This window comes from Equus asinus, chromosome 1, assembly GCF_041296235.1.
Source record: "Equus asinus isolate D_3611 breed Donkey chromosome 1, EquAss-T2T_v2, whole genome shotgun sequence".
Lineage (NCBI taxonomy): Eukaryota > Metazoa > Chordata > Mammalia > Perissodactyla > Equidae > Equus > Equus asinus.
The window spans coordinates 189,844,258-189,988,436 of NC_091790.1; the positions used below are offsets into that span (position 1 = coordinate 189,844,258).

Sequence of the window (144,179 nt, forward strand, 5' to 3'; positions counted from 1 at the left end):
GAAGGAGGAGCCTCTCTCCCTTTGTGACAGGAGAGAAAGGAGAAGGCAATTCTTAGATTAGCAGGGGCAGGCAAGGAGTTGATGGAGCTTCTGTCTGATGATTTCTGTCTTCTCCATGAAATAAGAGGTCAGAGGTTTACTGAAGCGCAGCAAAGAGGAAAACTCTTGATTGAATTGGTCTGAATCATTTGTAGGGTGGAATTCCAAGGGGATTTCCAGTCCAGCTTGAAGTTGTGAAACCCACTACAATGGCATAGGGCCATTGCCGAAAGGGCTGCTGAGTTCCTCCTGAATGTGGGGAAGTTTAGGTTAGCACTTCCCTCGCTGTGGCTGTTGCTGTCAGGAGCGGAAAGATAAGACAGTATGTACAGTAAAGAAAGCAGGGTGTTATGTGACAAAGGAAGACCACAAAAGCCCAAAGACAGCCAGACTCCCCAGTTTAGAGAGGAGACTCTTTATCCTTGCAAGTAGACTCAAAGTTCAGGTTGGAATGTCCTGAGTCACAAAAGCCCCAGCTATCCACTGAGCAGCCCCCCGCTGAATGCTACCGCCCAGAAGAAGAAGACAGTGTGAGGGGGAAGTCCTAACGTGCTCTGCAATTACTGGCAGCTTTCGGGACCTGGTGGGAGGGAAGGATGAAATCCTTTGGGCTTATTCAGTCTCAGAGCCCCTGATTGATTCAGATCTGGTAAAACTCTCTCGATTTTGTTTCAGAGGAGTATGTTTCTACCCACGATGGGCAGTGAAACTTTTTGAGGTCTCAAATACTTTCATCTCTGTTGAATGGTAAGGGCGATTGGACCTTTATTACTAAGTTGCTATCATGTATGATACCAAAGGCTGGAACAGCCCCTTTAACTATAGGAGATAAAATTATCAGAACTGAAACTAATATTTTGGTGGTTACCCAAGGCCAGGAGAAGAGGTAAGAGAAATATAAAGTGAAGCCTAAGAAATTCTCTCAAAGCTAAATGGCCACTCGAAATCAAGGGGAATTAATAGAAATGAATGAGTCGTGACTTTACGCAGGGGCCCCTTCTCGGCATTCCCGAAAATAAACCACATGGGCGAACTCTACTAAGCCTGAGGGACAGGATACTCTGATTAATACTGGGTCTTAAGAAGGATGCTTCCACTGAGGATAGTCACTTGAAATTGTCCCCAGATCTTTCAGTGATTTTCATGGGGTTCTGTTGGTCTCGTTATTGGGCCACTGAGAAGCCGTTTTGAATGTGTGCAAAAACAAAAATAATTTCTAAAGTGGAACTTTGCTGTTTCCTAGAACTCCTTAGACTTGTCACATTGGAGAGACAGGTGGGACGGGTCCCTGGCATCGTGGTGCTGAAAGTACGTATGTGATTTGCACATAATTTTCTTTAATGGGATCAAAATCTTCAGTCTGAGAAAAGTGAAATGTGTTCTAGCGATTTTTAGAAGTGTTACCACCGTAAGGGGCAACATCTTATAGGTAGTGGAAATAAAGGATGCAGATTTCCTCAATTAGGCTCAAAGCTTTTGATTGCAATCCAGTTACAATCTCCAGCGCTAATTATTGCCTGGACTTATTCAGCTGAGAAGCTTCTCAAGTCTGCTGGCTCAAGTGTGAGATACTCCATTTTCGTGTTGCAAAACCTCCTAAATAACCACAAAGGCAACTGTTGATCTCAATCCTCACTTAAAACACCTGCTTACTGATACTTGGTGATGTGCTTCGAGGCTTCTGATTGAACATCTAACACCTGGCTGATGAGGCTGGCGTTCGATCGTGTTTTGAAATGCCGTCTTACTCTTTAGCATGTGCTTCCATGCGGCAGTACCTCAGGTGGATTGGATGCCTCAAAGCCCTTATTGTTGTTTTTAAAAATAACCATTATGGAATAAAAGCTTGTTTTTATTAAAGAGGAAGTTAAAGAGGACATGAACTTTAAAATTCTTACACTATGACGCAGCATTGTTCTTTAAGACAGTGTGGTACAAGGAGAACCTTACTTCAATTCCTACCCTAGACCTACCGAACTAGAATCTCTGATGGTGGGGCCCATGGATGGACATCTGAAACTAATGGGCTATGTTGAGAAATGCTGCTTTAAAAGAAGGCAACTTTTAATTGGATCCTGATTAGAACGGGTAGCTTTCTGGGTAAAAACTTCTGGTTCAGATGTGCGAAATCAGTCTGAACTGAGAGTTGAGAGGTTTTGGTTATTCCCTGGGAGAGCACGGAGCAAGCGTGTGAGCTCTCACATTGCTCCTTGCTGGGTAGTGAGCCCCTGTGCACGAGTCTGAGAGGTGAGTGAGATGTGCACCTAAGATCATCAGATGTGCCCACTTTTCCCTTCATTTTACAAATGAGGAAATTGAGGCCCAGAAAGGTGAAAGGATGGATGGAAGGTCACACAATGCAGAGTTGAGGCTAGAACCCACGTCTCAGAGTCCCTGCTCATTGTTCTTGATCCCAGGTCACCGAAGTAAGAACTCGGTAGTCCAGGTCTCTCCGGGACTCCTCTCCACCCTTTCCCCTGCTCAGTGCCCAAGAGGCAGACCCGTCATGAGCATCCTGCCATCTGGCTTGGGCTGGACTTGGCCAGCAGGAAGCACCAGCAGGAGATGGGGAAGGAGCCCATGAGGGTAGACACTGTGGCGCGCTCAGCTGAAGGCACCACATCGGCTTGGCGAGGGGAGTGGTGTGACCAACCAGCCTAGTCTGACTGAACTGAAGGGTCTGGGGACTTTCAGTGCTAAAACCAGGACAGTTCCAGGCAAACTGGAGTGGAAGAGCTCCTTTGAAATTTGACTAGAGAAAAAACTTGAGGGTCTTAGGGCCTTGGTGGATAACCATGGAAGAGTAGTTGCTATTGCCCTTTTAAAAATATCCACACACTTTGTTATTTATTTTATTTTAAAAAAAGAGATAACACATGATACAAAATCAGAAGGTTTTAAAGAGATACGTTGATAAATAAGTCTTTCTCCACTCTTGGCCTCTATCAGTTCTCTTCTCAGAGGCAAACTCTGGCCAGTTTCTTTGTATATCCTTCCAATGATATTTTTTGCACATTTAGGTATATAAATATAGTATTTAAAACATCCAAATGGCAGCATAGCGTGTACTTCAACTGCTTTTTTCGGTTAAGAGTATTTGAGATTGCTCAACAACAGGTGAAAAAAGAGCTGCCCTATTCTTTTTAGTGGTTGTATAGTATTCCTTTCCCTGGATTTATTGTCATTTATAAGTTTAGCAAGCCAACTATTAATAGACTTGGAGTTTGCTTTTAATTCAGCACCATTATTAATGCAAACAATACTGCAATGAATATCCTTGAGCATCTGGGCCAAAGGGAATATGCATTTAAAACTGTGAGAGTCAATGTCAAGTTGGCTGCTGTCGAGGCTGTGCCACGTTACACTCCTACCAGCAGTACAGAAAAGTGCCTGGTTCCACACGGCCCCGCCAGAAGTACGCCCTCCAGTTCAGCTACGGTGAAGGCTTGGTTAAGCAAATCCTAATTTTTGCCCGTAAGTCAGATCCTTTCCCATTTTACTTTCTAACTGGTGTCTTCCAGGCTACCTACGGAGGCAAACTATCCTCTAGCCAGAGCCGTTTCCTGCCTTTTTTGCTGCTTTTGCTGAGTCAGCTCATTAGCTTTAATTGTCTTCAAAACGATCCCCAGCTGTGTCGTTCTTTCCAGACCTGCAGAGTTGTGGGAAATGCTGTCAAAGCCAGGGGTGTGTCTGCAGGCATAGAGCGAGGTCTGTGGAACCAGTAGCCAACGTTGGCAACTGGAGAATAAATCAGCGTGTTTTTTTTAGTCTGAAAATAGGTCAAATCCACAAAGGCAGTGAGGAGTTGGGGAGCTGCATGGCTGGACAGCCACACCAGAATTCAGGCTTCATCCTTTTAATACCCAGAGTTACTTACCAATGCCCAGGCCATCTTTGTGGGGCAGTTGGATTTCCTGATCCCAATATCCCCCATCCCTACCTCCCATCTCCAGAGATTTCGTACATGTGGAGAACCAGATGCGACTCTCCAGGTCTCCTCCAGCCAGCAGTGGGCTTGAGGTGGCTTGTATCAGCATTTGAGAGCTGATTTAGTTTTTAGGAATTTTGTGCTGGTTATTAAATATAGCTATTATTAAAAATTATGTAAATTTACAGATAAGTATATTTATTAAAAACAAAGATAAGTACATCACTGGCTAATTACTATACCACATTTTACTTATATATTTTTTTTTTATTAAGATTATGATAGTTTACAACCTTGCGAAATTTCAGTTGTACATTATTGTTAGTCATGTTGTGGGTACACCACTTCACCCTTTGTGCCCTCCCCCACCCCCTCTTTTCCCCTGGTAACCACCGATTACATCTCCTTGTCTATATGTTAACTTCCACCTATGAGTGGAGTCATACAGAGCTTATCTTTCTTTGTCTGGCTTATTTCACTTAACATAATACCTTCAAGGTCCATCCATGTTGTTGTGAATGGGACTATTTTGTCCTTTTTTATGGCTGAGTAGTATTCCATTGTGTATATATATATATATACCATATCTTCTTTATCCAATCATCAGTTTTGAGTTTTTATATCACTTGTATCTATACAGGGGAAATATTATTTAACAGTGCGATACTGTGGGTCTCTTCTCAACTCAGCGGTTGGTGATGCCACTTTGGTAGCTTGAAATTGGCAATGATGGGTGTATTTACACCAAAGAAATTGGCAAATGCTTCAAATCAGTGCTTGACTCATCGTTTGGTTGACTGTCTAAACTTAAGAAAATAATAATGCAGATTAAACTTAAAAGTCTGTCTTGACTAGAGCCGAAAGTGAAAGAGGAATGAGTTCAAAGAACATAGTTTACGTAAGAGTGAGTTTATCGGTAGGCCTTATCATATTTAAGACAATAAATTTATTGGGAGAAGAGTTAGCAGACAGAGATGCAATTCCATTTGTCAAATCATGAGGAACCCCAACTATAGTTTGACTATGGATAGGAGGCTTCAGCAAAAATCAACGAAAGCATCCTGGGAGAAAAATCAACTGTCTGGGATCCGCAATAAAGATTACTGTGTATTGTATTACTCTCTGTAAATTGTGTATTGTAAATGTACATTTTTATATCAGTAAAATTTACAATATCCTGTTGTATGTATATACATGCATTCACTTTTTTTTGAAAGCTGGTTGCTAAGTATTTGCCTGCACGTCACCAGCTCCAGCTTCAGAATTCTGTGACTATACATTGATTTTGTGCTATTATCTCAAAAGAAATCATTTTCATTAGTCCACATTCTGTGCAGTGGGGATAAGAGATGGTGAAAATGCCATTTGCCTCCTTTCTTAAGGAGTAAAGCTGGGGTCTGGAGAGAGTGCTCCCCTGGACCTCAGGGTGTCTCTGATGACGAGGATGGGGATTAGGCCTAGAGCTGAGGAGCTGGCAGGCTTGGACCCAGGCCCTTTTTTGCTGAACCTTCTTTCTGTTCAATGGCCAGAAGTTTTAGGCATTTTTGTAACTCAGGGGTTGGCAACACTTCTGAATTCACAAGCCAAGTCTTCATTTATTCACTCTAAAGTAACGTGTGCCAGGAATACATTCTAACTTTTAAAAGTTTTCTCTGTTAATCTAGGTTCTGGCCAAAGTCACTATATGGAAGAATTCTTTTATTAAGATAAAGCCCATGGAAACAGAAAACCAAAAATATGCAATTTCTTTAGACTTCTGAAGTGAACTGAATATTTGTCATTCTGTTCCTCATCTGAGGGAGATTTTCATCTTGCCCTCTGTGACCTGAGCAGTAGGGCACGTTCCTTGCATCAATGCCCCAAGTCAACTCTCTAAGGTCCCTGAGAAGCGATGTGGGCAACCCAAGGGCCAGGGTGAAAGGGGAGGTGCCACGGGTGCTCCCGGGCATGTGTCAGGGATTAGGGTGTGTGGGCTTGTGATATTTCTCTTACTTGGTGTATCATCCAGAATTCAAGGCAAACAAGAGATACAACCTCTGCTTACATAAATAGTAAAGAGATTTATTGAAAGGAGATTAGACAGGTGAAGGAAACCATAGGGAGGCTATAGAACCAGGTTTGGAAAGCAGGCATGAATAAGAGACTAGGCGTCAGCTAGGACTACAATGCCAATCACACTACAAACGACAACCTGGTGAAGCCCCTCCACCTGTTTCTGCCATCACTGAGCACTGGGCACCTCTGCTTATACCACCTCTGCTGCTGGCCCAGGACACTGGACATTCCTGCCACCAGGAACTCAAAGCTGCTGCATGGCCACTGCCACACTGTCAGAAAGACGCTATGCCTCTTTTTGTTGTGTTGTACTAAGGCCTGACTCAAAGTCCAGCACACATGAGTCTAGGCCCCTTGCCTTTGCTGAGCTGCAAAGGAGCCTGGGAAAAAGATTATTTGGCTTCTTTCAGGATCTCTAGTGGGAAGAAGGCTCTGCTTTCTACTGAGAAGCACAAGGAGGGTGTGCTGCAAGCAGAGGGAGGGGATTCAATGCTGGGGAGCCAAAATGGAAACATCCAATGTCTGTACCTCTTGGCCACATGCTCTGCAGATTTATATGTTCTCACATGTCACCTGGGGTATGCCCAGGGCCATGAGAACTTTCTGGTCATCTTTGGCTACTTGGGACCACTACTCACTGGGCCTCCTCTTCTCTAAGCAGGATCCTCTCAGACCTCCTTCTCTTCTTCTGCAGGCTCAGGGATGAGTCTGGAAGACATGCTGGGCCAGTCTTGTTCCTGTTGCATGCTCTCCTGTCTATCCTCAGGACAGCTCCCCAGGCTCCTCCATGGGGTTCTGCGTCACGATGCTTCTCCTGCTCTGTCGCTCAGATGCTCCCCCTGCTCAACCCATAGTGGCTATGTAGTCCCATGAAGCAAGAGGGTCTAAGACACCAGGGACTGGGTCCTTATACCCTTGTGCTTCCTGGGGGGTCTCCACTGCCACAGCACAAGTCCTCTCAAAACTGGGGCCCATGTTGCCTTATGTATCACAAGGGGCAATCCCTTTCTTGGTGTTTCATTTTCAAAAGTGCCTCGTCATTACTTTTGGTTAGATGATTGTCAAAATAACATGTTACACTTGTTTCGTGCTGTAGACTTTTGGAACATCTCCACAATGGTGAACTAATTTTTTTGTCTTAGCTGTCCTCTGAAACAGCCAGGACCATTATTGTCCCCATCATGGAGTCAAGCCACTGAGGCCCAAAGGGCCCAAGGTCACACAGCTGCTGAGGGGCTGGGTTGGACTTGGCCCCAATTTTCCTTACACTTCACTCGGTGCTCCATGGACTGTATCATAGGGTTGTGAGGCTTATAATGACAATGACATGCTGCTATGAAGAAGCCAGTCACCTAAGATCCAGTGTCTTTGCTGGACAGTCGTGTCTTCTATGGGGGTTTGCCGACCCCTGCCTGAACGTTCTCCTGGCTCTGGGGCCAGGTCATGTGAGCCAGGCTCCCCGAGAAGGTGGTGAGGAATTCTTAGCAAGAACAGAGTCCTGGGCTGATTTCCAGCCCTGCTCTCGCTGTGTCTCTCACTCACTCCCTGCTCAGGATATTTTCCTTCCCTACGGATCATGGAATCTCTCAGAGGCAAGGCAAATGCAGCTGATGAAGTGGTCAAAATCCTCGAGGAGGAGGGCAATGAATGGAATTCGCAACAACCCCAGCCCTGAGGTTTGGAAGACAAACGACTTCTGTTTCAGACAAATGGGAGTGTCAAGTTATTCCAGCCTGATGAGATTACAGCTCAGAGGGTCACGAGGAATCAATTCCTCCAGAAGAGGAAAAAAACAGCTGGCACAGGAGCTCTGCAAGGCATTCTGCTAAAGGTAATGTGGGGTCACACACTGGAAGGTTCCAGGTGATGACGGGATTAGGGGGAGAGGGAACTGGCATGCGAAACAAGCCCAAAATATAGTAAGCGATGAACCCAGAGAACGTCAGAAAGGTTTGCAAATGGAAACATGACTTCAATGACTTAGAGGCGCCAGCTTCTGGGTCCCTTCTTTCTGTCTAGACACAGTAAGGGAGCGGTTAGAGTCTAAAGAGAAATGCAGAGGAGTTAGGACTGTCAAAGGGAAGCGACAGAGATAGGAGGGACTCGAGAGAGGCAAGTGAGGAGAGGGAGTCGCTTTCCTTGGTCACAAAATTTAGTGGGGAGCCCCAAATCTCAGAAATAAAGATAAATAATATTTCAAGGCAATATTTACGAAAATCAAAATTGATGCAAAAATAATCTGTGATGAACAAAATACCAACATTTTAAAGGAAGCCTGGATCAGTAACAGTGCTGTATGAAGCCATATTGGAGCCTCAGGCAAAGGGAAAAGTGCATAACATTGATCCTGTCTATATTTAAAATCTTGGCATTTTGTACATCACGATTTTTTTTTTTGCGTTGCTTTGGTTTTTTTTTGTTGCGATGAAGTATGTATAACACCAAACGTGCCATTTTAACCATTTATCAAGTGCACAGTTCAGTGGCATTAAGTACATTCACGCTCTTATGCAACCATCACTACCATCCATCTCCAGAACTCTTCATCTTCCCAAACTGAAACTCTGTACCCATTAAACACTAATTCCCCATTCTCCCTTCCTCCCAGCTCCTGGCAACCACCATTCTATTTTCTGTCTCTATGAATTTGACTATTCTAGTTTCCTCCAAAAGTGGAATTATATAGTATTTGTCTTTCATGACTAGCTTATTTCACTTGGCATAATGTCCTCAAGGTTCATCCATGTCGTAGCACGTGTCAGAATTTCCTTCCTTTGAAATAATGTTCTGTTTTATGTATACACCACATTTTGTTTATTCATTCATCCGTCGATGGACATTTGTACTACCTCTCGGCTATTGTGAATAATGCTGCTATGAATATGGGTGTACAAATATTTTCTTGAGACTCTGCTTTCAGCTCTTTTGGGTGTATATCCAGAATTGCTGGAATTGCTGGATCATATGGTAATTCTATGTTTAATTTTTTGAGGAACTGCCAAACTGTTTTCCACAGCAGCTATTGCATTAATTTTGATTTTTAAAAATATTGCATTAGAATACTATTTATCTTGATTACTGAATTTTTCAGGACTTCCCTCAACCTAGTTCCAGACCTGGCACAAAATCCTTGATGCCCAGCAGTTCAGCCATGACATTGTGCCGAATGGAGCCAAAGAGCTCTTTTTTCAGAACCATGGCAGGACCCCTTGGCTGGCCCTTATTTGGGAAGATGGTGCTTTGGGTTGTTTTTCTAGTTGTGAGACCAGGTTACTCAGACCCACCTGCTACCTTGTGACACTGGCAGAGATCCGTGAAGGAGTCACCAGGGTTGGGGTCTGTGACAAAGAGACACTATTCTGATTGACGGGATGTTAATTGCTCTCCGCAAGAATTGCACCTACTGGCATTCTTGATCCTAAATTTCATTAGCAGCACTTAATTCCACATGGTCCCTTTGATTTTCTTATCTTTGCTGGTGAGTTTCTCCTCCATAAAACAATCAGATTTTGATCACTTTCTCCAATCTATACTTTTTTGTTTTGTCTTCATTATCAGTAAAAAGAAGAGCAGCCCCAGTCCTGGAATAAAACATGACCTGCATTCTGACACAACACACTTGGACAGCCTGAGCACATTCTGGAATTACAGAAACGAGCTCATTTGAGAAACAAAACAGGTCTTTTCTATTGTTCTTTCCACGAGAAAAATGAAAGTGCTCATTGATGCCCGTGGTGGTCACCAAGTACCCTCTGGGAGCGGAAGGGGCCTTTTAAGACTGACACGTTTGGGAGGCCCTGGATAAGTGCTCACCATTTACTTCTTGGGATTTCTCCCCAACGGGGCAATTCCCCCTTTGACTTTTTAGGTTAAATATGGGATTCCCAGATTGTAATTTCCATCCCCATTTCAGAAGGTCTTATCCGCAGGATGAAGCTCTGGCTGGCGAATGATCTCCTTTGTTCTTATGCTCATCCTAGGGCACAGGAGCTACCTGTTTACTCCTCATCTGACACCCAGGGATTTTCTATTCTTTTCTCACTTGGTTGCAAACTGGGTCGGGAATGGATATGAGAGCACTGAGTGACTTTTTACCACTGACTTGAGGGTGGATGATCCACTTAACAGCTTTGTGCCTCAATTTCTCCAATGGCTCAACATTAACATCCGACTTCTCACTGCCTTTTGTCTCTATTGGGAAGAGTACCTTTGATATGAGAAGAGGAGATGCTGATTAAACATAAGAGGATTTGGCTGGCTGTCTGAATGTATTAATTCTACAAATAATTACGGGAGTTCCACTATATACCCAGCATTATTTTAGACACAAAAGGTACAGGATTGCTAAAATATGATTAGGGTATAGTTGCGGACACAGACAGGAAAAAAGGATTTGATGAGAGTATATGTTTAGTACAGTGCCTGGTGCAGCTCAACAAAGGGTGGTCCTTATTTCTATCTTCCTCCTCCCCTCCCCTCTTCCCTATCATGACCAACATGCTCGGTGCTAGGTCTTGGGAATACAAGGATAGGATATAATTCCTTCACTTAATTTGCTAATAATCTATAGGGTGAGATGGACATATTCACTAGAAGTTATGTGTGTCTGAGTTAAAAGCTATCATGCCCATCTCCTCCTCAGTTACCCCTCACAACAACCCTTTTACAAAGATTAAAATAGTCATATGATTTCTTTCACACATGCAAATAGTAAAAGAAAAGCCAACATTCAAACTCAGGGCATTCTGATGCAAAGCCTGAGCTGTTCTGTCTTGTGGAGATGTTGGTCAACGTTTGTCAAATGAATCTTTATTCGTGGGATGCACGTGAAGATGCCCAGAACAGGCAGAGCAGGGGACATAAAAGGTCCGTAAAAGATTGAAAAAGAATATCTGCAATTTTTTCTTCCTGCAATGTGTCCTTATAAAGGAAAGAGAGTGAGAGGAAACAGCAACCAAAAACCATCTTCTATGAATGGGCAGCAGAGAAAGACATAGCGAAGGACTTCCGATTTTGTAAATCCTTAGAGGACCAGACGATGGTTTCGAACTGACAGCTGAAAACTCTGCTGGGAGGATGGGGTTCTATCATCCTCACGCTTCCCCTGTACTCTACAGGATAATCACCTCTTCCTCCTTGTTCTTGTGGCGGGGAACAAATGTGGGTGAGTGACAGGGAAGCTGAGGCGGGCAGACAGCTAAGAGGAGAGGTGGACCTCTTGGTTACACTCCTTTCTTCAGAGAATCTGATGAAAACTTTGCACCCTCTGGCTGTCAGGTCTGTCCAGGGCCTCAGAAACTACATTAGTGTATTCTGAAGTGATTGTTTTTCTCCAAAAGGAAAATTGCCTTTTTTAAAAAAAATTATAAAGCAATACTTGTTCATTGAAGAAAAAAGCACACAGAAAAGTATCATAGAAAGTGAGCATCCTTCATGATCCCATTACCCTGAGAAGCACACATACACATATCCATACATACCATGTTACAAAAATGGGATCATACAGGTAAGAGACATCTCCTGGTATCTACGTGCACAGTAAGTTTTCGTACTCTGGGAACATTCCAATAATCGGAGTTGAATGGGTCTTCAGAACCATGTTTATGTTATTTGACCAACCAAATTTGACTGGTTTTGGTGTAGACATCTGATCCAATCTAGACCAATTCAAAAAGACTTTGAAATTTTTTTTTTCTGCTCAGGCCCCTGGAACTATGTTGGTTTCCACCCTTTCCTTATTTTCAGTTGTTTTGTTCTTTCTTCAATTACGTGAAATAGCCTAGCGTCTTTCCAGGAAATCCTTCCCCCATCCCCTCTCTCTTCCTCCTCTTCCTTCTTCTGTCTCTCCGCTTATGCTAGCCAGAATCAATTCTTCTTGCTTATTACCTGAAGAAGCTTAATGAATACAGTATAACGTTTACTGCTTTCTAAACTTTTTCCACTTAATAATGTGTTATGGGCATTTTCTCATGTCAATAAATACAGAATCACAGGTTCATGTGTAATGGCTGCATAGTATTCTACTGTATGGAGGTACCGTAACTTATACAACTAGGAGAAAGCAGTTTTCAGCTGTCAATTCTAAATCCATTGTCTGGTAATTATAAGCTACTTTTTTTGGCTTTTATAGACAATACTGCAGCAAACTTTATTGTATATGCATCTGTTTGTACTAGTTTTATTATTTCCTTATGACAAATTTCCAGAAGTGAAATAAATAGGTCAAAGGGTTTGTACATTTCAAAATTTTATGTATATTACCAGTTTGCTTTCCAGAAAAGTCTCACCAATTTACACTACCAATAATAGAGTATGAGCCCCCTAGGTATTATAAATTTTTCCGTTTGTTGACAATCCGATGGGATGTTACTCAGAAAATGACAATATTTTTTTATTTTGTGTATAATATACTGCTGAAGGAGTTTCAAGGAGTATGTACTTCTATAAAGAAGGCAAAAATCATAACAAATCCACTACCCATGTGGGTCAACTTCCTTTCAGACGTATCTTTATGCACAGATAAATTGAACATGTATGTATATGCAATTTTAGGTAAATAGGAGTTATTTTTTAAGAAATAAAATATATTAGACACATCAGAAACACTCAGTGTAGATAACCCTCCCAACCTCTCTCTCTCATTAGAGGTAGCCACTATAGTCAAGGTGGTTTGTACTTTTAACGCATGTTTCTATACCATAATTATAGGTGTATATCCATAAATTATATATATGGTATTTTGCCTATTTTTAAACTTTATATAAATTACATACTATATTATATGGCAACTTGTATTTTTCACTCAATATCGTTTTTTTGAGATTTTTCCATGTTGGTAGATGGAGCTCTAGTTGATTAATTTTAACTCCTGTAGATTATTCTGTTGCTTTAACTTACCCCAAGTTTTAATTGTTGGTTATTTGTATTGCAAATATCTTCTTTCAGTGTACAACTTATCTATTCACTATATTTTGTCTTTAAACAAATTCTTTTTATTTACTTTTTTAAAGATTTTATTTTTCCTTTTTCTCCTCAAAGCCCCCTGGTACACAATTGTTTTTTCTTTTTTTAGTTGTGGGTCCTTCTAGTGGTGGCATGTAGGATACCACCTCAGCATGACCTGATGAGCAGCGCCATGTCCACGCCCAGGATCCCAACCTGGGAAACCCTGGGCCGTCGAAGTGGAGCGCGCGAACTTAACCACTTGGTCGCCTGGCCGGTCCCTCTTTTTATTTTAATGTAAAATTTATTAATATCTTCCTTTATGGCTTATTTTGTGTGTTTTGTTCACTCTCAGTTCTGAAGACATGGTGCTATATTTTCTTCTGAAAATTCTAAAGTTTTGTTTTTCACATTTAGGTCTTTAATCCATTTGAAGTTGATTTTTGTGAATGGTATGGGGTACCATTTGGACAACTAATTGTCCCAACTCCTGTTAATTGCTCTGTCTTCTCCCTATTGATTGATAAAGTCATGCCTATCATATATCACGTCTATTTCCATGCCTAATCTATTTTGTTCTATCTAGTTTTCTTTCTCTCTGCTCATATCACTCTGTCTTAATTACTATAATTTTATACATCTTATATTTAATAGAGTTTGTCAACAACGCATCATAATTTTTCTCCCAGTAGGTTTTATATATAGTTTGTTATATTTCTGCCCCCTGAGAATCTTACATCCTTTTTTGTATGGCATCCTTTTTTGGATGACCATTTTCTAATTTGTCATTTGTGCATCTATCAGAAGGCTATAGATTTTTCTATGTTAATCTTGCATCCAACATCTTATTGAATTCTTTTGTTAGATATCATAGGATATATATAGATTCTATTTTATTTTTTATGTAAATTATCTTAATACCTGCAGACAAAGATAGTTTTCTCTTTCTTTTCAGTTCTTTTTGTTTGTTTGTTTCTTTTATGAATACCTTTAATGATACCTTATTACATTAGCTAGTACCAGCAGACCATGTTGAATAACAGAAGTGTAATGGGGTTATGGTACTATTCCTTACTTTAGAGTTTCTAATATTTTACCATTACATAGGATGTTTGCTATAGGTTTTTGGTTGTTGGTTGTGTTTCCCCAAAAGGTATGTGGGAGTCCTAACGCCTGGTACCTGTGAAAGCAACCTTATTTAGAAATAGGGTTTTTGCAGATGTAATCAAGTTAAGGTTAGACTGTACTAGGTTAGAGTGGGCCCAAATCCAATGACAGGCATCCTCGTAAGAGAGAAATTGGGACACAGGTAGAATGTCACGTGACTATGAAAGCAGAGATGGGAGTGATGGATCTACAAGCCAAGGAATGCTAAGGATTTCCAGCAACCACCAGAAGCTGGAATTGGAGGGGAAGGATTCTCTCTCGAGCCTTCAGAGAGAGCCTGGTCCTGCTGAAATCTTGATTTGGACTTCCAACCTCCAGAGCTGTGAGACTATAAACTTCTGCTGTGGTAAGTCATCAAGCTTGTGGTAATTTGTTATGGCAGCTCTAGGCAACTAGTACATTCTTGCTATATACTCAGTATTAGATTAAGGATATTTTCTTCTATTCCTAATTTGTAAAGGGTTTTATTTTTTCATGAACGAATGTTAAAAGATATGCATGTTGATCATACTGTTTTTCACTTTTCAGTATTTATTAAGCATATTTTATTAATTTGTTTTCTGATGTTGAACTATCCTTGCATTACTGGGATAAACTAATGAATTAAATTTTATCATGATATTTTTGTTTAATATTGATATTTATGAATTTCATTTTCCTTGTCTTTTAAGATTTTTTTTTTTTTAAGATTTTATTTTTTCCTTTTTCTCCCCAAAGCCCCCCGGTACATAGTTGTGTATTCTTCGTTGTGGGTTCCTCTAGTTGTGGCATGTGGGACGCTGCCTCAGCGTGGTCTGACGAGCAGTGCCATGTCCGCACCCAGGATTCGAACCGACGAAACACTGAGCCGCCTGCAGCGGAGCGCGTGAACTTAACCACTCGGCCACGGGGCCAGCCCCGTCTTTTAAGATTTTTGCACCCATATTCCAAGTGAGAATGATCTTTCATTCTAATTGCTTACAATATTTTGGATCAAGATAATATAGGTAGATTTTGTCTTTTTCTATTTTCGGATGCAGTTTGTATAAAATAGGATTATCTGTTTCTTAAAGGTGGGTAAATTTGACTATAAAACCATAGGGGCTTGGTGTCGTTTTTTTCTTTCAAAAATTGAGGGCTATGAGGAGACTTATGTTACTAATTTGATTTATTTAATAATTATTGCTTTTGTGAATCTTCTGTCTATTCTTGAGTGAATTTTACTATTCTTTTTTCTTTAGAAAATTACCTATTTTATCGTAACTTTCAAATTTTTTTGTGTCACATTTCCATAAGTATTTTCTTAGGATTTAAAAAAGTCTCTACTGTAGCTTTTATGTGTTCTTTTTTTCTAACATTTTTTATTTGTGCCACTTTATTTTTCTTAATTATTTTTGAGATTTTTCTATTTTTAAACTGCTTACTACTTCATAGTTACTAATTAGTCCAAGCATTCACTATGAGCCAGTATTTTCCAGATCATCCTGGGGGAAGGCTGTCAACCATTCCTTGCCCTTTTTTCATGCTCTCTGTCTATGGACCATGGCATCTGTCCAACCACAGCTCACTCTAGCTCTTCGTGTTTCTCTTCTCACATTACCACCAACTCCAGGCTTCATCCTCCCAAGTAAACATGGCAAAGTTGCATCTTTTTTTACGTACCTAAATGAGATGCAAGTTGGGAAACTAAGCTACAGGGATGTATTTGTTTGTGAATATGAGTGTTTGTGTGTGCCTGTGTGTCTACTCAACGCCACTGCTTTGGAAGTGTTAGATGATGTTATTGATTGTGCCCACGTCAGGAAGATGCACCTGGCCATGGTTTGTAACTGTTGGTCCCCTCCCTCTGCTTACCCATTGGTGCTTCTTAGCTTGCAGATACAAACTGTTACTTACAGGCTTCATAGCCATTTGTGAGTCTGCCCCACACACGTAAAGCAGAACTGGAGACTTTTCTTAAAATTAACCTCTTTCTTTCTCAGTTCAGTGCTCCAGGATCCCATAGTTGTGTCTCTGGTTTTCAGCGTGTAGTGTTAAAGTTTGACAATCAGGAGTCAAATAGAACAAATGGCTTCAGATGCAGTTCTCGTTTGTTCCAGGGGGCTGTGTAGTAAGGTGGAAATATGATGGACTTTTGCATTGCTCAGATCTTCATCCATCCTTTAGCTGTGTGACCTTGGGCAAGGTCTGTGAGCTTAGCCTCTGTGAGTTCACTTGTAAAATAGGCACTATAATGCATACTCTACAAGGTTGGTGTGAGCGTTAAATATATGTAAAGCACCTGTCTGTGCCCAGAGGGGCTCCAGATATAATACTTTTCTTCCCTCCCTCCCCTGATCCTTCCATAGCCAACTGCCAGACCTTAGCAAAGTCACCCTACTCCACTGCTCCTCGTCTTTCTAGACATTAGGGCAAGATGGGAAACCACTGGTTTGAGCACTCTGATGTCCTTCTATTTCCATAATGCTGTGATTCTGTGATGCAACAACTGTTATTTAGGCTGCTTGGGTGGTTTGTCTGGTTTGTCCCTCCACCTCCACCATGCTTCATTCTTTGGTTAAGGAGCCATGCAGTTGTTTATGACTACATCGATTAGGGGAAAAGTAGAGATCATTTTTAAAAAGGTCTATAGGAAAAATGGGGGTGGACTAGAAGCTGCCAGAAGAGGGAATAAGACTTGAAACTGCTGAATACAGCAATGGGAAAGTTCCCTTCCTCGTGTGAGAAGGCTGACTGCATGACTGAATTTCTGTTCCTGGGAATTCTCTGGAAGGAAAGGGTGAAGGAGCAGGCTTGCTGATTTTGGCAATTCTAAACCCTGGGAAACTGTAGGAAAGCTGGATTCTGTTCCTGACACAATCCCACCTCCTCTTTTTGTGTCCTGCCCCTTTCCCTTCTTTCTGTACTCTGTGGTACCCCAATAGGCCTGGCTTCCTCGGTTCCACAAATTTACTCCTTCTTCCCTCAGATTGAATATTTTCTTGGTGCCCAATTGTCAGACTTCTCACAGAGGAGAGAGAGCTGAGAAATCAATTCACACCAAGGCTCCTCTCTATGGTGTTATATGTAAACTCCACCAGAGGCATTTGCATTTTCAAAGAATTGCTTCTTAGTGGAATGATGTTTTTAATCGGTCTATTCTACACTAATTGTACAAAGAATTAATGGTACTATGTGACTGCCTTAGGACGCTAATATGATTTCAGGCTGTGTTAGTATGAACACAATATCAAACACGAAAGAGGTGCACATCCCAATCCGACTTGATGGAGATCAGACTTCCCTTGAGTTTTTACATATAATTTTTTTTTAAAAGACTGACACCTGAGCTAACATCTGTTGCCAATCTTCTTCTTCTTCTTGAACTCCCCAAAACCCCCCAGTACATAGTTGTATATTCTGGTTGTGAGTGGCCTCTGGCTGTGCTATGTGGCATGCCGCCTCAGCATGGCCTGACGAGTGGTGCCATGTCTGCACCCAGGATCTGAATCAGTGAAACCCTGGGCTGCAGAAGTGGAGCACGCAAACTTAATCACTTGGCCACGGGGCCGGCCCCTTTACATATAATTTTGGACTCCACTTTTAAGAAATTCCTAGACATAACGGGATACATTTGTATCAGTAAAGGGTAAAGAGCAGATTCAGCAAGGCCTGGAGAGCTGCCTTCCACTCTCCTGAGTGACGTGTTTTAGGAAAGGGTTCACTATCATGGTGCCAAGTGGTAGAACAAGGATCAGTGGGTGAAAAGTACAGAGAGATCCTTTTCCTCCAGTATGAAGGTGGCTGCTCTTTGAATCAGAGCTGACCAGAGATGCAGTGGGCTATCAGAAGGGCAGCTCTCAGGGGATTCCAGCCCAGGTGAGCGACCTGACCCGTTCTCCTCCCCAGCTCTTCCAGCCTGTCATCAAGGCTCTCCATGAGTGAAATCCCAGAGATCAGCCTGTGGGTGGAGTACATATTTGGAGTGGGGAAAGATTCCTTCCCAGGGCTTTGTATCAGATCCCCCAGGGAAGTGTGAGGGTGAACCTTGAACAGGACTGGTGTTATCTAGATGAGAGGAAAGAAGTGGCTGCTGGTGGCAATGCTTTTATTTCTAGCATTCACATAACGACCCAGCTGTGGAAAATGGACATTTCATTTATTTGCGGTAGTGGTGACTCTCTGAAGGCTCCTGAATGTTTATGAGTATGAATCATTTTTATTTTATCTCTGTGGACTGAGTCCCTAGCAAGACAAGGAGGCATCTTGCCAAATCTAGATGTGCTGTTTAGGTGATGGAATAAACTTACATTTTTTGAGGAAGAAATTTTTACTTTTGACCCCAGACAACCTCTCTCTTCCAGAGAAGAATATACTAGTATGAAAGAGTATACTACTTGGAAAGAGTTATATAAGGTATTCAAAGTTCTTTGGATCTTATGCAAGGCTGACTCAATCTTACCCAGATGAGATTTTAGGTATAGTGGAGCTCTGAGAATTAGATTTTCTATGAACTAGCAAGAAATGAGAGAAAGCAGTACTTGAAAGGCACTTGGGAGTCTCTCGCAGTCCAGACACTTAAAGGCCAGTACGGTTTTGTAGGAAATATCTCATAAAGTCTGTATATCCAATTGTGTCATTTTCCTATTTCTATCTTATCAGAATTCTTTCTTTCAAGGATCTACATTGGTGTTTAATAACTTATCACTTACCAGAATTCTACACAAAGCACTTATGACTCAAATAAACCAGACAATACAGCAATCACATAAAATCAAATATATGGACGTTAGGTCACAACTTTAAAATTCCCACTTGACTTTTCTGCTGTCCCTAAGTCCTGTAAATAATACTGACAATACTTAAAAGTGTCTTTTTTTAGTTGACCTCTAATTGGCATGCAATAGTGTATTAGTTTCAGGTGTACAACATAGTGATTTGACATTTATATACATTACGAAATAAAGATCCTGAAAAAACTAGTAATCATTTGTCACCATACAAAGTTATTACAATATTGTTGATTATTAAGTATTTTGTTTTGAGTAACTGAAATCCTTCCTAATAAAATTTTTGTGGTGTTTTACTGATAGAAATTGTATTATTAGTATTGGGAATAGGAGACTACGTAAGGATAAAAAGAGAGATGCATGAAACCAAAATCCATTAGAACAAAAACTCTTTGCAAACCAGGAATAGAGGAGAACTTCCTCAACCTAATAAAAAACTTATACATCTACAGAAAACCTACAGCTAACATAATTCTTCATGGTGAAAGACTGAATGTTTTCTCCTTAAGATAGAGAACCAGGCAAGGATGTCTGTTCTCACCATTTCTATTCAACAACGTACTGGAGGTTCTAGTTGGTACAACAAGGAAAGTAAAAGAAATAAAAGGCATACTGATTAGATGAAGAAGTAAAACTATCTTTACTCGTAGGCAACACGATCTTTTGTGTAGGAAATCCCAAGAATCTATAAAAAAAATCTACTAGAACTAATATCTTGTATTTACAAGATACAAAATTGATGTCAAAAGTAATTATAGTTCTCTATACTAGCAATTGGATGTTAGAATTAAAAAAACTATTTGCAATAGCATAAAAAATATAAAATATTTGGGAAAAAATTTGATAAAAGATGTGAAAGACCTGTACGCTGAAAACTATAAAACATTGCTGCAAAAATTTAAAAAACCCTAAGTTAATGGAGAGAGATGTCATGTTCATGAATCAGGAGAACCGATATTCTTAAGATGTCAGTTCTCTTGAAATTGATCCATAGATCCAAAGAACCTAATTAAAATCCCAGCAGGCTTTTTTTTTGTAGAAATTGACAAGGCAATTCTAAAACTTATATGGAAATTCAAAGAACATAAAATAGTCAAAACAAGTTTTATAAAGAAGGATAAATTTGGAGGACTTCTACTACCTGTTTTCAAGACTTATTATCAAGTATACTAATCAAGACAGTGTGGCATTGGCATAAAGATAGACATACAGATCAATGCGACAGAATCAAGACTTTAGAAATAGACTCACATGTGTATGGCCAACTGATACTCAGGAAAGGTGCTGAGGCAATTCAATTGGGAAAAAGAATCTTTTCAAGAAATAGTGCTGGAAAAATTGGATTGTCATATGCAAAGACCAAAAGCAAAGCAAAACAAAAATCAAAAAACACCTTAACCCCTACCTTGCGCTGTCTACAAAAAAATAACTTGATGTGTCATAGACCCAAATATAAGGACTGAAATGGTAAAATTTCCAGAAGAAAACATTTGAGAAGGTCTTAGTGACCCTGAGTTTGGCAAAGATTTCTTAAATAGGACACACATTAAAAAAAATCAATTAATTGGACACACTCAAGAAATATTTGTTTTTCAAAAGACAGTGTTATGAAAATGAAAAGGCTCATCATATGTGGGAGATATTTGCAAGACTTATACAAAGAACTTGTAGTTAGAATACATATATACTAAAAAAACCTCTTATGACTCAATAATAAAGAGACAAATGACCCAAATTAAAAATAGACAAAGAATTTAAACAGACACTTCACAAAAGAACATATACAGATGGCAAATAAGCACATGAAAAGATGTTCAATATCATTAGTTACTATGGAAATGCAAATTAAAACCACAAGACATCCCCTTATACACCCACTAGGATGGTTAAAATTCAAAAGGTTGAACATACCTAGTGTTGGTAAGGCTGTGGAGCAATGGAGCGCTCATGCACTGCTGGAGGCAATGGAAAATAGTACAGCCACTTTGAAGAACAGTTTGGCAGTTTCTTAAAAAGTAAAACACATCTACCAAGAGACATAGCCAGATATTTCTTTCTTTCTTTTTTTTTAAAGATTTTATTTTTCCTTCTTTTCCCCAAAGCCCCCGGGTACATAGTTGTATACACATTTTTAGTTGTGGCTCCTTCTAGCTGTGGCATGTGGGATGCCGCGTCAGCATGGCCTGACAAGAGATGCTAGGTCCGCACCCAGGATCTGAACCTGTGAACCCCTGGCCACTGAAGCAGAGCACAGGAACCCAACCACTCGGCCACGGGGCCACCCCCAGATATTTCTTTTTACTCCTAGATACTTACTCAAGAGAAATGAAAATGGTTTCATTTTCTGTCCGCCCAAAGACTTGTACACAAATGTTCACAGTAGCTTTATTTGTAATAGCCCAAAACTGGAAACAACCCAAACGTCTATCAACAGGTGAGTAGGTGAATAAATTATAGTATATCCATACAATGGAATACTGCTCAGCATTTCAAACAATGAACTGTTGATACCATGCAATAATGTGAATGAACCTCAAAATAACTGTTGAGTGAAAGAAGTCGGGCAAAAAAATCTACAGTGATAGAAAGGAGATCAGTGATTGTCCTTGGATGAGGGGAGAGATGGGATGTGAAGGATGGATTACAAAGGGGCAAGAGAGAACTTTTAAGAGTGGTATTCTTTGTCGATGGTGAGGATAATTTCACAGATGTATCCATATGTCAAATCTCACCAAATTGCATACTTTATGCGTGGTTTATCGTACATCATTTATATTTCAATAAAGCTACTTAAATCTAATAAGGATATACAGAGAGAAAAAGAGGAAAAAAGATAAGCCACACAGACAAAATGAAAATACATAAGGATAAAACAAAACTTGGTATCTTAGCTCAGGCTGACATAACTAATACCATTAACTGGGTGGTTTAGATAACAGAGATTTAATTTCTCATGGTTCTGGAGACTGAAAGTCCAAGATCAGGGTGAGAGCAGCCAGGTTCTGGTGAGGTCTGTTTTCATGGCTTGCAGATGGCTGCCTCCTCACGGTGAGCTCACATGACCTCTTCTTTGTGCGTGTATGGGGAGAGAGAGAGCAGGCTGTCTGGTGTCTCTTCTTATAAGGGCACTAATCCCATCAGACCAGGGCCCCACCCTCATGACCTCATCTAACGCTAATTACCTCATAAAGGCCCCGTCTCCAAATACCATCACATTGGGAGTTAGGGCTTCAACATGATTTTTGGGAAGGCACGAACATTCAGTCTTTAGCACTTGGTATGCAGCAGTGCTTGTATTTTTTTATTTTTATTTATTTATTTATTTTGAGGAAGATTAGCCCTGAGCTAACTACTGTCAGTCCTCCTCTTTTTGCTGAGGAAGCCTGGCCCTGAGCTAACATCTGTGCCCATCTTCCTCTCCTTTATATGTGGGATGCCTACCACAGCATGGCTTGCCAAGCGGTGCCATTTCTACACCCGGCATCCAAACCGGTGAACCCCGGGCCGCCGAGAGGAACGTGTGAACTTAACCATTGTGCCACCGGGCCAGCCCCTCAGCAGTGCTTTTAAATGGAATATAGATTTAGTAATCAAAACAGAGTAAACATACTTTTAAAAAGGTCTACATGTAAGACATCTTATTCCATCTAAAGATATTGTTTGGTGCACAAATGGAGTTTGAATAACTCCTTGGACTTAGGTCAAGACCAGACGTTGGGAGCCACTACTCTATTTGTCTATCCCTCTCCATCAATGGAACAGCACCCAGTTATCGGGTACCTACTCAGTCTGGGTGCTTTGAGTATTATGCACCAGGGATACAAAGGTGAATAGGCCATGGCTGCTGCCCTTATGGAGGAGTTCACATCCTGGACCCCTGGGAGGCAGGGATGGAGTCTGGTTTATCTCTGTGCCTTGACAGAGCCTCAGCAGAGCGCCTCACACAGAGCTGCTGCTCTGTAGACATTTATTGAATGAATAAATCTACAATGTGGCAGTTTGTCTTGTTTGAGCAAGACCTCTTTCCCAAGCAAAGGAAGAGGTCCCTCCCAGTCTCCTGTGACTTCTTCTTTTGCTTAAGGTACATTTTGTGAGTCAAATAATCCAGAAAATTTTTGGAAGAAGGCTCAAGATCCAGGCTGAGGCAAATAAGGACATGGGGAAATGTTGTCTCTAACTTCCATCCTCCTTTTCTTTGTCCTATTCTGCCGAACTTTATTCATCCAAGGCAAGTGTTACCAAGTGTTTTTTTTTTTTAAAGATTTTATTTTTCTCCTTTTTCTCCCCAAAGCCCCCCAGTACAGAGTTGTATATTCTTCGTTGTGGTCCTTCTAGTTGTGGCATGTGGGACGCCGCCTCAGCGTGGTTTGATGAGCAGTGCCTTGTCGGCGCCCAGGATTCGAACCAACGAAACACCAGGCCGCCTGCAGCGGAGCGCGCGAACCCAACCACTCGGCCACGGGGCCAGCCCCACCAAGTGTTTCTTAAAAAGGGCCAGGTAATAAGTAGACTTTCAAGGCAATTGGGTCTCTTTTCAAACTGTTCAACCTTGCTGTTGTAGCACCAAAGCAGCCTTTGACACTATGTGAACAAATGGCCTATTTGTTCCAATAAAACTGCCTTCCAATAAAACTTTATTTATAAGGACAAGCATTGGGTGGAATTTGGCCTGTGGGCCATGGCTTGCTGACTCCTAAATTCATTAGTCAGCATTCAGTGAAGTGATGGGAACTACGCTTCAGCTTCAGTGAAGGCCATCTGCCTTTCTGAAGAAACTGCTTGAGGCATATTTTGAATCATAGGTGAGTATACATGGTCCAGAAGGTTGGAAAGCTACGCTAGGACTTACCACACTGACACTTATGACAAATCTATGGTACCCCAATTCTTACAACTCATGTAGTATTGTTTGACAGAGATGTCCATGGTAAGCACTGTTTCAGTGGGGTGGTATGGTTGAAGCTGGATTGTTGTTGGTAGTAAATGGGAGGTGACACCAAAGTGGGAGGTAGGTACAGACCATGCATCAGGGGTCTCCAAGGCTCCCATGTTCAGAGATACGTTGGAAAAACTCATGAGGCTCAGCACAACATTGTGCTCATTGATAAGATTTATTACAGTAATGTAATAAGGGTACACATCTACTCATGAGGGAAAAAGATAGGCAGAGTCTGGAGGAATCCATATGCAGGCTTCCTTATGCTGTCTCCCTCCCATGAGGGGTCACAAAATGCTTACTTTCTCCATCAGTGAAATGCAGCAACATGTGTGACGTTTCTGCCTAGGGAATTCCTTTAGAGACTCAGTGCCCAAGGTTTTGATTGGGGGCTGGTCCCATCGGCACCCACTGTGTAACACGTAGATGTTAACTCTTTTCTACATACCCCTACTCTGAGACATTTGAATAAATAAGGGAAGAAGAATGATAGGGCAGGACGTAGAGGCAAGGGTTATCTTGTGTCTCATATGAAATTTGAGTCCTGCTGATATCACAGTGCACACGCCCCAGTGGGAGGATGATGTGGCCCCGCCCTCTGCCTCCCACACGACATTGTGAGTCTTCTTGTTCTTATTTACTGCTACTCATGCTGGTTTAAAATGACCCCCTCTCAGGCCTCTCTGCCTCCAGCCCCCTTGCTACAGGACATTACACACAGGCTGCCAGGACATGACTTCTTGGCTCCTGTTTTTCTTATGATGCTGCTTGTGTTAAAAAAGTCTAAATTGCCTGTCTACTGCCTGTTATATTGAGAAAGTTGAGGCCATTATATTTACTTAATCTCATTTACTTATCTAGCTGCACCTTTCCCTTCTTCTCTCTTGGCTCAGAGAATGAAGCATTCCTCTTTCTACTGAAGCCACTGCCACCATCTGTGTCCTGGATCCCACTCTCTAACCCTCCGCTCCCACCTCTAGGATCTTGCTCCACCACTTATCTCTCTCTTCCATGTTCAACATCCCTCTCTTTACTGGCTTTTTATTCTTAGCACACAACATACTATATTTAAGTCCTTTTCCATCATTAAAAAAATGCTCAAACAAAACCTTCCTTGACCTCTTTTGCTGCTATTCTTTCTCATTCCATTCTCATTCCAACTTTTTAAAAAACTTATTTTTTAATCATCTCCTCACCTCCACTTCAGTCTTCATTATACTGTAATTTGACTTCCACCTACATGGTTTTGTTGAATGTTAGGAGCCTGTGAGCACCTAATTACCAAATCCAGTGGGCACTTTCTATTCATTATCTTCCTTGACCTCCGCTAAATCTAACACCATTAATCACTCCTGCTTCCTGAAAACTTTTTTGTTCCCTTGCTTTCCATGACACACAGAAAAATGTCCTGGTTCTCCTCATCTCTATTTGACTATTCCATCGTGAGCTCCACTTTCCTCACCCACCATCTAACTGTTGGTGTATTCCAAGATTCTCTCTGCTGTACATTCATCTTCTTCTGATGTATGTTCTCTCTGATAACTCCCCAATTTATAGCTTCAGCACAGATATCTCTCCCAAGCTCCAGACCTATGTATTCATCTCCATCTGGATGTTCCGGAAGAACCTCAAATTCATCATATCCGTAACCGAATTCATCATTTTCTACTTCTGGCACTCTCTATCTCATTTAGTGGCACTGCTGCTCACTATATGTGCAAGATAGAAGTCATCAAGTTATCTTTAGTTCTTCCTTCATGCACATATTCCAGCTCTCTTCAATCACCAAGTCCTATTGATTCTACTTCCTAAATATTTCTCAACCTATTATCTCTCAATCTGTTACCAATACCTTAGTTTAAGCTTCTTCTCTTCTTGCCTGGATGACTCCAAAAGCTTTCTAATAGGTCTCCATGGCACCCATCTTACCTCCAACAAATCCATTCATTCAACACGTATTTATAGAGCATCTACCATATGCACTGTTCTAAGGGCTGGGGATATAGTGGTAAATAGAATCAACGTGGCCTCTGCTGTTACTGAGTGTATACACTAGTGCTGTGTGAGTGTGTGTGTGTGTGTGATGTACAAGTGACTCAATAATTAAATCTTCATTAATTAAATCTAGATTAAATAAGATTATTCCAGATACCAACAAGCACTCCAAAGACAAGATAATGGGATAGAAGCTGACTGATGGGGTGAATTAAATTTGGATATTCAGAGTAGGCTTTTCTGGGTAGACATCTGAATGATGAAAAAGAGCCAGTCTCTGGCAGATCTGCAGGAAGAACATTCTGGGCAGCAAGAACATTAAGCAGAGGGGTTCTGAGGCAGGTCTACCTTTGGTGTGGCTGGAGGATATCAGATGATGGGAAGAATATTCTTGGATGATGTAGGATCGTCTTGGGCCTTATAAGTCATGGAATGGGTTTGGGAATTTAAAGTGTAAGGGGAGCCATTGGAAGATTTTCATCAGGAGAGTGACATGATCTGATTTACCTTCAAAGCAGATTACTCTAGTGCTGCATGGAAGATAGGTTGTAGGAGAACAATTAGAAGTAGTTAGGAGGTGATTGTATTATTCCAGGTAAGAAATGATAATGGCTGGCCTAAGGAGGCAGCAGCAGAGATGGAAAGAAGTAGATGGATGGAATTGGAATATAATTTGGATGTAGAATCAATAGGACTTGAAAAGAATCAAGGATTTCTCCTCCAACCTCCATCAATGGCTCCAGAGTGATTTTCTGAACACAACTCAAGGCATATTGCTTCCGTGATTCAACAATAACCCTCAGTGTTTCCTCACTGCTTATCGAACAAATTATAAACACTGTAGGGGAGACACAAGGCCATCCCTGGTTTGTACCTGCTTTTCTCTCCAGAAGACTTCATTGGCACCCCTCCCTCCCTGGCTTTTAGATGTCTCTTCATTGTGTCCCAGCATATGGGCCTTGGGTGTCTCCATCACAGCGCTAACATTATGTTGGAATTGCCTGTGTAGGTGTCTACAAGCTCCTAACTTCTTATTGATCATTTTATTTTCATTGTCTAACTCCTTTCTACTTGAAATTTGGTCCTAGGACCAGCAGCATTGGCTTCGCCTGAGAGTTTGTTTGAATTTGCATTTTAGCAGCAAGATCCCCAGGAGACTCATCTGCACCTTACAGTTTGAGAAGCTGGCTCCTCTCCTGGATGCAGTAGGCACTCACTGAATGTGGATCTGAATAGATCCAGCAGGAGAACCAATCCAGGCTCCTCAGCGCGCAACTGTGATCTCCTTTTGCTGAAATAGATCCGAGTTGCAAAGTTTCTTTGAGGTGGATTAAACCCTACCAGGTGTTATGGATGTGCTGAAAGTGTCTGTCATCACAAGGCTGGTGACATCTGTTTAAGGAACATAGGCCCAGTGGTTACATTTACTTGAAGCATAGGATCTAGAGTATCAGCAATTTCAGACTGGATTGACTCACGTTCTTTGCTTATAGCATACTCTGTAATTTTTTGTCAAGTCACCCATATAATCTAACACCTAACTTTTCCCTTTGAATAGGTAATACTCTATTTAATTGAGTGTTGAGAACAAACTTGTAAGCACCAAAGACAGGTACTCTGTTCCTAAGTGTTGAGAACAGATGAACTATTAGCAAGCAATGCACAAGTGCTAATTAGCTCATTTGCACTTCACTGTTCTTCTCTGAGATGTTCTCAATTATTTTTCAGCCTCAATAAATCCATAAGGTCAAAAGTGTTCAGTTTTGCCTTGTCTTTCTTACAAACTCCGACAAGTTGCTGTGCTTCTGCCATAAAGCACAAAATGAGGCTAACAGTCCACTCCCCGCCCAGCTCGCACAGCCCTCAGGGGATGAAGACTTAGGGCTCTCTCACGCAGGAAATCTGATGTGCCTCCCAGGCCCCCAACTGTCTGGTCACTCAGGGTCCCTCAGGCTTGGGTGGTCAACACTAGAGCTTGTGGAGAGCCATGCCAGGTCAGTTTGTAGTGGAAGAAGGGCAGGGACATTAGCTCCTCAGCATCTGCAAGTGCTCAGAGGATGCAGTGCTGCTGAACTCGGGGGTATCGCCTTGATATTAACTCCTAAGACTCCAGCAACCTTACCTAGGCCCACAATGAACTGTGTTTGTGTCCCCACGAAATTCATACGCTGAAATCCTAACCCCAATATGACGGTATTTGGAGGTAGGGCCTTTGGGAGGTGATTAGGTCATGAGGATGGAGCCCTCATAAATGGGATTCGTGCCCTTATAAAAGGACCCCAGAGAGCTCTCTGGCCCCCTTTGTACTGTGTGAGGATACAGTGAGAAGTCAGTGGTCTGCTAACCGGAAGAGGGCCCTCCCCAGCACCCAATCATGCTGGCCCTCTGACCTCAGACCCGCAGCCTCCCAAACTGTGAGAAATAAATTTCCGTAGTTTGTAAGCCGCCCAGCCTGTGGTACTTTGTCATAGAAGCCTGAACGACAAAGACAGGCTGGTGTCTGAAGGCAGATGCTTAACATGCTCCGGGGCCTCCTGCTCAGAACAGCTCTCACTGCCTGCCTGGAAATCTCCAGGGAAGCAGGAAGTGGCTCTCTTCCATAAAACGTTTGGGAAATTCTCCAGCCACCTGCTTCTCAGATTAAGGAAAATTATGGCAAACGTCAAGTGTTTCATTTTTCAGATGGGAAAATGTACTTCCAGAACAATGGAGTGAAAGCAATTATTGTCTTCTGCTATTGCTGTTTTTGTAGTGTCTGCAAGGAACATTGCAAAGACCAGTGACCTGGAGACGAAGGATCTAGGTCTCATCTCTTTGTCTATAACTGGCAGTGTGGCATTCTTGTCATCTCCCTTGGCCACAGTATTTCCACCAGGTGACCTCAAGCATCTCTTCAAATCCCATTATTTTAGGACTCTCTGTTTCTATCTTTCCTGTTCTTTTCTGGGGAGAATTAAGGTGCGAAATAGCTCAAGTTCTGACCCTCTCTGCGTGTCTATGAAGTCCCAGGGATTCAGGAGCGAGCTGCGGTGTGCCGGTAAATGTTTAACAGCTAGCACTGATTTGTAGCATTTGCCAATTTCTGTGGTGTTAATAATCTCATTCTGACTGATTTCCAGCTCTCAAGGTGACGTCAAGCTGCTCACAAATTCCTGAAAACTTAACAATCAGCTCTCTTGAGCTGTTCTGAGCTGGCTCCAGCACACCATTGTGAACAGCCTCCTTGTCCATTATTCTGAGAGTAGCAGGACTTTACACGGTAAAGGGCAGAGATGTTCACTCATTATCTTGGCTCTATGCCTGGCTATTGGGAAAAGTCAGTGTGGACATCAGAAAATTGTAGAAGATTGGTATTGAAATGTGCGGTCAAACACTGAGAATGGGGATGACTCGCATTTATCAGGATGTCTGACAACACTCCCAGGGCCTTCTGCCAGAAAGTCATCATTCCTTTATGCTCGTAGAAGGGCACACAATGGCACTCAGAAATTGGATTGCCAATAAGAATTGCTCCAAGTAGAGAGATGGAGTCTCTTCTCACGTGCCAGATGGGAGAAAGTTGGGAGCGGAGTGGGGCTCAATATTGTGTTCTGTGGAGTTTCTCTTATTTAGTCTTATGCCCATTAACTGAAATCAACTTTTTGTTCTGTGCTGGCATCTCTTTTCCTGCAGGTATGCGTTCATCTCTTGTTGCTATTTCTGAGGGCTGTTACTCTGATTTTCCTGCCTATGTTAAAAAAGTGTTAGTTCCAAGGATGCTCTCAGAGAGGGACTCACATTTCACTCTTATTTAACCATAACAGAAAGCATATGGAAGGTCACAGCTTCAGTTCTGCAGCAGCCGGTGAGTTATACTGAGAACAATCTTGTCTCCTGGCCACGACCAGTGTGCTGTTTAACTATAAGAACTTGAAGTAGAAAGGGTGTCTGTACATATTCTAAGGGGGACACCAGTGTCAGGTGGGGCCCAGTGCTCAGCGAAGTTGAAGTATTGGTAGACCCAGAGCTTAGCAGATCTGTAATGTCAAGATTTAGCTCAATTTGCAGATGCTAAGCACTGCCATGAATGTTTTGGAGCAGACTGGGCAGGAAGTCTGGTATAATGCAGAGCCCTGAAGTTCTTTGTCCCCATCCCAGGACAGCATGGAGCAACCATTAGGGTTCATGGTCATGGCATACTGGAAACTAGGCAGGTGAATTATGGGTCCACATCTAGGTTGATTAGGAGGCAAGGGACAGGGACCCTTACCCAAAAGTAAGAAAATCTTGACCTAAACTCAACCGTCCATCTTATAAATGAGTGTTGTTGGGCTCAAGGGCTATATGGCAGGAATAAGTACACTGGCTCAATGAGTCCCGTCTTCTTACTGGACAGACACATGCACACCCCTCAAACAAAAGCACTCATTCTATCTTTTCCAGAGTGTGGATGAGGACTCCAGGAATAATCTGTGCAGGAAGGATAGCACATTAATGATGATTTGCCTGAAAGATGGAAATGAAAATTAGCTTATGTGTCAAGAAGTATTTTAATGAGAAGTCTACAAAATGGTGCCTACATTAAGATTATAGTTATTGTAAATATTTATACATGTGGATAAAATTTGGAAGAGGATAAAGAGAAATAAAAATTAAGGTAGGCTGGTAGGATTACAAGTGAGTATTTTACAAGCTTTTCTTTCCTGATTTTGTAATGTTGTTTGAATACATTAAAATCTTTTGTGAAAGGGGTTTTCCATTTTCAAGGAGAACAAAATGAGCTGGATTTCCCTGGAGAAACTGAAATAAGATCTAAGGAAGAATTTCTTTGTGGGATGATTAGACCCTGGGAAGAGCTTATAGAAGAGCTGATAGACCACCTTCCAGAATGGTATCTCCCCTTCACCACGTGGAGGTCGTTGGGGCCCCTGGAGTGGGTGACACACCAGATTGCTGCTGGAGGAACCTAGTGCATCCCGTCTGGAGAGCCTTCTACTATTCCCATTTCACAGATGGGGTCCTGATACATAGCATTAACTGAGATGCAAATGTGATCTGGAAAATTGATGGCAGAGCTGTAAATAGCAAATTTATGAAGTAGGGAAAGACTAACTTTGATGACTGCTTCGGATCTCCTCAAGATGTGTTCCCCAATTCCTGTAACTGATCTATGTCCTTCTGGCAGCCACAGCAAGTAGGAACCAGATTAATCCATCCTTGCCCCGTGTCAGTCTGACAAGAGAAATTTGCAGACTCCTGCTGTCATAAACATCCTAAACAACCTAAAGAAATCCCCTTAGGGTGCAGAGAAAGACCTCAGGAGCAGCCTTCTAGAGTGGGAAAGAAACCACAGGAGGGCACCACCTCTGCATCTCCCACCCAGGCCATTGGTCTGCCCCAAGTTCACTCTCTCCAATATAAATACACTCCTTTTTTCCAGATAGGAAAGTTGTTTTGCTGTTGTTGTTTTGGTAACTTGGACAGTACTGTGGATGTGTCTGTTTAGAAATATGTTACTTTCCTGAGATACGAAGTTGTCTTAGAGTTAAAGGGCTTTTGTCTTCCCATAAGGCACATTTGCATAGCAGAAAGTTCATGTCTGAGGTTAAGATATAGACAGCCTCGATTAGAAGCTGGGCCTCACCACTTGCAAGCTCTCAGAGCCTCTGTTTTCTCATTTGCAGAGTGAGGATACCTATGCCTCCCTCACAAGGTTGTGGAGATGAAGTCCACCCATAAAGTGCCTGGCATATAATAGACCCTCATTAATCATTCACACCCTTTAAAGTTTTAAGAGTCAACAAGTTAAGACACATGTGTGGTGCTCCTGCACTGCTTCCTGTACCCTGACATGACTCATTCTCACTGTTGGCCAACACACAGAAGGTGTCAAACAACAGATCTCACCAGCTCCACAAAGCCACACATATTTTGGTGACTGGCACCCCTCGCCATGACACTTGGGTTTAACCACAGTTATTACCAAAGATTGTTTCAAAATTACTGTATGGGCCTCCTCTGCCAGAGCCACTGTGTAATCCTGTGAATACATCTGTTTCTGTTCCTCAGTTGGTCTCCCCTGGGGCCTGGTGTTGGCTCTGAGCACTTGGCACACCCCTGAGACAAGACGGTTGTTCTAGACTTCAGGGCCAGAGCTCACCAGCCTTCACCTGCTGGTGGCTGAGGACCGGCAGCACCAAGGCTGCTTACCTCTGCTCAGGAGCCCAGAGTATGGAGGCTGGTGAGGAGGAGAGAATGGGAATTGCATTCCTGGAGCTGAAGCTCAACTGGATCTTCTCCTTGTTGGGTTGGGAAGGACAAAAGAGTCTATCAGAGCAGAATACCCAAGGACAGCCCAAGGAGTTGACTAGCCCAGATTGATGTAAGACCCATAAACAGTCACATCTTTCTAGAATAGTGGTTAAAAGCACAGGCTTTGACACCAAATGGACTCCAGTTTAATAGCTGACTTGGCCGTTTCCTAGGTATGTGAACTTAAACAGGCTACTTAACCATTTAAACCCTGAGACTGGACGAGACCATGAGACTAGATGATGTGACAAGGGGGAGCGGGTAAATGCAAAAGATGAGAGATTGTCTAAGGATGCAGGCCACACAGTTTTTGACTCTGAGACCTGGCTTAGCCTTGCTAGAGAGTGTGCTGAGCACACAGAGCACACATAATTATGAAGCTGCCCATCTCTGTCAGGGACCAGCAAATCCTTCGGTCTCTGGAGACCAAACTCAGTGGTTGTGTTAATGCAGAGGAAAACCACAAGTGTTGCTAGAGGCCTGGAGAGGACCATGAAGCTACTATTTACAGGTAGCCCAGCCCTGCAGGGAGAGGGCCCATAGAGGCCACTCTGTGAAGTTGCAAATTGAGGTGACTGAAGTAAACCTGGAGATGCAGGTGGGGGATGGTTGAAGCTAGCCCTGGTTTTGGTCCACAAGATGAAACCTGCCTGATTGCAGGAAGGGTCCTCTTTGGTTTCAGAGCTTTGAAGACTGGAGACAGACAGGTTTTTAAAATCAAAACAAGGTTTAGTGTTCTTGTCTGCTCTTAGCTGTTGAGCCTGGTGGGGTCTAAAGGCCCTTACTGTTTTTCTGTGCATAGATACAGGCCATCTTGTCATCCCTGAGTCCTGCTGGCAAGTGGGAAGTGGCCTCTGTGTGTCCTTTCAGTGCAGCATTTCCAAGACAAGGAACTGGTAGTATGGTCGGGGGTGTGGGGGTGTAGGTGGTACACTGAGGCAGCATTATATAAAGTTGACTCATAGGACAATTAGTCCTTTCAAATCTCTTTCAATCCTTTTGGTTACATCAAAAGACATATCAGGGTCCTGGTCTTCAACACCTCTCTTATCCTCGCTCATCTTCTTTTCTCATGCAGAGAAAGACTCCAGGCTCAGAGCCTTGGGAAGCCAACAGGAGCCAGTCAGAACTTGAAATCATCGCTTTTATTTTTTAAATTTATTTTATTTTCATATTTACTTTATTTATCACAAGTGATAGCTGACTTTCCATAATGGATTCCATAAATAATTTGTTTAAGTAACAAACATAACTCAATTTAAGTAAAAGCTCATGAGAAATAGTACAAGCTGCTTGTAGTTATGGCAAAAATTGTAAGGGTTGTACATGAATGAATGAATTTTTGGGGAAATACTGCCACAGTGACGTCTTACATCTGGGTTCTTAGAGTACAAGTGCCTTTAATAACAGTTGAGATTTCTAGGTCATAAATCATTGTCCCTAAGAATTTTGAAGACGTTACTCCATTGTCTTCTAGCTTCCAGAGGTGCTGGGGAGAAGTCAGAAGTCCCCATGACTGCAGACCCTTTGTAAGGGGTTTTGTTTCCCTCTCTCTGGCAGCTTGCAGGCTCTTCTGCTGGCCCTCAGTGCTCTGAAGTTCCATGTGACGTGCCTTGGTGTGGGCCTCTTTCCATCCTTTGTGTTAGGCCTTCTTACCTGTGTCAGCTCTTGGAAATTTACTTTACTTTCTTAAGTTTTTAATTGAGATATATTTGACATACAACATTGCATAAGTTTAAGATGTGCAATATATTGATTTGATACATATATATTGCAATCGATTGCCATTGTAACGTTAGCTAACTCTAACTCCTCTATCATGGCACATAATTATAATTTCTTCCAGTGTTGGGAACAGTTAAGATCTAGTCTCTTAGCAAGTTTAATGATTATAATACAGTTTTGTAGTCTATAATAATCACTATACTTGGTTTTGGGTCTCCAGGACTTATTTATCTACTAGTTGCAAGTACATACCCTTAACCTACACGTCTCCCATTCCCCCAGTCCCCGGTAATCACCATTTTACTCTCTGCTTTTACAATTTCAGTTTTTTTCAGATTCCACGTATAAGAGATGTCAGACAGTATTTGTCTGTCTCTGTCTGATCTGTCTCACTTAGTATAACGTCCTCAAGGTCCATCCATGTAGTTGCAAATGGCAGGATTTCCTCCTTCTCATGGTTGAATAACCTTCCATTAGTATATATATATACCACACCTTCTTTATCCATTTACCACTGTCTGACACTTAGGTTGTTTCTGTATCTTGGCTATTGTGAATAAGGCTGCAATAAACATGGGAGTGCAGATATGTCTCCTCAGTAACCTGTTTTCATTTCCTTTGGATATATACCCAGAAGTAGAGTTGTTGGATTGCACGGTACTTCTATTTTTAATTTTTTTGAGGAACTTCCATACTGTTCTCCATGGTGGCTGTACCAGTTTATCATCTCACCAATAGTGTGCAAGGATTCTGGGAAATTTTCTTGAGTATAATAATTTATTTTCTGATATGTTATTATTTATTTTATTATATCATTATTTTTGTTATTATTTTATTTTCTCTCTTGTCTATAGAGCATTTGTTTATTCAGATGCTAGCTCTCCTCTTCAGGATTTCTACTTTTCTTCTCCTTTCCCTCCTATTTTTCATCTCTTTGTCTTCCAATTTTCTCTGATTTCCTCAACTTTTAACATGTTTATTTACTGAGGTTTTTATTTCTCCTCTCATACATTTGTTTTCTAAGAACTATTTTTTTGTTCTCTGAAATTTCCATTTTTAGAGCATACTATGCTCATTTTATAGATGTAATATCTTCTTTTTATCCTTCTTAGGATATTCTTTTTTTCTTCCATCTGGATACTCTTTTGTTTCCTCCAAGTTGATTTTTTTTCTGTTTGTGTTTTATCTTTCACTGTAGATGCTTGACTCAAATGTCTGGTGATTCTTGGTTGCTGTTCATAATTATGAAGAGTTAAAAAGTGATTAGAATATCCCCCAAAATTGAGAAGAGGAGCTCAGACACTTGTACACCAATGTCCATTGACGCATTATTCACAACAGCCAAAATGTGGAAACAACTTAAGTGTCTGTCAACAGATGAATGGATAACCAAAATGCGGTCTATACAAACAATGGAATATTATTCAGCCATAAAAGGAATAAAATTCTGATACATGCTACAACATGGATGGATCTTGAAAAATTATGCTAAGTGAAATAAAACACACAAAAGGACAAATATTGTATGATTCTACTCATATGAAATATTTAGAATAGGCAGATTCAAAGAGACAGAAAGTAGATTAGAGGTTACCTGGGGCTGGGGGTCGGGGAGAGGTGGGTAGGAGATATTGCTTAATGCTTATAAAGTTGCTGTTTAGGGTAATGAAAACTTGTGGAAACAGATAGTGGTGATGATTGCACAACGTTGTGAATGTACTTAATGCCACTGAACTATAAACTTAAAAATCGTTAAAATGGCATATTTTATGTAATATATATTTTACCACGATGGGGAAAAAAGAAAGGTTATTGGAAGCCCTGAGCACATTGGTAGGGCTTATTGACTGTGAGGGTCTCTGTAAGGAGTTCTGGCTGGACCACGTCATGGGGGATCCTCAGAATCCTTAGACTGAAATTCCCCAGTGAAGCCTCTTTCAAGGTCTTGCCTGAAGCACACAAACCCGGCTGCCGGTGTTCTGAGAGGGAGCCCGGGAGGAAGGCTGGGAGGAGATGGTGTCAATATCCAGTGTGAGTTTCCACAGTGTCTGCTGTTTCTGGTATGGTTAAAACCCTCAACTGTGCCTGGTGTTCCCTGGACCAGAGACCCCCTGCTGGACTCTCCCAGGCTGCCTGGAGGGGAGCAAAGGGGAGGCAGTCACCCAGCTGAGCAGAGGGGAGGGCACCCTGAGGTCTAAGTGCTTCCTAAACCCATTTCCCACCAATCATCCTATTTCCAGACCTTTCTCCATCCTCGCTTCCAGAGCTTCCTGGTTCCTATAATGTCCACATCTTTTGGGAGTCCTGAAATAAACAGGCTCCTTCTCAGTTTTCCCCCACTGCAGTTTAGGAATTAGATTTTGTGACTTTATATGTTAAAAAACATCAGTTTGTTGTTTTAATGAGGCTTACTTTCTTTAACCCATGACTTATTTATGAGCACATTAGTGTAAAACCAATTTCATCTGTCTTTCTTACAGCTGATTTTTTATTTCATTGCATTATGGCCAAAGATGTGGTCTCTGTAGAGAGTCCCTGACATTTTAGGGAACTTCTTTTGTGATCTACTATATATTCAACTTTTAAAAATTTTCTCTTGCGTAATTGACCTTCTGAGGTATGCAAGATGGGATTATAGCTCCATATTATAGGCAGGTAATCAGGGGCTCAGAGAATTTTAAAGACTTTCCCAAAGTCCCACAGTTAAGCTGGACCAGAACTGAGGAATATGAAAGGAGGTGGAGACTAATGCTGAAGAGCATGGACTCCAGCCCAGTTGCTGGTGTTGCATCTGGACTATACCATTTGCGAGCCATCTGCAAACTGGGGATTCTAAGAGTTCTTACTTTACACGGTTGTTGGGAGGTTTATATACAAGGCACATAGTAAACACTCAATGAAAATTGGCTATTATTATTTCTATTTTTACTTTTCATCCAGAGTTCATGGTGCATCTTGTATAGAGGAGTCATTCCATTAAAGACTATGTCTTCAGAAACTTTTGTAGCTGCTCCTCAGCCCAGCAATTTCTATTATATTCTGGCCACTGTGCATAAGAGAGATTATGGCCAGAAATACCACAATCTAAGTTCGCTTTCTGGATATAATCCACAGAGGGCATGCAAGTCAATTCAGCAAGCTCTTTAGTGACAGCCTGCTGTGTTAGTGCTCCCTTCATATCCAAGAGTTATTTCCTATCTTCTGGGGCTTACTTATGCCTTAAACAACATGGGTACTCAAAAACATCTTTGTAAAATAAACAACAACAAAAATGCTTAGAACTGCAAAATTGAAAGATGGCTTGGAGAGTGGGGGGCGGGGTGGGGGTGGGGTTGGATGAGGGGATTGCCATCTACTTGATTGTGGATTGTCCTAAATAAGAGGAATTATCTGGGCTGCCCAGACTGTCAGGTGCTAATCCCTGCAATAATCAGCCTTGAAGCTCTGAGAGCCATAGAATCAACTAGCTGGGAGGGAGAACAGTCAGTGGTAGACGTCCACTGGGCTGTTCGTGTGGAAGCAGAGTCCTCCCTTTCTCTTTTGTGGACACAAACAGCTGACAGTCTTAAAATAAAGGCGCTTGGTCTGCCTCTGACCCTCACACCTGGAAATAGGCCAAGCCCCATTTCCCTTGTTGCAGATTCTGTGCTCCACATCTGTCTCCACGACACCAGCTTTTAAAATCTGTCCTCCACTTTGAATCTTCCCAACTACTGGCTTTCTCTTTCTTCCTGTAGGTGGAGAAATGGTACAGTTACTCCCTTCTGTGCCATGTCCATGCCCCTCCCTCCCAAAAAATAAAACGTGGTCTAAGATTTATTTCTCTGCTCCCACCACTATTGCAAGGGGTGCAGTGTGAAGGGACATTTAAAAAAACTTTTTATTTTGGAATAATTTTAGACTTGGAGGAGCATTGCAAAAATAACACAGGACATTTCGATATACCCTTCACCCAGCTGCCCTACTGTTAACATCTCACATAACCATAGGACAAGGATCAAAACCAAGACATTAACATTGATGCAATACTCATAACAAAACTGTTGACCTGATTCATATTTAACCCGTTTCTCTATTAATATCCTTCTTTTGTTACGGAATCCAATCCCAGGTCCTATGTTGCATTTAATTGTCATGTGTCCTAGTATCCTTCAGTGTATGACAGTTCCTCAGTCTTTCTCGGTCCTTCATGACCCTGACACTCTTGAAGAGTACTGGTCAGTTGTTTCCTAGATGATTTGGGTTTGTCTAGTGTTTTTCATGATTAGATTGTGGTTACGTATTTTTGGCAAGTGCAATGGAATGAATTGCTTCCCCCCAAATTCATATGCTGGAGCCCTAAATGCCCATGTGACTGTAATTGGAGATAGGGCTTTAGGAGGTATTTAAGGTTAAATGAGGTCATAAGAGTGGGGCCCTAATCCGATACCAGGGGGTACATGGTGTCAACAAGTTTTATTACTGGTTCTTTTGCCTTGATCATTGGGTTACGGTATTTCTGAAGGGTTTCCTTCCCTGTAAAATCACTAAATTTCCTTTTGTAATTAATATATATCTTGGTGGAGATACTTTTAGATTATGCAAATATTCTGTTTTTCCTCAAACATTTGCCCACTAATTTTAGCATCCATTGGTGGGCTTTTTGCCCACGGTGATTATTACTGTGTAGTTCTAATGGTGATTTTATATTTCCTTCTTTCCTTCTACATTTATTAATTGGAAGTTTTTGGTAAGGAAGAGCTATGCCTGATTGCCAATTTACTTATTTGTTCAATTATTTTAAAATATCAGCATAGACTCATGTATATTTACTTTATTCTATGGGTTACAATTAAATATTGTTGTTTATTTTATTGCCCTAATTGTTCCGGCTCACGTTGTTCCCGGGAACTCTTTCAGGTTGATTTCTACGCTCTTTCAAGATGCCCTCGTCCTTTTTGAGCACTTTCTTACCTTCTGGCACCACAAGCTGCTCCAGGATCATCTTGTGTTTTTCTTGCACAGACCTGGAATCAACTACTTCTTCAAGGAACCCTGGTTTCTTCTGTTGGAGAATGGCATTTAGAAACCAAGATCTGGGTGCTGGGTGTGCTTGTTGCTACTGGGGTGCCAGTGATAAAGGGACAGTTTTTTCCTTCCAAAAATAGTTTTCTTTGTTGCCATTTGCCATAGTGCCTGGAATCCTGAGACTTCTAGAAACCAGTGTGTTGAAACTACATCTACCTGCTACACTCCAGCTACCTTAGAGATGGACGGTTGGGTCTGGAAGGTTCTTCAGTCTCCAGGTAAAATGCAAACATCCCTGGATTGTAGGATGATGCAATGATGTAACATCAAGTTAAAGCAGGTTCCTGGTGAAACATGGCTAGGAGTAGCCCATGGCCAAGGACAGCCACGATACCAGCAACACGGAGGGACATTGACGAGGAAGTGGGTGTTCACCTGTGGCTGTTATAGCTTACTCAAGCATTCCTTAAGGCTAAATTTACCCTTCATCCCAAGCTCTTCACATTCCCCAAACAGAGAGCAGGCCTCCTTCACTCTCTATTTTGGGAAAGTACAAAGTATTTTGAGTTTTTTGGGCCAGAAAGTTGCTGAGGACTGGCAAAAACATCTAGGGATTAACTTCAGTAACTTATTTCAAGCCCCCACAGGCCTAGATGTTCACTTTCTAAAATGTTCCTTGAAAAACTCTGTCCCTTATTTGCCCTACTCATGTAATTCAGGTCCTTTAATTGATCTTGGCTCCTTTCTTCTTTCTCAAGTGCATTTGATCAACTAAAAACTCTTCTGATAATCTATACTTCCTTTCTTCTCAGTGTTAGCATGGTATATTTTTCTCCATCCATTTACTTTTTTTTTTTTTTTTTTTTAAAACATTAGAAACACTGAAAATTAAAGTTTTATTTCTTTACAAAAAAACTATCGTGAAGCTTTTCTACTGGCATCACTTCCTATGAGACGAGTTCGTCCTTTATGACACAACAGCTTTCCTCATTTATATCTGTATGTTCGCTCGCCTTCACTAAGTTCCTCTCGCTGCATATCTACAAGTGATCCTTGAGTGGCAGGCAGTGTCAACATTCCCATGGTCATTTCTATCTTCTGTAACTCCATTTACATTCCACCTAAGAATTACATTCCTGCCTGTAATTCTTGGGCCTGGGTGCAAATTTCACAGTACCATCCTTATCTGAGCTTGCAGCTTCACCAGGTAACATTAATCAGTTCAGATCAACTTCTGAAACGATGAAACCAGCCTTGCCTGGCAATAAAAATGTTCTTTTTCAGTCTCCTTGTAATTACCATTTTCCTTCAATGCAGCAATTAACTTCAACGCTTTGGCCTGAATGCTAGCCAAACCTAGTGGGAATTGTTTTTGATTACAGTCCACGATCCAAAGGAGAAGTAAATGCTCCATTTCAACCATAAGCAGCATCTCGTCCTATCTTTGCTTTGCTGTCACCATTTTCAAATCTGAGCATGTCCAATTTCACTTTCAGTGTTACCACTTTTCATTTCTTTGCTGCCTCTCATCTTTGTTGACCAATCCTCTCTTTTGATTATCCATTTTTGTAAAACATCACGAGTTTATCGCTGGGAGACAAAGAGGCAACAAAACCACATGCTTTACTGTCGGTATGTGAACTGACAGATGTTCAGTGACCAATCAGCAAGACTTTGGAAGAAATGATGCAACTGGTTACGGATCTTGATGCACGTCTTTTATTTGCACAATGACTTGTGGAATAAAGAGCTAGCAGCAAAGTTTATGCAACAATTCACAGTTAATACTGTGGTAACTGAAATTTCAACTGTGTTGTTGGGGGACTGGTGTTATTTAACTAACGTGTGAAAAGTGATAATCATGCATGTTGGAATGGTGCAAAGAACCACCTGTATCTTATTATATAAATCTGTTAATTCTTGACCAGATAAATCCAACAAATGATGTCCTCTAAGAAAAACACCCTTCCGTTTTATTCCTTATGCTAGCTTGGAGGTGTCTTCTTCTCAACATCAAGCCTCTCTTGTATATTTCAAGTAATTATCTTCTAAGACCCAGGAATCTTTTTCTGACATTTCCAAGAATGTAATTCCTTGAGATGAGTCTTTTTGGCTGGAATCCGGACAAAGTAAACAAAAAGGGGTAAAAGAGGCAATCTTGTTTGGAAATGTCGGAATCATTCTTGCGAGCTTATTTTAATTTCCCCATTGTGGCAAAAAGTCTTGCAGAAAACGGTTCGTTGAATTAAAAATCGACGTATCCTCATATTAGACTCATTCAAGCTCCTCTGCGGTCACACACGTTAACCGCCAACCATAACAGCTCCTACATTATCTCCACATCAGGGAACTAGCAAATAAAACGCAAGGAAATGACATGCCTCTCAGCAAATAATTTATTTTTGGCCCAATTTTGTCTCCTATTTTTCTAAGGCACCGCGTTTATCCCTCTCCCTCCTATCCCTTCCTCGCGTCACACCCTCCAGTCACTTTCACAGCTCACACCAGGAGACCTATCGGCAAACCCCTGGATTCGCCTCAACTTTGATCCTGCCTCTCCGTTTCGCATTCTCAGGCTCGGCCTCGCACGAAGCGCGATGGCACCGGATTTAACCAGGTCGGGCGAAAACAGAAGGAATGGGAACCCAAGACAGCAAAATCTACCAACCACCCTCGAAGAGAGAGGGAGGGGCGGCGGTCAAGCTCCATCCATTTACTTTTAATCTATATGTGTATTTACATTTAAAGTGGGTTTCATGTAGACAACATATAGTTGGATCTTGTTTTTTGATCCACTCTGACAATCTCTGCCTTTTAATTGATGCATTTAGACCATTTACGTTCAAAGTGATTATTTGGATTAATATTGACCATATTCCTTACCGTTTTCCAATTGTTACCCTTGTTCTTTGTTCCTGTTTTTGTATTCCACTCTTTTTCTGCCTTTTGTGGAACATATTGTACATATTGAGCATTTTATATGATCCTATTTTCTCTCCTCTCTTAGCATATCAGTTATACTTTTCTTCTTCTTTTCTTTTTTTTTTCTTTTACTTTTTAGTGGTTACCCTAGAGTTTGCAATATTCATTTACAACTAATCCAAGTCCACTTTCAAATAATACCACACCACTTCATGGGTGGTGTGAGTACCTTAGAATAACCAAAGAACCTTACTTCCTTCCTCCCATCCCTTGTATCATTGCTGTTATTCATTTCACTTTATACAAACATACATAAGCATATACAGAAATACATAAGCATACATAATTGAATACATTGTTGCTGTTGTTATTTTGAACAAATTGTTGGATCAATTAAGAGTAAGAGAAATGAAAGTTTTTATCTTCACTTATCTCTCTTTCAATGCTCTTCCTTTCTTGTGTAGCTATGAATTTCTGACCTAAATTATTTTCTTTCTCTCTAAAGAACTTCTTTTAACACTTCTCGCAAGGCAGGTCTGCTGGCAACAAATTTTCTCAATTTTTTTTTTGTGGAAGATTAGCCCTGAGCTAACATCTGTGTCCATCTCCTCTATTTTATATGTGGGACACCTGCCACAGCATGGTTTGACAAGTGGTGCACAGGTCTGGGCCTGGGATTTGAACTGGTGAACCCTGGGCCACCGAAGCAGAGTGTGAGAACTTAACCACTACACCACCAGGCCAGGCCCCAAATTGTCTCAATTTTTGTTTGTCTGAGAAAGTTTTTATTTCTCCTTCACTTTTGAAGGATAATTTCTCAGGGTACAGAATTCTAGGTTGGTGTTTTTTTCCTCTCAACACTTTAAGTATTTCATGTCACTTTCGCTTGCCTGGTTTCTGAGAAGTCAGATGTAAGTCTTATCTTTATTCCTCTACTGATAAGGCATGCCCCTGCCCCAGTTTCTTTCAGAATTTTTTCTCTATTTTTGATTTTCTGTAATGTAAAAATGATATGCTTAGTTGTACTGGTTTTTTTTGGCATTTTCCTGCTTGATGTTCTCTGAGCTTCCTGGATCTGGATCTGTTTTATGTCTAATATTAATTTGGGGAAATTCTCAGTCATTATTGTTTCAAATATTTCTTATCTTCTTTTTTCTCTTTCTTCTCCTTCTGACGTTCCAACTATGTGTATATTACACCTTTCGTAGTTGTCCCACAGTCCTTGGATATTCTGTTCTGTTTTTTTCAGTCTTTGTTCTCTTTGCTTTTTGGTTTTTGAGGATTCTATTGATATATCCTCTAGCTCAGAGATTCTTTCCTCAGCCATGTCCAATCTACTAATGAGCCCATCAAAGGCATTCTTCATTTATGTTACAGTGTTTTTTATCTCTAGCATTTCTTTTTGGTGTTTCTTAGGATTTCCATCTCTCTGCTTATATTGCCCTTCTGTTCTTTTATGCTGTCTACTTTATCCATTCGGAAGCTTAGATATTAATCACAGTTGTTTTAAATTCTGTACATTAATAATTCTGATAATTCCAACATCCCTGCCATGTCTGGTTCTGATGCTCGCTCTGTCTATTCAAATTGTGTTTTTTGCCTTTTGGTATGCCTTATCACTTTTTCTTGAAAGCTGAGCAGCCTGTACCTGTAAATAGGCCTTTAGTAGTGTGGTGGTGAGGTGTGGGGAAGAGGAAGCGTTCTCCCTTCCTATGATGAGGTCTCAGTCTTTTAGTGAGCCTGTAACTCTGGACTGTGAACGTCACAAGTGTCTCTCTCTTTTTTTTTTCTCTCTCCATTTAGGTGGGACAGCATGGCTAGAGCCAGGCGGAGTTAGATATTTCCCTTCCCCAGGTTAGTTAGGCTCTGATAATACCCCTAGCAGGTTAGCCTCTGGTTAACTGGTTTCACCTGAGGGCAGGCCTTGTTGAGAAAGGTGTGCTCTGGTATGTTTAAAATGAGTTCCTTTTCTCCCACCCCTGCTGGAAGCTCCCAGGAATTTTTCTCAGCTATTTGCTGTAGGAATCTGGTCGAGCTCTTAGAGGTCAATCTCACAATGTTGTGGGAGCTCTCCCTTGACCAAGTCCTTCTGGAGCTCAACTGTCAGAGTGGTCCACGCTGAGTCTCCAGCAATCTTCGTCAACTGCTGTTCAGCTTTTCCTACCCCTGCACTGGTTTTCTCAGACGTTTCTGCTCCTAGTCTCTGCTCTGGTAAGTCATGACTTCCTGTATTTACCTGTCTCTCCCATCTTGGGGACAGTGGTTTGTCCTGTGTCTTCCCCTCTCTTACACATCCGAGAAGAACTGTTGATTTTTCAGTATGTTCAGCTTTTTACTTGTCAGGATGGAGTGGTGACTTCCAGCGCCTTACATGTGGAACTGGAAACTGGAAGTCCCTCTTTTTCTTCCTTGGCTTCTAACTGCCTTCCAAGGTTGGACTACCCTACACTGCACCTTTTCTCTCCCAACCTAACCCTTTAAACATCCAATGGATGGTCAGAGGATTTGTTTTCTGAGGGTCAGGGCCAAGGGGATAGCTATCTGTCTATCAGGGAGGCTAATTTGCATGCCTTGGAGATTGTGGGGAGAAGAGGTGAGGTTGCAGTGGGGAAGGGGCGATGGCAGCAGAGGTGGAACAACAGCCTTCCTCTGGGCTCCTTCTGTGGCTCTGACCCCCAGAGTCACACTGTGGCTCCTGCAGGCTCTCTGGATCTGGCATCCTGGAGATCTGAATGACTTACCTGCTGAGAAAAGGTCTTCTACCCTGTGAAGGCTCGGGCTGTCTGAAAAGCCCACTGCACAATTCTGTCGCCTGGAGACTTGTGACAGCACGTTAGTCTGTCTGACTCCTTCGGCAGGAGTTGGCACTTTGTATTATCAAGCATCCCTATGAATAGGAGAGGACCAGAGCACTTGGCGTTTGTAGTGGCAAATCATGTCTTGGAAAGCTGTCGGGATTCTCAGCACTAAGAAAATCCTGGGGAGGGAGACCAGCCAGCCATCATTTATTCATGCTTCTAAAGGGCTCTGGAAACACAGGTAACAATGGGCTGGAAGAACAAGCCCTGTCATGTATTAATAAACAGGGAGCCTGAGAACCGGGGGTGGGGGGGGATGGGTCACCGGGGACTAATAAGGCTCCCTGGGGCTCCGGGCTGGGGGCCTTCTAATGACCTATTAGTGAGGCTGCTGGAGAAAGAGAAGGGCATTTCCCCCCCTCTTCAACCACTTTTGTTTGAAGAACTTTAAGATATTTCATTAGCAAGTTCTTCAAAAGAAGGCAGATGCTGCTTTACCGGGGATGGACCCAGCACAGATATACTTGGAAGCTGGATTTTTAAAATGAACTGAGTAAAACATTTATTGAAAATCTGCGAAATGCCAGACACTGTGCCAGGCACTGGGGACACACAGGTTAAGAAAATGGTCCCTGGCACGTAGTTCACAGCCTACCTGGGTAATCCAGGTCAAGGGCAAAGCATGTACAAAGGCTACTAGATCCATTAGTCTACAAGTACATTGAGAGTCTTTGTGTGCTCAGGGGAGATTAAAAAAAGTCATAGCCCATTTCTCAAGGGGCTTATGGACTTATAGGGAAGGCAGAAATAAACGTACTGGCTATAGTAAAAAGAGATGTTAGTGGAAACATGGGCTCAGGATTTTGAAGAAGGGAGAGGTCAGGGTAGCTTGGAGTTTAGAGAAGGTTGTGAAGAAATAGCGGGAGGACGAGGTGAGAAAGTGCAGGGCGTCAGGAGCCAAGCCAAGGAACTGAAGTTGACATGATGAGGGAATAGGAAGACTCTGAAGGTTTTAGAAGGGAAGGGGGTTGTATTAATTGCCTAGGGCTGCAAGAACAAGGGACCACACACTGGGTCACTTACGACAGAAACTTATGGTCTCAGTTCTGGAGGCTTGCAGTCAGAAATCGAGTGTGAGCAGGGCCATGCTGCCCCTGAGACTCTGGGTAGAACCCTTCCTTGCCTCTTCCCAGCGTCAGGTGGTGGCTGTCAATCCTTGGTGTGCCTTGGCCTGCAGCTGCATCACTCCTGTCTCCACCTCCATCTTCACATGGTGTTCTTCCCTCAACATATTACCTTCTTATAAGGACATCAGTTACCTTGGATTAAGGGCCCATCCTATTCCAGTATGACCTCATCTTAGCTAATTATATCTGAAGCCCTATTTCCAAAGAAAGTCACATTCTGAGGCTCTGGGGGTTAGGACTTCAGCATAACTTGTTGGGGGACACAATTCAACGCATAACAGGGGTGAATTGGTGGAAGTGGGTTATTGATAAGGTTACTCTGAATGGAGTATGCTAATGGATTGGAGTAGAAGGGCCTTCCTGCTGGGGGTTGGGACAGCATCGGGGCCTGCAATGGGAGGGGGTTGGGCAGTGTGAGTGGAGAGTAAAGCTTGGCCACGGAGGGTTTTTATGGAAGAAATGACAGAAGATGAAACTAAGAGTGTATAATCAAGCTTGCTTGTTAAATCTACATGATTAAAAGAATGGTATTGTGGCATCTATTCAATTAACTGATTTTAATAAGCATTTTATTGGAAGGAATAAAGTTTTCTTTGTATGGGTGGGTGGGCAGTGGAGATTGAGTTTAGTTTTAGATGTAGAAAGTAGTTGGAGGTAAGGGCCCGGAGTTTGGGTGAGATTTCAAGAAAGAAGTGGATGTGGGAGTCATTTCCCCAGGGGACTCCTAGAGCCCTTGAGCTATTGTCTGTACCCTGACCTGGCTTTTGGGTTGCTGTTTCTTGTTTTGATGTTAAACATCTGTGTTAGGAACTGCTCTAGTTGTGCACGACTTCCCTCTCCAATAGGGTCAAGACTCTTGTTGTAACAAATGGACACCAGATGCATCATTTTGAGGGCATGAAGGCTTACTGTGGGGATTATCTCCTCGAGGATGAGATAAAAGTGCTTTAGCAGTTAGGATGTAGAAGGACTATATCAGGTTGGCCTGAAATTCCCCTTTCCAGGGTGTTCTTGTTCATGCTTCCACATTCCTGGAATCTTCACTTGGGATTGGAAATGCAATGTTTTCAGATCTAAAACCTAGCACAACTGCTTTCTCAAAACATACTGTCTTTAAACATCTTGAATCATTTCATAACCATTTTGTGCTGCAAAATCGGTTATATCAAGGCTTTAGGGCTTTTTTCTCACTTGATTACCCATGAGCGTTTCTGACTCCATTAGTCAATCTAGTTTAAATCGGGTTCACCTGTGCTGCTCATCAGCTGGTCACGTTAGCCCACGGAGGCCTGGGTGGTCTTAATTGAACCTTATTAGACCCATTAAGTGTCATCAGGGGAGGAAGTAGGATTGGGCAATGAGAACCTTTTAATTCAATTTTCGTTGGATGGATTTACTTATGAATACAAGGACCTTGATCATCAGTGTCAGAATGGTTTCTGGGCCTCTGGGAAACACATTTCAGCTCAGCCAGCTGTAAGCACAAGAAAGCTGGACAAGTTTATCTGGGATGCAAGTTCATCTGGCTGCTCAGGGCTGACGGCTCTCCGTGTGTGCAGGGAAGAACATAACACGATGTGAAAAAAGGAAGTGCTGCTCCACGGTGGTCAGCTTGAGTTCAACCTCATGCAGCCCACCATCCTATATTTGGAATCTGCTTCTACCCCTCCTATTTGACATAATTAGCTCACAGGCTTATGAGAGCGTAGATTTCTTCCTTCTTAACAAGGAGATAATAACTTCAAAGAGAAAGAGTGGGGCCAAAAGTATAGATGTGATTTTTGGCAAAAAAAGATTATCAAGTTGACTCATGACATGGCAAACCTCTAGCTGTAATTCATTCCTAAAGTATGTCAGGAAGCACAAGGCAATCTTTAACCCAAATAAATAACTGGCAAGAGAAAAATAATAATAAAGATTTTCCCTTTGTTCAACACTTCCTAATTGAGCAGGCATGTCAAGTCATGTATTTGACTCTCCTAACAAAATAGTGGCTATCTCAGGAAAACTGAAATAAATTTAATCAAATGAAAATGTTCTGGGCCAGAGGTATTTGATGTTTTTTTTTAAACTCCCTAATATTTAATGAGTAAGAATTTCTTTTAAGGTCATACTCTTTAATCTTCTAAAATGGGGGAGTTTAAACATTTCAAAGATAACCTACTTGTGTCACACAACCAAAACCTATGTGTTTGGCTTGGTTAGTTTCAGAGAATTCCTTTTTTTCCCTCTGCACTGTCAAACCACAATAGCACCTCCTGAGTGAACAGTTCGGTTGCCTGTGGTAACTGGGTGGCAGATGTCCAGGCTTTAATTGGGGTTTTTATTGATTATTATCATTATGAAAAGAATTGTTAATGGCATGAAACAAGTTAAACTCATAGCTACTGAAATGAGATGAACTACAGGATTTACGTACTGGTACATTCAAAGGAAGGAGTGAGAAAAAGATGAAAAGCAAATTTCCAATCCTTCTGTGCTTCGTGTGAGGAGCAGATATTATAGAACACATCCTCCTCAGGGTGACAAAGCCTGGGGACCATGTTCCTGGTTTGTAAAGCAAGAGAGCTGCTGGTTGTCCTCTCCCTGGACCTGGAAGCATTATTAGCTCCCTATAGAGAGAGCTGGGCTTTCGTCTCCTGCGTGGTCCCATTAGGGCAATCTAGTTAGAGAGCTCTGGAGCAGAACCCATCAGGGCGGGGTCCTGATGCTGGGCCTTGATTAGTGAGTGCATATGGTGCAGAGACGGCTTTGGAGCATTGCAGGGCAGCCATGGTCATTAGCGGGGCTGCCAGGCGATTCCCCCAGAAAGCCTGCTCTCTATCTACTCTGGTCTCAATGCTGCTGCCATAGCCACCTTTTCTCCTGTGTCTTAGCCTACATCAATGTTACACAACACTGTAAACTGGAACGTAGAAAGTCTAACCTCGTGGAGCTTAGCTTATCTGAGGCCAAAGCACTTCATTCAAATGCACAAACACCTGAGTAAGGCGTGGATGCTTGCCCTCCACCAGCCAGGAGGCCTCTCTGCCCCGCACCGTGTGTTCTCCAGCCCAGCTTTTCATCTCCCAGCCCACATCAGGACCTGTCATGGTTTTACTGAGTAGACTTTGTTTTTGTCCTTTTTCTCCTCCTAGCATGCAACTGCTCTTCAGGCAGGAGTCACGTCAGCAGTGTTTATTGTTATGTCTACAGTGCCCACAACAGTGCCTGACACGTATTTAGACAGTCAATATCTGTTGAATGAATGAATGAACTCACAATTTACAGAACTGACTATCCTCACTACCTCCTTTTATTCGATTCATTATGAGATGAAATGACCCCTGTTTCTTCTGTAGTTGGATTCGCTGGGCATCTACTGGATATTTTGGCTCCTTGATTAATTGTGTCCCACATAATCATTGTCTCTCCTTCTCTGATCTTGAACTTGCCTCTGAACCCTATGGCAACTTTCAGCTTCTGAACCCAGTGTGGCTGGTACGGGTCTCAAGGAAGCTGCTGTGAAAGGATTCCACGAGTCTTGATTGACAGGGAGAGTATCGGGATGAAGTGAAAACATTGGGAGCCACCTCTCGCTGCTGCTGCCATGCTGGACGCAGCCCTCACGCCCACACCCCGCGGGCCACAGCAGAGGAACCCCTTGCCTTCATCTCTGGCAGGAAGAGCAGACACTGGCTCACCTGGCGGTTAGCGTGGGAATCGCAGGTGAGAGTTAGGCCTGTGGCTCCCCTTTGTTCCATGCTACACTGTCCCCTTTCCAACTCCCTCGCCCAATACTATTGAAGCCACAACTTTTTCTCATTATCATATTTTGCCTCGAAGCCACTAGCTTGGCACAGCTGTTTGGCTCCTACCAGCAAATCCCTCCTAGCCTTTGATTCCTCCAGGGGGCAAAAGAAAAACCTACAAGGACGTGAGAGACTCCTTTTCTGTCTGGGCAGATAGAAAGGGATAAAAGGATTCCGTAGAAACACAAGAATTTATTATTTACAGCACCTAACCTTTCCTAGACAGAAAGCCAAAGGTTTTTGCTTTTAATCTATTTTCCCTCAAGAGTTTGAAAGAAAAGGAAATCCTGGATCCTTATTGGTAATTTTTAGTTTCTCACAGGTGTGTATTTTTCTAAAAATCATTTTTTTAATATTCATATTTTCTTGTCCCTAGGTGATGCTATTGATCCCTAATCAGTAGGTGTCACTCAGCTAGGGTGTTGTGTCCATTATCTATTGCTGCATTTTAAAAAAATAAACCCAAAACCTAGTGGCTTAAAACAACCACTGTTTATTTGTTCATGATTCTGCAATTTGGACTGGGTCTAGCTGGTAGTTCTTCTGTTGGTCTCACTTGGGGTCACTCATGTGGCTGCAGTTATCTGGAGGGGTCAACTGGGGTTGGATGGTCCAAGAAGGCCTCACTCACATGTCTGATCGTTGGCTGGGACACCTCAGTTCTTTGGTCTCTTTTCAAGGATAACTGGGGATTTCTTTCCGTGCTGAGGTCCAGGGGAGCAAGCCCCAGTTAGAAAGCACCTGTTCGAGCTTCTGCTGGATTCATTTGGTTCCAGCAAGTCACATGGCCAGGCCCAAGAGTCAATGTGGGAAAGGGTTACACGGTGTGGCTACTGGAAGGCATGATAACCGGGAGTCATTACTCTAACAATTTACCGTAGATATAAAGAGAGGAGCATTATTTGTGGGCTTGGCTTTTCATTTGCTTCAGCTAATGCATTACATTCTCCCATGACTTTGCTAATCACTCTGTAACTAGGTCCCGGCCAACCTGACAGGGTATTTCTCAACCTATCCCAGCTGAACATCTATATCAGGAGTTGGCAAACTTTTTCTGTGAAGGGCCAGAGAATAAATATTTTAGGCTTTGTGAGCCACACCATCTCTCTTGCAACTACTCACCTACGCTGTTGAAGTGTGGAAGCAGCCATAGATAAAATGTAAGTGAATGGCTATAAACTGTGTTCTGATAAAACTTTATTGACAACAACAAGTAGTGGGACAGGTTTGGCCTGTGGGCCATAGTTTGCTGATTCTTGATCTATATGATAATAATTCTAGACTGCCAAAAAAAAGTATATTAAATTCAAGTATTGCTATTTCTCAAACTAGAAATTAAATGTCATCTGTGTAGAATTTGATATCATCACGGCAAGTGATTGATCAATGCAATTACATAATATTTCTTATCTAATTGTTTAAAATCATAAATTCATAAAATGTTTTCTAAGTATCTTTTTAAGAACTTGGAAAAAACTGTGTTCATAGAATAAAATGTTGTGAGTTCGTTCACTGAAAGTTGGAAAGGCAATATAATAAGGTGGTAGAGAGCACAAACTTTAGAGTCAGACTACTTGAGTTCCAACCCAGACCTACCACCAACTGGCTGTGTGACCACAGGCAAGTTACTTAACTTCTCTGAGCTTTAGTTTTCTCATTTGGAAATGGGGATGACAGTAGTCCTATCTCATATGGTTATCATGAAGGTTAAATGAATCAGTTCACATAAAATACTTAGCATGGTGCCCAGACCATATTATATGCTCAGTTAAAATGGTAAAACAAATATCAAAATATCCTAAAACTCTAACTCCCTTAAAATAGTCATTTTTGATAAACATGGGTATATGATAAAGTTTCCAGGTTCATAGTACTGTGGAAAAAGTTCTTGAAACTATAACTTTAAATTGTTAGAATAGGCAAATCCAGTAAATTCATAAGATATAAAATTAACCTATAAAAATGCATTGTATTTCCATACACAAACAAATCTCCAAAAAAGAAATTAAGAGAATTTCATTTACAATAGCATAAAAAATAAAATACTTAGAAATAACCAAGGAGGTGAAAGACTTGTATACTAAAAACTATAAACATTGATGAAAGAAAGACACAAATGGAAGGATATCCTGTGTTCATGGATGAGAATAAACATTGTTAAAATGTCTATACTTACCAAAGTAATCTATAGATTCAATTCAATCCCTATCAAAATCCTAATGAAACTTTTTTTTTTTTTTTTTCGGTGAGGAAGATTGTCCCTGAGCTAACATCTGTGCCAATCTTCCTCTATTTTGTATGTGGGATGCTGCCACAGTGTGGCTTGATGAGTGGTGTGTAGGTTCACACCTGAGATCCGAACTGTGAACCCTGGGCTGTTGAAGCAGAGCACGCAGGCCAGCCCCCAAATGACACTTCTACAGGAATAGAAAAACAGTCCTAAAATTCATCTGGAAGCACAATCAACCCTTAACAGCCAAAGGAGTTTTGAGCAAGAAGAACATAGTTAGAGGTATCACATTCCCTGATGTCAAAACATATTACAAAGCTAAAGTAATCAAAACAGTATGGTATTGGCATAAAAACAGATACTTAGACCAATGGAACAGAAAAGAGAGCCTGGAAATAAACCCTCACATACATGATCAACTAACACTTGACAAGGGAGCCAAGAATACTCAATGGGGAAAAGATAATCTGTTTGATAAATGAAGTTGGGAAAATAGGATATCCACATGCAAAAAGATGAAATTTTGCAAAAAGAAAAGAAATCACACCATATACAAAAATCAACTCAAAATGGATTAAAGACGTAAACCTTGAAACAATAAAACTCTTAGAAGGAAACACAGGGAAAATGCTTCTGACACTGGACTGGACAACGATTTCTTTGATATGACACAGAAAGCACAGGCAACAAACGCAAAAATAGACAAGTGGGACTATGTCAAACTAAAAAGCTTCTGCACAGCAGAAGAAACCATCAACAAAATGAAAAGGAAACCTGTGGGATGAGAGAAAATATTTGCGGACTATATATCTGATAAGGGATTAATATCCAAAATATATGAGGAACTTCTATAATTCAATAGCAAAAAACCCTAATAACTTGATTGAAAAATGGGCAAAGGACCTGCACAGATATTTCTCCAAAGAAGACATACAAATGGCTAACAAGTATATGAAAAGGTGCTCAATGTCAACAGACAAATGCAAATCAAAACCACAAAGAGATATCACCTCACACCTGTTAGGATGATGATTATTAAAAAAAAAAAACCCAAAAAACAAAATCCAAACAACACAAACGACAAGTGTTGGCAAGGATGTGGAGAAAAGGGGACCCTTGTACATTGTTGGTGGGCGTGTAAATTGGTGCTGCCACTATGGAAAACAATATGGAGGTTCCTTGAAAAATTAGAATTACCATTTGATCCAGCAATCCCATTTCTAGGTATATACAACCAGAGGAATTGAAATCTACATCTTGAGATATCTGATCTGCACTCCCATGTTCATTGCAGCGTTATTCACAATAGCCAAGACATAAAAACTTAAATGTCCGTCGATATACAAATAAAGAAAAAGTGGTTTATACATATGGTGTAATATTATTCAGCCTAAAAAACAAGAGCAGAATGGTGGGTGCCCTGGGCTAGGGGGATGGGGAAATAGGGAAATAGGGAGGTGTTCGTTAAAGGTTACAAAGTTTCAGTTATGCAAAATAAGTTCTGGAGAGCTACTCTTTAAAAAAAGAAAAAAAAAAAAAAAAAAAGCAGGGGCCGCAGAGCCTCCCCATAAATGGTGTTCTGCAAGGAGTAGGTATGATCATTGGTTTTGGATATCTGGGTGGGAACAGCTTTTTTATTTTCACTTAATTTGAAGGAGGATGGGCTCTAAAATCAGAACTAAATTTCACTGCTTATGAGCTAACTACTGTGAGCAAGTTATTTAACCTCTCTTAATCTGTCTTTTTAACATATGATTATTGTGAAAATAGAATGAAGGATATGGAAACAGTTCTTAGCACAATACCTAGCTCCTGTCATATAATAAATGTTAATTAAAAAAATTTGGTTGTAAAATTAACATAAATTAGCTTAGATCTGAGTATTTTCAAGCCTGCTGAAATTTGACTAGCCAATCACAAGCAGGGGCAACACAGCCAGGCATGGTGGCTTGCCAAGGTGCTGTGCAGAAACATATGGAACATTATTAGATGTCAGACAGGGACATACAGATATATAACACATTTTCAGATTTGTTAGTAAAATCTTAGAAAAACATAGCTTCTTTAAAAAATGATTTTAGTTATCTAGTTATTTAGTTATCTAGTAGCAGGATCAGCATGCAGTGGCCAGGAATCGTCTGTTATTTTCCTTTGTGTGATAAGATGCTGTGGCTATGAATGTTGCCAGACGTGTGACCCATCATTCTATCCAAACTGTGTAATAGGACCATGCCCTGCGGCTGCAGCGGCTGAACGCATAGAAGTTGCTAGGGTGGCCGGACAATCCTTTGTTCTGCTGTCCTGTTTACAGCTGTGCTTTAGTAGACGCCACAATGGCTCAATGACCTGCATGTGACCCCATGGTCTGCATTTCCTCAATGAAGCGTGACTCTATGATATTAATCTTTACTTCATTGATTTGGGTTTGCAGTATCAGTAGTATTTCTGAGGCTACTTGGCCAGTATCTGGTACAATAACATTCGGTGTAGCCCCATGGGTCCTAACAGCAAGTAATCCTTTAGCCAGTTACTGAAATAATGCTTGGATCTCACATTTGACTGTATAATGGTTTGACAGTAGTAGTTCAGAACAAATATAGTGAATGTCTCCCATGTGTCAGGTGCTATTACAGCCGCTGGTAAATTTTATTCTCAATCAGTAATTATATTCCAACGAAGTAAAAACCTTGAAGAACAATATCCTGTGGCTGATGCAATGATCTGGCTAGTATCTGGGAAAGTCAGCTCACCTGAAACAGAAAATGGTTAGTTGGCACAAGGGTGGCTGTTCCTGAGACGGTGGTGCACGCACTGCTCTGGAGAGTCCACCTTCACAGTGCAGGGCAGCGGGGCTGAGAACGCAGCATCTGGCCTCCCAGAGTGGCTCTCTCCTGCTGCGGGACTGGCAGGCAGAGGCCAGAGGGACACAGGTTAAGTGACTGGAGCAATCCCACAGTGACCTGCGATGTGGCAAGCATGAGATAAGGAGATTCAGGACGTATCTCCCCAAATCCCTTGCATGCTCCCCTCACCCCACTTTGGAATTCGAGAAAGGGACTTAGGCAGGGCTTAAGTCTCAGCAATTCAGCCATGGCGACTGGTAACCTGGGCTGCTATAGAAATACCATCCACAGCAATTGATAGGAAAAACCCTAAGAATAAGGAAGGCTCGTCGTTACCAGTGTGACTTCTTTGGAGCCATTGTTACAGCTTACTCTGACTGCTGCCCAGAACATAACTTTGAAGCTCATCTTAAGATTTCTTGGGTGTCCAGAGTTTTACTATGTCTCACGTGTTAAAGGCTTCCATTTACTTTCTCTCCTTTTGGTCTTGTACAAAGGTCCTCAAACTTAAGCGTGCATCGGACTCACCTGGAGGGCTGGTTACAGCAGCGATTGCTGGGCCCAGCCCCAGACTTAGATCACTAGGCCTAGGTTGGGCACATGTGTCAAGTTCCCAGGTTACAGTGACGTTGCTAGTCCAGGGACCACATTTTGAGAATCTGAGTTTGGCAGAAAGAAAAAAAACTTAGAACGGTCTGATATACTGTGCTGTGTCAAAGTCCTGTGATGGCTGTTCTCTGATCACTGAATTTCACAGTAACTCACTCTAAGCTCTCGCTTTCCTCCAGAGCTGCGCCTTCCACATATACTGGTCTGCCCTTCAGTTGTTACATATGGGGCTCCATGCCCTTTAAAGTATATATAACCAGATTTGAACACTTTTATAGACCCTAATTCTTAAAACGAGAACTTAATTGCTTAAAAAATTTTCTGTGAACTCTCCCACTTACAGCCACACACGCTGCCCCACATTTATACTTCAGTTGGCAAAGTGACAGTTCTGGAAGATAGCTTCTGCTTTTTTATTTTAGCATCTGCACACATCTTTACTATCATTAATGAACCATTTCAAAAGCAAACTACACAATAGTCTTAGGGTGTTGACAAGATTACAATAGAATCAAACTAATTTTATATAATCTTGTTCAGTTTTTTGAGGCTCAAAGTGATTTAATGTTAAATCAGAATTATCTGTCCTGAAAAGTACATCCTGAAACACTGCTCATGGTCAAGTGAGTTGGGAGAAGTGAGCCTCCAAAGAATGTGCAGCAGCTTAGATGAGCACACGAAGGGATCAGACGTCTACCATGACCCTGTTTTAACACCCATTCAGATTCCAGTGCTCTAGGATCTCCTGGCTACACCTTGCTCCCAGTGATGGCACTAAGCATCTACGGTAAAGCAAACTGTGTCAGGAGACTGATACAAAAGCAAAACTTCCCAATGAGTAGTATAGTTTATTTCAATTAAATCTTTCCTATGTCTTTTTTTTTCTAGAAGTGGGATACAGGAGGAAATTTAGATGAAAAGTTTGAGTCGGAGTACTGATAGAGTTGTAGAGAAGACTGAAGAAGGCACGCGCTAGTAAATGAGGGAGAAATGCTGCTGACACATTACCTGTAGCACAATTCAAGTTTATTCCATTTGTTCTTGCAACACAAAACTTAAACACAGTATTATTTAGCATTCTGATGTACATGAACCAGGATAATATGAGAAACTCAATTGTGTCAAAAGTATTACATTGTGGAAAAAATGAACTCAAATATATCAAAATGCACAAAGCACTAGTCTTCTTCCATTACTGCTTAGAAAGATAGGATTGTTTCTCCATTTACAAAATAGAATCAGGACAATTTAAATTTTTTAAATTTTGCATGCAAAAACACTGCAATTGCTTATGTAGGAGGGCACTCTCACCAGCTTCTTCTATACACAATCGAGTATACAATATTGCATGGAAGAAAACAGCAGCTCAGATGAAGTTTCAGGAAAAAAAAATCAAACAGGTACATATAGATTTAAAATCCGTTATTTGGGGGAAAGAAATCAATGAATAAAGGGCCTACTTCCTTGCAGCTTCCACAGGTTGCACCCACCTACCTCTCCTCCTTGCCCCCCTGCGTTTAGAAGGTGAGCTCCGCATAGGAGAACTCCTTGAGTATCCGCAGGTGCTGTATTTGAACTAGAAGTCTACAGATACCAGTCTGAAGCTGCAAGGGGAAAGGCGTTAGAACACTAATGTAAACAGGTAAACCACCTGTGTTTACTCGATATAGTGCATACGAAATGACTGACTGAATACAAAACTACAGAACATGCAAGATTTTTTCTGAGATGTTAACTACTACTTCAGTGGAGAACGAAACTCATCTAACCTTTCACTAATGCATGTAGTACCAAAAAGCCGACATGGTTTTAGCTTCCTTTACTCAAAATATGAACATTAAGTGTTGTGAATTTCTCTGCCAAGTGGTTCAGAAATACATTATAAATAACCTAGTTAAAAAAAAAGAAGAAATTGTAAACCATCTTGGTCAGTCTATTCTATGTTTATGTTATTTTCTCAAGCAGTCGCCTCATAACTATGGGGTTTATGAAATGGCTGAGAAAGAAGAGGGAAGGCGAAGTAGCCTCTACTGCGTTACAAAGAACACGGGGATAAAGTGGACAGAGAATCACATGGTCTCCACAGCAGGGGGCTGCAGGAAGCAGACCAGGTTTAGGAATGTTAGGAAGATGCACTCTCTGCAATAGCCAACTGCAACAAAACACTTTGAAAGGAAAGGTAAAAACGGCAGAGGGTAAAACCCAAGGCTTTTCAATAGCGTTATGCCAAGACGTGAAAACAGAGATATCAAAACACCTCGTCACCACGTCGCTAGTTGCAGACAGACAGAGTGCCCTCCATCTTCATTGAGGACAGCTCCCTGTTCAGTTGAGTGATGTAATAAAGTACTGATTACTGACTTTTAATCCGACTGTAATAGGCTGCATTAAGACGGCAGAATTAGCCAAATATATCAAAGTATTTAAACCACCATTCTGTGATTGTTTTCTTGGATTCAGGAAACTTACAGGGTTACACTAGTTCTAAGTGAAAAAGCCATAAAAAACGGGTTCATGGGGAAAAATACACACATACACACAAACCCACACAGCAACCAATCAGCAACGGATCAATAAGATTTGTTATGAGCCAGCTGATCGTTCTTGATACTAATTTAACCCCGCTGTAGAATGCTATGTTGCCTTAAAAAATCATCAATTCTTTATTATCTACCATCTGAATACAGGTCCCTAACCCACCCTCCCCCCTTTTTTAAAAATTTGAGGTACATTCAATTACTGCATGACGTGGCTAAGGAAAAACCCTAATATTTTTAGTAAGCTTATATGGATGGCAAGTTAAAGGAATCTTAATATAAATTTAAGGGGACATATTTTAATTAGTTGTACTGCTCATGAAATAAATGTTTAAAAATGTGTCGAAGTATTTTCTGCTGGTCATAAGAACACCATTTTAGGGCAGTGTATTTTAAGAACACAATACATTTTGAAGGTGTCACATTTCACGCAATGCATGATTTAGAAAAGAAACAAACATATTACGCAGGTGGCATATATTCAGCAGAAGCCTATCAACAACTCAGGAACCTGGTAACAAGCATATTTTTGAAGGGATGGGGTTAAATTTGTCCAAATAGTAAATGTCACCCCAATGATAGCTTTGGTGCAATAAGTAATCAGCATCCAAGCCGGGTGTGAGAGAAGCATTCCAAAGAATGTTCCTTGATTCTCCAAACGTAACCAAGGCCAATCCATTCAAATAGCAAATGAAGAAAATCCATAGGTACTAAGACAACTGTTCTCTCTTTATAGGACACTAACGGGCTTATGGCTATGAGTCTATTTTTAAATCCCCTTTTACTACCAGCAGGAGTTTGAAAGCGTTTCAATGTTATATAAATGTCTGAATCTAGAGGAGAAAAAATATGCATACTGGAATGAGTTCTCCTTTAGACTTCCAAAATTTAAGATTTTATAAATAAAACTAGTCAGTTTTATCTAAAGACACATGAAACCCACGTGAAAGGGGAGAGGAAATCCGAAGTTCAGCCGTCCAGCAATTTGGGAGTGTGCCTCCTCCCCTCGACTGAGCTTCCACAGGGAGCTGAAAGTCACCGAGGGGGACTGGTCGTCAACCACAGGCAGCGCTCTTCACTACGCCGAGAGATCCCAACAGAGTGCGTCTTAAGGCAGAAGGCTACAGCTAATTGCTTATCTCAGCACCCTAAGTTTACATCACAGCAGCCACTACTGCTCTCACAGCTGGGGCTACCAAATATGTATAGTTGGCTTTGTAGAGTCAGACCCTCGATACAATCTAATAAGTTAGCCAGGGAGCTGAAAACATCAAATGGTACTGGTATATTTTGTCTTTGCTCTCCCTTGGGTATAAAGTGTATATTTTACTGGAAATGGAAAAGAGGCTGACTTGATCAGGAATCCTAGTAAAAGCCTGGTCATGGTTTTTTCCTCTTCTCCAAAACATTGTTTTTTCTGGTAGTCTGATTTGTTATGAATTTCTCTCTCCCCTCACCCCTCTTAAAGTATTTAGCTGAAGAAGCTGGCAGATAGAGAGTGACAGACAGACAGGCAGCAGTGTGAGGCCACAGGAGAGTCATTCTTCCAGAGCTGTCAGCCCATCCGTCCATCACTGAAGAAGAGCTTTGATTGCCTGGTTGTCGGTGGCTTCGAAGGCAGTTAGTCCATCTGGACCTTTCACAGTCTTATCAGCACCCTGGAAAGGAAAGGAAAGGAAAGAGCCTTTATCAATAAATGAGCCCACAACTGAGATAAGAGAACGGAAAACCAGCTTACTCAGCATAGACTAATGTTTACATAGAGAATTAAAAACTCCTGTACTAAGGGAGTCCATTCTATTGACGAAAAACCCCAAACAGTTGGCAAGGTTATGGATCAAGTTATAAAAATGCCAGATTATTTTTCAGGCACTAGAAAGTGTAAACTACAAACAGAACTTGCCAATAACATAGGCAAATGACTGGCTTTTATTTACCCTATTAAACTTTAAAAAAGAATACCCCTATGTGTATTATAAAAAAAAAAGGAAAATCACTTTTGCTAAAGAAGAAAGTATTATTTTGATGGCATTATTTCTTTCTTTGCAGCATTTTTGAGAGTGCTTAAGTATTACATAAACATTTCTACAATCCAGAACTTATAGACCTTTTATTCTAGACAAATTCCTAAACGTGTAATAGCGGTCATTAGACTTACAAAAACCTGGCAGTAAGGGACTGGGATATGGGCTAGGACAGGAGTGTCCCTACTCTACTCTAGGGAAATACTCTCCGTCTGCGCTCAAGGCTTCCCTGGGAGAATGCTGTTCTGTTACTTCTGTTACATGTTTCTTACAACATGGCATTTTACTTCTGAGAATGCGTACATACACCTCTGTGTCTATCTATGTTTCCATCTGTCTTCCCTTATTAGATTAAAAGCTCTGTAGGAGTAGGAACTTTGTCCTATGATTAACCTTGTCCATAATATTCCTCACTGTGTCCCTGATACCTAGAAAAGTGCCTAGTGCATGGTAGGTGAATCTGCTCCCAAATCAGGTGTGAACCTCTTTAACTCCCAGAGACAGCAATGTTCCACCAGCTGAGGGTTCTTTGCGAGCTCCAGTCCAAACAGGATTTATTCATCAAAAAGCCTCTAGTGTCTTGCTCTCCCGCTCTTGCCAAATCTCCTTATTCTTCTGTTCCTAGGGCCTATCAAACGGTCGTTAACATAAATGGTCCTTTAGAGACCAACTCTACTCAAACTCACCAGTCTCTTCTCCCATTAATCTTCCTATGCTCTAATCCTATGGAATTTCTCACTATTCCTGAACACACTATGTGCCATGCCTTTATACATGCTGGGTTCCATATGGAATGCTTTACCCCCTTTCTCTGGCAAATCCATTCAACCATTCAACAAGTATTTACTGACTGTTTGATGTGCAGACACTGTATAAGAGCTTGGAGAATCAAAGAAAAACAAGAGAGAGTCTGCCAGTCCGGCTGGTGTGGGAGACAGACAAATCAATCAATATGACATAGTGGGAGGAGAACAATAATAGCCTTATGCACAGTGATGAGTGGCCTGTAAACTAGAAGGGGATGTGGTAGGAGGGTGTAAGAAAGAAAGGCTTTCTGGATGAGGCAATGTTGGAGTTGACTCTTGATGAGTAAGTATAAGTGATTGGGTAAACTGGAAGGACAAGATCACAGACATTCTAGGAAATGTTAAATTATCACAAAGGTCTCCTTAACATGCCTATAAGTCTCTATTTCCTCATTTTCTAATTAAATTGAACTGTTTTATGGATGACGGAACTCAGTCAAGTGGGAGAAAAATCTGAGAACATCAATGTACTGAGTCCTCCAACATAGGTTAAGTGACAATAATTGGCATCACTGTATTCAAAACAAATTCTTACCTATTTTGATAGCTATTTTTGACTGGCATTGTAAACTATAAGTCTGCATTAACAAAAAGTTAAATATCATAGTGAACATCTGTTGCTTTTTAGCTGCCAGAGCTCATTTCCCTTCTTTTGATAGCAGCATCCTAATTTCATTTTGGGGAATCATTTGTCCTTACAGTGTGGAGTTCTGGGACTATAACTCAAGGTGCCATGTACTTTCCTTGTCAAGTGTCACAGATTTATTTGACTCAAGCACGATGCTCACTTTTGGATTTTGAATCTTGATTGCAGAGATCAGGAGCGAGAACAAGATTAGAGCTCATTTATTTCTGTGGTATTACCCAGATGAGACGGTTGAGAAGTTCCTGCTAACTAGAGTCCTACTGTTGCTATAACTCTGGCCTCTTCTGAGTCTGGCTCTCCAGCTTTCCTGTTGACCCTATGACTAGGTTCAATATTTTCAAAACTTCCTTTTCTACTTGTTAGAGTCAATTTCTGTTATTTACAACCCCCCAAAATCTAGCTGATGAAATATGTTTAGAATTTATATAAATCATCTTTTTTCTAATTATAATACAAACCCATCACAGAACTCAGAATATACAGAAAAACATAAAGCTCCTAATTCTGTAAGCCAGATACAACTTACATTAACAGTTTAGTGTTTCTATTCTTTTGTTCTAAATATGTATATGTATGTACTTCTTTGAAAAATAAATGAGTAACCAAAAGAGAACTAGAGAGACTACATATCAGACAAAAGAAACTTTAAGAAATACTATGAAAGACAGAGGGACATTTCATAATAATAAAAGGTTCAGTATTTGAATTTCAAAAATGAAACTAAGAAAACAATTCCATTTATAATAGCATCAAAAAGAATAAAATATTTAAGAATAAATTTAACAAAGTCAAACCACTTCTAAAAAAGAACTGGTTTTGTCAACGTGGATAACAATATTGAATGAAAATGACTTTTTGGCACTTGATGCAATTATCAGAGAACTTAAGCATATTTGGCCTCATCCTTTCCCTGAGGAAACCATTTCTAATCATTTGTTATTAGTTCCAGTGCTTCTTCCCATGGCTCTAAGTAATATACTCGTCCTACTATTGGAGTTAACTTTAGATATTACCTTCTGACTTCCTGCTGCTGCTGCACAGATGGGGCTTCGGCTTACCACCACCACCTTTTGCAGACCCTCACAATTTCTGAAAATACCAGTTTCTGTTTCTTTATAAATTTAAATGATGTATTTATTTAACTCTATATTTCTTGTTCCATCAATTTTGACAGTACCTCATCTCTCTACTTTATAAGATACTTTCTCATCACTCCCTCTACCTCTTAACTTGCCAGCTTTTCTATTTTGTCAAGATTAACTTTTATATTTTCTGTAAAAACTGTTTTATTCTTTTTTTTACCCCCTACAGTCACCACGCTGTACACTGCATCCCCAGGACTTAATTTATAACTGGAAGTTTCTACCTTTTGACTACCTTCACCCATTTTCCCCTGCCACCCACCCCCTGCCTCTGGCAACTACCAATCTGTTCTATGTTATCTATGAGTTCAGTTTTTTTTTTAAAAAAAAAGATTCCACATATAATAGAGGATTTGTCTTTGATTTATTTCACTTAGCATATTGCCCTCAAGGTCCATCCATGTTGTTATAAATGGCAGAATTTCCTTCTTTTTTTAGCTGAATAATATTCCTCTGTGTGTGTGTGTATCACATCTGCTTTATCCATGCATCTGTTGATGGACATTTAAGGTTGCTTCCATGTTGTGGCTACTGGTAATAATGCTGCACTGAACACGGGGGTGCAGATTCTGTTCGAGTTAGTATTTTTGTTTCCTTCAGATAAATACCCAGAGGTGGAATTGCTGGACCATACAGTAGTACTATTTTCAATTTTTTGAGGAACCTCCATACTGTATGCCATAGATGCTGCACCAATTTACATTCCCACCAACAGCGCACAAGGGTTCCCTTTTTTCTACATGTTTGCCAACACTTATTTCCTGTATTTCTGATAACAGCCATTCTAATAGGTGTGAGGTGATAACTTACTGTGGTTTTGATTTGTACTTCCCTGATGATGAGTGATGTTGAAAGACCTTTTCATGTACCTGTTGGCCATCCGTTATATCTTCTTTGGAAAAATGTCTATTCAGATCCTCTACCCATTTTAAAATCAGACTTTTTTCCATTAAGTTATATGAGTTCTTTATATACTTTGGATGTTAACCCCTCATCAGATATACGATTTGCTAATATTTTCTCCTATTCTGTAGACTGCCTTTTCATTTTGTTGACGGTTTCCTTTGCTGTGCAGAACTTTTTAGTTTGATGTAGTCCCACTTGTTTATTTTTGTTTGTTGCCTTTGTCTTTGGTGTCAAATCTGAAAAATCATCACCAAGACTGATGTCAAGGAGCTTACCGCCTTTGTTTTCTTCTAGTTTTATGGTCTCAGGCCTAACGTTCAAGTTGTTAATCCATTTTGGATTGATTTTTGTGTACGGTGTAAGATAGTGGTCCAATGTTCCCAATACTACTTATTGGAGAGACTAGCCTTTCCCCATTCTATATCCTTGGCTGCTTTGTCATAAACCCACACATATATGGTCAATTAATTTATTTCTGGGCTTTCTTTCCTGTTACACTGATCTGTGTGTCTGTTTTTATGTCAATATATTGTTTTGATTCCTATAGCTTTGTAACATAGTTTGAAATCAGGAAGCTTAATGCCTCCATCTTGGTGGTTCTTAAGATCGCTTTGGCTATTTGAGGTCTTGTGTGGTTCCATACAAATTTTAGGACTGTTTATTCTATTTCTGTGAAAAATGCCATTAGAATTTTGATAGGTATTGCAGTGAGTCCTGTTTTGGGCAGTATGGACACTTTAACAGTATTAATTCTTCCGATCCACTAGCACAGGCTATCTCTCCATTTGTGTCTTCTTCAACATCTCTCATCAGCGTCTTATAGTTTTCAGTGTACAGGTCTTTCATCTCCTTGGTTAAATTTATTTCTAGGTATTTTTTTTTTGATGCAATTGTAAGTGGGACTGAGTTTTTAATTTCTCTTTCTGATAGTTCATTATTAGTGCATAGAAACACAACTGATTTTTGTATACTGACTTTGTATCCTGCAATTTTACTGAATTTTTTGATTAGTTCTAACAGTTTTTTGGTAGAGTCTTTGGGGTTTTCTATATAAGATCATGTCATCTGCAAAGAGAGACAGTTTTACTTCTTCTCTTCCAATCTATATGCCCATTATTTTTTTCCTTGCCTAATTACTCTGGCTAGGACTCCTAGTACTATGTTGAATAAAAGTGGTGAGTGGGGATCCTTGTTTTGTTCCTGATCTCAGAGGAAAAGCTTCCAGTTTTTCCACTGTTGAGTATGATGTTAGCTGTGGGCTTGTCATATGTGGACTTTATTCTGGTTCCCTCTATACCTGGTTTGTTGGGAGTTTTTTTTTTTTTTTAACATGAATGTATGCTGAATTATGTCAAATGCTTTTTCTGCATCTATTGAGATGATCAAAGGATTTTTATCCTTCATTTTGTTAATGTGGTGTATCACACTGATTTGCAGATGCTGAACCATCCTTGCATCCCTGGAATAAATCCCAGTGGATCATGGTGTATGATCCTTTCGAAGCGTTGTTGAATTTGGGTTGGTGATATTTTGTTGAGGATTTTTGTATCTATGTTCATCAGGGATATTAGCCTGTAATTTTCTTGTCCTGCAACATCCTTGTCTGGTTTTGGTATGGGGTAATGCTGGCTTTGCAAAATGAGTTTGCAAGTGTTCCCATCTATTCTATTTTTTGTGAAGAGTTTGAGATGGATTGGTATTAATTCTTTAAATGGTAGAACTTACCAGTGAAGCCATCTGATCCTGGATACTGATTGATTCTTACAGTTAAAATACATAAACAATGCTTAAATTACTTCTAGGTAAACACTGTTCACTGTAGCACCTAGCAGACTATTATGATTAGTTTTCTTTCTATTGTTCTGATATCACAACCCTCTGCAACCCTCCCAAATGACAGAATCAGGAGATCAACATCCACAGTGCCAGCCTGAGCTTTCCGAAGTCCTGTTCATTCATTTATCAATAACAACTTTTGATCCTATTTGCTATGGTTTGGTTAAACTGCTATAACAAGGAGAATCTAAAACACGGTAGATTAAACTGAGTTAATTTATTTCTCTCTTATACAACAGTCTAATGCTAAGTCTATCAAGGTTGGTAGGGTGGCTCTGTCCTGTGAGGTCATTTAAGGATCCAGGTCCGGGTTCTTCCACGTTACTGTTCTTATCTATTTGGCTAAAGCTGGCTCACCTCCACAGCTGCTTTCAGCCTGCTGGATGGGAGAAAAAAGTCTGCAGCAAGTGGCTTCACATTTTAGGTGATGATCTGGAAGTGGCACACATTATCTGAGCACATCCCATTAGCCCAAGCTTAGACACACAGCCAGAGCCACTGCAAGGGAAACTGAGATACAAGGACTAGATAGGCTGCCAAGTGCCCAACTAAAACTTGGGGTTCTCTTTCTAAAAGGAAGAGTGAAAAATGGACATGGAAGAGAATCTGCAGCCTAACCTATACTGTCCTGAAAGTACTTTGTAATAAGTCACTAATGTCCTCTAAATGGTAAGTTCAATCAATGAGTCTTATTATAGCACTAACTCTAACGACAATATTATCTCCAAGTCCTCCTGTTTGTCTAGCCTGCCTCTTCTTTCTCCTGCACCAACTCCCTCCACTCCCCCTTCCTCCCCTTTACTTTCTCTCTGGCTTTCTTTATACACTGGTATTCTCCATGCTTCTGTTCTGTGGCAGACCTCACTACTTGCTCAACATGCTTTTGCTTGATCATCTCATCTATGTTATGGTTTAACCTCCAACTTCTATCCTCATCCTGAACATCTACCCTGAACTTTAAGGCCATGTATTATATATATATATATATATATATATATAGCCTCTGAGACTTATCTACTTAAGTCTCACAAATATCTCAAACTCAACCTTTCCTAAAATGAATCCATAATCTTTTGCTACAAACTTGCTCTTTGTCTAGTATTTTCTATCATGGTAAAGACCACCACCATATTCCAGAAAATGTGGAGAAACTATGCAGTTTTTCTTGTTTTACTTCCCACATAATCAGTCACCAAGTCTTCAGATCACAATTTTCTTAACATTTCTCACCTGTTCTTGCTACTGCTACTGTCTTGGTTCAGGATTTTCATATAAAGATTCTAATGCAATAGTTTCCTATCTTTTTTCATTTCTTACACCACTCCAATTCAGACTCCATATCTGGGTGATCTTGGTAAAATGCAAGTCTGATCATGCTATTCACTTATCTAAAAACCTTTAAAGGCATTCTCACAGAAGAGAATGAAGATAAATAACATAATACATAAGGCACAATCTGCTCACTACCTACCTCTCTAGTTAAATTTCTTGCTAAATCCCTATTAGCCTATGTTGTAGCAGTGCTGAACAATTTTTTAGCTTACTCTAATGCATCATGGTCTCTCTTTATTGTCCCTGTGACTGTTCTCAAATTGTTGCTTCTGCTTGGATTGATGCCCTACCCTAATTCTCTATTAGATTCTTGGACATTAAGTTGCTAAGATTCAGCTCAAGTGTCAACTGCTTTATTAAGTTATATTTGTGGTACCTGTAAGGACATTCTTATTTATAACACACTATCCCCTTGACTACCAGGATCACACTTGACCTCAACTTCCTTCAGATCCATACTGTGTTACATATAAACTCTTACCACAGCAATCAAAACACTTGAATGCACTTCTTTTACATATCTGTCTCCCTTTTTTAGACTAAATATGAAGACAGCACCAAGCTTATTAGTCTTTGCATTCCCAAGGCCTAGCACAGGGTCAATAACAGGCAATCAATAAATGTTTATTAAATTAATTGATAAAGATAGGGACTACACATACATGATAAGGGACTAGATGAAACAAATTATTCATAAAAGACAAATTACTGTGAGTAGATCAACAAAACATTGCCATTCTGAATAGGTTGCTCATTAGCACAATATATAAGATATTTAATTATTTTCAGGTAATTTCAACACTAAAAACCCTTCAGTTTGGCATCTGACTAGGATCAGGACTAGGCTCATCTGCCTATATTTAGAGCACGATTCAGGTGATAAAGTTTCCTGGAGGAGGAAAAGGTTGCTAGGGGCAAGAGGCCCAAGTAGATATAGGCTGTTTGTTATTCTAGGGAGTCAAAGGTTTAAGGCATTAAAAGTAATTTCTTGATGTTCAAAAGTCATAGTTTTAGGTAATCAAGTGATAGTAAGTTGTAGAATATGGGGAATGCTAAAAAGAAAAATCACCTTATGCTATCTCTGCCCTTGAAGAGAACTGTTTAAAATGTAGCTAAAAAGATAAGATATAAAAGCATGAAACAACAAGAATATATCTTTGTCTGCTGTTACCTTTATCTACTTCTTACTTCAGATAGTCCAATTCTGGTTTCTATCACCAGTTCTTAATATGTACAAATAGGCCAAGAATACTGGATTGGTAACATTGTAAAAATGAAACTCTTAAAAGTGTACCAAGATTATTTCACATTATCTTGACAAAAGGCTTTTGTGGTGAAGATGCTGATTATACTTATACTGATCAACTGTCAGTATACCAAGCAGCTTTGTTTCAATGCAACATTTATAAATTCAATAAAAAAAAAGAGCACTTGTAAATACGTATATGTACACAGACACACACACAATATGTCTTGATGCATTTTTTCATATATGGTGCTAGACACTGTTTTACAACCTTAGAATAAATATCACCATTACCTCAGAAATAAAAATTTAGCACTCATGGTTTGGAACAGTCAACTCACTTTTGAAAAGAAAGCAAGTTAGAATCAAATATAAAATGAATGCCTGAATGAATATAGTGCACTTCCTTTTTATCTGATATTAAATGTCTCATAAGGACACTTAAAATGTAAAGGAACAACGAAATCCTTTGTCCTCTCCCTTTAACCACCGAATTAACTCTTAGTTGTTACATTTTCTGTGAAGCCCTCCTGGAATTCCCAGGTAGTTGGCTCCCCCTTCTCCTGTATGCTCCTGCCATGTTGCTGATCATACCTCAAGGCAGAGCTTGGCTCACCCAATATCCAGTGCAACCCCCTTCTTTGCCTCTACAACAGAAGTTGAAAAGAAATTGAGTCCCTAGACTCCCTTAAAAGTACAGGCGGCCGTCTGACACAAATCTGGCCTCTCCCGTGGAAGACTTTCCTTTTCCAACAAAGCTCCAGGAGGAGAGCATCCTTAGCTCTTTCCCCTTCTTCCTGCCCAAAATACAGACATGATGCTGGAGGTTCAGCAGTCATCTTGTAACGGCAGGACTGGGGAAGATGGGGAGAAGGGAGTGGGAATATTGATGACACACTGTAGCCAATTGCTCAGCCTTAGACTGCGTACCCTCAGACATCTTGTTATGAGCCAGTTTCTTGTTTAAATCCCTGTAGTTGGAGTTTCTGTTACAGCTGAATTCCATCTCTCCTATAGCACTTCCTGTAGTCTATAATTGTCTGTTAACAGGCCTGTCTCCCCGAAATTAGGCTGAGCGCCATGAGGTAAGAGGCCTTATTATATTCATCTCTGTACCTTTAACACCTAGGATAATGCTTAGTATACGGTAGGTGCTCAATGAATATTTTGTTAAATAGGTGAAAAGAATTCACATCTGGGTCACAGTGCAGATGACTATTTAGTAACATAAATCTTACCCTTAGTGATCACATGCATCCAAATCAAAAGGAAAAACTACCTTGTCTCCCATCTTGTGTATGTGTGTACCACATACATATTACGATGTTTATCACTGTACTAGAAAGAAAATGGCACAATATTGATTTTGAATTAATTTATATGCATTTTAGCATAGTTTTGAGAAACTGTTTGTAAAGAACTCCATTATCTCATGATTTGGGGCCATGGTAGTATGATAAAATGTTCAGAACCTGAAATTTTCAACAGTTTGAATATATGCTTAATATTACCATTACCAAAGAACTTACTGATACAATTCAATTTTAGAGTCTAGTAAAAACAGTGACATTAAAAAAAAATCATTCAAATATCTACAGTTACACATATTGTGTAATTTTATTCACTGGTGCAGGATTTCACAGCATATTTAAGGCCATACTCAATTTACACATTGATACAGGAGACACAGTAAAGAGAATTTCTGAATACCCCATAGCGTCTAATACAATGCTCAACACAGGTAATGTTATATTCCTTATATTTTTGTAACAGTTTTGAGCTGTTAACATAATATTGCAGATATATCATCTCCTTCTATCTTCACAGCAGCCATGTGAAGTAGGCAGTGCTATCTCTATTTTTATAGAGATTCTTAAGCTCAGAGAGGTTAAGAAACTTGCCCAAAGTCAGTCAGTAAGTTAGAAAACCTAGAGCCTTCTGACTCCAAATCTTGTGTTCTTTGCTATTGTTAGTTAAAAATTACCTATGGTTTCCCCGCTAAACATGTTAGGATGAGACTCAGATTCTACAACTTATTACCTTTAGATATTCTCAACTGTTTTGTGCCTCTTAGAGGAAAATGAAGAACTCCGTACAATTGTACATACTATGTATCATCTGTTGAGCCCTTTCAAGCTAATGAAGATTTTCACAGACATCCAATTCACAAGTCAATTCAACAAATATTTACCAAGTTTCTATTAAGTGCCAGACATACTTCTGGTGAACAGTTTTACTGGAACACAGCCACGGTCATTTGTTTACATGTTGTCTCTGGCTGCTTTTGTGCTACAACGGCACAGCTGAGTAGTTGTAACAGAGACCATGCAGCCTGCAAGGCCTGAAGTATTTATTATCTGGTCCTTTACAGAAAATGTTTGTCATCTCCTATTCTAGGGCATTAAGGTGAATGAGAGACTGGTTTTCTGCATATTTTCACCATCTAGAGGGGACAAAGGAAAGGATCACATAGGCAAATATAATTCAGTGTGGTAAGTACTAAAAACAGAGGGACAGACCATTATCTTCTTTGATCCTCAGAATAATCCTAAAATGTTAATACTATTAATCCCACTGAGTTCAGATGTTAAGTGATCTACTGGCTATTAAGTTTCAGACTAGGCCTGGAATCTCGCTTCCTAACTGCAATGCCCTGCTCCTCCATCTGCACCCCTCCGCCTCTGAACAACGTGCTAACCAGCCACCGGTGAATGACACACATGAAGGCTAGCATTTGCTGACAACTTGTACTTACCTGGTGGGCTAAGCGTTCTTGTTTTAATCTCTTTCACTTTAAAACAAAAAATTGATTCTTATAACCTCAATTAACTCTTGAAAGGCAGGCAGCCACCCCAACTTATTCACCAAACAAAAGACTAACAAATGAAGACACACACGGGCAATGAGACGTATTCTAAATTTCTTTTCATTTTATTTCTTATTTGCAAATAGTGACTATAGCTCACTTTTAGTTGATTTGTTCTCCTGCTACCCCTTGTGAAAATATAATTTTAACGTCTCTCCTGGAGTCATATCTAGCATCACTTCAAGATTTCACAGAAAAATTCATCATGGAAATATGGGGATGGCATGGCATAAAGTATAAATGAGGCTTCAAATCACTTCTCTCCAAAGACACTCAGATATGAAGCTATTACATTATTTATGAGGTGGCAAGTCATAAGTGTTAGATGAAAAAACTTGTCTACATTTGAAACATTTTCATAAAACTTATCTTTCAGGGAGCCTTCACTCTTGGAACAAGTCTCCCCTTTTCTGAGAAATATACCTAAGTTACCTGCATCAATCCTAACTCGTCTTAGTATTTACTGAGAATTTATGATGAGCTCAGTATTGCAGCAAATGACTTGCGCATATGATCTCATTTAACAACTTGACTATACTGACAGGCAGTATAATGTAGTGGTTACAGACAGAGGCTCTGGAACCAAAGTGACTGAGTTTGAATTCTAACTTCCCTTCTTACCGGCTGTGTGATCCTAGCCAAGTTTTCTAACCATTCTGTGCCTCAGTTTCCCCAATGGTAAAATGGGGGATAAAAATCATATCTACTTCATAGTATTACCATGATGATTAAATGAGTTAATATATGCAAAGCACTTAAAGTAGTACTTATACACAGGAAATTAAATGTGAGCTATTTTATCCTCTCATCAACTCTATGCGATAAGTACTGGCCTTGTGTTGCAGAAGAGAAAACTTAGGCTTAGATGTTAAGGACTTGGTCAAAGCCACAAAGCTATTAAGAAGCAGAACTGAGAACTAAACTTGGAGGTGTGTGGTGCCAGAGCACCCGGCACATGTCACTAACAAAAACGATCTAAGGGCATAAAAATGAATGAGCTTACAATGGACATATTTGTGTCCGAGACTTACGAAACATATCAAAAGAATATAACAATTGCTTTTTTCAGTTATTTAGATGGTAAATTTTGTAGCTATGTCAATTCTGGCAGCCCATTTAAGATGCAGTTTCTTTTTAAAATCAATTCAGAAAGGCAGTGCTGAGTTCTGAGGGTCATCTGTCCTAAAAAATTTTGGAAACCAAACTTGCCCATATTAAATGGAACAGAAGTTGGGCATTCCAAGTAATCATAAAATGTGTGCTTGAGCACATTTAAAGCTATTTAGATTTTACTGGGGGTGAGGTAGTAATTCGAGTGAAAAATGTTGGTTCTACCTGCAAGCACACCTACTTGAATATGCTGAGAAGGGCTGACTGCCCCACCCATATCTCTACATATTCGATTCTCAGTTCAAGCAGCAAACTGCACCATAGACACTTGGAGGGTTTGACGATGCTGGTATTTGAGAGGGGTGCTCAAGTTTTACCATTAACGGGCTGCTTGATTCTTTTTCCTAATATAGCACAGATAATTTAGCAAAAACATGAATGTTATCAGCTAACATGGTTTTCCGTATTTTCTTAGCAGACTGATTTTTAGTATTTTTTACTCTCTAGTAATTGTTCATAAGACACTAAACATTTTGACTTACGTTTTTATAAAAGGCAGGCAGTTGAGGAAAGCTTTGTTCTGCATCTCACACATTTACCCTACTCAAACTAGGAGCAGTTAACTTACAGAGTGGTCTCAAACAGCTGAGTCACTACAATCAGCGCTGTGCAATAAGCAGTGGTTACACATTTTTGTTGTAAGGTTTCAGTAGACTGCCTAAGGAGATAAATTCTTTGACAAAGTGTGAAGCAGAGAAAGAATAGAAAACAAAAAAAGCAAAGTTTCCTTTAGACTTTTTCCTCTCAGATACATAGCTGAGAATGCTAAACATCACTAAAAACAAATTAATAACAATTTAAGTATGTTGTCACTTTATTTTCGTAATCTAAGAATAAAACAGTAATTACAATGTTTTAAAACTTTCTTTAACTTTCACTTCACAAGATTTTGATTCTCTCATGCTGGGGTACGACTTTTTCTATTTACTTAAAATAATTCTTTTCTTATAGGCTGTTGTGGTCATTTTCTTTTCTTTTTTTTTTTTTTTTTGAGGAAGATTAGCCCTGAGCTGACATCTGCGGCCAATCCTCCTCTTTTTGCTGAGGAAGACTGGCCCTGAGCTAACATTTGTGCCCATCTTCCTCTATATGTGGGACGCCTGCCATCACATGGCTTGACAAGCAGTGCGTAGGTCCGCACCCGGGATTGGAACTGGCGAACCCCGGGATGCAGAAGACGAATGCGTGAACTTTTAACTGCTGCGCCACTAGGCTGGCCCCGAGTGGTCATTTTTAATAACGTATATACTACGTAAGGGACGGAATGTGAACACACACTAGAGTAAATGCCATAGCTTATGTGTCTACATTCTAAGTACAGTAAACAATCTAAAAGAGTGACCATACAAGTAAACATTGAAATACTTCACCTTTCCCCACAATACCCTACAATGGATTATTTAGAAATGGTTGTCTTCAGGATTAGAGTAAGGATACTCATTAAAATTCCTTTTTATTATATAAATTATAAAGGATTACATAAATTACAAGGATTTTAATAAGTATTGTTATAGAAATTTTTATATTAAATACTATATATACATCTAATTTAAATATTACAGGAAATGTCTAATATGATAGGGTATTAATCCTACAGGCAAACTACTATTATTTCTCTTAGAGAATTGTTTCTTTCTAGAAAGAAACATGCATTGATCTATTTCTTTCATTACTAGCTTACCAATGAAAAGTCAGACCAAATAGCTTTCACCTACAGAAATATCTATGTTCCATTTCTCATAACTGTCCCTGACAGTAATTCTGAAAAGGACTCAAGTAGTAGAAAGAACATGGGCATTTGAGTCAATCTTTGAACAAATCTTGATTCTATTATATTCTGTTTGACTTCAGATAGTTAGTTGTCTGAGACAAATGGTTTCCTTATCCATAAAATGGAGATGACTATACCAGCGTATTTGGGTTGATAGAAACTAAAGGAGATTATACAAACAAAGTGCTGGGTACATATTAAGATTTTCCAGATGTTAGTTTCCTCTTTTGCTATATGGACCATCAAGAATTAAATGTTTTAAATTCCTATTCGTGTCATAAACTTCATCTCCCAGTGCATTAAATTAAAAACAAAACAAACTCGTCCAGTAAGTGATACAGCATATGACACAGAATGTGATTTCAAATATTCTAGCAATCTCCTTTCTTTTGTTTTGCAATTTTTCTTTTTTTCCCTATTAGCTGCGATCATATTGAGTTTTTTAAATTCTCATTTATTTTCACTTTTTTCCTATGCTAATGATGTACCAGTTGGATACTATATTAGAAGTGTCAATGCATCTAGTAAACTTCTTAAACTAAGTACTTTTAAAATTAATTCATAATAGTCTATAAAGATTCTACTTTTGATAAAAGGCAGAACAAATAAGATTTCATAATATAAATATTGATTATAATGTAAAAAAATGCATTAGAATAGCTTATTTTAGCAATTACGGATTTTTGAAAGACCACAATCAATTTCCAAAAAAATCTGGCTAACCAAACTACGGACTAGCTATTAAAGAAGCTTATGTAATAATAAAACCTGGGGCTGGCCCCATGGCCAAGTGGTTAAGTTCGTGTGCTCCACTTAGGCGGCTCAGGGTTTCAGCGGCCTAGGGTTTCACTGGTTCAGATCCTGGGCACGGACATGGCATTCATTGCTCATCAAGCCATGCTGAGGCAGCATCCGCTATGCCACAACTAGAAGGACTCACAACTAAAAATACACAACTATGCACTTGGGGGGCTTTGGGGAAAGAAAGGAAAAATAAAATCTTAAAAAGAAAAATCAAAGTAATTTTGAAAAAGCAGCACTAAATTTTACTATGCTGATTTCATAAAGGTAAAAAAAATCTTTCATCTAAAATAAATAACAGCTCTACATGGTTACAATTGACCAGCCATCTCTGACTGTCACTTAGCCACAAAAATCAAGGCTCAGACATAAAAATCAAGGCTCAGACATAAATAAAAGAATGATATTATAGGCACAAGTAAAAGAAAAAATAAGCTAGTTAAAAGTCAAACAACTCAACTTACAATGAATAATTTAGCAACAGACACACATTTACAGAGACCTTTCTATGATAACATATTAGGGTATAATATACACGCAAATCAATACAGAAGATTTTTTCTCTAACAATGAAACCATATAACCACAAGGTCTCAATGACCTGCAGCATCATGTTTTGGGAATAAGGAATATAGAACAATGGTCTGGGTCCTCTATAGCATAGGAATAATAATTATTGTTTGTTTTGCTTGTCTTACGAGGAAAGACATACTATAAAGAAACTATATATAACTATAACTATATAACTATAACTATAACTATATAAAACTATCTCCATAGTTAGAGATATGCTAAAACGAAAGAGCATGTTTGGGGGCATTTTATTCAGTAAATGACTAGAGCTCCAAGCTAAAAAGGATCCCATGGAGGTTTTTATTTTCAGAGAATAAAACCCTTGGCTGGGTAGAAAAGGTCAGGGAAAGAGGGGGGAAAGAAGAGGAAGGAAGGAATAATTCATTTCTTTGTTTTTATTCTGACTTATGAATTTATTTTCTAATTGAGATATAACTGGCATACAACATTTATTAGTGTAAGGTGTACACCACAATGATTCGATAAACGTATATATTGTGAAACGATTATCACAGTAAGTTTAGCTAGTTAACCTCTATCACCTCACAACTTTGTTTTTCATGTGATGAGAATTTTTAAGATTTACTCTTAGCAACTTTCAAACATACAACACAGTATGGTTAACTGTTTCTTTTATTATACAATAAGCAGATAGGCTGAGACCAGGGGAATTAAGTTGATGCTCAGGAAGAGAGCTGAGAGACAAAAAGAAAGCAGATGCTGGTCACGTGGCTTAAGCCCAGGCTCAAGCTGCGCCTCAACTGTAGAGCTATATGAGTCGACAAGGTCTCTTAACTGTTGAAGCTCATCTGAGCTGGGTTCAGTTACTTGCAGTACAAGTAGTACTAACTAATAAAGTACTGGAATTATATAAATCTTTCATGAACTGTAAATCAATATTTGTAGCTGTGACAACCAGTTTTTAATAGGGTAAGCAAAAATATTCCCCTAGGGATGAAATTACCTGGCGGTTCTCAAAGGTACTTTTAAATCTTTTCATGAGTGTGTGGGAGGGATGGACAGGAAGGAGAAAGACACGACGCCTGGAAATCTTGGTGAGCACATCCTACCAGATTCTGGATCTACTACAGCGGCAACAGTATTTCCATTTATTTTGGCTTTTGGAGAACTACATCATTCTTATCAGTATGGTGTGTAGTATCTAAAAACTACTATTGCTATAAACCAAAAAAACTTCCTCAAATCCCCCAAAATGTGCAAAACCACCATCACCACACATTTAAAGAAATGCAGTAATTGTGTTTAACATGGAGCCATGGGTAAAAAAACTCTAGTTTTAAAAGACCTGAATAAACTGGTTTCAGAACAGTGCCTTTAAAAAGTTGTCAATATAAGTGTTAAGAGACAATGTGCGACCTCCTTTCTCAATTTTCTCAATCTTACTAAAGCTTACTCTATGAAGCATAAAATCCTCTTCAGACTTAGTTATAATAAAAGCTACTATTTACTGAGCATTTATTATGTGTCAGGACTGTGGCAAAATGCTTTATACACATTTATTCATTTAACTTCTATTTCTTTCTTGCTTCTTTTAACAGGGCTTATTTTAAAATCCCAAATGAAATGTTATGAACAGCACTTTCCAGAGTACGGCCATGAAATGATAAGCCTGGGATTAATATTGGTGCCTTATTTTATGAAGATTTCTTGTCTTCCAACATTGTAAAACTCCAAATTTACCAGGATCTCAAGCACATCAAGACAGCAGATGACTTGGAGCGCCCTTACTTAAAGCAAACTGCCTCTAATAACCTTGGTCAGTATGTACTACAGAAAATGAAGCTTACAAATTTCAAGCCAGGGCTACTCAAAGTGTGGTCCATGAAACTGGTACCAGTCTGCAAACTGTTACTAGTCCAGGACAAATTTTCTACATCACTAAGTACAATGCTAGTTCAGCTAATTTGTTTTCTCATAGCAAGATATTCCCAATGAAGGAGATTGTTGATTTATATTCTAGCCCAAGCTCCTTACTCGTCAAGAACTGGTAACAAACAGTTTGTGGACCAGCTATTTTGAATAACATGGTTCTAAATCTCAGTTGTGGATATTGCCTCTAGTTTTCTGTCCTTGATGATACACAAACTTTAAATAGATTAACAAACAAATACTTAGTTTAAACAGTCATCCAGCAATGGAAACAGCAATAAAAATCAAATTCATCTCACCTTTGACAGAAGCAATTTCACACAGGAAACATGGCCTTCATAGACAGCAGACAGAAGAGGGGTAATATGATGTTTATCTGGAGCCTATGAAGTGAAAAACAGATATAAACTAGTGTACCCATTTTTCATTTCTTCTTTCTTTCTAGATCTAATTAAGGAACGCTTGTGACTATTTCAAAATCAGTGTTTACCTATTTGCCTTGCTATACAAAATGACTTCACAGCTCCAAGTTTCTAGTCGCCTGGAAAGCTGCCAGAGGCCCAAGCCGATAAGCATGTTCTCCCTGGGAACCAGAGGGAGCAAGGATTTGACCCCAGTCAAATCTTGGCTCTGCCACTTACTGTGTGACTAGTTACTTAACCTCTCTGAGCCTTAACTCCACACTATTGTAGAAATGCCAATGAGGTCCAGGAAGGGAAGAGAGGGTAGAATATAGCCAATGAAGAGGTAAAAGACTGCCAGAACTGGACCAGGTGACATGGTGTCCTGTGAAATGTAAAAAGTTCATCTCACTTGCTATCATAGTTACTTAAACATTTTTCCAAAACTCTGAAATGCAGAAGCCATAAAAGCCAAGAGTCAGGAGATGACTACTCCTGTCTGACCACTTGCCTACTGACTTTTGTCCAAAAATCCAGTTTAGATTTGTCATATTGACTGCAGAGTCCTATGCTCCATTGAGTGATAGCCATCTGCTACCTATAGATAGTGCTAACTCTCAAGTTGGTTTAGAACTTGAAATGGAAACTTCCTAACCTACAGTTTAAAAAAGTCAGTTTGTTCTGCTTATTTAAAAAAATCTGAACTATCTATTTCTAAGTTACAGGAAATTTAGTATAATTTCAGACTGTTGTCTTATTTAAAATGAGCTTTTATTTTACAAATCTATTAGAAAACAATTACCCAAAGCATCCACTAGAAATTTTTTCTAGAATGACAATGTTTTTTACATACATTAATATCTGCTCCTTTCAGGAGCAGAAATTCCAGGATTTCAAGCTGCCCACAATCTGCTGCATAATGAAGAGGCTTCCTTCCACCTTCTAGTGTCCGGTTGACATCTTCTCCCTAATAAGAGAAGCCAAGGGAAAAGAACATTTATATAGATGGTAGACTGAAGGTGGGAAATGAGACACCTGATATTTTTACTTTCTTAAAGTCTTAAGAGTTTCATGAAACAATTACCATTTCTTGCAAAGTGAAATAAGTAACCAAGAACTTGAAATTAGATTCTGGACAATAGTTAGCACACAGTATGATAGTAATTCAAATCATGATTAGTCAAGCTGAAAAACGATACACAATAATGCTAAATGTAATGAAATACATTACTGTGCTCTATTTCTAAGGAGTTCAATCAGCACAATGTCAAGAAGTGGCCACAAAAGACTGGTGAGCTCAAATACTGAGATTTTACGGAGATCATATGACATATATTTTCATTCTTTAAAGAAAGCATCACTACTTTGATGGAGGTAGACATCACCACATAGTAATCAGTACCAGCTATGAAGAATTTATTTCATACATTCACTCATTAAACTTTTGCCAAAGCACTATTGTATGGCAGGCACTATGCATAGAAGGCACAATGGTGAGCAAAATCAGACATGGCTTCTGATTGCATGCAGCTCACCATCTAGTGTGGGGAGGCAGATAATCAAATAATAAACATGATTAAACATATAATTTCAAAATATAACTGCTATAAAGGAAAGGAACTCAGTACTATACAAATACTTATCAGAAGAACATGATTACCTTGTTGATGGATAAGGGGGTAGGTATGGTCAGAAAATAAACTTAAGACCTCAAAAAATAGTTCTCATTCATTGAGGATTAACAGAGATTCTAACAATAACAAATACAACTACCCTCTCTACTGACCAGCGACTACAGGTTTGGGACTGTGCTACACACAGTATCTCTAATCTTTAAATCGTCCTAAAAGGAGAAAATCGCCATTTAATGTATGAAAAGTCTGAAGCTGAAAGAGGTTAACTAACTTTTTAATGTGGCTTAGTAAAAGAATAGAGATCTAAACCCATTCTGTTTCTATACCACCACGTTGCTTCCAATTCAGTATTCACCCCTTCTTTAAGGAAAGTTCAAATTTTACAGAGCAGCAAAATATCTGAAACAATTTATTTTCTCAACTATTATATTATTCACTTATCTTGGCTTGGTCAACTATCCTGAATCAAGATGTTCAGAGCCCTTCATTTGGCCATTACGAGCTGTTCTTTCAAATGTAATCTATATGGATATAGAAGGAAGGTGTATAACATGCTCAAGATCACTGGAGACTGGGTTAGAGCTCCAACTCTATCACTTAGTTATGGGACCTTAGACTACTTACTTTCTAAATCTTAGCTTCCTTATCTGTAAAATGGGAATATAAATAGTTATACCTCACTTTAGAACTTGAAAAGGAAACTTCCTAACCTACAGTTTAAAAAAGTCAGTTTGTTCTGCTTATTTAAAAAAATCTCAACTATATATTTCTAAGTTACAGGAAATTTAGTATAATTTTAGACTGTTTTCTTAGTATATGTTACTATATGTAACATAGTACCCGACACAGGATAAAATATTTAATAAAGGTTAACTATTATTTCTGTGGATTTCTTATGCTGGCTTATACTGGTTCTAAACAGCTATCCAAAATAGGCTTAAGGCAGGTTTTTGCACAACAGCTGAAATAAAGATACAATTTAATGACAAATTTACATAGTAAGGGTGATTTGGTGTACTACCTTAGTCTTTATTCACAAGTGCATAAATGTGAGTCTTTGAGGGGAAGAGAGAGATTGCTTAAACAATTCACAGACAAAACTAGTTTTCCTTTCATTTTTAATATTAACTAGAGAGGATTAACTGGATAAGTCTGTTCAGTGAAGCAAAGCAAAGAATTACCTGTAGTAAGTAATCTATAAGATTATCAAAAAGATATTTTCCTGAATCAAAATATGTGACATCTTCCTTCCCTACTTCGTAGGAGCATGCAAAATGCATAGGAAATGGAGCTGTTGTAAATTTAAACTTTCTCCTTTATCCCTGCAGACATTGCCTTCACAATTCTTATTTTAGCAGACAAAAAATGACAATACTGGAAAGGCTTTGTGTGACTGACAAGAAAGAAGGAATCCTCTTCTTCAGGGCCTTAGCAAAAGCAGTACTGTAGAGAAATTTATAATACTAAATGCCTGTGCTGGAAAAGCAGAAAGGACTCAATGATCTTTGTACATTCCACCTTAAACTAGGGGAAAAAAAGGTATATAGAAATTTCTGTACCTTCTGCTCAATTTTGCTGTGAACCTAAAAATGCTCTAAAAAATAAAGTCTATTTTTAAAAAGCAAATTAAATCCAAAGTAACAGGAGGAAAGAATAAAAATCAGAGCAGGAACCAATGAAATAAGGAAAACAGAGAAATCAAAAGCTGATTCTTCAAGATCAATACAACTGATAAATCTCTAGCCAGGGTGATCAGAAAAAAAGTGAAAACACAAAGTGCTAATATGAAACTTTACAGAGTACCTTGCCACAAAGAAACTCATAGGCCCCAGATGGCTGCACTGATAAATTTTACCAAACATTTAAGAGAAAAGAATAATTCCATTCTACACACTCTTTCAGAAAATGGGAAGCATCTCAACTCAATCTATGAGGTCAGCATTACTCTGATTCTAAAGTGAGACAAAGATCTTACAAAAACAACACACAGGCTAATATCCCTCTGAACACAAATTCTAAATGATATTTTAGCAAACTGAATGCAACAATATATAAAAAGGATAATATACCATGACTAAGTGTGGTTTATCCCAGGAATACAAAGTTCGTTAAATATTTAAAAAGTCAGTCAACACAATTCACATTTTAACAAACTAAAAAAGAAAAACCATATGATCATCTCATTAGATGAAAGAGCATCTGACAAAATCCAACATCCATTCCGATAGAAACTCAGCAAATTAGGAAAAGAAGGAAACTTCCTTGGCCTAATACGGGGCTTCTACGAAAAAACAACTAATGTCACACTTAATTGGTGACACCGTGAATGTTTTTCCTCTAAAAGTCAGAAACAAGACAAGATGTCTCTGTTCTTACCACTTCTATTCAACATTGTACTGGAGGTTCTAACCAGTGCAATTAGGCAGGAAAAAAACAAACCAATTTTAAAAGGAAGAAGTAAAACTGTCTTTATTTGCAGATGACATGATCATCTATGTAGGAAATCCTACCAAAAAACTACTAGAACTGTATAATACGTAATTTTAGCAATGTTGCAAGACAAAAGGTCAATATATACAATCAATTGCATTTTTATACACTAGCAATGAATAACTGAAAATCAAAATTAAAAATATTTACAATAGCATCCAAGGATATGAAATACTTTGTGATAAATCTAACAAAAATACGAAATACCTATACACTAAAAACTACTAAAAATGTTGAGAGAAATTAGAGAGGTCCTAAATAAATGGAAAGATACACCACCTTTGTGGGCTGGAACACTTAATATTGTAAAGGTGTCAATTCTCTCCAAATTGACATATAGACTCAATGTAATACCAGTCAAAACCCCAGCAGGCTTTTTGGGAAATTGACAAACGGACCCTAAATTTCATATGGAAACGCGAACAATCTAGAATAGCCAAAACAACCGTGAAAAAGAATAACAAGCTAGAGGGCTAACACTACCTGATTTCAAGAATTACTAAAAACTGCAGTAATCAAGAAAGCACGTTATTGGCGTAAAATTATAAAATATGCAAATTAATTTATAGTGCTAGAAAGCAGATCAATGGTTGCCTTGAAGGAGGGCAGTGGGAGTGACAACAGGAAGGAGGGATTACAAATAGGCACTTGGGGGTAATGGATATGTTGTTCAGTGTCTTGATTGTGGTCTCACAGGTATATAGATGTCAAAACTTATCAAATTGTACACCTTAAACATCTGCAGTTTGTTGTAGTTCAATTATACCTCAATAACATAGATTTTCCTGACATCATATCTTTGTGGTTCTATCCTTACGAGATGCTAACAAATCAGTATTTGAGGTAGGATGAGGGCAGGGGTGACTAACAGTACCTTCATGAGAGACTTAGAGAGCAAAAGCTATTTGAGGTCAAGTTCCTTCACTGTTAGTGCTGAAGGGAAAGCTCTTGACTTCTATATCCAGTAACTCAACTAACTACATGGAATAAGATGTTTTAAAGTGGGATAAGAGAGGATCAACGTGACCCCTACTAGCTGGGTGGGCTTCAGAGATCAAAACCATTGTCTGGATTTCTGAAAAAATCTAAGTGGTATCCCAACTTCTAGCCTCATTTCGCCTACTCCATTCTTTACTCTGCAGCTACAGCATCTTCTAAACACAAAACATGATCACATCATTCCCTGTTTAAAAGTACTCTGATGATTACCCATTGCTCCTGGAGAATAAAGTCTGAACAACTTCACACAGTTTAGAAGATTTGGAGTGATGTCCCCAGTGACTACCTTTCCTGTTTCAATTCTCACAGCATTCCTCCCTCATGTCCTCTGTTTAGTTAGTTACTAACCCTTCAGAAACAAGCTTTAATAAAACTTCCCCTGCAAAGTCACCTCTAACCCCCTCAACTTCGAGTAATGTGAGCCTCACACATGTGCCCAAAGCCCCTTTTATTTCTCTGTGTCATAACACTTATCACACTCTTACTTACTTTTGCATCTCCAATGCCTAGTATAGTTTCTGACACATACTAAACATTGATATAATAGAAGCTTTTTGATTGAACAAACAGTAAAGTTGCTCAAACAACAGACTTGGAAGCAAGTCATAATGACATCTTCCATTTCAAACACACACTGATAATGCATTAGTTATCTACTAAGAACAGCAATAACTTGAGATCAGTGGTGTGTTTACCAATGAAGGGGGTTTGATTGAATTGAATGACAATTTCACCAGGTTTTTAGCAGTCTGGATAGGTGGTAACTTCTGTAGTGGTAGTGAAATAGGGAAGTAAGACAGTGCTGTATCTAGTTCCTTTCTCCCCATACTCCAGGCTTCAGGGACATCACTGGAGAGGAAGCCAGCCACTTATTCTGTAATCTTGATTCTAATTTCATGAAATATCACCATTACAGAGAAAAAAAATCTAATGCTAATTTTATCTCCCCAGTCCTGTGGATAGAGGAGAGAGGCGCACAATCTCAATAGCTCCCTTAGCACTACACGGTAAGCTTACCATGTTTTCCTTTCTCTCTTGCTCTTCCACTTTCCAGAGACTATTTTAAATCTCTTCCCTTTTTACACACCTTAGACTTCTCTATCTCCTCCTTCCCTTTCGCTCTCAGCAGATAACCTCATATGCTTCTTTACTTCAGACATGAACTCCCTCAGGAACTTACCACCATACCTTCCAGCAACTGACAAATCCTCTTCTCCTATCTAAAGCCAATCCCTCACCTATGTTTTGCATATCATCCTTTCTTGTTTTCTTAGAAGTTACTCCTTTGTTTATCCCTTTTCTTGCCTGTGTTTTCACCTCTACAGCTCTACTCGCTCCTTCTCATCAGCATACACCATTAACAACTCTTCCACTAAAAAAAGCAAACAGCAACACAAAAACTTCTCCTTAGACTCAACTCTATTGTTTAGTTACTATTCTCTCTCTTCCCTTTCATTGCTAAACTTTCCAAAAGCATTGTCTACATTTATATTCAATTTCTCACCTTCCATTCTAATCTGGCTTCCACCCTCAACACTGTTATCATAACCATTTTTGCTTGAGGTTAATGACCTCCATGTTGCAAAATGCAAAGGTTATCCGGTTATCTCTTAGTCCTCACCTTAACTGACTTCCCAATAGTGACAAAGGTGATCACTCGTTTGTGTTTTAAACATTCTCTCTCGGCTTTAGTGACACCAGATTATTGTAGTTTTCCTCCTACCTCTCTGATTACTGCTTCGCTATTTCCTTTCCGGACTCATTCACTTCCACCAGAAGTTTAAAATAAATTTTTGGAATCTTGGCTATCAGATTGTCATCATATATAATTCAAAGTTGATAAATATGGTTATCCTTATACAGTCCTGTAATAATATCGATATAGAAATACATTGATTATAGAACTTCTGGGGGATAATACTTCCTTAGAGATAAAGTTTATATGTTTTAAAAGATATCATCGTGCAGTAGTATCATGTGTCACAGTTGGGCAGCAAGAACATTTTTGCCATGGTATGTGTGTAAATAATCAGGTAGGTCACAAATAACTCTGCACACAGCTTCTATTTACCATATACAGTCAAAGTAAAGCAGGTTGAAAACCTAACTTGTCATCATATCCTGGCTAGTCTAGCTTCACCTTTCCCTTTTAACAAGAATAATTTATCCAGGTTCATTTCACTCTCCTTTGTTTCACTGCAACATGAAGCCTGTTGGTTTTAAACACATAACATATTTTTAATATATTAAAATTGTTATTTTTACCATTTTTCTTGTAAGTTGTTTTGAACGATTCTCATTTTCTCTAAATATTGTATATTCCAGATATGTAATATATGTCATATTACAGATATGAAATAACACTATTACATAATATTTTCTGGTGAGTAGTTTAAATTAAATACACTCTATCCAGAACCACTATAATGACCACGAAATGCTTTAGGATAGGTTGACTCCCGGTGCTTCTCAATAAGAAGGGGGTTTTAGATTATGGTGGGAAGGAGAAAGTCTGTGTGAAATTCTACATCAAATGGAATCCAAGAAGGGTCTTAAGATTACTCTATATTCTAACAACTCAAGATTAGCATCTTCAGGTCTTCCCTGGTCCTAATAAGAATTATTCTTAGGGAAAAAAAATAAAACGAGTAATAACGCATGGCTAGTTTACATCAATAAGTTGGTGAATTCTATGTTGGGAGGAGAACCTAATTACCTAATTATTATAATATTATTTATTCCAATGCCAAAGCATGACATTTTAGGGCTAGACACTGGACAGGTTTTTCAACCTTTTGAAAATTAAATGACATTATTGGATATTGAGAAAGCTAGCCATGTTTCATTTCTCAAGTACCTTTTTTCTAAACAACCAAGAGCCTCAGCTATACTGATAAAGTCTCTTATTTGACTAGAAAGTTATTGGCATAACAGTCTACTTCTACCTTTAACATCAACAAATCAGCTAGTATTAATGAGAAATGACGGTCCTAGCCTTGTGCTAGGGACACCAAGGATACAAAAAAGTGGAATTGTGGGTCTCTGCCCGCAAGAACTTTATTCTTCACTGATAAACTAACTTGACAAAATATGTATTAATTGTATTACTCACTCACAAAAACATAAAATAGTCTGCGACACTAATTCTCTACTGAGTCCTTCTCAAACTTCTCCACTGAAGTGCTTCAATAGGAAAGGAGAGAATACATGCTTCCCTGAGTCTGAAAGCAGAATCCTAAACAGCCAAACTAAAAATTCATACAAATATATCTGCACGAATATGCATACATCATATGTACATACGAACATATATGTGTTGTTTGTTTTACTATAACAGCCACAACCCCAAATCCACAGCTTTTGTTCCTCCCTCCTCCCTGTTCACGGATGCTTCAGGAATTTGGGCCATGTTACTCCAGGGTTTTGAGTAACTCCTTAGAAGACAGGTGACTATTAAAGAGCACAAGATTCTAAAACCCAATTCAGTCTCAACTGTTTCTGATGTTGTGGATATAGTACAATAACTGATTCTGTACCTTTCCTCTTGAGATCTACAGACCACTAGGCAATTCATGAACAGATTTTTAAAGAGTCTACAAATTCTTTTGCGTGTGTACACAATTTTCTAGGTAGAGTCCACGTCACTTTTCATCAGATTCTCAAAGAAGGCCAGGACCGCTGAGAAGTTAGGAGCCCCTTCCTCTATTAGAATGCATTACCTAGCTATCTAAACCTCTCCTATCTTTCACGGCCTACTTAAAGTTCTACTTTTATGAAGAGAAGTGGTATTAAATAGTGCAAAGAACACCAGACAGAAGCCTTCATCTCTAGTTACCTCTGCTACTGCTCACAATGGGGAAGTAGCAAGCTTGGTAGGCCAGTTTCCTCACTGGAAAATCAGTGGTTGGAGTAGATGTCCTCCAAAGTCTGTTTTTAGTTAGTTTTCGTGCTTTTTACTTTTATGGGTTAAAGGTATCTGGTGATCATGTCAATTTACAATTGCTCCCCCCACCCCTTTTACATTCTAGACTGAGAAAATAGGGTTTCCTGTACTTTCTAGCTATGAAAATAAAGTAGCTCAAAAGCTTAGATGCTGAAAATGGCGACTACAGGACACAGCTTTCCACATAAGATGGATCAAGCAAGAAGATTTAGTATAAGAACATGAACAAAGTAAAATAATTATACATTTCTAAGTCAAAATATTTTTTTCTTTTAAATCTATTATTACTTCGAGTTGTTTTACTAACATGGATTTAAAAAGATAAAGAAACACGTATTAGACACACTACTTACAATTAGATTAAATTCAACAAACATTTACTGAACCTACCATGAGTCAGGCACTGTGCTACTTGCTTGCAATAAAATAAGAAGGGCTGGCCCTGACTCCAAGAATCTGCTGCCTTTCTGGGAAGCAAACATGCAAATAAACGAAAGCCATTTAGTTGAGTCCTATAAGATACAGAGGAGCCTCAATGAAGTGAATGCTCAACAACTTAATTGCTGGGAATTTATCTTTTATTGCAATTTAGCTTTTCATGTATTTATATTCTGTGTTAATTACATTTTAAGTCTTTAAGGGTCAGAGACTACATCTTACACTTGTTTTATTTCACCACTATGCCAAATACGGTACTTTTAAACCTCAATAATACTTTGTTGTGATTGCTGATTATGAAATCATATTATAGAATGCTAAATTAAGAAACTATAGTATTCAATAAGGTGTCTACTGCTTTGGAGAGTGTGGGCATATGCATACATGTGTACGTGAGAGAATTTGCTTAGAGAAATGAAAATACATTATGGTGTATGGAATTCCCATAGGCCAAGTGGAAATCCAGGAGGTGCTATTTGGAAAGTATCTACCACACAGCATTTTTGTGAGCCTTTACTGAAATAATGTAAGGTGCCTGGCATATAGGAAGCACTCAACAAATGGCAACTGCTATTATTAATATTATTAGGGGCCTCAACAGGTCTCACTTGAATCTTTCTACCCAATTTCTCCACCTTCAACAATTCAACAAATGTAAATTAAGTAAATCAATATTCCTAAAGAGTAACACTGATCATGCCACTTCCTCACCTAAAACATTTCAACTGCTCACTTAAAACATTTCAACTGCTCTTGAACAGAAAATCCTCATCTTGACACTCAAGTCATCTTCAATTCAACACCAACTTAACCATCCCGGGCTTTCACTCTCATACATACACTGCTCCCAACACACCAGCGCCTTCCCACTTCTGGGAAACCTCATGTTGTTGCCTTTCTTTGCCATCATCATCCCACTTCCATTCATGTCTTGATCTAGTGAAATTCCACTTACCCCTCAAGATCTATTTTCTCTATAAAACTTTTACCTGATACTTTTCCCCCTGATACTCTTGATAGGTAATTCCCTCCTTTTAATCCTCACAGTTCTTGTTTATATGTCTCTTACTACATTTACCTTTATTTAATTACATATTTAGTATTTACGTACTTCAATGAAAACTCCATTAAAGGGCAATGCCTTATTTATATATATCGGTGACTTGTGCATAACAGTCCAACTTAATGAATTAGTGCAGTCATTTATACTTTGTCACATCTTTGTCACACTACGTAACCTGCTGCTTACCAAAACAACTACCACTTCACAAAGAGGCATTTAAAAACATTATCAGAGTGTTTGAAAGTCAAAGAATCTTCAGTGTTGGAAAGAACTGTAAATGTCATCTAATTCAACCACTCATTCTGTGTTTGAATCCTTGCTTGTGCCCAACCTACAATTGAAACTCTCTAATAAAATGCAACTCAAGACCGTACTGATCGGTCCATTCCTGCTTTAAATGCTGGAAAATTCACAGTTTACTGATTCTGGTTCTATCCCTTGAGGACACATGGAACAAGCAGTCCCTATTTTCACATTATATTATTAATTGTGCTTAGCAGTCACATCATACTATAACTAAAATAAAATCTTTTCCATATGATTTGCTGTTATCCTGAACTTCAGTTACTGATTTTCTGAGTATACAAGTAGGGCCATTATATTAATTGCTATTAAATTTCATCTTATAATGGTCATTTTATTTTTCCAGGCTGCCAAGTTCCTTCTAGATTCTTATTAAAAGGAATTTGTAACTCCTCATCCTTCCCACCCTCCAGTTGTACCTGACCTATCTTCACTATGGTTATCCAAGACACTTACTAAAATAGTAAATAAGAAAAGACTTAGGAATGAGCCCCATCAGTGTTCAGGAAACTTCCTTCAGTTCAATACATAAAGACATAGGTAGTAAGTTTGGGTACTACCATTCAAACAGTCTTGAATCCAGTTCATTACACTCTCCTCCAACCAGCCTTTCCCATCATTTCCCCAAGCATATCATTGAAACATCCAAATTTCAATGAAATGTTTGAGATTTCCTTTATCTAACAGTCTAGGAACTGCCAAAAAAGGAAATTAATATAGCAGGACTTATTTCTAAGTGATCCCTTCATAAATGTTACACACAACCCCATCGCTACCACACAGACACACACACTTAAAATATAAGACATTCATTAAATTAGATTTGGAAAATAAGAGATGTTTCTCCTAGTGAGTCCTGCCATCCAAAACACAATGATTATTACTACTTTGCTGTACGTCTGTTTAATTTTTTCTACGAAAGTAGTTACTTAAAGTTATAATCACACTATTTACATAACATATGAGATATCTTGCTATCATTCTTGAAAGCTACACAATATTCTGTTAAGTAGATATACCAGTTTACTTAAGTATTCTCCTAACTCTGGACATGTAGATTAATACCAAGTACCCTGTAACATTAAAGTTCTTATTTTATAGAGCATAATATCATATTTCATCAATTTCAAAGCACACAGTTTCCTGTGTTTTAACATCTCTGAAATTGTCACAAAATAGAAAAAAAAAAATCTTACCACTTTGCCTTGGTGAGCGGGAAAGGGTATTTAAGGCTTGATTACGTGCTTCGTAAAAACACTAACAGTCATTGCATATGCCTGTCTTTGCAACAAAAACTAATACGTGACTGGATCAAGATGCTAGAATGTGAAGTACAGAATTGGATTATGCTGAATTTGGAGAACATAAAATGGTGAAATTCACTGAAACCAATACTGCCAATATTATTCTCATGAAAATTGGGTGAGTGTGGCATCAATTAATATTAGTTCAGAAATTAAATATTATTATAGAAATTTCATATTTTTAACAATGTAATGAAGATATTAAAAAAATTAAAACCAAGAGGAACACATTAAACCCTAAAGCTAATACTACATGTTTGGAAGTTCTGACCTCATCTGAATTGTGTCCACAAACTGAAAAGGAAAGCAAACTGACCTCCAGTATAAGTAATATATGCTCAGGGAAACATTCCCTGCTATGCCTGTCCCAACGCGTGTGAAAACAAATAGAGAAAGACAACTCAAAAAAGCTCAGAAAACCAAGTGTATTGGCCAACTACTTGTATATTCATTAAGCTTGGTGTTACCGAAGGATGCCCTTGTATCTATTTATACATTACCATATGGTACTGCTACTGCAGTAAAGATATACATACTCCATCACCATTCTATCCTTCTTCTTTGGCAAAAAATTCTGACTTTATTAAGGCTGGCAATGTGCCCAGCTACCACACATTTCCCAGCAACTCAGTACCTAGGGGTGCCAACAGGTGAGAGCCCAAGTTGAATGGAGACTTTAGGATCGACTGGAAGGTATACTTCTCCCCTTATTCCTGTTTGAATATAAGGGTGGTAGCTGAAACCCCAGCAACTCTTTTGGACAATGAAGTGACCGTGAGGATGGGAGTGATTCACAAAGGATTGGAGGAGCATAAAGAGAGGAGGACCTTGAGTACCTTATACCATGGAGCCACCACACCAGCCGTAGATTGCCTACTTCTTGATTTCTTTTACAAGAGAGAAAAATAAACCCGTCTCTTACTCAGTCATTTATTCCCTTTGGGAAACAGTTATAAGATAAAAAGTTTCTTCTCCCTCACTGTTCTTCTTAGCTGCAGAATCTGCTTCCATCACAGGAAAAAAGTGATCCACCATTTCTTTACCCACAAAGGATCAACCACCTTACGCGGAGAGTCATAGAGAAACCTAAGGCACATTCCTGCTTGAAGCTAGAACTTTTTATATAGTGTATTAGAACTAGGCAATAGAGAATATGAAAGATCTCACATCAGGCCAACAAAGCACCAAGAAACTAGAATTCTTCTAGTACATAAGCAGGTGTTAAGTGTGGTCATAAGCAATCCTCACAGCCTATCTGTTTACACATCCTGAATCTGGATAGCTTTCCTCCTTTAAAGGATAAATAACAGAAGAGAAACAATGTGGGGTGTCTGAAAACTAATCATATAGCAAAAGAAAGAAATATCATGCTAAAAACTCAAGAAACTTTAATTTCAAAAAGCATGTAATCAAAATAGTATCCAAAAGACATGTTTCTATGAAAAACAGATGTTAAGAAGAAAACAGGCTAACATGCAAAGTGAACAAACTGCGATGTAGCTACGCTGATAGGAAAAGGAAGCTGGCTGAGAAAGTGAAATAGAGCAAGGAAATTAAAACTGCAATTGCAAAACTAAATTCTGCACCAAAGTCAGCAGAGTTAGGTAACACTCCTCAAATTTAAAAAACTCAATCAAATAAAGAATTGAGACCAAGCTTAAAAATTCTCCCAGGACACTGAAGTGATAAACAAAGAAATGAAAATGATTAAAAAAAAAAAAAAGATGATTCGTATAATGAGTGTAAAGTTCAAACTTATAAATACATAGCCAGAACAAAGCAAACTGAAATAGGTATAAAAGTAAATGGTTTTTTTTGAGCTCAAGAAAGACCTGAGGGCCAGCCCTGGTGGCCTAGTGGTTGGTGTGCTCTGCTTTGGTGGCCCAGGTTAGCTTCCCCAGCATGGACCTAACCTGAGTCCACTCGTCTGTCAGTGGCCACACTGTGGTGGCAGCTCACATACAAAAAGCGGAAGCTTGGCAGCAGATGTTAGCTCAGGGTGAATTTTCCTCAGGAAAAAAAAAACTTCTTAAAAAAGGGAAAGACCTGAGACAGCAGATCATAAAAGCTCATTGTATTACAGACAAAATTCAACAGATTCCCCCATTAACATAGCTTTACAATTTGTTTTAAGGGATAAAACCAAAAAAGTAAAAAACATATCAACACTAAAGAAAATTAAACTAGCCTAGTCTCTTATTTTTGACCTCTCTATAACACTGAATTCCCCAGGACGAGAGAGAGAAACTATCTATAGTAATGATATCTGGAGAGGGTATGGGGATCAGGTATAAGCCTCTGAGGACAGTTACTGACACTCATACTAATTGGAGCTGTGTGAGGCGTCCTTTAAACACGTTGGAGGTAGGCAGAAGATTAAGAATCTCTGATCCACAGTTTGGAGAGAATAAATTATGACTCATGCATTCCACAGCAAACAAATCAACATTCATGTGTAAAGGTAGTCTTGGGTATCAGCAAATCAGAAAACATACCATCAATCCTCCCTTAAAGGTGGGAGTTGGAGGTGAGGAGCACCTTAAGACTTCTAGTGCAGCAATTCTTCAACATTTTAATCTCAGGAGCCCAAAGAATTCTTTGTTTATATGGGTTATATCTATGGGTATTTACCAAGTTAGAAATTAAGGTACAAAACCTTTCAAATATTTATTCATTCAGAAGTAACAAAAAGAAATACATTACATGTTAAGATAAATGAGATTTTTAAAAATAAAAAATAACTATATTTCCACCCTCCAAAAGTGAGAAGGGCGGCATTGTATTACAGTTTTTGCAAATCCCTTAGATGTTTGTTTTAATAGAAGACAGCTGATTTCTCATATCTGCTTCTATATCCAATTTGTTCTGTCATATAGTTTTGGCCGAAATACAGTCATGCATCACTTCAAGACAGACACGCTCTGAGAAATGCGTTGTTAGGTGATTGCGTCATTATGTGAACATCATAGAGTGCACTTCCACAAACCTAGGTGGCATAGCTTACTAGACACCCAGGCTATAGGGTACTAATGTTATGGGACCACTGTCGAACATGTGGTCCATCGCTGACTGAAACGTCCTCATGCGGTGCATGACTGTATATGAAGAACATGTGGTCTCCACAGATACATAGTTGAACAAGTAAAAAATTTTTTACAGACTTTTGAGTCAATTATGGATATTCTTCTTTGACACAACACTAAAACTCAACAAGTGGTAGTGTGTTAAGTGGTTTATACTGTGGAACCTGAGGCTGTATCAAGGAACTTAGTCCGTCACATTAAAATCCATCAGTCTGCTTACAGTTTCAACGGATCTTTTATCCATGCATAATTTTGTAATGTCATGCATTGGTCATTTAGAAAACATTGGTTTACTGAGTCATGTAGATCTTCCAAATGTTGACAAATTTCTTTATATAATATCAATCACATTCACAGATATCACTTCCAATCTCATGAGAAAAGTCTTTAAGTACTGGGAAGCTGTCAAGTTCAAAATGGCAGACATAAATGTCCCCAAATCTGAATTCTCTCCAAAGATAAAATTTTACAATTGCCAATAAAACTTATCAGCTGTTTTCCTTGAACTGACAGGCTCACTAAATTCACTTTCAAGAAAATATCTGCCAAATATCCAAGTCTGAATAACTGAATTTATAATCTGTCAGTTGTTTCTTTCAAGTAAAAACAATGTTCCATAGAAACAGGCAGCTAGTTCAGGTAGCTATTCCAAGAACTAGAGCAGTGCTTTATGAATACTTTCCTTTCTTCACGTAGAATATTAAAGAAATGTACTCCATAATCAAGATGTTTTTAAGTGCTTCATGGAGGGCATTCTGAAGTGAAACCGGCCTATTATTTAACTACGTGTGTATGGAGGTAAAGTTCACAATGACCAGGAGATGTACAGCTTGGGACCACTGCCTTGATGCATGCAGCAGTTTTACTCACTCTCGCTTCTGCACCATCAGTAAAAGTGTCATCACCGTGAAAAGAGCAAATAGAGTCTTAATATTATTATGAAACAGTTTTAACCTCATGGACCTCTTGAAAGGTCTCTGGGACCCACAGAGATATACAATACTTTGAAAACTGTTGCTCTAGTGAAACAAAAGAGACGAATTGAAAATTAGAAGACAAGAATGGGGAGTTTTGACATAAAAGAATGATAAAACGGAAAGCCAAGTGAGCCTTTACTTAAGCAAATATGGTTAAGAGCTAGATGTAGATGTCAAAATAAGTCTTGAGAGAGAAGATATACAATTCAACAAATATATACAATCACACATTTATATAAAACAGAAACTAAATGAGGATATAAAAAACCTACCAGATTCTGTCAGACATAGAGGTCTCATTAAGTGACACCTTCACAACTAAATGCTGTACATGGGAAGCTTTTAAATAAATGATAGCATACCCTCTATGAAATACTATGCAGAATCATTTAAAATGAAAATGAAAATAGCTTATACTCCTTGAACGCTTACCATGTGCCAGGCACTGTTACAAGTACTTTCCAGGTATTAATTCACTTAATTATCACAAAAGCTTTAAGAGGTTAGTACTACTATTCCCATATAAGGAAACTGAGGCACAGAGAAGGTAACTCCTCCAGGTTGTGTACTGTTGACATGGGGAGATGACCATGCTATTGAGTGAATAAAGCAGACATGACCCCATTTACTTCAAAACTTAGAATACGCTTACATATAATCATAAAATTTTAGAGAATATATACAACAAATTTATTCATAGTCAGCTTTAGAGAACAGTATTATGAGGATACTCTCACTTTCTGAATTTCAATATTATATTTTTAAAAAATGAGCATGCTTTACTTTTATAATCAATTAAAGCAACACATATTTTTGTCTGGAAAAACTAAAATAAACCGAAGACAACTGCTTAACAAAATTTAGACTCAAATTTTTTTCTGATGAAATTTAAGTTCTAGTAAACCTAAAAAAGATGAATACTTTTCAAATCACGGAAGAAAAAGCAGCCAAGAAAATAAATTCTTACAGCTAAAAAAGGGCAAAATGAAAGTAAGTTTATATAAAGTAAATTAAAAGTCTAAAAAGCAGAAAACTTAAATTGATCAGTTACGTTAATAAATGTGAATAGGTTTAACTAACAAATTTAAAGATAAAGAATGAATCTTGGATTTTTTTTAAACAATAACAACAAAAAGAAAAGCAAACAAAAATCCAACGAAGTATGCCATTGGGAGACACACCTAAAAACAAAGCAATATGTGAAAAACACAAAAGAATGGGCAAAAATATATCATACACATATATCTAAAAAACTAAGAAGGGTAATATTAATATATGACAAAGTAGAATTCAAGGCAAAGAAAAGTAAATGGGAAAAAGATGTTCATTTTACATTTAAAAAATGTATAAGTTAGTCATGAATCTTTATCTGAATATCAAGAAAGCAACTGACAAAAACAGCGTTGCAGTGAGGGACTATCACAATCATCTCAGTCTTTGGAAGGTAAAGATATAGGAGGCAGGATTAATAATTAACGAGACAATATATATCAAACTTTGGACTCTATGGAAACTACACTTTCTACTTTCACTGAACATTAACAAAACTTGATTGTAACAGACCAAAGAAAACCTCAATACATTCCACAGTTTAAAACCTTATTGAACCCATTCTTCAATCTTAATGCAATAAAACTAAAAAGTAATACCAAAACCTTCAGCACAAACGCAAAATAGAACAAAAACCAAAGGAACAGAGAACAAAAATAACGCACAAATACACACACACACACATACAACCAAACCAATACTATAATGTCCTAAATTACTGATGAAGCAAAGAGGAGCTCAACACTAGAATTACAGACTATTTTGAAAGTAAAGGTAAAAATATTAAGTTATTGTATTAAGGTAAGATTATTACTTATGGATAGAATTAAAACTAACTGAAAAACCAAGTAAGCTTGTGTAAGATGGTTAGTTAAATTAATATGAAATTACATGGCTTTTTAAAGTTTGCCACATTCTTTTACTTCACATTAGTCTTTGGAAACATTTAGAATTTTGCCTAGGTCTTGCAACCACAATTTTAGAAATTTTAAGTATACTAATTCTGATAACTTTTCATATTAGCTGAACGGTAAAGACAATTCTTCTAAATTTAAAAATCCATTAAAAAAATCTGTATAGAAACATCATTCAACCCACCTTGCTTCCAAAGAAAATTAACCTCAGAACATCTGAATTCAAAGATCTCTTTTATATAGATAACGCACACATATACACATACATACTCCATTAATATTTCCTTTAGAATAATTATTCCAAAACCTGACACTGTTCAAAATATATCCTTCTAAGTATTCAAAACAGAAACAAAGAACTAACAACATACAGCAGTTTTAGGACTAACTGCAGAAAAGCTCTAAGCTTATTTTAAAAAATAAGTCTTAATATTTTGGGTCAAAGCCTAGGAGCCAAAGAAGTTGCTGAATTCATCTTTCATTTTAAACAAAACTGGCAAACTAATACCTGGCTCTGGTGGTATTGTGTAATGATCTGATTGCTTCCTCTTGAATAACAAATTATGAAAATAATAATACCTTTACCTTTCTACGTCAAAGGTAAAGAAGTCTTACAGTGATTTAAGTTAAACTATTATTTAATTATGAAGCTCAAAGTGATGAACAACTTTTTTACATGATAATCTCAAAGTGGCCTGGCATTTTTTATTTGATCTCCTTGTCCTTTATCACACCTTAGAAGTAGTTAAAAGCATCTAAGAACACCAAACACCCTGAATGCACTGGGTGACAAGAGTTAAATCCTATGATGATGTTACCTCCCTGCACGCATTCAGACCTCTTTTCCGCCAGTTTGCTATTGCCAAGACGGAGGTGAACTGGTGGTGAACTGGAGGTGAACTCTGTCTCTGCTAACACCCTTTTACCTGTTCAGACTTTGTACACTCTTCTTTTCCTGCCATTTAGACTCCAAATTTTGCCAATAACTTTCACCTTGACCTGATATTCCTTAATCTGATCGTGATTTTGCCTTCTGGATAGAGGATAACTGCAAGCTGTTTCTATATAAACTCCTCTTCCTCTGATATACACAGCTCTAGATCTTTTATAAGACCTTGAAACTTTAAAGAGCTTTTCATTCTCAGTTATTTGGTCAGTCATTCAATCAACAAATACTTATGAGTTCCTACTAGGCGCTAGGCATTATTCTAAGTGGTAGAAATACAGAAGTGAACAAAAAGACAAAGTTCATCAGGTCAAATAAAAGCTGGAAGTCGCTCGGCATGAGCTGGACTATGGTCACTGTGGTTCTAAAAGTTTCTCTTTTGACAACAGGTTTGTGCTAAGTCATACAAACAAAAATGAAACTCTATTCCTCGTCCACCCCCTAATTCTTTTAAAAAATACTCATGTTCATGTTCATGGAATGGGAGTGGTTTCTGGAATCTGACAGATCTAGAGACAAACCCTGGCTCTGTCATTTACCAGCTTGGTTACCATGGGCAAATTACTTGAATTTCTTCAAATCTCATTTACCTCATCTTCACTGCAAGTACAGCTTCTGGAAGTTTAAGGCAAAGAAGAGGCAACAGCTTAGGTACACTGGTGGAAAAAAAATCATTTCAAGGGGCTTTGTGATATGAAGTGTTCTATCTTTAATATCCTCAGTCCAAATGCAGAGTAGGTCAGTAAGAGTCTTGTTCGCTTAGTTTTTCTATTTTTCTAGATGTCTCACTCTTCCTTTCGCTAGATTTTTCCCAGCTTATTTCAGTCTTTGCGTTCCCTACCCTCCTAAATGGTTTTAATATGGAATAAAAACATATTTACAAATATGTGGTATGTTTTTAATAGTTTCAGATTTCCCAACCTTAACAGCAAAATCTTTTATATGCATCTCAAAAGTGTGGTTGGGTGGGGATATTTACAAGATCCAGTATGTCTTATAAGCCTCTACTATAAAGCATCAGGTTCATTTGAATAATAAACATTCAGATGGGAGAGCATTCTTTATAATACTTCTAAATGAAATGACCATCTGACTCCTGCAGAGAACTTTTTTTTTAGGTCTTTCTTCAAGTGAAAAGAAACAAGTAGTTCTCTTCCTTTAATCTCCAAGAGATGGAGAAGTTGCTGCAACTGAGTTCTAAGGCATAAGTACATACTGTACTGTCACAAGAAACCAGCGCCCTCAAAAGCTCCTTAACAAACAGTAGACTAAATTAGCATATGTGTGACCATTTTGTAGCACAGCATGTAAATTAATACTGGACCTCACTGATAGCAGAATGCAACAAAACTATTAAACTGAACAAATTCTGTATAGTTGAGTCAATGTCCCCAATAATTCATTTACAGCTAAGTATTATCTTTCCCCATTTCAAATTCAGAATTCCTTAAGACTGTGGTGTTTAGTATTTTTATAATGACAGATTCTTTTGAGAATCAGATGAATGCTGTGGTCCCTCCTTCTACGACCCTCCCTCTGTCCTCCTCTCTCCCCTGCCTCTCAAGGTTAAAAGTCCTTATACCTTAGGCTATAACTTTGCCAAAAAGAATCATATATTACTGCACTGGTGACATCAGTGGGTAAAAGAGTACCAGAGTTATAAATTACACCATAGTTATGGATTCAAATGCATAATCTACTGCTGAGGGGCAAAGCAAACAGAAAAGGTGATAATACTAAAATACTTTATCTGGAACTTTACAAAACAGGAAAAAAAAGATGGCATGACAGAAAGGTAGAAGGTCTGAGAAGTATAAAATCAACTTGTTCTTACTCTACATATTTTCTACAAAGTCAACAGGAAAGATCTGTCACATAAAAGTCATCCAATTTTCAATATTATAAATATGAACTTATTTCAAAATAATGAACAAAAATAATACCCATAACAAATAATCATTTAATGAGCACTAGTTTAATAAACATAATATATGATAACACACCCTCATAAAACACTTTAAATTTGTTCTGAAGAATAGTTTCTTATTACTAGTTAAAATCCATATTAGGCCAATCCTAACCAAAGTGATCACCTTCAAAAATCTAATAGATCAGTCACTTCAGACATGTTCCCAGTTGAGAGTTATTTTCACTGACAAAATTACTACAAGACACACTTGAATGGTAGTGATGGCTAAGCAGCTGGACAAAAAAAAAAATTGTTCACAGTAAAAACCAAACAAAACACATATACCTTGTTTAAGGATGAAAACTACAAAATAAAACAAAGTCCTATGTTTTTAACACAGTTACACAATAACTATGTATTTCTGTCTCTAGGATTCTTAACCTAAAGGTTCTGAGGTATACATTCAAATTATAGGTTCATTTTCATTAATTTACTCACCAATATCACACAGAACTAACGGAAGTCAAAGAAATAAAATGTGAGCTACAAAAATTTCAAGAGCAAACGTAATGATAATTCTTTAAGTTTTTTTAACCAATAAAGGTGTTAAGCACCTACCTTTCTTACTAACAAAAAGTTTTTAAATGGAAGCCCATGACAGGTAAGGCCTCAAATCTTATGGTAAATTCCCCCATCTATATATCTACATAGAACTTTAAGCTTTTTTAAAAAAATGACTAATTTAATCATTTAAATTAGTTTTATATAGCTGATTTTCTTATTAAAAGCACACTTTTCTTCTTTGAAAGGTTTAAAAGCAATTATTCACACTTCGACATTTTCTAATTGAAAATAGTGAAGTATTAAAATTTTTACCGGTGGTAAAAAATTTAAAATGTTAATTTAACAAAATGCATATATTTATACGAAGAAATACTACCAAAATTAAGAAAATCCATTCAAAACATAGTAGTAGTATCTCAATTTGGAAAAAAGATTAATAGGATCAAAAAGTAGCTTCATTTTGAAGAAATTAATTCATGGCACCACAGTTGGAATTTATTCCTAAAATCTTATGTAGTCTGGGAAATATCTTGTGTCATGATCCAATGGTTTACATTCCTCAAGGCTGTATCTAGAAATAAACCCATGATAGGGAGGAAGAGGCAGAAAGGAAGGAAAGGAGAAGGCAAGAAAGGAGAAAGAGAGAATAGAAAGAAAAATTTAATCCCTAAGATTTCTGGTGTGAAATCCGTAGAAATCTGTTGATGGGAAGGGGGTTATATATTTTCTTAAGATTGTTTTTCTGTTGCCATCATATGTGAATGATAAATTGAATATATTTTTTCATATCTTTTATTCTTGACAGAATGGTTTGTTTCACCGTTTTCCAGTATAACCATGAAAATAATCTAAAGGTAAGAAGATTTTACCCCTTGAAATTAATATTATTTTGCTCAGAAGCTTACAGACTAAAAAAGGAAAAAAAAAGACTTCACAGTTAATCATTTTAGCTAGGAGTGTCTTGCTCCTCATTTGCGTTTGCTAATTGTGACTATGGTGGGCATGGGAACTATTTCCAATCCTGGGTCGTTTTTTTCAGTTCTGAAAACTTCTATTCCTGTTTATCAGTTCAAATTGTATGTTCTTCCTGATCTTTTGCTGGTTCAATCTCAATGCTTTATCTACTATAATACTTAGTCTTCAGTTTTTTCCATCTATGTATTTCATTTGTAGTGCTGAAACACATTTCAATGCAAATGATGGGAAAAGAATACTCTTTCGGAATGAGTCAAATCAAATCCTGTCCTTCCATTTATTAGCTGTAGCAGCTCAGACAAGTTACTTAATTTCCATTTCCCTAACTATAAAATGAAGATAAAGCTTCGCTGGGTAGATGTTAAGGTTAAATTATATGCATATCTGAACGTATATTAATTTATTATGTAGGACCATATCTGGCATAAAGTACTCAAAATGAAGGCATTCTGTTCCCATTATCTTCCATTTTGAATCTATAGGTCTATAGCATTGATTCTCCTCTATATTGCAACTAAATATGACTTTTTCTTGGCTCTTAAAGCAGGCTATCCTTTTTACATAGTTGTATTTTTTTTAACACATCTGTATAGTTGCTTTCTAGCCTTCTCTTTCACTTCTAGAGTTGGAAATCAAGCCAGGTCATGGGACTGGCATGAGGGCTGGAGAGAGAATGATTCTGGGATATTTTTGGTGAAAGATGACTTTTGACAGCCAAAAAGATTTTGTAGAATTCCCTTTCAGCTTAAGGATCTAAATTAGTTCCTGTTTGTACGTTTACAAGTAACGATTCCTAGTTTTCGGAATAATTCTAGGCCTCTTGCCTAAAGTTCATATTTACTATAGAGACTCTAAGCTTTTGCTTTTAGAAAATTTTATTCAACATCTCTCCTTCTCTTCCCCCATCTAAACATGGCTTTCCATTCCTTGCTTTTCCTTACAGTTTAGTATCTTTAAACCATAAAGATTCCTAAACCATAGTTTTGGAAATTGCTGATCCCCAAAATAAGTTTTATATTTGACCATACATCTTAATTATTTTAGACCTCAAAAATGCGAGGAGAAAGAAATGAAATTTAGTTTATTAGAAAACCTAGTTTTTGTAGCTTTAATGTTGTACAAGGGTGAGCAAACTATGACCCATGGACCAAATCCAGCCTGCTGCCTGTTTCTGTAAATAAAGTTTTATTAGAATACAGACATGCTCATTTGTTTACATATCATCTATGGCTGCTTTTGCACAACATCAGAGATGAATAATTGTGATAGGGACCATATGACTCACAAGGCCTAAGAGAGCCTTGGCTTCTTTAAGCCTCCTCTTAGGAAAGGATCAAAACAGAAACAACAGCACAAATATTTACTATACAGTTACAATGTGTTAAGCATGGCTTTGTTGAATTTTACATTCACTATCTTTTCAAAAATTAGATGAGGGGCCAGGTCCGTGGCCGAGTGGTTAAGTTCACGTGCTCCGCTGTGGCGGCTCAGGGTTCGGATCCTGAGGTGGCGTCCCACATCCCACAACTAGAAGGACCTGCAACTAAGATACATACAATTGTGTACAGGGGGGGTTTGGGGAGATAAAGCAGAAAAAAAAATTTAGATAAAACATGAATTGAGTACGACTATAATTCCTATTTGCATATGAGAAAGCTGAGGTTTGATAAAATTAAATAACTTGGTCAAGGTTAACAAGTGCTAGGGTTGGGAGTCAAATCCAGGTCTCCTGCAATCCAAAGTGAAAGTATAGTCACGCGTTGCTTGACAACGGGGATATGGCCTGAGACATGCATCGTTAGGCGATTTCGTCGTTGTGCGAACATCACAGGGCGTATTTACCCAAACCTACAGGGTATAGCCTACTACACACTTAGGCTACGTGGTACTAATCTTAAGGGACCACCATCTATATGCGGTTCGTTGTTGACAAAAGCATCGTTCTGTGGTACATGACTAATTACTCTTCTACATAGGGCTTTAAAATAAATAATAAAGGTGTTATCTAAGGACTTAGCTTGCAGCTAGAAAGCTTTTCATTTTATTGGTTTGATGGTTCACATGTTTTTATATTGTTATAAGTAATGTGTTATTAATTATATGTTTTAGTATTTGTTTATTAATAACAATGAAAAAGCAATGATTTTTATTCCTCACAAGGAAACAAGCATAAAAACTATCTTTACTTTTACTGAGACTGTATGGTTTTAAAAATTCTTAACTGAAATTCTAAAATGATGGCCATGAGAGGTAACAAGTGGAAGCTGGTGTTATATTTATACAACTATTGTTGCTATTATTGTATAGGTACACCTTGTTTTATTGCTCTTTGCTTTATCCTGCTTCACAGATACTGTGTTTTTTACAAGCCCCTCCACCAGCAAAAGATTACGATTTGCTAAAGGCTCAGATGATGCTTAGCAATTTTTAACAATAAAGTACTATTTAATTAAGGTATGTACTTTTTTTTTTTTAGAAATAACGCTACTGCAGGCTTAACAGACTATAGTGTAAACATAACTTTTATATGCACTGGGAAACCAAAAAGTTTGCGTGACTTGCTTTATTGTAATATTTCCTTTATTGCAGTGGTCTACAACTGAACCCACAATATCCCTGAGGTATGCCTCTATTTCATAATTATTGTAGTAGTGTGAAATAGTTGGACACAGTACACTGAGTTTAAAACAGACTTTGAAAAATTAGAGCAATTCTGAAGAAAGAAAATGAATGAAAATCATTTACACTAAACATCTGTTACAAGGAGTTATACGGGAAAACAACAAAGGAAGGGTTAGTTTCTAGAAATATCAATTCAATCCAGATTTAAATAGGCTAAATGGCAGATAAGAGACAATGTAATAAATACTGGAAATACAAAGATAATTTCTATCTTCAAAAAGCTCACAGCACAACAGGGGAGACAGGTAGGTAAAAGTTAATACGGAGTTCTTAACTGCAAGCAACAGAAACCAATTCACACTGATTAACAGAAATATAATGCATTAAACAAATATCAAAAGTAGCTCTCCAAATTGCTGGGAAAGTTGAAGAACACTCAGTAAATGGGCAGGAACCAAGGGGACTTAAAAGCAAGAATAAAATCAAAAGCTGTCACAAGGACCACTTGGGCACAGAAGAAATGCCACAATGGGCACACCACTACTTCTCTTTGGAAACTGGATGTTTTATCGCTGCCACGACATCCTTTACTGTGCCTAAGTCTCTATATCAGCTCCAGATAAAAGCACCCAATTAGCTATGTTTGGGTTATGGGCTCATTTGCTAAGCATGGGCACAAGAAAGCAATTTATTTGTCCTTTTTGGCTTTGCTGTGGTAGGAACCAGGTCTTGCATTTTGCCAAGATTCATAACAGCAGGGCACTCCTCTAAGACAGGAAGGGGCTTCAAATGCCGTGAAGAACCACCTCCGAGAAGACAAATGCCCAGCTACAACACTGTATCTTAAATCAAGATCTGCAGGAATATTCTGGGGAGGCGAGTCTCTGAGTTCTCAAGTTTGAGAGGTAACAAGTGATCCACTACAACACATGCACCTTTGTTTTTTTAGGCAGTCATTAAGATAAAACTTTTTTGAACATTCAAAACATATTCCAAAGAGCAAGATTTGAGTCTCCAAAGCCACTGTTTTTCAAATTCAAGTCCAAGGACATGGCCATCAAGCCAGGAGCCCATAGCTGTCAAGTTTAAGAAACTTCTACACTGGAGTATAAACACATTAAGAAAGCTCTATGTTAGATACCACACTGGCACAAATGAGGGATTAACTGCATAAATAGTCAAGGAATGCCACACAGAACAAAAACTTTAAAAATAAGCAGAAATTTACCAAGAAGATGGGGTGGGGCAAAAAAGAATATTCCAACAGAGGTAACAGCTAGTATAAAGCACTTTATTAGAAAACACCTTCATGTAGTGAAAAAACCCTGTTCAGGTTCAGGAAAATTGAATTACAGTCCTAATCTTAATAAGCAGTATGATCTGGGTCAAGCCCTATAACATCTAATTTTCCTTTATCTACAAAATAAGGGAGGTGGACTAGATGATCTTTAAGTAGCTTTGCTTCTGGACAAATTTATGGTTATTATTATTAGTAACAATGGCTAACATTTATAGGCACTCACCATATGCCAAGAAAACGGGTACCCAGTTTACATATATTAAGTAGGTTTTATTATTATTATCCCCATTTTCCCTAATTGAGGAAACTCAAGTTCTTAGCAGTTTAACTCATCACTCAAATTGATCCAGTTATTGACCATCTTATTGATGGTCAGGGCTGGAGGGTTTAATTCCAAAGTGAAGACGTTTAATCTCTACAGTATGGTTAAACCAACAATGAAATTTCAAATTCCCTAAGGACAGTGTTATAGCTTCTTTTATACTATGGGTAAAATGTTTATTATCTACAACCTTTTCTTTTGGTATCTAAATTTCTCAGATAGCCAAGAATTTAGACCTAAGTATCAAAATGTTATTTTATCAAAATCTCCATTATTTTATACAGGCAAATAGAAATCGTTCCAAAATATATCTTGCATATCTCTGACTTTTTAAATAAGAGACAAATAGGCCAAATTTAAACTTTTCTTGAAGCTCAAGGTTACGTTTATACATATTAATTACTGTATAGGCCTCAGGAACTTTAAGGCAACATGACTCTTTGCCCCTTCATTTTCCTGGGTCAGCTTCTCCTGTTTTTGTTTCTTCTCTCATTGCTTTCAGTAATCATAGCTCCTCTCCACCCTTGTAATGTTTTATAGATTAAAAAAAAAAGAAAAAGTCAAGCTTCCAACCTTATCAGAACTATTTATATAGTAAAGATTCAGTTGTAAAAAATTACTTTCAGCCATATTTCTCATTACAAGGTGGCCTTTGATGTAGCTGTGGTCTGATTACCTAAACACAACTTCACTGTTTCAAATACTTTGATACAGAATATTTCCATAGTGCATTATATCCTCCTATCCTAAGATACTTCATAAAGAATTAAAAGCTAAAGCATTATGTTCTTCAGATCACATTATGTCAGCATTCCAGAAAAAAAATGTTTAATGCTTATGATGACATGGGTTAAATGTGAGGTAGGTTCAAAAATGCTCATATTTTCTCTGAGATGATGGAAACAAGGAAAAAAACCTTAAAGGAACCCTCTTGCAAAAACTCTAAAGAAAACATAAGAGAGAAAGTGGCTCCATCCTACTTTTACTATCCATACTAAAATGGATACTAAAATGGATAGAAAAAGAGCAAGAAATCTAGACACATATTGGAATTCTGTTTATGATAAAGATAAGAGTTCAGATTAGTAAAGAGGAATTATACAATAAATGGTGTGCAAACTGTTGAAAAACAAATGCAGAAACTATATTCCTATTTCATGCCTTACCTCAAAGTACATAAGGATCAAACGCCTAAAATGCAAAAAATGCAAAAAAAAAGTAGTTCTAGAAGAAAGATAAAAATTATTTATAATCTTAGAGAGGAGAAGAAATAGGTCTCAGTAAACAGGACACAAAATCCAAGTCACAAAAGGGAGAAAAAGTGATATATTAAACCATGTAAAAACTAAACACTGCTGTAGAACAAAAATAAAATAGACAAAGTCAAGAGACAAACTGGGAAAAATGTTGGCAAAGCATATTATAAAAAACTAACTTCCTTAGTTTATAAAAGGCTCAAACAAATCAATAAAAAACAGATCAACTACCTAATATATAAATGAATAAAAGACACAAACGAAATTTGGGGAAAATACAAACGCTAACAAAGTTCTGATGTTTGACTTCCTCATTATAAAAATGCAAATTGAAGCAACAAATCATTTTACACCTATTCAAATGGCAAAAACCAAAAAGAGTGATGACGCCCAGTGCTGCTGATGCTGTGAAGGAATGAGCAGTTTCATGTGCTACTGAGTGTGCCTAAATTGATAAACTCATCAGGAGGATAATGCAGATAAAGCCTCAAAAGTTGTCAAGGTCTATATACAGAGGTAATCGCAATAACGTTGTCTAATTACAAAAATAAACTGGAAAAAAATGATTATCATAGAGATCTAAAGAAATTATGGTATATCCATAAAATGGAATACTATGCACCATTTTAAAAAGGGAGGGAGGGAGAGATGGGAGAAAAAAGTTCAACATGGAACCTAAGATAAATTATTAAGAAATTTAAAATAACAAAGTGCAGAAGTATGTATAGACTTTTCCAATGTTTTCCTGAAATTAATCACATGAACCTGTTAAGAACAGTTAACTTTGTTCACAGAGACTAGGGAAGGGAGCCATAGCTGTTACATTTTTTAATCTGTATCTGAATTAAATTCACTTTTTAAAGTTAATAGGAATTATCCAGAAAGGATTATGGGACAATTTTTATCTTTTTAATACTTTTCTGTCTTAAAAATACATACTAAAATCTATACTTTAAAGAAAGAAACCACCTGGGTAAGGGGAATGGGCAATGGGACACGTTGTTTCGCTTTATTTATTCAGTACAGCTTTGTCTTTTAAATAATAAGCATGTATTATTTTTAAATCAGCTTTAATTCATTATACTTTTAATTGTCAGCACTAAGTGTAAGGATAATGTTTAAAATCTCAAAGCAAAACATTATATACAGCCTACAAACATCTTAGTGAACACTTGCCTTTCAATATAAAAAGATCTTCCTTTATTTTACAGTCAAAGAAAAAAGATTAAAAGACTAAAAAAAATATCTATACTAAACTTCCTGTATCTGCTGAGGGTACCTATATCTCATACAAACTGATATACAGTAGTTCCCCCTATCTGCGGAGAATCCGTTCCAAGACCCCCAGTGAAAGCATGAAACCGAGGACAGTACCGAACCCTATATATACTATGTTTTTTCCTATACATAACACACCTACGATAAAGTTTAATTTATAAATTAGGCACAGTAAGAGATTAACAACAACAACTAATAATAAAGTTGGCTTGGGGACCATTATTAAGTAAAATAAGGTCGACTTGAACACAAGCACCGCAATACCCACAAAGTCGATCTGATAACCAAGACAGCTAGTAAGTGACTAACAGGCGGGTAGAGGATACAGTGCGGATACGCTGGACAAAGGGACGACTCATGTTCTGGGTGGGACACCTGGTGATTTCATCATGCTACACAGAATGGCGCACAATTTAAAACTTATCAATTGTTTATTTCTGGAATTTTCCATTTAATATTTTTGGACAACAGCTGACCACAGGTAACTGAAACTGTGGACAGCAAAACCATGGATAAGGGGGGACTACCATATCTTCTTTCTGACTGGGTCACCAGCCCTGCTGTAGAAAGGGCATAACACAGTGACAAATTTTTATGAAAACAAAGAAACTGATAATTCAAAAAAGAAAGGAAAAAAAGCAAACTGCATAAAACTAATAAATCCAGGATAGACTGAATTAGGACCTCTTTTAAATTGCCTATTTTATTAGCAAAGTGAAAAGTGATCCCAGTAAGTCTTACAGTTTCTAAAAATTAGAGTTCATACTTTTCTCAGCTTCAAGAGATCCTATCCTCTCAAACGGTGCACAATTACTACTTTTCAAACCTACCAGAGTGTCAAAGGTAGATGTAATTAGAATGGGGGTTGGAGAAGGAATGGAAACCAGAGAGAAAGGGAAGTTGGAGACCTGATGTATAGTGTTTCACAGCAAGTGAAACAGAAGCACATGTAAACAAGAGAGAACATATATCAGACCTGCTGGAGATCATAAAGGAGTACTTATCAATACAACTCTCAAGCATTTACCTCTACGAGAGTCAGATCCTCAAAATCTATCACAAAGCTCACCTCTAAGTAGTCTAACCGGATGACTACCGTTCCACTGTGATTATTTTTTGTTTTGTTTTGTTTTGTTTTGTTCAGGAAGATTAGCCCTGAGCTAACATCTGCTGCCAATCCTCCTCTTTTTGCTGAGGAAGACGGGCCCTGAGCTAACATCCGTGCCCATCTTCCTCTACTTTATAGGTGGGACGCCTACCACAGTATGGTGTGCCAAGTGGTGCCATGTCCACACCCGGGATCCCAACTGGCGAACTCCAGGCCAGCGAAGCGGAACATGTGAACTTAACTGCTGCGCCACCCGGCCGCTGTGATTATTTTTAACACTTATATCCTCAAAAATGTAGAACCCCTTGTGTTGTCTAGCATCACTGAGAAATGAAGGTCAATGGCACGCTGAAGAATAAGAGCAGGGAGATTCAAATTTGAAGTCAGAGAAACTGAGTTCAAAACTCAGTCTCACTACTCAAGAGTTTTGTGACTTTGGGCAAGTTATTTAATCTTTGCCTCAGTCTCTTCATCTCTAAAATCTCTAAAATGGGGCTAACAATATTAACTAAGCTCACAGATCGATGTGACACCTAAATAAAATTATACCTGTACATGGCATCACAGTGCTCAAATATACAAAATTTTAAGAACAAACTTTTTGAAAAAATTGCTGTTTAATTTAAACCATCCTGAATAGAAATCTCAATACTCCAGTTAACTTTTGTTTCTTCTTAAGGCAAATAATCACAATTTAACTTTTTCTGTACTGTATAGGACCATAATTACAAATATACATTATAAGATTATGTGTGACTATAAATACAAAATGGTTTCTACACGCTATCAAGCAATCAGTCTCTTAACAGACACACCTTAAGCGAAGATAGCCCCTGACGACATTTAAAGACAATACAGATGCTGTCTCTGTGCTATTTCCAAATTGTTACAGTTAAATTTTTTTAAATTGTAGCCATTTTTCTATGTCTTTATTCATAGTCAGAGATAACTTGTTGTATTTGCCTCTTACAAGCCCCTTTCTCATTTTCTTAATGTGCTGATGCTAAGCTACTGTGAGCTAAGAAACCAGATAACCATTTCAAGGCAGACTGATACGGTGAACAAAATATGGGCTGCAGATTCAGACAGCTCTGGGTTTAAAACCCAGTTATGATACTCTGTGACCTTGTTAAGTTACTTAACTTCTCTAAACTTCAATTTCCTCATCCTTAAAATGAGAGTACTATTACCTATACTGAAACGCTGTGGTAAAAAGCAAATGAAAACTTACGTAAAAATCTTGCAGAATGCTTTCTAGTACCTGGCAATATAAGTCATCCTGTCAATGGTAATTATTATTATATAACTAATAAAGTAGCTGAAATGTAGCTAAGCTAAGAATGAAAAAGAATTTCTTACTTGGAACACATGCTTTTAATGTGTGAAATTCCTTGGCACCATACTAGAGATACAAAGATGAAAAAGAATATAGTACCTACCCTCCAGAGACCCAGAGCCTAATCACAGACATGTCAACCAAATCACAGCAACTAGATAAGTGAAACAGTAAAAGAAGTAGCACTCTGTCTGAAGTCAAAATAGTTTTCTGGAAGAAGTGATATCTAAACTAAGAAGATAAATAGAAGCTCACCAGGTCAAGGGTTAGGATGGAGGTGGGCAGACTTGGTCAAGTAGGATGAAAGAGTACATGTAAAGATATACAAGTCAGAAACAGCATGGCACAGGCTGGAGGAGAGCATGTATAGAGAGGGGAGTTCAGAAAGGCAGGCACAGGCCAGATCGTAACGGCCTGGGATACCAAACCAAGGAGGAGTTGGCCCTTTTAAAAATAAGTAATAGGGAATCACAAAAGTATTTTAAGGGCAGCAAAGGAGGCTGGGTGAAAAAAGATAACGCTCAGATTCACATTACAGAGAAATCCCTCCAGCTAAGTTGTGCAAGTTGACCGGGAAGGAGGGGAAAACCACAGTCAAGGAAAACACAGTCCAGGAGGCAAAGCAGCAGCAAGTAACCTAAAGCAGCAGCGATAAGAATGAAGAGTAAGGAATGGGTGAGAGAGACTAAGAAAGGGGTCTTAACAACACTCAGAAATTCAGGAAAATTCCCCAATTTCTAGTTTGGGCAAATGGTTAGGTCAAGACGTCATTACACAAAATGGAAACAACAAAAACAGTTTTTGAGAAGAAAATGTGAGTTCCATTTGGAATTTATCTGAACAGAACTATCCATTAGGGAGTCCGGAGCTCACATAAGGGCCGAATTAACGCCTTTGGGAGAAATTAACATAAAGGCAGAAATGGAAAACAAACACAAAAATAAGGTCACTAGAGGAAGGATATAGGTCAAAAACGAGCTGATGAATATCTACTGTCACTGCTCATGAATATTATACTTTCTAGCTTTCACTTGTTTTCCAAACGGACAAACAGAATTTTATGTAAGTGAGATGTTACTTATAATATATAGATGCTGAAGTTTCCTGAGCATTGTGTCCAACTTCTTCACTATCATGACTGGCTTGGAACCTGAAAGGTGCCCAATAAAAATGAACGAATTAACTAAACATGGTCTTTAGGTCTGTCAAGAGGCCAAACTGATGTTTTAGTATTATAAATACTTAATATGGAAATAATCTAAATTTTTCTTTATATGCTGCTTTTTTACATTTAGAAACATACAATTTTCAATGGTTTGGGAACTCTAAACTGATTTTTTGGAGTTCAAGAACTCACCCCAAACCAACAATTTATGCTTATCCATATTTCAGATTTCTGAACAGAAGTCAGAGACAGGTAGAAAAGTACTATTATGGATTATTATGGGTTTTTACAAAATATTAATTTAAAAAAGGGAAAACACTAAAATGTTTCACCTACAGGTCCATTCTTCTATGCTAACAATGCGGGAGATCTTCACAGGAGTACTGAGGAGAGTATTTTAAAGTCTCTCACCCCTTAGAAGGAAAATTAGACAAGTCCCAATGTTTCTTTATGTATTTTCTTTCTACACAGTTACTCAGATAAATACATACTACATAAACTTAGAAAATAATGAGCGTTCATAAACTGGTGGATGAAAAGGTGAGTCAATGAATAAGCAGGAAAGATGGCTGCTGAGCAGAAGAAACTACAAGGACTCGAGAGTATGAACAGGCACAATAAGGGAGTTCAGTCAATAAAAACTGGAGTGCTATTTTTGATCGTTTTCATTTTTGTTATTTTTCATTAACAAAGCAAAGATACTTGAAGAAATTCAAGTTAATAAAAACTAAGAAAGAAAAAAGCTCAATGGCCTGTTCATAGGATTACATTACAGTCAAACCTTTTTGGATAAACTAGTTCTTAATACTTCCTTTTACTTTTCTTTGAATGTTTCTCCTCCCTCTCACGCCCATCTTTTTGGTTAATGAGAGAAAGCAGTATGGTAGTAATAGAGAAAAAACAAAATCAAACTGAACATAATGATCTAATTTAAAAACTAAATGAAAATAAATTAATCCAACATTATTGGCACATATCTTTACATAAATGTTTTTGTGTGAATGAGAACTCTGTACATAATTTATCTGCCTGAATGTGGACCTTGGGAACGTCCTACCAGAAATCTTGGTACCATATGCTTTCATAATTACATTTTAACTGTGAGAGACTCCAGTGGAGTAGTTAAAAGTCTAAGTTCTGGCTCTGTCATTTGTTATCTCTATAACTTTTGGTTTTTTTCCTTAAGTACCCTGCCTCTCAGTAATCTTATCTGTAAAATGGGACTAACAAAAGGACTTATTTTACAAGATTCACAAAGATGATATAAAATAATGTATCAGGAAGACACTATATAAATTGTGTTATTTTTGTGGCTGTAAGCTCAGTACTTACCAACTTTTCATATTTCAAGTACATCAAATAGCCTAGGTTCCTCCATAACAGAAAAACAAAGGCCCACTCGCTTCCAGAGTTCTGCAATGTCCCATCACTGAAAGTGTACCATGGACTGAAGTGTTTCAAGTAATTTCTTCCCTTTAATCTTATACTGAAACATTCAATAAGTCAGGCTTCAGACCGCCACTAGCTGAGAAGGCAGTGAACAGCGTCCTAAAGATCCATTGCAAATAACAACTTAGCAAATAACGTGCATGCAAAAAGTCGAAATTGTAATGGTATTAAACACAGTAAGAACTATCAGCCGCTTGCCTTGCACAATCCTGCAAGTTTTACGAAGTTCTGCTTCTGCTTACTTGCTTCCTAACACAGATCTCTGAAGCAAAAACAGAGCACCATACCAGTGGTCATATTCTTTGCAGAACCAAAACCTAGATTGGGTTCTCACACTTTTAGAAGATGAACAAGATGCCCTCCATGGTTATGTCCTTAAAGTTACACTTTTTAGAAGCAAGATGCCTTCCATGATTATGTCATAAGTTATACTTTTGGAAGATTTCTTTTTAGATTATCATCATATTAAAATCAGATGTTCTCTCATAATTAATTAAGTTCTCTCATAATTACAAAAGGCACAGTGTCAGGGTCCAAAGGCAGGCCAGCTTGGAATTTTAAGTTTACCACTCCACCACAATGTGGGTTCAGTTTCACATTCTGGATTTAGGTTATAGACTAGCTTTCTTCATCATGATTTTACCCCCAAATATACTGTGACTAAACTGCATTACTATTCATTACACACGCAGCATTTCAGATGTCATCAAGGATAAAGATGGAGTAACTGAGGTTAAAACATGGTTGTCTGAAAAACACTCAGTTATCTTAAACACTCTCAGATGCTAAGTGACAATCTTGCCACTTGAAGCAAACACGTATTTGTTAAAACAGGGGAGAGGAAGGCCACACCCAAAGTTAAGACTTCACAGTGGAGTGATACCAAGTGTCAGAATTTTAACTATTGCTATTTTGGGTACTCTTTTTCACGGTCAATGAACACTCTGAACTCATAACAGGCCCCAAGTTAAATAAAACGTTCCTCTGATTCTAATCACTTAGGTTACTTCCTTCAATAATGGGCAGGTCCAAGATGGAGAATTATCTCATTCAAAGAAAGATTTAAAGAACTCTAGCGTAGAAGAGGGCCAGACTCAAAGAATGAGTGTTCAAAAGGGCCGCGAAAAGAGCGGCTTACCACTCCTCCCTTTCCCCCCAGGGGTCAGGGCGGCCAGAGGAGCCTGACTGTATCACCAGGGCAGTTACCCGACACAGGACCTGGTTATCAGCACCCTTCTTTCAGTTTAGACGCTGCCTGAGTCCCCTCTCTCCGCGTACCACCTCCATCCCGGATGTCTCTCCGCCCCCCACCCCCACCCCCACCCCTGCCAGCACAGCGCCCATCAGCCTCCTCAGCCTCATCTCCATCCCACCTCCGTGCTCTCCCACTCCACTCATCCCGCTTACCTTGGCCACATAGTCTTTCACCTCATCCAAGTCTCCATTTTTCAGGGCCCACATGAACTCCTTGTCGCACATCACTGCAGCAGGGCGGGCCAGTTGGCCGGGCAGAAGACGAGGAGGCGGTGGCAGCGGCAAGCGGATGCCGCCAGGCGAGAGAGAGACAGGGCCGCGCGGAGCCGGGGAGGAGAAGGAGGGAAGGCGGGGTAGGCTGCCAGGCGGGCGAGGCAGTTGGCCGCAGCGACCGTTAGGGCGGGAGAAAGAAAGTTCTTTTGCGGCCACCAGGCCCAGCAGAACAGGTTCCGCCTGGGCGAACAGCAGCAGGAGCGCTTACACTTCCGGTTCACTCCCCGCTAGGACCCTCCCCCAACTTCCTCTTCCTCTTCCCCCGGCGGAACGCCCCTCTCCGGACCCCGCCCCGACGGCCCCGCGGCGGAGCGCCCGCGTGCGCAGGCGCAGTGGCTAGGCTGGTTTGCTAACGGGTGGAGCGGGAGGAGAGAGCTGGGCCAGGAGGCCAGGGAAGGCGGTTGGAGGTCAGGAAGGGCAGAGAGCAAGTGGAGAGATACAGTGTTTTAGAGGGGATCGGGACGTTTCTGCGCACCATAAATGGGAAAAACTTTTTTTTAAACACAACCTTGGAGGGCGTCTTGCTCACCTTCCAAAAGTGTCCAGTAGGAGTGTTTGATTTGAGTTCCTTCCCTTATTTTCTTTCCCTCCTGTCTCCTATCTTCCCTCCCTCTCTCCTCTTCCTCCCTTCCTCCGCTATCAAGCCTCCCTTGGGCTCCTATTACGTGCCAGCCTCTGCTGGGCCTCAAGGATGTAGTAAGACAGATGGAATAAAACAATTCCTGTCCTCAAGGAATTCTTGAGTACTCAAGACAACAGTGTGAAGTCAGTGGGTCTATACTATGTATAATGTTCTGTAGAGGGAAAAACTTTAGTGTGTGCTGGGGAAGAAATTTTCCTCATCTCTGTGACAAGCAAATGATATCCAGGAATAGGAATTCTGTTTAATGCCATAGGGCAGAGCAAACCTAACTGTCCAGTACAATTTGTTTTTAAAATTTTGTGTTCATTTCGTTCTAATGATTTGAAGCTTCAGCACTGTTCTAGTGAAGTCAGTTCTACTCTTCAAAGAGTTTGGGGCATAGCCACCAGAAGAATTGTGCCTCAACCTTAATAATCCAGACATGCACACATGAACATAGAGAGATCCAGTAAAAACTCTTTACTGAAACTGTTATATGTATATATAAAGTCTGTTGTTTATGAGCCACTAAACAAACCAAGCTACTTTACTATGCTTGCCATGTAGTATATAGAGGCTGAGAACACAGACTCTGGAACCAGATTGCTTAGTTTTGAATACAAGACCCAATGCTTACTGATTTTGTGCCACCTCTGGCATGTTAGTTAACCCACCTCTGTTTAGTTTTCCACATGTGTTAAACGGGGCTAACAATAGAGTTCAATAAATGTAAATTTTTTGTTATCATTTAGAAATAGCAAATAGAGATTTTAAATCAAAAGAAAAATCTCCAAATATCGAACGACTACCTTGATTGATATTCTCTTGATTCTGCTTTCTGACAAATAGAAATATAAATGGTGATATATTTCCGGAAACAAATCTCAAGGAGGAATTTGTTAGGCAAATCCTGGAGTCCCTATCTCTTCTCTAACTCACACTCTCACCTGTGTGATCTTTGAGTGAAATAATACTCACAGCTCTTGATTTATATATCTAGCCCAGACTTCTCCTTTGTGATCTCGTCTTATATTTAACTTCTTACCCATTTGAATGTCTCAAACTTAGCGTGCCCAAAATAGGATTTGGTCTCCTCTAGATTCTAAACCTAGTTGTTCTCTAGACTTCCCCATCTCTGTGAATGACACGAGTAACCACCGTATCACTAAAACCAAAAACATGGTGACAAAGATGCTCTCATTCACCAAACTCAAACCAGGCTCCTCTGAGCCCTCTTCTCAATTAGGCCTCAAACCTTGGTCTATAAAGACTTGAATAAACACTAACATGGTTCCTAACTGCTCAAGGCCACATTCCTAAAATGACCCTAGTCCTCCTTAAAGTGCCAGCTTGAGAAAACTCAAAGCTGCCCAAATTTTGTTTAGTGTTTGTTCCAGCCAACGCCTGAGGATAGGGCCTCTGTCTTCCAGTCTCTATAGGAGGGTAGAATCCTAACTTGGATAATTGCCAGCTAGCAGACATAGCTGGCCCCATCACTTCCACTGCCTAACCTCCTCTATTTGTCACTTCTCTGACTTTGCTGAGCCCTACCTGCCCCCCTCCCTACTCCCTCATTCTCTCTTTAAAACACTCATTCACCTCTGTACAAATTGAAATTGAGTTCAGTTCACACTAGGCTCTTTTCCCTATTGTGATAGTTATTACTGAAAAAAATCTGTCCTTACCACTTTACTAGTGTCTGGCTTTGTTTATCTTTGAAAATGGGAGTTGTAAATAACTCCTGCCTTTCCCATTCTTTCCCTGATATTCAATCCATTAGTAACTCCTTCAAAATGTATCTTAAATGGTTCACTTCTTGCTATCTTCACTACTGACTATCGCCCCTAGACACCCCTTCTCCGCCACTGTCATTTCAGTCTGCACCGCTACAGTAGTCTCCCAGCTGGTCTACCCATTTTCACTCCTACCCTTTTCCAAGTAATTTCCCACATAACCAGAATTACCTTTTTAAAACATAAATCAAACATGCACTTTTGTCCTAAGACCTTTCAATGGCTTCCTATTGCATTTAGGATAAAATCCTAATTACTTGCGATGGCCTTCAGGGCCCTCTCTGATATGACCCTGATGGTCCCTCCTGTCTCATTGCTTCCTTGGTTCCCACAGATCTCATCTCTCAGGTTCAGGAAAAACCAAGCTCATTCCAGCCTCGGGCCATTATGCTTGTTGTTTCCTGTCTGGAATGTTCTACTAATTCTTGCTCACTTCTTGTGCCTGTTGAGGTCTCAGTGCAAATGTTACCTCTTCAAGCCTCCCAGACCACCCACTTTAAATAGGTCCCTCAGTTCCTTTTACCATATAACCCAGCTTTTTCCCCTTCACATCACTTATCACGAATATTTTCATTATTTTTTTGTCTATTTTGGTAGGTATTTATGGTGTTAAACAAATTATTTCCTTTTGTCTGCCATCCTGGACACAAGAGAGGATTACTTTTCCTGGCTTCCTTGTAGTTGAGTAATGTCATGTAACTAATTTTGGCCTATTAGTTGTGAGCAGCAGTAATATGAGTCACTTCCAGACTTGCCAATTCAAGACCCTTCAGAGCTCTTTTTCCCTCTGTTACAGCAACCAGCAACATGTGAGACAGCAGTGACACAGTCAGGCTGGGTTCCTGAGTGACCACAATGCGCAGAGCTCCCCTGCCGTCCCATGATGGACATGTAGTATGGAGGAAAATTAAACTCTTATCGTTTCAAGCTACTGAGATTTTGGTGTTTATTACTGCAGCAACACTGAGCCAATCTTCTGACTAATAGAGAAATTATTGTCAGAAGGGAGGTGTTAGTGGAAGAAAAACCTTATATAGATGGCATTGGCTTAGGGGCTAGGTGGTACATAACAAGGGAAGTGATAGTAGAAGCTATGAGGATAGTGACTCATAGTCACAGGAGTGAAATATTTGGCAAAGCAATCTCTTGTGATAGCATGGTGATGCGTGGAAGGCACATAATGTACCCTGTAAACTTGTAGCTCTAGGAGAAGAGGCTGGAAAGTGGAAAGCTGGTGGCTCGTGTCGGTAACCTTTTGGTGTGGGGGACATGTTTTTATTTCTTTTCCTCCAGCTTTATATAATTGACGTATAACATTGTGTAAGTTCAAAGTGTACCATGTGTTTATTTCTTATATGCACATATTGTGAAATGATTACCTCAGTATGGTTAGTGAACATAGCCATCACCTCACGTAGTCACCTTTTTGTGTGTGTGCAGTAAGAACTTTTAAGATTTATTCTCTTAGCAACTTTCAAATATATGATACAGTATTGTTAAATGTAGTCACCTTGCTGTACATTAGATCCACGTAATTTATTCGTCTTATAACTGGAATTTTGTAGCTTTGACCACCTTCACCCACTCCCTGCTACTGGCAACCACAAACCTACTCTCTATATCTATTCAGTTTTTTTAGATTCCCCGTATAAGTGAGATCACATGGTACTTGTCTTTCTTTGTCTGACTTATTTCACTTCACATAACATCCTCAAGGTTCATACCTGTTGGCACAAATGGCAGGAATTCCTTCTTTTTGAGGGCTGAATAATATTCCATTGTATATGTATAAATGTATATGTGTATACACACACACACACACATTTTCTTTATCCATTCATCTGTCAATGGTCACTTAGGTTGTTTCCTGTCTTGGCTATTGTAAATAATGCTGCAATGAACATGGTTGTAGAGAAATCTCTTCAATATCCTGTTTTCATTTTCTTTGGATATATACTCAGAAGTGAAATTGCTGGATCATATGGTAGTTCTATTTTTAATTTTTGAGGAAGCTCCATACTGTTTTCCGTAGTGGCCGCACCAATTTACATTCCTACAAACAGTGTGCAAGGGTTCCCTTTTCTCCACATCCTCACCAACACTTGTTATCTCTTTTTGATGATAGCCATTCTAACAGGTGTGAATGATATCTCATTGTGGTTTTGATTTGTGCTTCTCTGATGATTAGTGACTTTGAGTATCTTTTCATATACCTGTTGGCCATTTGTGTGTGTTCTTTGGAAAAATGTCAGTACAGAGCCTCTGGCCATTTTTTAGTTAGATTATTTGGAGTTTTTTACTATTAAGTTATATGAGTTACTTAAACATTTTGAATATTACCCCTTATCATACATACGATTTGCAAATATTTTCTTCCATTCCATAGATTGTCTTTTCATTTTGTTGATTGTTTCTTTTGCTGTGCAGAGCCTTTTTAGTTTGTTGTAGTCCCACTTGTTGATTTTTGCTTTTGTTGCTGTGCTGAGAAGCCAGACATGGTATATTGAATTAAGAATATACAGATTATGACCTGGCTGAATGCAGAGGTACAAACTACAAAGGTAGGGGTGGCAGGTAGCTCCCTCAGCATCTGAGGTCCCACTTTGGGGAAGTGAAACCCATGAAGTCGTTTTGATTGAAGACACAGTTTCAGGGGACCCATGCAAAGGAAGTAGAGTCACAAGATTTGTTACTTACAGATCCCAGAAGCAAAAGGGTGCAATGAGCCAGGGGAAGGGCGGTCCTCTGTCTCGGGTCATAAGCGAGCAGGAGATAAGAAAGCAAGGTAGCAATCACCTATTACTTATAAGGCAGTTGGGGCAGAGGTCACTAACTTTTCTGGGGCTTAAGTTGAAGTGGTTATTTAAAAATGTGCCCCAGGAAAAATAAAGTGGGAATTTATGACTGGAATCCTAAGCTCAGGTCCTTATCTAAACGTTCTGACTCTGGGTGTGAGCATGTTATTATACTGTAAAATGCCTAGGCAGCAACTCAGAAAAACAAAAGTTGTTTTTCTAGAGAATTATTTTTCTCATCACAGTTGCCTGAATTTTTTGGTGTCATCTTGAAAAAATATTGCCAAGACCAATGTCAAGGAGCATCTTTCCTGTGTTTTCTTCTAGGAGTTTTATGATTTCAGATCTTATATTTAAGTCTTTAATCCATTTTGAGTTAATTTTTGTAAGTGGAATAAGATAGGAGTCCAATTTCATTCTTTTGCATATGGCCATCCAGTTTTCCCAACACCATTTATTTAAAAGACTATCTTTTCCTTATTGAATATTCTTGGCTTCCTTATCTAATATTAGTTGACTATGTATGTGTGAGTTTATTTCTGGGCTCCCTATTTTGTTCCATTGGTCTGTTTTTATGCCAGTACCATACTGTTTTGATTACTATAGCTTTGTAATATAGTTTGAAATCAGGAAGTATGATACCTCCAGTTTTGTTCTTCTTTTTCTTGATTGCACACAAGATCTTTTGTGGTTCAATACTAATTTTAGGATTTTTAAAAAATGCCATTGGAATTTTGGTAGGGATTGCATTGAATCTATAGATGGCTTTGGGTACTATGAACATTTTAACAACGTTAATTCTTCCAATCCATGAACATGGGATATTATCCCATTTGTTTGTGTTTTCTTCAATTTCTTTCACCACTGCCTTATAATTTTGAGTTGTATATGTCTTTCACCTTCTTGGTTAAATTTATTTTTAAGTATTTTATAGTTTTTGATCCTATTATGAATGGGATTGCTTTCTTTGTTTCTTTTTCAGATAGTTTATTGTTAGTGCATAGAAATGCAACTAGGGGCTGGCCTGGTGGCATAATGGTTAAGTTCGTGCACTCCATTTCAGCAGCCTGGGGTTCACCAGTTCAGATCCTCGTCGCAGACCTAGCATCCCTTGTCAAGCCATGGTGAGGTGGCATCCTACATAGAAGAATTAGAAGGATGTACACCTAAGATATATGACTATGCACTGGGGCTTTGAGAAGAAAAAAAAGAGAGGAAGATTGGCAAGAGATATTAGCTCAGGGCCAATCTTCCTCACCAAAAAAAAAAAAGAGAGAGAGAGAGAGAGAGAGAAACGCAACTGATTTTCGTATGTTGATTTTGTATCCTGCACTTTGCTGAATTCATTGGTTAGTTCTAACAGTTTTTTGGTGGAATCTTCAGGATTTTCTTTATGTGAGATTATTTCATCTAAAAACAGAGACAATTTTACTTCTTCCTTTCTAATTTAGATGCCTTTTATTTCTTTTTCTTACCTAATTGCTCTGAATAGGACTTTTAGTACTATGTTGAATAAAGGTAGTGAATTTGGGCTCACTTGGCTTAGAGGAAAAGCTTTCACCATTGAGTATGATGTTAGCTGTGGGCTTGTCATATATGGCCTTTATTATGTTGAGTCAAGTTCCTTCTATACCCAATTGCTGAGAGTGTCTATAATGAAAGGATGTTGAATTTTGTCAAATGCTGCTTCTGCATCTAGTGAGATGATCATATAATTTTTATCTTCCATTCTATTAATGTGATTTATCACATGATTGATTTGTGTATGTTGAACAATTCTTGTACCCCAGGGAGGAATCCCACTTGATCATGATGTATGGTCTTTTAACGTACTGTTGAATTCAGTTTGCTAGTATTTTGTTAAGCATTTTTCATCCATAATTCATCAGGGATATTGGCCTTTATTTTTTTTTCTTGTTGTCTCCCTTTCTGTCTTTGATATACAAGTAATGCTGGCCTTGTAAAATGAGTTTGAGAGTTCCTTCCTCTTATAATTTTTGGGAGAGTTTGAGAAGGGTTGGTATTAACTCTTCTTTAAGTGTTTGGTAAAATTTACCACTGAAACCACCTGGTTCTGGGCTTTCCTTTGTTGGGAAGTTTTTGATTACTGATTCAGTTCTTCTTACTCATTGTTGATTTGCTTAATTTTCTATTTCTTCATGATTCAGTCTTGTTAGGTTGTATGTTTCTAGGAATTTATCCATTTCTTCTAGGTTGTCCAATTTGTTGGTGTATAAATTGTTCATGGTAGTCTCTTATGATCCTTTGTATTTCTATGCTATTTGTTGTAATGTTTCCTCTTTTATTTTTAATTTTATTTGAGTCCTTTCTCTTTTTTTCTTGGTTAGTCTAGGTAAAGGTTGTCAATGTTGTTTATCTTTTCAAAGAACCAACTCTTAGTTTTGTTAATCTTTTCTATTTTCCTATTCTCTATTAATTTGTCTGCTCTAAACTGTATTGTTTCTTTTCTTCTGCTAACTTTGGGCTTAGTTTGTTCTTCTTTTCTAGTTCCTTGAGGTGTATTGTTAGGTTGTGTATTTGAGATCTTTCTTTTTTCTCGGTGTATGCATTTATAGCTATAAACTCTCCTCTTAGAACTGCTTTTGCCACATTTCATAAGTTTTGGTATGTTATGTTTCCATTTTAATTTGTCTAAATGTATTTTTTTATTTCCCTTTTGGCTTCTTGTTTGATCCATTGGTTGTTCAAAGTTCTGTTGTTTAATTTCCATATATTTTAAATTTTTCAGCTTTCCTCCTATTTCTCATGTCATACCACTGTGACCAGAAAAGATATTTGATATGATTTATATCTTCTTGAACTTGTTGAGATTGTTTTGTTGCCTAACATACGATCCATCCTAAAAAATATTCCATGTACACTTGAGAAGAATGTATATTCTGCTGCTGTTGGACAGAATGTTCTGTATATGTCTGTTAGGTTCATTTGGGTATTGGTAAATATTGATTACATGAGATACTACAGGATAAGATAAATTCAGAAAATAATTGTCCAGCTTGCAATAAAAAAAGAGAGAGATTATAGAGTCCAAAAATTTGGAGACTTGCACAGTTGGAAGATACAAATGATTCTCATCCTCCATCAGTAAAAAACAATACTGAGATGAGCAACAAAAGCTGATTAGAATTCTTTGTGTCAAGGATCAAATCAAGGACATGACTGTCACACTCATGACTAAAACCTCTGCATTGATTAAAGTGGTGTCCAGTAAATCTTTTCAGTTGGATAGAATGGTACAGGTCTTCCCATTGACAAAGGCTGATGGGTTCTCTCTGATGGTGCCCACGAGAGAGAAACAAAAGAAAAATTTGTGTCTCGGGAAGTACAGTGGCTGTGACTATGGCACATGGAACTCACTTGAATCAAACATAGAAAGAGATGACTAAATGTTTTAAGAGTGGGGCCAAAATATCCACCAGTGAATGCTATAATTCATAGCATATAATGAGACTTAAAATGACCCTTGGGCCTCAATCTTCTGTGGGCAGGAAGTAGTCTGAGAAAACTGCCCCAAATCTAAAGAGGACATACTCTCCAGTGCTCACTTAATATAAGGACATGGAGGATAATGGAGAAGAACGCCCCTAGAAGGTGGAAGGTGGAGCTAAGAACCATAGAAAACAATCCAATGGAGGAGGGGAGTCTGCCATGGATCAGAATTGAAGCCTAATCAAGGAACATTCCTAACCCTAGAGTAGAGGACCCTCACAAAGTCTGCCTGGCAGGATTCCAAAATTACCACAGATTAATAATTGCTATCTATATCTCATTCTTCTCCTTTTCAAATGGGCATGTTTATGGTGGTTATCCTGATCCTACTCTACCATTATATGTTAGTTATGCGGGGAGGGGGATGGAGATATTTTGTTTATTTGTTCATGTCTCCAGATGAAGACTACTGACTACTGTGAGATCCTGGACTTTGAGTTTGATACTATGATAGAACTTTTTGGGTTATTTCCCTGGACGAGAGTATGCATATATTTTGCATGTGGGAAGAAAGGTAAACCTAATATCTAATGATCAGAAAGGCCAACCCTTGTAGTTGCTGGTCTTGCCTGCTCATGCTTCCCCCTTTGGGGCACTTTATGGCCCCCTAGTGTTTGGGCGGGGCCATATGACTAGTTCTGGCAAATGACTTGTGAACAAAAGTGATATAAATCACTTCTAGGCCAAAACAGTTAAACATTTAATTGCCATCGTGAGTTCCTCCAATGCACTCTTTCCAATAGGGTGACAACCCTCAGCCTGAGTTCCTGAGTAACAATGAGAAGAAAATTCCCCTGCAACTGGTGATAGACATGTAGCATCAATGAGAAATAAATCTTTTGTTTTAAGCCACTAAGATTTTGGGTGTTGTATGTTATGGCAGAATAACCTAGCCCATCCTGAGTAAAATACCTATTTATTGGTCGCCTCTTGCATTAGAAAGTAGGCTTAATGAAGCCAAGAATCTTGTCTATCTTGCTGTAAGTTATATATAGATATTTATTACTACACCAGCTCATAGTAGGTGCTAAATAAATATTTCTTGAATTAACGGAGTGAATTATCTTAGCATAATTAAGGACCTTAATGATCCAAGATTCATTCCTGAAAAGACAGTCACCTCACTTTGCATGGTGATGGGCCCAGAAAACTCTCACAAGCAGGGTCTAAATAATTTTTGAAAAGAATTTTGAGGTCTGCTTCAAAGTACATAAAAAGAGAATAATCTTAAATAAGGCCATGACAACTTTAACTGAGGCCATGTTCTTTTATTTCCATATTACAAAAGTAATACATGAATGAATGCTTATTTTGAAAGTTTTAAGAAAACATCATTGCATATAGGTAAAAAATGAAAATACCCTTTATTGCGTCTCTGATCTTCCCCTTATATCACCTGACTTACCTTCCCATAGGTAAGTGCTGACAGAACAGTGTTCAGCAGAACTGGTGAACTATGGTATGTACTTTTAATTTGAGATAGTAAAACTGTATAAAAATGGATTTGTAAGAATATTGTTGTGATTTATAACAAGAAAATATATTTGGTCTTCATCCCTGATTCTTGTACAAAGCTCCTAAAACTCTTGGAATTTCCTAAGTGATGAGAGCTATAAAGTATCTTTTGTTAAGTTAATGAGGTGACTTTTGGACCCATCTAAGGATGGGGGCTGTTTGCCAGGAGAACTGACTATGTGATTAGAGGGTTGGAACTTTCAGTCCTACCCCTTGACCTCCAGGGAAGGAAGAAAGGCTGAAGGTTGAATCACTCACCACTTGCCAATGATTTAATCAATCTTGCCTATGTAATGAAGCCTCCATATAAACCCGAAAGGAAGGACTTTGGTGAGCTTCTGGGTTGGTGAATATGTGGCGGTGCTGGGAGAGTGGTGCACCTGGAGAGGGCATGGAAGCTCCGTGCCCTTTCCCCATGCCTTGCGCTATGCATCTCTTCCATCTGGCTGCTCCTGAGTTATATCCTTTTATAATAAATCGGTAATCCAGTAAATAAAGTGTTTCTCTGAGTTCTGTGAGCTGCTGTAACAAGTTAATTGAACTCAAGGAAGAGGTGGTAGGAAGCTCCAATCTATAGCCAGTTGTCAGAAGGACAAGTGACAGCCTAGGCTTGTGACTGGTGTCTAAAATTGGAGATGGGGGAGAGTCTTGTAGACTGAACCCTTAACCTGTGGAATCCGATACTTTCTCCCAGTAGATAGTGTCAGAATTGAGTTGAATTGTAGGGCATCCACCTGGTGTCCTGGCATTGCTTGTTGGTGTGGGGAAACCCACACCGCCATATACACACATGGTGGAATTGGGTGCAGGACCCTTAATTTTGCAGGGTCTGTGTATAGACACACACACAGAAAAAAATACCAGAAAGAATCAAATATTAATCATGCCATTCTCTGAATTGTGGGAGTGTGGTTGAATTCTTGCTTTCTTCCTTATACTTTTCTATATTTTCTAGGTTTTATCAACAAATATTAATTTAGGAATCAGAAAAATAAAGTTATTTTTCTTGTCATATATGTACGTAGAGCAGAACTTACATCCAATTCACTTGAAGGAGTTTAGTTTCAGTCATTGTGATAAAAAATTTATAAAGTAAAGTGACAGGAAAGAGTAATAAAGTGGACATAGCTCTACCAGATATTCAAACATGATAAGAATTTACAACAAATAATTAATTCAATAAATATTTATCCAGTGCCCAACACTGTTTTAGGAATCAAGAAGAGAGTGGTGACTAAGAAAAATAAGACCCCTGTTCTCATGGAGATAAATATCCTAATGGGAGGGACAGATAGTAAACAAGTAAATGAATAAGATCACTTAGGTAGTATTTAGTGCTATGAAGAAACTGAAGAATGATGTTATGATAGTGAATGTTGTTGGAGGGGGGCAATATTAGCTAGATAGGAAGGTCAAAGGAGGCCTCTCTGAGAGCAGAATATTTGATCTGAGACTTCGAGGAGGAGTGAGACACTCAAACGTCTGTAGGGAGAGCATTCCAGGCAGAGAGAACAGCAATTACAAAAGCCAAGGCAGGTATAGGCTTGGTAGAATTAGGGATTGGGTGGGCCAGCTGGTAGGAATGTGTAAGAGAAAAGTCATGGTAAGTCCTGACAATAATGTGGACTTGCTGAATGTGTTGTAGGGATTTTCTTGGGCAAGAAAAATGTATGACCTATAGAATATTACTGATAAACTGTTCAAAAGTGGTAAGAACAATGCAGTGCTAAAATGGCATTAACATCATACAGAAAGTCTAACAAGTCTAAAATTCAATTTTTCATTTCTCTTGCCTCTCTCAAGTTCTCCTTTAGATTATGTGCCTCAGATAGATTCAGTGTCATGAACAGCTAAGACCCTTATAGGTAGTTAAACAATTTCAAGATGAAGTTTCAAGGAAGCCCGTTCTTCACCATGCCCTGATTAGACCCTCCAAAATTAATGCATGATATCAGCACTGAGTTCCAGGCAGCAGGTGCTGATGAGGGACAGTCCAAGGAAGAATTGAACCAGAGAGGCCGCACAGAGGGCCATGTTGTGTGTGCAGGTGTATGGGGCTGGGTGGTGACCATGAAGCTGGGAGGCCACAACGTTTGGCTGGGCAAACAACTGGAGTGCTTGAGTATGGTGCTAGAGCTGCCTAGGCCCCTCCACTTCAAAGGATCTAGATTCATTTTTAGAGTGGAGTAGGCTAAGCTTAAACAGCCTCACCCATTTTAGGAAGATAGTGAGTTAACTTGACCAAACAGAGATGTTTAATTTAGAAATAAGGGGAGATTCCGACTTACTGTAGATGTTTCTCTGTGAACAGAATTTACTCTACTGAGATGTTTGAATTTCTTCTTTGTTCTGAATTATGTTTCACTTTTTATATTGAATTATTAGAGGATAATTTGTTTATATGGTTTGTAGAAACAAATATGTTGTTATAGACAAAATACAATCCATTGGGAAGTATGCTGTTTTTCCTTTTATTAATCCACACCTACGTGGATTCTGGGGCCAGGCACCACTGCTCACATTTGGCAGTCCCTGAATTTTAGGGCACATCCCTGGGTTGAGATGACTAGTCTCTGAGGTGTTAACTTTGCAATCCTGAGCTTATAATGGAAAAGCAAATGTCACACTGCCTCAAGTGACAGCAATTTCTGAAATGGATCCTTAGGGAACTAAACCAGACTGGATGGATAAAGAGAGAGAGAGATTAGCTTACAAAGTCTGCCACATTGAGTTGAGTTCATGACACAACTTAAGACCTCTTAAAGGAAGAACTAAACTCTCACTGGACTATTAAACAACAATCTGCCTTCAAGAGCAGGCAATAAATTGCCAGTGCTAATTACAGTAACAATATGGAGACAGTGCTAAGTCTGATCGTATGCATCAAGAATAACTTCCAAAACCATGCTTGTAGCTGGAGGGAAATGGATTTTTTCATTCAAGATGGACTCATTAAAATGTCTGCATTTATGACATTGCTGACTATAATAATCCTGAAATGTCTTCCTTTGTATGTATATACTTACTAAAGAATAGACATGGGGTAAAGGAATCATATTTTATAAAACTGAAAGGTGGGTTACTAGAAATGCTAATGTGTATATGGTTAACACCTATAATTCACTTTGTCTTGAATAGACTCACTCATTTCACAGTCTCTGAAGTGGTACGTCACAGTGCTGTTTCAGGGGAGCAATATGATAAGGGGAGAGAATGCATTTCCTTGACCTGCTCCTGGAAAGGCTCTCTGCTTCATCAACAGTCAACTCATTAACACCTTCCAGTGCTCACGGCCAAAACACTGGGATTGTCCTTTACGCCACTCATTTCTTTATAGCTTTCCTTTTGAGGTTTGTTTTCCCACCCAATGTTGGAGCATACAGGCAGTGGAGAACTAAAGTTCTTTGGGAAAGCTTCACACGCTTGGATCCTGCAGTGACTGTATGAATAATGAGCTCAACATTGCAAGGCCCTCTAAGGTAGATGGAAAGAATTTGATTATTTCTGCTAACTTTAGGGAAAGTTACTGAGGGGAAAAGAAGACAACAATTCAAACTTCCATGAGCTGTGTGTTTTCAGAAAACATAAACTAGCCAAATCATCAACAGAAAAGTCTTATAAATGTTAAGACTAATAAAAAATATTGTGTGTCAATATGTGTGACACATTTATGCTTATTTTTTATGGCTTGGAGTATATTTCTGTTTTAAAGATTCTAGAAGTTGGTCTTCTTTCTTTGATTTATTTGATGCCATATTTTTTTCAACCACAAATCATAAGATTATTCTTATAAGAAAATATGATATTTTATGATGATTCATCTTGTTTTCAATCCCCAGGCACCATATAGTAAAAATCCTGAACCATCTATAATTTTTTTTCTGCCAGATTTGGGGATGGTCCAATTGCAGTGTGACTCCGTCTCTACTTTTCAAAACATGTGACTTACATAGATTCACTGTCTATATGGGTAGGAGCAAGTGTAATAAAAATGCAAGTTATAGGTATGCTGATTTTGTTGCTAAAAGCAAATGCTTAACTGGTATGCTGTATGACATCCTTATCAGGGAGGCCTACACGTATTAACCACAGGGAAGTAGGGTATAGAAAGGAGTTGGAGAGAAAAAGAAGAATAACGGTAAAAACAAACATTCTACTGTTTTATAGATTGTTCAATACTTTTACATCATTTCATCTGATCATTGAACTAGTATCGTTTCACAGATGTGGAAATGAAGCAGGGAGAGCTTATGTGACTTTCCAAGGCGACGGAGGCAGTAGGTGGAGAAGCTGGATGCCCATGGAGCCTCAGGACTATATTGTTTAGCAAAACTAGGGGCACAAATTCACTGCGTGGTGAGAATAGGAGTTGAGTTTGTTTAAGTCTCAGCTTCAAATACACATAACTGAGTAAAAGTGTTTCAGTAAAGGCTCAAAACTAAGGAATATTTACCGAGGTAAATTTGTTCAAATAATTTCCAGAATGGGAGATCAGGGTGTGACTTGATCTTCTACAATTCAGGCGTAAGGATGAGATGTGGGGTGACCACTCAGAAAGAATTTTGCTTCTTTAAGTACCTGAGAGCCAGAAGAGATGTCTCTATGCCAGGAAGGGAAAGAGCTATGGAGGAAGGAAAACTGGAAATGCCTATGAAAGTCACTGTGTTCACATTAGGATTTCTCAACCTCGGCCTCAATGACATCTTACATGGGATAACTTTTTGTTGTAGGGAGCTGTCTTGTGCATTGTAGGGTGTTTAGCAATATCCCTGGCATCTATTTGCTAGATATCAGTAGCATTGCCCCTCCCCATTCCCAGCTGTGACAACCAAAATGACTCCAGATATTGCCAATTTCCCCCAAGGGATGAATCAAGTTGAATTAAGTAACCAAGGTTTAAACTACAGCTTTACCAACCTGCACATGGATTGCAACTCAACATTTTTTTTTTTCTCACTTTGCTGTAAAGTATTTTTAAAGCTGTGTGATCAACTTACCAAATGCATGATTATTGGACAGTCTTCTATAGATGTGCAGTATCAGAGAAAAATAAAAGGAGAAATTATGGTCTAAAGGTAAAAGACTAGAGAAAAATTCCAGATTATTGATATAAAGGCAGTAGAATATGATCTAGAGCAGAAATTTCCCAAGTCTCCTTCTTTTACATCAAATGTAAGCTGTTGGTGGGCATGTAAAACAGTACAATCTTTTTGGAGGACCATTTGGTCTTGACATTGGTGTCAGGGCTTCCTTCTCTAGTGCGTGGGAGAGATTCTACTTCATATCAAGCTCACTGGTATATAATCAGAAGGGCCCGGAGCCGTCCATTCTGAAGTTTCTGATGAGAGAAACTCTCATGACCATCTCCTAAAAAAATAAAATTAAAATACCACAAGCAATAAGATTTTGAACTTCCACGGAGGTCGCAAATAGAGACAACTTAATTTTTAAAAGGTAAGAGGCTTGTAATATCACAAATTCTGAGTGCCGAAAAAACACAAGGCGTGGTGGAGGAATATAATCAGCAGTTAATGATTTTCTGGTGCAGGAAAACTGATGGGTGAAAAAATAATAATGCAAATAAATCAAACAACTGGTATTTTGACCAATCTTTTATTCTATCTCCAAAACTACCATTTCAACCTAGAAAGGAATTTAATGAGGGATAGAAATCCTTAAAAGAACTTCCCTGCCGAACTTACTGAATGTTTAACACATGATTAAAAACTCATGTTCATCATGGAGAATCATTAATGACCACTTTAGTGGATATTTGCCTTTAAAAATTATTTTGGTTGCCCATCACTAGAATGCTCATTTTATGGTTTGGAAATTCCCCTTCTAATGAATCTTGGAAGGAGGCAGGCCTATCTGTAACCATAGAAGAAAATGTTAAATCTTTGCTCTTCTGATGTATCTTTGAGACCAAGCCTCCATCAGTCAAATGGAACCAGCTGAGAACCCAGAGCCTGTGATGTAGTGGCTGTGACACTCGAATTTTGTGGTTGTGACAGCAAAGGAAGACCATTTCTTAGGGCAGTTGGCCATATGCAGTATCTGAGACCGGGGCAAGCCAGGACATCCAAGGTTCAGAGGTGACAGAGGCACTAGCGGGGACAGGGGGGAAAGGGTCTCACCAGACAGGTTCCATCTCATGTTTTTGCGTGTTGTTATCAGCTGCCCAGCCCCAGGCCAGTTCTCCAGGTCTTCCAGTGATTCTGGGAGCCACTCCCTGTGCTTTTAGTAAGTTCCATTTTCTCCTAAAGTCAGCTGGAGTTGTTTTTTGTTGCCTACAATTCAGAACCTTGAGTAGTATAATCATTAACTTATAAAAAATTAACAGCAATAGAAGCAGAAAGTTTGTTTTCAACACAAAATTCAGAGGTAGTATTAGTAGTGATAATAGTTAACACTTCTTGAGTGCTTAAACTTTATGCCAGGCACTGTTCTAAGTTCGCCACATTTATTAGCTCACTAAATCCTGACGACGATCCTGAGCAAACTAACGCACAGAGAAGTTAACTGGGAAAATGCGGGCTTGGGCTTTGAATCTGAGCAACTTGACGCCAGAGCAAACTGAGCAACTTGATAACTTGATGTTATCAAATAAAGATCTGCCTAATTTGCTGAGAAGCTTCCTTTTCCATTGCTCTTTTAATTTTTCAGATTTCTTCAGGGAAAGATCCTCTATTTTTTGCTTGATAATTTCTAATGCAAGAGGCTTTGCCTTCCAAGGTGAGGAATAAAAGTGCTATAATTAGCGAAACTACTCAGCCAGAATAGAGTCTTATTCACTCACTCATTCCTTCAGTCAGTGACTATTTAATACCCACCTGTGGCAGGCAGACTCCTGAAACGTCCCCTTGAGTAATCCTCTCCCCTTGAGGGTAGGCTGGCTAACGACTTGCTTGCGGCCAACAGAATGTAGCAAAGGGGATGAGATAGCACTTCCATGACTAGTTTACATAAGATTGTAACTTCTGTCTTGCTAGCAAAATCTATTTCCATCTTGGCTTGTATGCTTTGATAAAGGAAATTGGTGTGGAATAAGCTGCCATGTGGGAGAGGCCTACATGGCCAAGAACTGAAGGCAGCTTCTAGCCAACAGCCAGCAAGGAGCAGACTCTCAATCTAAGAGCCTCTGAAGAACTGAACTCTGCCAACGACCACAGGAGCCGGAAGCAGATCCTTCCCCGGTCAAGCTTTCAGATGAGACTTCACCCCTTGCCAATACTTGGATTGCAGACCTGTGGGAGACACTGAAGCAGTGCGCCCAGCTAAGCCATGCCCAGGACTCCTGACTCAAAGAAACTGTGATACAATAAACCTGTTGTTTTAAGCTGATGAGTTTGTGATAATTTGTTATGCAGCAATAGATAAATGATACAGTACCTTTTGTGTGTCCAGCACTTCCTCTAGGTAGACCAGATCCTGGCCCTCATGGAACTTATGAAACAAATGAACATGATAACTTCAGGTAGTTAACTTCAGGTACACTGAGAAAAAATAAAATATGATGATGTTATAGAGCCCTTATCTGCACATGGGACTATTTATATTAAAATAAACTGAAATTAAGTAAAGTGAAAAATTCGGTTCCTTAGCCACAGTAGCCACACTGCAGGTGCTCACTAGCCACATGTGGCTTGGCTCATGCCTACTGTGTTTAACAGCACTGACTGTAGAACATTTCCAACATTTCCATTATAGGAAGTTCTAGCGGGCAGGCTGTTGCAGAGAATGACTAGGGGAATGAGGGACTTTAAAATGAGAAGCTAAGGAAACTTCTCTGAGAGAGAAGTATTTGAAGCATGACCTGAAGGACAAGAGAAAGCCAGACCTGCAAAGATCGGGGGGCAGGACATGAGGCAGAGGGAACAAGAGGCATGAAGCCCTTCAGGTGGAAACTACTGCAGTGTGTTTGAAGACAGTGTGGTGGGAGCTTAGTGATACAGGATGAGAGGAGTGGTAGATGAGGTAGGAGAGGGAAGCAAAGGGGCCAGGTGGTGCAGGGTCTCACGGCCCAGGGTCAGGGCTTGGATTATAGCATTCTAAATGCAGTGGGAAGCACTGGAGGATTCAAGCAGGGGAGTTAACATGATGTCATTTATGTTCATGTTCTCAATAGATCACTTTGGCTGGCGTGTGGAGAATTGATTTTTGGGGATAACAATCAACAAACAATTGATTGTTGGGGGAAATAGGTAGAGCATTTAGGAGACTACTTCAGCAGCACTGGTAGCCCAGGTGATTCTAGATTGACCAGGGGAGAGGGAGGGATGTTGAGAAAGAGAAATAGACAGATAAGGGATCTATTTTAGATCTACTGCTGACAAGACTTGATGGATTGGATCAGGGAGGGCAGGAGAAAGGGAGGAGTCAAGGATTTTATTTGCAATTTTGATTTGAATAAAAGGTTGGATGGTGGTAGGGATAGGAAAGACTTGGGGACGTACAGGTTTGGAGGGCAAAAATGAATGACTCTCTTCTGGTCATAGTAAGTTTGAGATGCCCATTGAATGCCCAAGTAATGAGGTAAATGGGCCATTCTATATGTATCTGGAGCTCTGTGGAGCAAGAGCAGGAGATATAAACTAGAGTCATTGGCAAATAAATACTATATAAAGCCATGGGACTGAAGGAGATTAACAGGGAAAGCACAGAAATAGGACTGAGATCCCAGGGCATGCCAACATTTGAAGAGAAGGAATCAAACAGAAGAATATTATATGTGTCATACTGTCCATCTCTCCTTTCCCCCTCCTTTTATTCCATGAAGAACTGGATTAGTAGTAACAAGGATGGAGATTGCCTAGCTTTTGGGTAGTGATACCTATCTGTTATTTAAGAAACAAAATTAGGGGCTAGAGGAGATGGTATAAGAGAGAAGAATTAAGTTACAAGAAAGATCCAAACCATTGACCACAGAGGCCTAGAAGGTTCAGCTCTCCACTATCATCTTGTGCCACTCCATCCTTGGCTCACCAGGTTCCAGCCACTCTGGTCTTTCAGGCCTTCAAGCTTGCTAATCTTTCCCAACTCAGGACCTTTGCACATGCTTCTTCCTCTTATTGCCTCTTTCTTCCCCGTTTCTTGACTCCTCTACCTATAGTGAGTCTTTCTTTCTCTATCTCAGCAATTTTTTTTTTGTCCTATAGTATTTATTACAATTTACATTATTTTACAAATGAAGAAACCAATTTACGTCTTTTTTACTGTTGTACTCTCAGTACTTGGGGATAAGTACTTTTGGATAAATATCCTCAGTGCCTGGGGATAAATATTTGTTGTATGAATGAATTTATTTATTGAGTGTTAGATACTAAAAGTCATTTAAGAGGTTTTATCTTATTTAAGCCACTCAAGTCTATGGTATAGATATGACTTCAAAGGCTGAGAAACGGGGCCGGCTCCATGGCCGAGTGGTTAAGTTCGCGCACTCTGCTGTGGCGGCCCAGGGTTCCGATCCTGGGTGCCGACATGGCACTGCTCGTCAGGCCACGTAGAAGCGGTGTCCCACATCCCACAACTAGAAGGACATACAACTAAGATATACAACTGTGTACAGGGCAGGGTGGGGAGATAAAGCAGGAAAAAAAAAAGGCTGAGAAAGGTTGTGTAACTTGGTAAAACTCACACAGTAACAAGGAGTCGAGGTGCAACTGAAGCCAGATCCAGGTATTCTAAAGCATCTGTAACAGAAGGTAGCAGGGATATGGGCAGCCTAGGGAAGCAGAAGCTGGAGCAATATGACAAACAATAAGACTCAACTGCCATCTGAGTGGCAGAGCCCAAGAAGACTGCTGATTTAAATAAATCAGGGCCTGGGCTGAGTTTCAAATGCAGCTCTGTGATGGCGGAAGCATGAGATGTGGGTTGTACTGTGTAACAGAGCTGTTCAAAAACAAGATGGGGAAGGGTGGGGACCAGGCATTTTCTTAGAAACAGAGCACAAAGGGATCAGATAAGCAAGTCAGTACTGTTCACTGAGTGTGGTAACCGAACAGAATCCTTCTTGTCGCCTGGGAAAAATAAAGGATGTTAATGCAGACATTAAGAAATCTGGTAGATAGGCTTATGATTTTTAGGGGAGCAGTCATCCCTCATGCATTTACATCGTGTTTATTATTATGCATTTGTGAGAATCCTTGATTTGTGTTTGTCTGTCTGTAGATTTCACGAGGGCTGTGGTTTGCTTTGCTCAGTGTTGTATTATAATGCCTAGCATAGCAGCACTAGCAGAGACCAGTGTTTATTTAATAAGTGAGTAATAACAAAAAATGGTAGTACTAACAGGAAACACATTGGGCGTATGCTATGCACCAGACGCTGTTTAAGTATTTCACACATATTAACTCAATTACTTCTTGCAACACTTCTGTGAGATAGGGACAATTATTGTCTACATTTTATAGATGAAGGAACTGAGGCATGGAGAGGTTGTGAAAGCCACCCAGAGTCACACGGCTAATAAGTGTCAGAGTTGGGAACAGGAAACCATGCTTTTACCACTCTGCTATATCACCTCTAAATGAATGAACGCAGGCACAAATGATGGTTCCAAGGACCACCTGCTGTTGAACATGGAGCATTCTAAGACTATTTTCAAAGCCAGATTTTCTTTTGAGGATGCAAATTGCTGATATCCAAATTGCCTGGCCTTTCACTAGTTGTGTGCAGGGAGCAGCTTGGCCTGCAGATAAGAGGATCACAAGGCAAACAGCTGGGATGCAGCTAGACTAGGATAGGGACTGGCAGGAGGGAGGGCACAGGACAAATAGCTGACTTTGAGTAAGGAAATTCTGAAAATATAGTTCAGGACTAGTGTAAAGTCAGAGGAAATGGGTGTGGGGCAGCCAAATATGCGGGTCAGACTCTGGTCGGGCTGGGAAGGACCCTGCCGGTATAAATTGAACAGTATTTCCTAAACATGATTTTTTTTCAGACACAAATAAGATACAGGCTGAAAGAAATTCAATTATAAGTTAATATCAAAATGAAGACATGCATTTTATTTCTATAAAAAAGAAAACCTTGGATTAAAATCTACACAAAGATGTTTTAATAAGAGTATATCTAACTGTATATAGAAATATTATAAAATGGGATTGATAATCTTATTTCATTATTGTGGTCTTCATTATGGTTTATGGAATAATGATAGAGTTTAAGTGCCAATGCTTTTAAAAATTCATTTTCCTTTTCTATGACTATGCTTCCATTTCCTAATCTATTACTGATATTGAGAGTTTTGCCTGACTAACAGTCATTTAAAATAATATAATTTAGTCTTCCACATTACTTTGAAACCTAAATTGAAAACAAATATTTATTAAAAAGTGATTACCTATTTCTGTGCTTATTGCTTGCTCCACATGTATTGTAAAAGTTGAGTGCTTTATGTTAGAAAAGTTAATCTGAAATCATTCTTGGCTAAATTCATTATTCTGTGTACTTGTTAGAATATGTAAAATAAAGTCATAGGAACATTAGTGTTTAAGCATTTTTATTGTATGTTTGGTGAACTATGAAAATGAACATTTGAAAATTCCTTCACTCTGTTGACATCTTGCTATTGTTTAATCATAATAAAAGTGAAAATATTCCAGATGGCTACATCTTACGAATAAAGTGGAAAATCATATAAATAAACACAAAGCTTAATAATTATTATAATGTTTGTACAAGATTTTGAGAAATATTTTTCACATGTATTTTTCTTATTTAATGCTAATAACAACTCAAGGAAATTGACAAATTATTTTTATTTTAGGGTTGAGGGAATAGATTCCAGGGAGTAACATACTCACATTAATAGATGAGATTGGAGTTAGAACCCAGTTTTTTGACTTTCAACTCCAAACAATTTTCATTACATGAAGCTACTTTCACACAGAAGAGGTAATGGTAAAAAACAGGCCAATGGATTCAAAGAAAAGCTAATAAATTTGGATTTCAACATTGGGTTTAAGGTGATTATAGGATTTCCAAAAATGAGTGTTAAGGAAGTGGGTGTAGATATTTGGTTCAATGTTTAAGGAAATTGTCGAAAGTGGAAATGAGTCTTTCCCAGCCCAGGTAGTTTCTGTTCTTTCCAGTGGAGGACACAGAGCCATACCTGGATCCTTTCTTCCTTAATGAGAAGCATACTACGTGAAGTGTGGTACTTTGCATAAACTCTGGAGGCAAATCCTGGCATCAAATCCTAGTTCTGTCACCTCCTAGCTAAGCGACCTTGGATACTTGAAGTCATTTCTCTAAAACTCAGTTTCCTCATCTGCAGAATGCAAATAAATAAAGTATCTATATGAAAAGGTTTGTTATGAAGGCAAAATAAAATAGTTTATGTAAGGTGCCCAACAAATTGCCTTAGGTATGTTGTTAGCTATCATCTTAACATCCCATGTTTGGGGGCTAAAATGCCTCCAAAGAAAGTAAATTGAGCGTGCATGCAATATTTTAATAGCTTATGCATTAAGATACTATCTCAGTAAACTGAACATGGCCCAAGTCCAAACAGGGACAGACAATGGTAAGGTGACTTATAAATTTTCTAAGGATACTAATTCAAGTATTTTGTTTCATTGTTCTCATATTTCAACTTATTTTTGACCCAGTGAATATGGTCACTATAAGTCCCTGAAACTCTCCTCTGGTACTCTGACAATAAGGTGAGCCTGTGGTTGGTTTCTGGCTGAAAAGATGCAGAAGACAATTCATGTCGGTTGATGGCAGCTAGTGTTAAATTCTGAGCATCTGCCAATATTGACTTTCTGGCCTCAATCTGGGACTACTTAGAGTGACTACTGAACTGCTCAAAGTACTGTAAAGAGTTTCAGCAGGATTGAGGACAGTGGATTAGTTTTTAACGCAGTTAATTAGCTAAAACTAGTTTTGGGAACTGGACATCATTTGGAAATTGTTACAATGGACATTTTTTACTCATTGATTTGCATAACACATCCACATATTGTTTACTAATAGAAGTAATTTGAATTGTTGCATCCTTGGTGGGTTTCTTGGTGTGCTTATTATTTGAACCCAAAGACCCCTTATAGTTATGCCTGTAGATTGAAGTATATGTGCTTCATGATAATGTACTATCTCCAAGAGAGCATGGAACCTCTAGGCACTCATTGATCCATTTGGACCCAGTAAACCCTGAGCTCAGGCCCTGGGACTTTGGGGTAGGGGTGTGGCATTTGGAATTCTTGGGTTGATTTATATTGCTATCATATGAATGAAATGTCTTTATTTTTCTTTTCCAAATAAACTAATTTTTTAGATTGGAGAACTAAGTAAACTGAAAAAGCCTTCTGTAGATTGGAATGGTAAAATGTATTTTCTGGGAAATGGACATACTTTGTATCTTTGTATATCCCACAGTACTCACTGCTTGTCAGATGCATCTACAATAACTTCACATTTGGCATCACATTTTAGGATCTGGATGGGATTTAAGGATGTCAGGAGAAACTATAGCTTTTGGAAAATGGCTGAAAAATTGAGGATGTTTAGCTTGGAAAAGAGAAGTGCATTGCGACCACTGGTCTTAAATATTGGCAGTGCAATCCTTCATATGGATGCTAGTCAGAAAAACTCTAAATAATGAGAAGATATCTTTGGGTCCGATATAAGACTTTCATACAATGAGAATTTCTTGGGGATGGAGTGGGTCCCTTTGAGGGGTGGAAGGCAGTTAGCACTCTGTCACTGCTTGGATGACATCTTTCCAGGGGTGCTACTGAAGTGGCTGTCACTTTGGGCAGAAGGTTGGATTGGTTGACTTCTCTTCTCAAGATTCATTTTAATTCTAAGATGCTATGATTTCACAGGCTTCAAGAACTAATCCTGAAAAAAAGATACCCCGAGAACTCAGTGTGTGACAAGTCTTGCCTCCTCTCTGAGCTCTAGATCTCTAATCTGCAAAATGAGATAGTTGGACACTAGAACAATAATGTACATCCCTTGTCTGTTGGGCTGCATCCAGCCTGGAATATTAAGAAGAAAGATTAGAAGCTGCCACCATGTTTTACATCTCGAATATGTTCAGAAATGTTAATTTGTTAGTGGTTCATAAAATAGCACCAATCTTCTCATTCGTGTTTAAAAAATTCATTAACGTGGATAATCCAAGTTGTAAGAAAACTTTTCTCTCATAAGATGCAATGATGTCATTTCCATTTGGAAGGAAAATAAAAATGTAACCTGAAAAATCTTGAGTTTTCTTGAATCAGTCCTTATAGAAAACCAATTGATTACCGTTGCACTGGATGATGTTCATGATCTCTGCATCTCAAATGTTATTTCTAATTCCCTCATTGCTCTTAGAATGATAGATTCCAAGACTAGAAATTTGAAATTGTTGGCATAGGAAGCTTCTACCTCTAGAGCAGTCATGTCCTCTCAGACTCCAGCTTTGGCTGATCTCAGGGAACAGAGGAAATTTCTCCTCTAGGTGAAGGAGGGAATGCATGTCTCAGAGCACGGAGGAGAACAAAATCAAATTTAATGTGTACTCAAGTCTTTTCCAAAGTACTTACTTTCTCAGAAGCCAGAATCACCTCCCGACTGTATCCCTGCAAAGTCACAGAATTTGGCAGTTAGTAGGAACTCAGTGATATTTTCGTGAATGAGTAAATGAATGAATGAACATCTGAGTGGATCATTTTTTGTAATTGTTCCCATCTATACTTCTAATGGTGAGAGAGCCCCCTGCTGGAAGCATGGATATTATATACACTATCTATAGCTATGCACAGTGGACTGAAAATATTTCAGTTAATCACTCCTGCTTCTAGACCAGGTCACAGAGAAAGGGTGGCACCTTATTAGACACAATATTGTAAAAAACTCTTTGAGGAATCACCGGATAAATAAGACTCTATTGCACTAGTTGGATACGTTATAATTCAAACAATGGACTTCAAAATTGAACCTCATATACCAAAATTTCTAATATGATATCACAAACCTATAACCTGTAATATGAGTAACATGAGCAGCAGTAAGCATCACTGTCAAAGGAAATTTATAAATTAATCCAATATATATACATATATATTTATGCAGCAGAAAGTGATATATATATAAAATCTTCATGCTGCATAATAATTATGCACATGGTAAGAAATTCATGAAAACTACTTGGTATTACTTTACGGAATCAAGACAAAACGTTATAGTTTTTCTTCCCATTAGTTATTCAAAATGAAAACTGCTGACACTTTTTACACATGCAGTTTAACACACACTCTCTCTCTCAGTCTGGAGCTCACCTCTCAATTCTTACAGTTCCTTGTGCACCTGTCCGCTTCCTGCATTTCATTTCACGTCTTTGCTTCCACCCAGGGGTTTGTGATCGACATCCAAGTATTCCTTCCGCTGCTTTGCTCTGGGTAGCTTGGATGTTGGAGGGCTAAAAGAGACTGGGCTGAGGAAGTGGGAATGACCTTTCCAGAAGGCAAAAGCAGTCACCACACACTGGGAGGAGGCTAAGATGGGGTAGAAGAGATTTAGGCAGCAGCTTCTATTGCGAGGTTGAGTGAGAGCTCAGTGAGATGGGGTACTGGGTCCTGGTAGCTTGGAGACTCGGATCTGAATGAGGAGAGAGAAGAACTCGAGGAAAGTGAATAAGAGGGGATGCCTTTCACCAGGGAAAGGAGGAAACAGTACAAGGTTGAAAAGTATCTGGAAGTAGGGGCAGCTAACCAGGAGAGCTCCAGGTACTTTCACCCATTAGGAACACTTCCTCTTTGATGAAAACCCACTGGAAGATGTCTTCACTAATCACCAAGTGCCTACACCAGGATTTTTCAAACTTGGCTACATTTTGGAATCATCTGAGGAACATGAAAAAGTCCTGATGTTTCCCACCTTCAGAGATTCTGATTTAATTGGTCTGGAGTGTGGGTTGGGTATTGGAAGGTTTTAAAGCTTCCTAGAGGATTGTAATGTGCAGCTAAGGCTGAGAATCACTGGTTTGTACTCCGGTAAAACAAGCAATTTCTAACCTCAGGTGCGTAGAGGTGAGTTAATAAGCACACTATTATCTCTAGTTGTCAACTTATCTTTCTCCTTCTTTGTTTTGTTCTTTTCCCCTTCATCACTGTGGCAGGGAAATTAATCACATCCTCCCCGCAAAGGATGTCCATGACCTAATCCTTGGGACCAGAGACTATGTTACCTCACATGGCACAAGGGATTTTTGCAGAAGTGATTAAATTAAGGATCTTCAGATGGGGCTATCCTGGATCATCTGGGTAGCCCCAAGTATAATCACAAGGCTTCTTATAAATAAGAGGAGGGAGGAGAGTCAGAATCAGAGAAGGAAACGTGATGATGGAAGCAGAGGTCAGAGTTATAAGATTGCTGGCTTTGGAGATGGAAGGGGAACAGGAACCGAGGAACACTGGCAGCCCCTAGAAGCAGGAAAAGACAAGGAAAGGATTCTCCCCAGAACCTCCAGAAGGAACACAGCCCTGCCAACACCTGGATTTTAGCAAAGGGAGACCCATTTTGGCCTTCTGACCTCCAGAACCTTAAGAAAATAAATGTGTTGGCTTAAGCTACTAAATTTGTGGTAATTTGTTACAACAGCTGTAGGGAACTAATGCAGTCACCAATCCCATTTTTCTGTGCTTACCTCTTCCACCACTGTAAGCAGCCACTAAGGTGTTTATATGCTTGCATATGTCTGTATCCTTAAAGAACATACATATTTTACCTAAAGGAAATAAGCTAGTGTGACTGTGGAGGATTTTCCTAAGTTTTCCAAAGCCTTTAATAGGAAACGAAGCCCTTCTCTTTCTAATTTTTATAAAAGTTTAACTTACAGATGCTTGCAATGAGCCTTGGCTCATTTCTACTAATGCACACCGGACAGGTGTGAGTGAATGCTACTACGTGACTTCTGGTGCTCCTGGGGGAGGAGGACGGAGGGCTACTCAAGAGCAGGACAGGAGACGTGGAAGGCCGTGAGGCAGGGAGTAAGGAAAGGAATAAGAAAAGGGAGGCCAGGGAACCCCAAACAAACTTCTGCTGCTTCACGGTTAACTCTCTTTAGTTGTACGCCAGTCATCAGAAGCCATGTGCAAAATTATTCCTCCAAGCACAGCTGCACATGCACAGAATTTAGCAGGAATGTTGGTTTGTACAGCATAATTACCCTCTTATTCGACATGTCATTTTTCTTTGGTCTGCTTGTTTCACTAAATATAAGATCACTTCAATATAATTTTTTGTGCATTTGATAGGGTGGGGGAGTGTTGAATATATATGGTGGAAGGGAGTTTAGACTTAGTGCAAAGGACAAGAATTGTTTAAATACAGTATTAGCTATAAATCAATAAATGGCAACAGATTGGGTAAAATAGAGGGCTCCTTTAAAAAGTAATTTCTTTACACTGAAAAAACTATATATAGAAACACCAGAATCAAGAGAAAATTATTGAAATGGAAATTTAATCAGATCCCTGTCTCCCTCTCCCCTTTCTTTCTTTTTAATAAATTGAAATACAATAGCCATCTGAAAATGTTTTGGCGTAATGAGTTAGATAATCTTGGAAACTTCTCCCTCTCAATGAAATTTTTATTGAAATAATTATAGATTCACATACAGCTGTAATAAATAATACAGAGTGATTCCTTGCACACTTTACCCAGTTTTCCCCCAATGGTAACATTTCAAAAGCCTGTAATATCACAACTAGGATATTGACATTGGTACAATCCAGCAACCTTAATCAGATTTCCCTAGTTTTACTTGTATTTGAATGTGTGTGTGTATGTTTTTCTATTTTTTATTTTTATTTATTTATTTATTTATTTTGAGGAAGATTAGCCCTGAGCTAACTACTGTCAATCCTTCTCTTTTTTGATGAGGAAGACTGGCCCTGAGCTAACATCCATGCCCATCTTCCTCCGCTTTATATGTGGGACACCTACCACAGCAGGGCTTTTGCCAAGTGGTGCCATGTCCGCACCCGGGATCGGAACCTCCGAACCCCAGGTGCGCAGAAGCGGAACGTGCGCACTTAACTGTGGTGCCACCAGGCCGGCCCCTCCATTTGTTTTTAAGTGACTAGTCAGTTGACTGAATGATATTTTGGGGGTACAACCAAAAGGACTGGACAATAAATTGGATATGGGGGATGAGGGAAAGGGAAGAATAATTCAGCTTTGTACTTAAGCAACTTTGTGTTTGGTGGTGGTATTTACTGAGACAAAGAGTGTGAAATAAGAAATAGTTTTGGGGGCAGAGAGAATAAAGAGTTCTATTTGGGGCATGGTAGTTTTGAGATGCCTATTTGACATGCAAGTGGAGACGTCAACAGGGCAGTTGGATGTGAGGAAGGAGCTTGGGAGAAAGGCCCAGGTTGGCTCTTTGAATTTGGGATTATATGGATGGACTGGGTGAGATTACATGGACAAGAGTTTAGATGAAGAGAAAGAGTTTAGGTAAAGAGAGTCTCTGAGGCATCTCCAACTTTTAGCTGTCATATTAAAGAGGTATAGACAGCAAAGGACAATAGAGAAGGAGAGGCAGGAGTGTATGGTGGCATTAGAAGCCATAAGAAAAAAGTGAAGAGAGAGAGAAGCTGTGTTGACTGCTTTTAAGAAGTTTAGTCAAATGAGAATATAGAAGTGTTGAGTTTATTTCATGTAACTAAAAAATTACAGTATGTGTGTGTTGTATCAGCCAATGCTGACATAACTCTTAAGAGTGAAAAAGTACTTTCAGTAAACGTAAAAAATGAGACAATGATGAAAACTCACCATTATTATTTAATGTTGTTCTGAGAAAATTAGCCAATGAAATTCTACAAAATGAAAAAATTTCAATTTCACAAAGTTAAAGCCTTTCCATTATTTTTATTTAGATCTTACTAAATTTATAGAATAATCTAAATGGAATTGCCATCTTTACAAGTTTAAGCTTTTTATCCAAGAACAGGGTATGTGATTTATTTCAGTTTTCTTTTATGGACCTCAGTAGAGATATGATGTTTTCTGCAAGAAGATTCTGCTCATTTCTACTTAAATTTATTCCTAGGTATTTAAAAAAAATCTTTCTTGCTACTGTTAGCATATCTATTTCTATAGATATTGCTATTGCTATTGATATATAGATGATCTTTAAAATCTATAATATATAATCACTTAAATATGTATTTAAATGATTATACACAGAAAGACTAAACTAGAAATAAGTAGAATCTTCCTAAAGAAAGCATGTGTTTTCTCTCTCCATGTGTATATCATGGATATATGGTATATTCCTCTATATATCTGTATATAGATATATGTGTTATGGTATATATATCCATATACATTCATATACATATATATCTATACACACACATATATATACACACATGCGCACACACAAATATATATATATTTGTTGGTGGTGCCATGGAGTAGATTTCAACTCCTACTGACCCTGTGTGCAGCAGAGTGGAGCCCTGCTAGGTCTTTCTGCGCCATCCTCCCACCTTCCCATTCTATGTCAGACAATGCTATTCATAGGGTTTTCATGGCCAACTTTTTCAGAAGTGGGTGGCCAGTTCCTTCTTTCTAGTCTATCTTAGTCTGGAAGCTCCACTGAGACCTGGCACCATGGGTGACCCTGCTGGTATTTGAAATCCCAGTGGTATGGCTTTCAGCATCACACAACATGCAGCCGCCACAGTATGACAACGGACAGGTGGGTGGTGTGGTTCCCTGACTGGGAAACGAACCTGGGCATGAAAGCACTGAATCTTAACCACTAGACCACCACAGCAGCTGAGATATGTATATATATATTGCCCCTCTGGGCAATACTTAAATTTATCTCTGGGTGAGTTTTTCTTTTTTCTATCGGGTACTAGAACATTGTCTTTTTGCCTTCCTACCTATAACACTGTACATCTTAATTTCTTCCATGAAGCTCATTGGACACATAAAAATAAAATCCTCAGAAACATACTTGGGTGTTTCTTGACATGCCCATACTCCTCAAGAAGGTTGCAGACAGAGTCTTCTCTCATGATTCTCTCCAGACCAAGGGGATGAGCGATATGGAGGGTCGCCGAGGAGTATAGTGTATTGTCATCAGAATGCTATTATCATATCTTCAGTCGTGACTAAAACTTGAGCAGAAGTCTTAAGAATACCGTGAACTGTGACATTAAATTACATTTTAATTTTAATTCAAAGTTCCTTTTAAAGTTCCATTTCTTTGGTAACATCTTGTTTTTTTTATTTCTCTAAGAAACCTAATTTCCAGAGCAGCTAAATTCACGCAGCTCTTCTAGGGATTCCCTTCCAAAACCTTATGGGAAATATTTTTTAATAAACGCTAAAAAGTATAGTTCTATTTTTTTAGCTCTTACCTCAGGGGTCTAAACAGCTTTGATGAGGTTTTTACTGGTCTGTTTAGTCTAATTCAATACAAAACAGGAAATCAGTTATATAAACTCTTTTCTCAGAGAGTGCAAAACAGATGCTTGGTTTAAAAACACATGTAGGGGCCGGCCCGGTGGGATAGTGGTTATGTTCCCGCACTCCGCTTCGGCAGCTGGGGGTTGGCAGGTTAGGATCCTGGGTGCGGACTTAGCATGGCTTGTTAAGCCACGCTGCTGCATCATCCCACATAAAACAGAGGAAGATTGGCACAGATGTTAGCTCAGGGCCAACCTTCCTCACACACACACACACACACACACACACACACAGAAATACATGTAAACATGAACACATTTGATAATACTTGGATAATTTAATAAACAATAATCAGAATATTAAAATAGCATTTGACATATTATACATTTTGATAATGTTATA

The 144,179-nt window shown here is 38.9% G+C and overlaps 1 protein-coding gene and 2 long non-coding RNA genes across 5 annotated transcripts; 1 reads left to right on the forward strand and 2 right to left on the reverse strand.

Annotated features, from left to right (window-relative positions):
* The first annotated feature begins 7,353 nt into the window (after positions 1-7,353).
* LOC139045711 (uncharacterized) lies at positions 7,354-39,741 on the forward strand. Of its 3 annotated transcripts, none has more exons than XR_011504693.1 (4): positions 7,354-7,853; positions 9,581-14,477; positions 23,171-23,377; positions 38,726-39,741. It is a non-coding gene; the product is annotated as an uncharacterized lncRNA (long non-coding RNA). The 3 variants fall into 3 exon arrangements; XR_011504692.1 differs by lacking the exon at positions 38,726-39,741 and adding an exon at positions 35,025-35,409; XR_011504690.1 differs by lacking the exon at positions 38,726-39,741 and adding an exon at positions 26,949-27,700.
* Positions 39,742-40,258: 517 nt separating this feature from the next.
* On the reverse strand, positions 40,259-41,514 carry LOC123289455 (uncharacterized). The gene is made up of 2 exons (XR_006533539.2): positions 41,377-41,514; positions 40,259-41,183 (listed from the first exon to the last, which is right to left on the reverse strand). It is a non-coding gene; the product is annotated as an uncharacterized lncRNA (long non-coding RNA).
* Positions 41,515-56,222: 14,708 nt separating this feature from the next.
* Positions 56,223-113,418, reverse strand: MTPN (myotrophin). The gene is made up of 4 exons (XM_014839346.3): positions 112,996-113,418; positions 78,014-78,127; positions 77,059-77,142; positions 56,223-59,408 (listed from the first exon to the last, which is right to left on the reverse strand). The coding sequence occupies exons 1-4, from the start codon at positions 113,065-113,067 to the stop codon at positions 59,322-59,324; spliced, it is 357 nt and encodes a 118-aa protein (XP_014694832.1). The 5' UTR covers positions 113,068-113,418; the 3' UTR covers positions 56,223-59,321.
* Between the last annotated feature and the right edge of the window lie 30,761 nt (positions 113,419-144,179).

Excerpts from the sequence above, each read along its gene's own strand:
- MTPN (XM_014839346.3), bottom strand. The coding sequence starts at position 113,067 with ATGTGCGACAAGGAGTTCATGTGGGCCCTGAAAAATGGAGACTTGGAT. Across the intron at positions 77,143-78,013 it reads TGAAAGGAGCAGATATTAAT|GCTCCAGATAAACATCATAT; the intron begins GTATGTAAAAAA and ends TTCACTTCATAG. Across the intron at positions 59,409-77,058 it reads TGAAATTGCTTCTGTCAAAG|GGTGCTGATAAGACTGTGAA; the intron begins GTGAGATGAATT and ends TTTCCTTTCCAG.